This window comes from Ranitomeya variabilis, chromosome 5 (genome assembly GCF_051348905.1).
Source record: "Ranitomeya variabilis isolate aRanVar5 chromosome 5, aRanVar5.hap1, whole genome shotgun sequence".
Classification (NCBI taxonomy): Eukaryota; Metazoa; Chordata; class Amphibia; order Anura; family Dendrobatidae; genus Ranitomeya; species Ranitomeya variabilis.
The window spans coordinates 7,859,592-8,003,770 of record NC_135236.1 but is presented as its reverse complement, the minus strand read 5'-3'; the positions used below and the strand labels follow the sequence as shown (position 1 = coordinate 8,003,770).

Genomic DNA, 144,179 nt, shown 5'->3' with positions numbered 1-144,179 from the left:
ACCCCAATGGCAGAGGGTCTCAGGAATCAATACCAAGTCTGCAAACACAAAAAACCAGCTCATAGGGCAGTGGTAACTGGGCTGACCATATATCTAATCCTAGCACCACAAATAGAAGTAGCCGGGGAACGTGCCTACGTTGGTTCTAGACGTCTCCAGCCGGAGAACTAACTAACCCTAGAAGGGAAAAGAAAGACCTTTCTTGCCTCCAGAGAAAAGACCCCAAAAGTTGGATACAAGCCCCCAACAAATAATAACGGTGAGGTAAGAGGAAAAGACAAACATAAGAATGAGCTAGGTATTTAGCAAAGAGAGGCCCACTAGCTAATAGCAGAATAAGTAAGATGACTTATATGGTCAGCAAAAACCCTATTAAAATATCCACGCTGGATATTCAAGAACCCCCGAACCGTCTAACGGCCGGGGGGAGAACACCAGCCCTCTAGAGCTTCCAGCAAGGTCAGAAATCACATTTAGTACAAGCTGGACAAAAATAGTAGCAAAGCAAGTAACTCAAAAAACAAAGAAGCAAGACTTAGCTTAATTTTGCAAGAGCCAGGACCAGCAGACAGGAGCAACAGAAGGATCTGATTACAACGATGCCAGGCACTGGACTAAGGATCCAGGAAGTTAATATAGCGACACCCCTGGACTAACGACCCAGGTGAGTGTCAAACAGAAAAAAGACAATCCCAGAGTCATACCACTAGAGACCACAAGAGGGAGCCAAAAAGTCTAATTCACAACAGTACCCCCCCTTAAGGAGGGGTCACGGAACCCTCACCAAGACCACCAGGGCGATCAGGATGAGCAGCGTGAAAGGCACGAACTAAATCGGCCGCATGCACATCAGAGGCAACCACCCAGGAATTATCCTCCTGACCATAGCCCTTCCACTTGACCAGATACTGAAGCCTCCGCCTGGAGAGACGAGAATCCAAGATCTTCTCCACCACGTACTCCAACTCGCCCTCAACCAACACCGGAGCAGGAGGCTCAACAGAAGGAACCACAGGTACAACGTACCGCCGCAACAAAGACCTATGGAACACGTGAATGGCAAACGACACAGGAAGATCCAAGCGAAAGGACACAGGATTAAGGATTTCCAATATCTTGTGAGGACCGATGAAGCGAGGCTTAAATTTAGGAGAGGAGACCTTCATAGGAACAAATCGAGAAGACAGCCATACCAAATCCCCAACATGAAGTCGGGGACCCACACCGCGGCGGCGGTTGGCAAAACGCTGAGCCTTCTCTTGTGACAACTTTAAGTTGTCCACCACATGATTCCAGATCTGCTGCAACCTATCCACCACAGAATCTACCCCAGGACAGTCAGAAGGCTCCACATGTCCCGAGGAAAAACGAGGATGGAAACCAGAGTTGCAGAAAAATGGCGAAACCAATGTAGCGGAACTAGCCCGATTATTAAGGGCAAACTCAGCCAACGGCAAGAAGGTCACCCAATCATCCTGATCCGCAGAAACAAAACACCTCAAATAAGCCTCCAGAGTCTGATTAGTTCGCTCCGTTTGTCCATTAGTCTGAGGATGAAAGGTGTTATGACCCCAATGGCGAGGGTCTCAGAGGAACGTGGAAGTCTGCAGAATACAAAAATCCAGCTCATAGGGCAGAGGTAGCTGGGTTGACCATATATCTACTCCTAACGCCAACACTAGAAGTAGCCGGGGATCATTCCTACGTTGATTCTAGATGACACGCTCCAGCCGGAGAATCTAGCTACCCCTAGTAGAGGAAAACAAAAGACCTTTCTTGCCTCCAGAGAAGGGGACCCCAAAGCTGGATAGAAGCCCCCCACAAATAATAACGGTGAGGTAAGAGGAAATGACAAACACAGAAATGAACCAGGTTTAGCACAGAGAGGCCCGCTTACTGATAGCAGAATAAAGAAAGGTAACTTATATGGTCAACAAAAACCCTATCAAAATCCACACTGGAAATTCAAGAACCCCCGAACCGTCTAACGGTCCGGGGGGAGAACACCAGCCCCCTAGAGCTTCCAGCAAAGGTCAGGATATATATTTGGAACAAGCTGGACAAAAATACAAAACCAAAACAAAATAGCAAAAAGCAAAAAGCGGACTTAGCTGATATAACTGGAACCAGGATCAGTAGACAAGAGCACAGCAGACTAGCTCTGATAACTACGTTGCCAGGCATTCAACTGAAGGTCCAGGGAGCTTAAATAGTAACACCCTTAACTAACGACCCAGGTGCGGATAAAAGGAATGACAGAAAAACCAGAGTCAAAAAACTAGTAACCACTAGAGGGAGCAAAAAGTAAATTCACAACAGTACCCCCCCCTTAGTGAGGGGTCACCGAACCCTCACCACGACCACCAGGGCGATCAGGATGAGCGGCATGAAAGGCACGAACTAAATCGGCCGCATGAACATCAGAGGCGACCACCCAGGAATTATCCTCCTGACCATAGCCCTTCCACTTGACCAGGTACTGAAGCCTCCGCCTGGAGAGGCGAGAATCCAAGATCTTCTCCACCACGTACTCCAACTCGCCCTCAACCAACACCGGAGCAGGAGGCTCAGCAGAAGGAACTATAGGCACAATGTACCGCCGCAACAAGGACCTATGAAATACATTGTGAATAGCAAACGACACAGGAAGATCCAGACGAAAAGATACAGGATTAAGGATTTCCAATATCTTGTAAGGCCCAATAAAACGAGGTTTAAATTTGGGAGAGGAGACCTTCATAGGAACAAAGCGGGAAGAAAGCCATACCAAATCCCCAACGCGTAGTCGGGGACCCACACCGCGGCGGCGGTTGGCAAAGCGCTGAGCCCTCTCCTGTGACAACTTCAAGTTGTCCACCACATGATTCCAGATCCGCTGCAACCTATCCACCACAGAATCCACCCCAGGACAGTCAGAAGGCTCCACATGACCCGAAGAAAAGCGAGGATGGAAACCAGAGTTGCAGAAAAAAGGCGAAACCAAGGTGGCGGAACTAGCCCGATTATTAAGGGCAAACTCAGCCAACGGCAAGAATGTCACCCAATCGTCCTGATCAGCAGAGACAAAACACCTCAAATAAGCCTCCAAAGTCTGATTGGTTCGCTCCGTCTGTCCATTAGTCTGAGGATGGAAAGCAGACGAAAACGACAAATCAATGCCCATCCTACTACAAAAGGATCGCCAGAATCTGGAAACGAACTGGGATCCTCTGTCTGACACAATATTCTCAGGGATGCCGTGCAAACGAACCACGTTCTGGAAAAACACAGGAACCAGATCGGAAGAGGAAGGCAGCTTAGGCAAAGGAACCAAATGGACCATCTTTGAGAAGCGATCACATATCACCCAGATAACGGACATGCCCTGGGATAGCGGAAGATCAGAAATGAAATCCATGGAGATATGTGTCCAAGGTCTCTTCGGGACAGGCAAGGGCAAGAGCAAACCGCTGGCACGAGAACAGCAAGGCTTAGCTCGAGCACAAGTCCCACAGGACTGCACAAATGACCGCACATCCCTTGACAAGGAAGGCCACCAAAAGGACCTGGCCACCAGATCTCTGGTGCCAAAAATTCCCGGGTGACCTGCCAACACCGAGGAATGAACCTCGGAAATGACTCTGCTGGTCCACTTATCCGGGACAAACAGTCTGTCAGGTGGACAAGACTCAGGCCTATCAGCCTGAAATCTCTGCAACACACGTCGCAGATCCGGAGAAATAGCTGACAAGATAACTCCATCTTTAAGAATACCAACAGGATCAGCGACTCCAGGAGCATCAGGCACAAAGCTCCTAGAAAGAGCATCGGCCTTCACATTCTTTGAACCTGGTAAATACGAGACAACAAAATCAAAGCGGGAGAAAAACAATGACCAGCGGGCCTGTCTCGGATTAAGGCGTTTAGCAGACTCGAGATACATCAGATTTTTGTGATCAGTCAAGACCACCACACGATGCTTAGCACCCTCGAGCCAATGACGCCACTCCTCAAATGCCCATTTCATGGCCAACAACTCCCGATTGCCCACATCATAATTTCGCTCGGCAGGCGAAAACTTCCTAGAGAAAAAGGCACAAGGTTTCATAACAGAGCAACCAGGGCCTCTCTGCGACAAAACGGCCCCTGCTCCAATCTCTGAAGCATCCACCTCAACCTGAAAGGGAAGTGAGACATCGGGCTGGCACAAAACAGGCGCCGAAGTAAACCGGCGTTTCAACTCCTGGAAAGCCTCCACGGCAGCAGGAGCCCAGTTAGCTACATCGGAGCCCTTCTTGGTCATATCCGTCAAAGGTTTCACAATGCTAGAAAAATTAGCGATAAAACGACGGTAGAAGTTAGCGAAACCCAAGAACTTCTGTAGACTCTTAACTGACGAGGGCTGAGTCCAATCAAGAATAGCTCGGACCTTGACTGGGTCCATCTCCACAGCAGAAGGGGAAAAAATGAACCCCAAAAAGGGAACCTTCTGTACACCAAAGAGACACTTTGAGCCCTTGACAAACAAAGAATTTTCACGCAAAATTTTAAAGACCAACCTGACCTGCTCCACATGCGAATCCCAATTATCAGAAAAAACCAAAATATCATCCAGATAAACAATCAAAAATTTATCCAGATACTTCCGGAAAATGTCATGCATAAAGGACTGAAAAACTGAAGGCGCATTGGAGAGCCCAAAAGGCATCACCATGTACTCAAAATGACCTTCGGGCGTATTGAATGCGGTTTTCCATTCATCACCTTGCTTAATGCGCACAAGGTTGTACGCACCACGAAGATCTATCTTGGTGAACCACTTGGCACCTTTAATCTGGGCAAACAAGTCAGACAACAGCGGTAAAGGATACTGAAATTTGACAGTGATCTTATTTAAAAGCCGATAATCAATACAAGGTCTCAAAGATCCGTCCTTTTTTGCCACAAAAAAGAATCCCGCACCAAGAGGGGAAGAAGACGGACGAATATGTCCTTTCTCTAGAGACTCCTTGATATATGAACGCATAGCGGTATGTTCAGGTACCGACAGATTAAACAGTCTTCCCTTAGGAAATTTACTGCCTGGGATCAAATCTATAGCACAGTCACAGTCCCTATGAGGAGGCAGTGCACTGGACTCAGACTCACTGAAGACATCCTGATAATCAGACAAATACTCCGGAACTTCCGAAGGCGTAGACGAAGCAATAGACACAGGCAGGGAATCCCCATGAATACCACGACAGCCCCAACTTGAGACTGACATAGCCTTCCAGTCCAGGGCTGGATTATGGGTCTGTAACCATGGCAGCCCTAAAACAACCAAATCATGCATTTTATGTAAAACCAGGAAACGTATCACCTCGCGGTGTTCAGGAGTCATGCACATGGTAACTTGTGTCCAATACTGCGGTTTATTTGCTGCCAATGGCGTAGCATCAATACCCCTAAGAGGAATAGGATTTTCTAATGGTTCAAGAGTAAAACCACAGCGCTTAGCAAATGACAGATCCATGAGACTCAGGGCAGCACCTGAATCTACAAACGCCATGACAGGATAAGATGACAGTGAGCAAATCAAAGTTACAGACAGAATAAATTTAGGTTGCAAATTACCAACGGTGACAGGACTAACAACCTTAGCTATACGTTTAGAGCATGCTGAGATAACATGTGTAGAATCACCACAGTAGTAGCACAAGCCATTCCGGCGTCTATGAATTTTCCGCTCATTTCTAGTCAGGATTCTATCACATTGCATTAAATCAGGTGTCTGTTCAGACAACACCATGAGGGAATTTGCGATTTTTCTATCACATTGCACCGAATTAGGTGTCTGTTCAGACAACACCATGAGGGAATTTGCGGTTTTGCGCTCCCGCAACCGCCGGTCAATTTGAATAGCCAGTGCCATAGTATCATTCAGACCTGTGGGAATGGGAAAACCCACCATAACATTCTTAATGGCTTCAGAAAGGCCATTTCTAAAATTAGCGGCCAGTGCACACTCGTTCCAATGTGTCAGCACGGACCATTTCCGAAATTTTTGGCAGTACACTTCAGCCTCGTCCTGCCCCTGAGACATAGCCAGCAAGGCCTTTTCTGCCTGAATCTCAAGATTGGGTTCCTCATAAAGTAAACCGAGCGCCAGAAAAAACGCATCAAGATCAGCCAATGCCGGATCTCCTGGCGCCAGCGAAAAAGCCCAATCCTGAGGGTCGCCCCGTAAGAACGAAATAACAATTTTTACTTGCTGAGCAGAATCTCCTGATGAACAGGGTCTCAGGGACAAAAACAATTTACAATTATTCACGAAATTCCTAAACTTAAACCTGTCTCCGGAAAACAGTTCAGGAATCGGTATTTTAGGTTCTGACCTAGGATTTCTGATAACATAGTCTTGTATGCCCTGCACACGAGTAGCCAGCTGGTCCACACTTGTAATCAAGGTCTGGACATTCATGTCTGCAGCAAGCATAGCCACTCTGAGGTAAAGGGGAAGAAGAAAAAAAAAAAAAACTCAGAATCTTCTTTCTTATAATCCCTCTTCTGCAATGCATTAAACATTTAATACTGGCCTGGCAAACTGTTATGACCCCAATGGCGAGGGTCTCAGAGGAACGTGGAAGTCTGCAGAATACAAAAATCCAGCTCATAGGGCAGTGGTAACTGGGTTGACCATATATCTACTCCTAACGCCAACACTAGAAGTAGCCGGGGATCATTCCTACGTTGATTCTAGATGACACGCGCCAGCCGGAGAATCTAGCTACCCCTAGTAGAGGAAAACAAAAGACCTTTCTTGCCTCCAGAGAAGGGGACCCCAAAGCTGGATAGAAGCCCCCCACAAATAATAACGGTGAGGTAAGAGGAAATGACAAACACAGAAATGAACCAGGTTTAGCACAGAGAGGCCCGCTTACTGATAGCAGAATAAAGAAAGGTAACTTATATGGTCAACAAAAACCCTATCAAAATCCACACTGGAAATTCAAGAACCCCCGAACCGTCTAACGGTCCGGGGGGAGAACACCAGCCCCCTAGAGCTTCCAGCAAAGGTCAGGATATATATTTGGAACAAGCTGGACAAAAATACAAAACCAAAACAAAATAGCAAAAAGCAAAAAGCGGACTTAGCTGATATAACTGGAACCAGGATCAGTAGACAAGAGCACAGCAGACTAGCTCTGATAACTACGTTGCCAGGCATTGAACTGAAGGTCCAGGGAGCTTAAATAGCAACACCCTTAACTAACGACCCAGGTGCGGATAAAAGGAATGACAGAAAAACCAGAGTCAAAAAACTAGTAACCACTAGAGGGAGCAAAAAGTAAATTCACAACAGAAAGGCAGACGAAAACGACAACTCAATGCCCATCCTAGCACAAAAGGATCGCCAGAACCTGGAAACAAACTGGGATCCTCTGTCAAACACAATATTCTCAGGAATGCCGTGTAAACGAACCACATTCTGAAAGAACACAGGAACCAGATCGGAAGAGGAAGGCAGCTTAGGCAAAGGTACCAAATGGACCATCTTAGAAAAGCGATCACATACCACCCAGATGACAGACATGCCCTGAGACACCGGGAGATCTGAAATGAAATCCATGGAAATGTGTGTCCAAGGCCTCTTCGGGACAGGCAAGGGCAAGAGCAACCCGCTGGCACGCGAACAGCAAGGCTTAGCTCGAGCACAAGTCCCACAGGACTGCACAAACGACCGCACATCCCGTGACAAGGAAGGCCACCAAAAGGACCTAGCCACCAGATCTCTGGTGCCAAAAATTCCCGGATGCCCTGCCAACACCGAGGAATGAACCTCGGAAATGACTCTGCTGGTCCACTTATCAGGAACAAACAGTCTGTTAGGTGGACAAGAGTCAGGTCTACCAGCCTGAAATCTCTGCAACACACGTCGCAAATCCGGAGAAATGGCTGACAAGATAACTCCCTCTTTAAGAATACCAACTGGTTCTGCGACTCCCGGAGAGTCAGGCACAAAGCTCCTTGAAAGAGCATCCGCCTTCACATTCTTTGAACCTGGTAAATACGAGACCACAAAGTCAAAACGGGAGAAAAAACAATGACCAGCGGGCCTGTCTAGGATTCAGGCGTTTAGCAGACTCGAGATACATCAAATTTTTGTGATCAGTCAAGACCACCACACGATGCTTAGCACCCTCGAGCCAATGATGCCACTCCTCAAATGCCCACTTCATGGCCAACAACTCCCGATTGCCAACATCATAATTCCGCTCAGCAGGCGAAAACTTCCTCGAGAAAAAGGCACAAGGTCTCATCACAGAGCAACCAGGGCCTCTCTGCGACAAAACGGCCCCTGCCCCAATCTCAGAAGCATCCACTTCAACCTGAAAGGGAAGTGAGACATCAGGGTGGCACAAAACAGGCGCCGAAGTAAACCGGCGCTTCAACTCCTGGAAAGCCTCCACGGCTGCAGGAGCCCAGTTAGCAACATCAGAACCTTTGTTGGTCATACCCGTCAAAGGTTTAGCAATGCTAGAAAAATTAGCAATAAAACGACGGTAGAAGTTAGCAAAACCCAAGAACTTCTGAAGACTCTTAACTGACATGGGTTGAGTCCAATCATGAATAGCACGGACCTTGACTGGGTCCATCTCCACCGCAGAAGGGGAAAAAATAAACCCCAAAAAGGGAACCTTCTGTACTCCAAAGAGACACTTTGAGCCCTTAACAAATAAAGCATTCTCACGCAAAACCTGAAACACCATCCTGACCTGCTCTACATGCGAGTCCCAGTCATCAGAAAAAAACAGAATATCATCCAGATAAACGATCATAAATTTATCCAGATACTTCCGGAAAATATCATGCATAAAGGACTGAAACACTGAAGGAGCATTTGAGAGCCCAAAAGGCATCACCAAGTACTCAAAATGACCTTCGGGCGTATTAAACGCGGTTTTCCATTCATCTCCTCGCTTAATGCGCACAAGGTTGTACGCACCATGAAGATCTATCTTGGTGAACCACTTGGCACCTTTAATTCGGGCAAACAAGTCTGACAACAAAGGCAAAGGATACTGAAATTTAACAGTGATTTTATTCAAAAGCCGATAGTCAATACAAGGTCTCAAAGATCCGTCCTTCTTGGCCACAAAAAAGAATCCCGCACCAAGAGGGGAAGAGGAAGGACGGATATGCCCCTTCTCCAGAGATTCCTTGATATACGAACGCATTGCGGTATGCTCAGGTACAGACAGATTAAATAGTCTTCCCTTAGGAAATTTGCTACCTGGAATCAAATCTATGGCACAGTCACAGTCCCTATGAGGAGGCAGAACACTGGACCTGGACTCGCTGAACACATCCTGATAATCAGACAAATACTCAGGAACTTCCGAAGGAGTAGAGGAAGCAATAGACACCGGCGGGGAATCACCATGAATACCCTGACAGCCCCAACTTGACACAGACATTGCCTTCCAATCCAAGACTGGATTATGAGTCTGTAACCATGGCAAACCCAAAACGACCAAATCATGCATTTTATGCAGAACAAGAAAACGAATCACCTCCCGATGTTCAGGAGTCATGCACATGGTTACCTGTGTCCAAAACTGCGGTTTATTTTCCGCCAATGGCGTAGCATCAATACCCCTCAGAGGGATAGGATTAACCAACGGCTCAAGAACAAAACCACAGCACTTGGCAAATGACAGATCCATAAGACTCAGGGCAGCACCTGAATCCACAAACGCCATAACAGGGTAAGAAGACAATGAGCAAATTAAAGTCACAGACAAAATAAATTTAGGTTGCAAATTACCAATGGCGACAGGACTAACAACCCTTGTTAGGCGTTTAGAGCATGCTGATATAACATGTGTAGAATCACCACAGTAAAAACACAACCCATTCTGACGTCTATGATTTTTCCGCTCATTTCTGGTCTGAATTCTATCACATTGCATCAAATCAGGTGTTTGTTTAGACAACACCACCAGAGGATTAGCGGTTTTGCGCTCCCGCAAACGCCGGTCAATTTGAATAGCCAGCGCCATGGAATCATTCAGACTTGTAGGAATGGAGAAACCCACCATCACATTCTTAATGGCTTCAGAAAGGCCATTTCTGAAGTTTGCGGCCAGAGCACACTCATTCCACTGAGTAAGCACGGACCATTTCCGAAATTTTTGGCAATACACTTCAGCTTCATCCTGGCCCTGAGAAATAGCCAGCAAGGCTTTTTCTGCCTGAACCTCAAGATTGGGTTCCTCGTAAAGCAATCCGAGCGCCAGAAAAAACGCATCAATATTTGCCAATGCCGGATCTCCTGGCGCTAGCGAGAAAGCCCAATCCTGAGGGTCGCCCCATAAAAAAGAGATAACAATTTTAACTTGCTGAACTGAGTCTCCAGATGAACGGGGTCTCAGAGATAGAAACAATTTACAATTATCCCTGAAATTCCTAAACTTAAATCGGTCTCCAGAAAACAGTTCAGGAATAGGTATTTTAGGTTCAGACATAGGACTACTGGTAACAAAATCTTGTATGCTTTGCACACGAGCAGCAAGCTGGTCCACACTTGTAATCAAGGTCTGGACATTCATGTCTGCAGCAAGCTCAAGCCACTCAGAGGTAAAGGGGAGGAAGAGAGGAAAAAAAAAAAAAAATTCAGAATTTCCTTTCTTATATCCCACTTCTGCAATGCATTAAACATTCAATGTTGGCCTGGCATACTGTTATGACCCCAATGGCAGAGGGTCTCAGGAATCAATACCAAGTCTGCTAACACAAAAAACCAGCTCATAGGGCAGTGGTAACTGGGCTGACCATATATCTAATCCTAGCACCACAAATAGAAGTAGCCGGGGAACGTGCCTACGTTGGTTCTAGACGTCTCGCGCCAGCCGGAGAACTAACTAACCCTAGAAGGGAAAAGAAAGACCTTTCTTGCCTCCAGAGAAAAGACCCCAAAAGTTGGATACAACAAGCCCCCAACAAATAATAACGGTGAGGTAAGAGGAAAAGACAAACATAAGAATGAGCTAGGTATTTAGCAAAGAGAGGCCCTCTAGCTAATAGCAGAATAAGTAAGATGACTTATATGGTCAGCAAAAACCCTATTAAAATATCCATGCTGGATATTCAAGAACCCCCGAACCGTCTAACGGCCGGGGGGAGAACACCAGCCCCCTAGAGCTTCCAGCAAGGTCAGAAATCACATTTAGTACAAGCTGGACAAAAATAGTAGCAAAGCAAGTAACTCAAAAAACAAAGAAGCAAGACTTAGCTTAATTTTGCAAGAGCCAGGACCAGCAGACAGGAGCAACAGAAGGATCTGATTACAACGATGCCAGGCACTGGACTAAGGATCCAGGAAGTTAATATAGCGACACCCCTGGACTAACGACCCAGGTGAGTGTCAAACAGAAAAAAGACAATCCCAGAGTCATACCACTAGAGACTACAAGAGGGAGCCAAAAAGTCTAATTCACAACAGAATGTCCATATGTACGGGGGAATAAAGAAAGATAGCCATCAGCTGAAAGAGTATCCATGTGTATGGGGGAATAAAGAAAGATAGCCATCAGCTGAACGAGTGTCCATGTGTATGGGGGGAATAAAGAAAGATAGCCATCAGCTGAACGAGTGTCCATGTGTATGGGGGGAATAAAGAAAGATAGCCATCAGCTGAACGAGTGTCCATGTGTATGGGGGAATAAAGAAAGATAGCCATCAGCTGAACGAGTGTCCATGTGTATGGGGGGAATAAAGAATGATAGCCATCAGCTGAACGAGTATCCATGTGTATGGGGGGAATAAAGAAAGATAGCCATCAGCTGAACGAGAGTCCATGTGTATGGGGGAATAAAGAAAGGTAGCCATCAGCTGAACGAGTGTCCATGTGTATGGGGGAATAAAGAAAGACAGCCATCAGCTGAAGGAGTGTCCATGTGTATAGGGGAGTAAAGAAAGATAGCCATCAGCTGAACGAGTGTTCATGTGTAAGGAGGAGTAAAAAAAGATAGCCATCAGCTGAACGAGTGTCCATGTGTATGGGGGGAATAAAGAAAGATAGCCATCAGCTGAACGAGTGTCCATGTGTATGGGGGGAATGAAGAAAGATAGCCATCAGCTGAACGAGTGTCAGTGTGTATGGGGGGAATAAAGAAAGATAGCCATCAGCTGAAGGAGTGTCCATCTGTATAGGGGAGTAAAGAAAGATAGCCATCAGCTGAATGAGTGTCCATGTGTATGGGGGGAATAAAGAAAGATAGCCATCAGCTGAAGGAGTGTCCATGTGTATAGGGGAGTAAAGAAAGATAGCCATCAGCTGAACGAGTGTCCATGTGTATGGGGGGAATAAAAAAAGATAGCCATCAGCTGAACGAGTGTCCATGTGTATGGGGGGAATAAAGAAAGATAGCCATCAGCTGAACGAGTGTCCACGTGTATGGGGGAGTAAAGAAAGATAGCCATCAGCTGAACGAGTGTCCATGTGTATGGGGGGAATAAAGAAAGATAGCCATTAGCTGAACGAGTGTCCATGTGTATGGGGGAAATAAAGAAAGATAGCCATCAGCTGAACGAGTGTCCATGTGTATGGGGGAATAAAGAAAGATAGCCATCAGCTGAACGAGTGTCCATGTGTATGGGGGGAATAAAGAAAGATAGCCATCAGCTGAATGAGTGTCCATGTGTATGGGGGGAATAAAGAAAGACAGCCATCAGCTGAAGGAGTGTCCATGTCTATAGGGGAGTAAAGAAAGATAGCCATCAGCTGAACGAGTGTCCATGTGTATGGGGGGAATAAAGAAAGATAGCCATCAGCTGAACGAGTGTCCATGTGTATGGGGGAAATAAAGAAAGATAGCCATCAGCTGAACGAGTGTCCATGTGTATGGGGGAATAAAGAAAGATAGCCATCAGCTGAACGAGTGTCTATGTGTATGGGGGGAATAAACAAAGATAGCCATCAGCTGAATGAGTGTCCATGTGTATGGGAGGAATAAAGAAAGACAGCCATCAGCTGAAGGAGTGTCCATGTGTATAGGGGAGTAAAGAAAGATAGCCATCAGCTGAACAAGTGTCCATGTGTAAGGAGGAGTAAAAAAAGATAGCCATGAGCTGAACGAGTGTCCATGTGTATGGGGGGGAAAAAAGAAAGATAGCCATCAGCTGAACGAGTGTCCATGTATATGGGGGGAATAAAGAAAGATAGCCATCAGCTGAACGAGTGTCCATGTGTATGGGGGAGTAAAGAAAGATAGCCATCAGCTGAACGAGTGTCCATCTGTATGAGGGAGTTAGGAAAGATAGCCGTCAGCTGGAACGAGTGACCATGTGTATGGAGGGAATAAAGAAAGATAGCCATCAGCTGAACGAGTGTCCATGTGTATGGGGGGAATAAAGAAAGTTAGCCATCAGCTGAACGAGTGTTCATGTGCATAGGGGCAATAAAGAAAGATAGCCATCAGCTGAACGAGTGTCCATGTGTATGGGGGAATAAAGAAAGATAGCCATCAGCTGAACGAATGTCCATATGTACGGGGGGAATAAAGAAAGATAGCCATCAGCTGAACGAGTATCCATGTGTATGGGGGGAATAAAGAAAGATAGCCATCAGCTGAACGAGTGTCCATGTGTATGGGGGGAATAAAGAAAGATAGCCATCAGCTGAACGAGTGTCCATGTGTATGGGGGGAATAAAGAAAGATAGCCATCAGCTGAACGAGTGTCCATGTGTATGGGGGAATGAATAAAGAAAGATAGCCATCAGCTGAACGAGTGTCCATGTGTATGGGGGGAATAAAGAATGATAGCCATCAGCTGAACGAGTGTCCATGTGTATGGGGGGAATGAAGAAAGATAGCCATCAGCTGAACGAGTGTCCATGTGTATGGGGGGAATAAAGAAAGATAGCCATCAGCTGAAGGAGTGTCCATGTGTATTGGGGAATAAAGAAAGATAGCCAACAGCTGAGCGAGTGTTCATGTGTAAGGAGGAGTAAAAAAAGATAGCCATCAGCTGAACGAGTGTCCATGTGTATGGGGGGAATAAAGAAAGATAGCCATCAGCTGAACGAGTGTCCATGTGTATGGAGGGAATGAAGAAAGATAGCCATCAGCTGAACGAGTGTCCGTGTGTATGGGGGGAATAAAGAAAGATAGCCATCAGCTGAAGGAGTGTCCATGTGTATAGGGGAGTAAAGAAAGATAGCCAACAGCTGAGCGAGTGTTCATGTGTAAGGAGGAGTAAAAAAAGATAGCCATCAGCTGAACGAGTGTCCATGTGTATGGGGGGAATAAAGAAAGATAGCCATCAGCTGAACGAGTGTCCATGTGTATGGAGGGAATGAAGAAAGATAGCCATCAGCTGAACGAGTGTCCGTGTGTATGGGGGGAATAAAGAAAGATAGCCATCAGCTGAAGGAGTGTCCATGTGTATAGGGGAGTAAAGAAAGATAGCCATCAGCTGAATGAGTGTCCATGTGTATGGGGGGAATAAAGAAAGATAGCCATCAGCTGAAGGAGTGTCCATGTGTATAGGGGAGTAAAGAAAGATAGCCATCAGCTGAACGAGTGTCCGTGTGTATGGGGGGAATACAGAAAGATAGCCATCAGCTGAACGAGTGTCCATGTGTATGGGGGGAATAAAGAAAGATAGCCATCAGCTGAACGAGTGTCCATGTGTATGGGGGAGTAAAGAAAGATAGCCATCAGCTGAACGAGTGTCCATGTGTATGGGGGGAATGAAGAAAGATAGCCATCAGCTGAACGAGTGTCCATGTGTATGGGGGGAATAAAGAAAGATAGCCATCAGCTGAATGAGTGTCCATGTGTATGGGGGAATAAAGAAAGACAGCCATCAGCTGAAGGAGTGTCCATGTGTATAGGGGAGTAAAGAAAGATAGCCATCAGCTGAGCGAGTGTTCATGTGTAAGGAGGAGTAAAAAAAGATAGCCATCAGCTGAACGAGTGTCCATGTGTATGGGGGGAATAAAGAAAGATAGCCATCAGCTGAACGAGTGTCCATGTGTATGGAGGGAATGAAGAAAGATAGCCATCAGCTGAACGAGTGTCCGTGTGTATGGGGGGAATAAAGAAAGATAGCCATCAGCTGAAGGAGTGTCCATGTGTATAGGGGAGTAAAGAAAGATAGCCATCAGCTGAACGAGTGTCCGTGTGTATGGGGAGAATACAGAAAGATAGCCATCAGCTGAACGAGTGTCCATGTGTATGGGGGGAATAAAGAAAGATAGCCATCAGCTGAACGAGTGTCCATGTGTATGGAGTAGTAAAGAAAGTTAGCCATCAGCTGAACGAGTGTCCATGTGTATGGGGGGAATAAAGAAAGATAGCCATCAGCTGAACGAGTGTCCATGTGTATGGGGGAAATAAAGAAAGATAGCCATCAGCTGAACGAGTGTCCATGTGTATGGGGGAATAAAGAAAGATAGCCATCAGCTGAACGAGTGTCCATGTGTATGGGGGAATAAAGAAAGATAGCCATCAGCTGAACGAGTGTCCATGTGTATGGGGGGAATAAAGAAAGATAGCCATCAGCTGAATGAGTGTCCATGTGTATGGGGGGAATAAAGAAAGACAGCCATCAGCTGAAGGAGTGTCCATGTGTATAGGGGAGTAAAGAAAGATAGCCATCAGCTGAACAAGTGTTCATGTGTAAGGAGGAGTAAAAAAAGATAGCCATCAGCTGAACGAGTGTCCATGTGTATGGGGGGAATAAAGAAAGATAGCCATCAGCTGAACGAGTGTCCATGTGTATGGGGGGAATAAAGAAAGATAGCCATCAGCTGAACGAGTGTCCATGTGTATGGGGGGAATAAAGAAAGATAGCCATCCGCTGAACGAGTTTCCGTGTGTATGGGGGGAATAAAGAAAGATAGCCATCAGCTGAACGAGTGTCCATGTGCATAGGGGAAAAAAGAAAGATAGCCATCAACTGAACGAGTGTTCATGTGTAAGGAGGAGTAAAAAAAGATAGCCATCAGCTGAACGAGTGTCCATGTGTATGGAGGGAATAAAGAAAGATAGCCATCAGCTGAACGAGTGTCCATGTGTATGGGGGGAATAAAGAAAGATAGCCATCAGCTGAACGAGTGTCCATGTGTATGGGGGAGTAAAGAAAGATAGCCATCAGCTGAATAAGTGTCCATGTGTATGGGGGAGTAAAGAAAGATAGCCATCAGCTGAACGAGTGTCCATGTGTATAGGGGGAATAAAGAAAGATAGCCATCAGCTGAATGAGTGTCCATGTGTATGGGGGAGTAAAGAAAGATAGCCATCAGCTGAACGAGTGTCCATGTGTATAGGGGGAATAAAGAAAGATAGCCATCAGCTGAACGAATGTCTATGTGTATAGGGGAATAAAGAAAGATCACCATCAGCCGAATGAGTGTTCATGTGTATAGTGGAATACAGAAAGATAGCCATCAGCCGAACGAGTGTTCATGTGTATAGTAGAATACAGAAAGATAGCCATCAGCTGAACGAGTGTCCATGTGTATAGGAGGATTAAGAAAGATAGCCATCGCCTGAAGGAGTGTCCAGGTGTACTGGGGAATTAGGAAAAATAGCCGTTGCCTGAACGAGTGTCCATGTGTATGGGGGAATTAGGAAAAATTATAATTACTTACCGGCAATTTGATTTTCCAGAGCCATGACAGCACCGCACATTGAGATATGGTATCCGCCCCCAGGAACAGGAAACCTGTAGCAGAGATAAAAGAAGGGGGCGGCACCTCTCTCCTCAGTTTTTGTTTCAGAGTATGCAAGGTAATCGCCAAATTAGTACCTCAGTATTTTATTAACAACGTCATTTTTGTACACCTTCTTTTATATTTAAATGGGGTTTTTTTTATATTATTATTATGGATTTTTTTGTGCATCACACAACCATCACCAAGATAGGGTGGGAACTAATACGGTGCTGTCATGGCTCTGGAAAATCAAATTACCGGTAAGTAATTATCATTTTTTCCCTTCCCCATGACAGCACCGCACATTGAGAGGAAGAAATAGAATAGAATCCTAGGGTGGGACAACAGCAGATAACACTTTCCTACCAAAGCCTAGATTTGAGGGTCCTAGGTCTAGCCTGTAGTGGCGGAAGAAAGTGGATGGTGAGGACCATACTGCTACCCTGCAAATCTGTTCCACAGATGCATTAGCCCTTTCAGCCCAAGATGTGGCTATGGCCCTTGTAGAGTGAGCCTTTATACCCAGTGGGGGAGTCTGACCTGAGGAAGAGTAAGATAGTGAAATAGCCATACGAAGCCTCCGTGCAATAGATGATTTTGAGGCTTTCTTACCCCTGTTTGCCCCCTGGAAGGAGACGAAAAGGGATGACGACTGTCGCCATGGTTTTGACATTTCTATGTATTGGAGTAGGCAATGTCTAACGTCAAGGCAATGGAAGGCTTGTTCTCCCTGGGATTTTGGATTTGCACAAAATTAAGGCAGAATTATTTCCTGGTCCCTGTGAAATTTTGAATTGACCTTTGGGAAGAAGGCCGGGTCAGTTTTTATGATTACTCTGTCCTCCATAAAGGTAGTATATGGAGGATTTACCTAAATGGCTTGCAGCTCGCAGATACGCCGAGCCGACGTCAGGGCAACCAGGAGCACTGTTTTTAAAGTTAAGGCCTTCTCTGAAATAGAAGCAAGAGGCTCGAAAGGAGAAGATGTTAAGACATTTAGGACTAAATTTAGATCCCAGGGAGCCACCTTTGGTAACAATTTTGAGGGTCTCGCTGCAAATGAGGCTTGGATAAACCAGTAGACCCAGGGATGATCTGCAAGTTTTTGGTCAAATAGAGCACCCAAGGCAGAGACCTGTACCTTTAGGGTGTTAGTAGATAACCCCTTTTCCAGCCCTTTTTGAAGGAATTCTAGTATCTCTTTCAGCGGGACTTTTTGGCTTGTATTGACAACTGTCGTCCCGAGAATTCCAGGAACTTTTCCCATATCTTTTGGTACTTGTCTGATGTTACTTTCTTCCTGCTGGTGAGCAGAGTGTCTACTAAAGAGTTTGAGAAACCCTTTGCTAGTGATAGTCCCCTCTCAAGTTCCAGGCTGTGAGATGGAGTCTGTGCACTTGAGGATGTAGGACCGGGCCCTAGTGTAGAAGGTTTGGGATGTCCGGGAGGATCCATGGGTCCGAGATAGACATGCGTCTGAGCCATGTGAACCATGCCCTTTTCGGCCAAAATGGAGCCACAAGGATTATCCGTGCCCTGTCCTCTCGAATCTTCTTTAGAACTATTGGAATCAGTGGAATTGGAGGGAATGCATACCCTAGGTGAAAGTTCCACCGGTGCAGCAGTGCATCTACTCCCGCCGGGTGTTTTTTTGGATTGAGGGAGTAGAACCTGTTTACCTGTCGTTTTTTTCTTATGGCAAATAAATCTATTTCCGGCATGCCCCAGATGGCACAGATTTTCCCAAACACGTCTTGGTTCAAGGAGACCACTCCCCCTGGCGTAATACATGATGGCTTAAAAAGTCCGCCACCAGATTCTCTGTTCCCTTTAAGTGTGTTCCTGATAAGGACAAAAGGTTGCTTTCTGCCCACTCGAACAGTTGTTTGGCTTCTGACATCAGGGATGTTGATCTTGTTACCCCTTGATGCTTTATATAAGCTATCGTGGTACTGTTGTCGGATAGTATTGTGATGTGTTTCTGCAGCGCCCCAGAGTCCTGGTCGTTGCAGTAATGTCGCTCTGCCACTAAGGGGAGTGATGTTACGTCTGATTGCACTAAAGGAGTTCACCTGACCAGGTAACACTCACACTACACTTCACACTCCGGCCACCAGGGGGAGTGGTTCTATCTAGTAGACCACTCCTCACACTCTGGTAAAACTGGGGGTTGGACAGGAAGACAGGGAGAAGTAACTGACAGATTCCTAAGAAAGGACAAAAAGTGAGAAAACGGGAATACAGCAAAGAGGCGATAGGACCAGAAGGAGTCGTGCTGTAAGATCGAGGCAACATCCTTCTGAGGCGCAAACAGTCGGTGGCCGGAACGCCGAGAAAGTAAGAGACTTTAAGCATTACTTCAAACCACGGCAGGACAGCCAATTATAGGTTGGCTGTCTCACTAAAACACCTAAGCAGACAACGGAGGCAGCTGTGGGAGAGGGGCGACTCTAGGGTCCCGTAAGAACTCCAGGCCTACCCCGTCATACGGGTGCATCCTAACCAGATCATCTGGGGGACGGAGAGAACGAACATCAGAGACAGACAGAATCAGTTGTGAGGACTATCCTGGGGTGCTCAGCAGGGAAGGACTACAACACACAGGCGCTAGAAGGTAGACACTGATTCCCACCTGCAAAGGGAACTCCGGATGTGCCATCGGACCGGCCGGTCTCAGCCAGCCCTGTTAACAGTGCTCTGGATTGGGTACCTCCAAGCCTTCAGTAAAAAGGTAAAGAGACTGCAACCTGGTGTCCTTGTTATTTACTGCGACCGGCACCACACCACAATAGCATCACTCTCCACCTTCATTGGACGCCCCTCAGCAGGGTCACAGGCCGGGTCTAGCCACCGTGACAACCCCAGGACTGAGACACAGAGGCCCGGTACCGGGTACCCCTCGGCCCCGCGGCAGTGGGGGCGCTCCATTTCCCTTTGACTCTTTTGCCTGCATGAAGTGCTCGCCTTACCGCTGTCAATTCCTTTAGGTTGGAGGATGCTGTTCTCATTGAGCGTTCCCAAGGACCCTGCACAAATAGGTCTGGCAGATGAGCTCCCCAACCTAATGGCCCTGCATCTGTAGTTAGTACTACCGGGTTTTGGATTGACCATGGTACCACATTTTTTAAATTTTCCAGGCACAGTCACCACTCAATTCTTGCACCTGCGGTGATAGAAAAAACTTCCATTTCAGGTTGCATGGAACCACTGACTGTTCTGACAATATCTGGTGTTGTAGTTCTCTTGTATGGGCTTGTGCCCACTTTACTGCCGGAATTGTTGCTGTTAGAACTCCTAGCAGTGACATCGCAGACCTTAGAGAAATGAGTTGAGTCGTCTGTACCTGGTGTATTTTTTGAAGGACGGAGTGGACTTTTTTGTCTGGGAGAACGCATTTTTGTTCAATTGAATTCAACTGGATTCCCAGGAATTCCTGTATCTGGGTTGGATCTAATCTTGACTTTTTGAAGTTTATTATCCAGCCCAGATTTGTTAGTATTTCTAGCACCCTTGTGACAGCCTTCCCACGTTTTTGTTTGTCGTCTGCTACAACAAGAAAGTCATCTAAATAGGGGACCAGGAGTATATCTTCCTTCCTTATGTAGGATGCTATTTCCGATATTATTTTAGTAAATATACGTGGAGCTATTGAGACCCCGAAGGGAAGGCACTGGTATTGTAGGTGAGTGGGAACTTGAGCAATTTCCACTACCAATCTTAGGTATTGGTGCTCTTTGCAGATTGGCACATGGTAATAGGCGTCGGTTAGGTCTATTACCACCATGTAAAACCCTGGACTGAGTAATTTCACTGCTGACCTTAATGCCTCCATCTTCAATTTTTCCACTCTGATATAACGGTTTAACGATTTTAGATTGAATATCGTTCTCATTGAACCATCTGGTTTTGTTGTAAGGAAAAGGGTACTAAAGAATCCTTCTCCCACCTGTTGATGAGGTACCTTTTTTAACACTTTTTTCTGTAGGAGTATCCAAACTTCCTTCTCTAATGTGGCCTGATTTTTCTTGGCCACCTGAGTGAATATTACTCTTCGTGGTGGTGTTTTGGTAAAACTCAGTCGCAGACCCTTGGAAAATAGATTTGTTATCCATTGAGAGGCAGGTAATGCTTCCACTGATGAAGGAAATATCGGAGCCTTCCTCCTACTGGATTCCTGGCATCATTGCTGTTTTGGGTGTGATCTAGGGGGAGGCTTATTGAAGAGGAATCCCTTATCTTTCCTCCAGGGTCTTCCTCGCATGGACCTATCATCAGAGCGTCCCCAGCCCCCTCTATTTCCTGATCCTCGAAAGGACGAACGAGTATCCCCCAACGGCGTTTATAAGAAGGGAGGGAGTGGAAACCGTTTCTTTTTATCTGACGCTTTCTCCAATAGCTCATCTAATGTTTTCCCAAAGAGGTATTGACCCTCGCAAGGGACAGCACAAAGTTTTACTTTTGACTGGAAATCTGCATTCCAGCTTTTTAGCCATAAAGCCCTCCTTCCTGGATTTGATAGGGCACACGCACGGGCAGCACACCGAATGGAGTCCTGACGCATCCGCTAGAAAACCTGCTGCTTTCTGTATTGAGGGTATTGCCTCTAACAGTCTTTCTCTTGAACATTTATTTGTAATTTGCTCAGTCAATTCCTCCAGCCACTTGACCATAGCACGAGCTGTGCAAGTGGTGGCAACCCCTGGTTTAAATGACCATGATGACGCCTCCCAAGCGGATTTTAAGAAGGCATCGGCCTTTTTGTCAAGAAGGTCTTTTAGGGCACCCATATCCTCAAATGGTAAGGCTATCCCTTTAGATGTGCTGGCGATGGCTGCATCTAATCTTGGGGCTTTCTCCCATTTATCACAAACTTCCTCGTCAAACGGATATTTGCGTTTTAGTGTCTGTGGTACTGACATCTTTTTGGTGGGTTTTTTCCACTCTCTTTTAATCAGATTTAAGATGCTGTCATGAAAGGGAAAGACTTTACTTTTTTCCCCTCTAAATTGCTAAACATAGCATCTTGTACCGTGCGTTGTTCCCTGGGCGTTTCAACACCCATAGAGGACCTAACCAATTTTAGCAATTCCCCAAAATTTTCAGATAAGAAATAAGGGTGGCCACACTCCTCATCCGATGAGTCTAGATCTGATATCTCGGAGGGGGTTAATTCTCCCAGCTCTTCCTCTGAGTCTCTATCAGAGCTTTGGGGTTTTTTAGTGGTATGGGGAGCGGTGGGTTTTTCAGAGCTGATTGTTTGTTCCTTTAACTGCTCTTTTACTGACATCTTCACCTCATCCCTAATGATGTTTTTAATGCTTTGGAGTAGGGATGGCGACTCTTCGGCTACTGTTTTTTCAATACATGGCCAACACATTCATTTTTTGTATGTTTTAGGGAGGGTTTCCCTGCATAACGCACACACCCTATTCTTCTGCTTTGTGGTAGCCTTTCTACCCTATAATATAAACATGAGATAGGGCCGTCAGTAATAGTGTGCTTCGCCTTACAAAGGCACTCACCCACCGAACCCATGAATACCACGACAGGCTTGGGGTCCTCCTTTGGCGCGCGTCCATCTGCAGCGGGGTCTGCCATGCTTGAGGCTGCTTACCGCTGGATACTATGAGCTGCCTTGTTTTTTTTATGCGAGTGGAGCGGTGTGCGCTGTCCTGGAACAACTTCCGCGTCCAGCACACCCTCTCACTCCAGCGTGTGACGTCACTTCCAGCGCGACCGGAAGTTATCACCCATTCATTCGGCGGCAGCGTCGTGATGGGCACGCCTGCACCCCGGCCCAGCCTCCCGCCGGAGCGGCCGCCGGGGAGTCCAGGAAGGGGACAAGCGCGGCCAGACAGCTCCCCATGGCCGGGATCACAGATGCGCACCACCGCGCCCAGCTGCAGCCCCCCCAGACCTCAGTTTCCAGACCATAAACATCAAAGGGGGATCACTCCTGAGGTATCTGTACAGGCATCCGCCTGCAGGAACAGGAAACCAAAATGAGGAGAGAGGTGCCGCCCCCTTCTTTTATCTCTGCTACAGGTTTCCTGTTCCTGGGGGCGGATACCATTTCTCAATGTGCGGTGCTATCATGGGGAAGGGAAAAAATAGCCTTTGCCTGATCAAGTGTCCATGTGTATGGGGGAATTAGGAAAGACAGTGTTCATGTGTATGGGGGAGTTATGGAGCCAGGCGACCGGCGGGTCCCAATCCTGACTTTCTCCAAACGTATTCATGGTTTAGCAATGGTCACTGGAGCCTGATCTGTATTCTTCCAACCGGGGACGAGGTCCCATAGATTGTTTCCTGTAGAATGATAGATCCGTATCCCTCGTGATGGAGCCATCATGAATTGGATGCTGTCCTGTCTCTGGTCCGTTGGATGTTTTGATGTCTTGGCTGAACCTCTGGCTATCTTTCTCTGTCTCTCTGTCTTTATACAGAGTCATTTAACCTATTTTGTACTTACACACCTGGTCAAAATTGGTGGTACCCCTTGTTTAATGACAGAAAAACTCACAATGGTCACAGAAACAATTTGAATCTGACAAAAGTAATAATAAAAGATCTATGAAAATGAACAAATGCTTTTCAGCCATGCTTCCACAGAATTTGTAAAAAATAAAACCCATGAAATATCCCTATCCCTAGACAGAAATGATGGGACCCCTGAAAATAATGTGATAAGAGGGACATGTTAAATCACGGTGTGTCCACTAACCAGCATCACAGGTGTCTACAATCTTGGAGTCAGTGAGTGGCCAGTATATAGGGCTACAGATCCTCACTGTGCTGTGTGGTGACATGGTGTGTATCACATCAACATGGACCAGAGGAAGCGAAGGAAAGAGTTGTCGAAAGAGTTGTCTCAGGAGTAGTGTTGAGCATTCCGATACCGCAAGTATCGGGTATCGGCCGATACTTGCGGTATCGGAATTCCGATACCGGGATTCCGATACTTGCCGCGTATCGGATACCGGAATCGGAAGTTCCAAGATTCAAAATGCAGAAATTCAGCCAATGAGAATGATTCCAAGTGTGGGCACATCCTGTTTAGCATGGAGGGCATGAAACTACTGGCAAGGCTGTGATTGGCTGCTGAAATGATGTCATGCTGCAGTTTAAAAGTCGCTGGCGCCATTTTGCGATCACTCTGCTGTGAATTCAGTTAGTGACAGGACGCTGTTTGCTGACTGAGGGACAGTTTAGAGATAGCGATTTGCTTCTTTGTGCTTTCCAAAGGCTAATTTAGCAACCGCTGTGTTCACCTACTATTCACCTTGCTTTTGCCTTGTAGCGCTGTTTTCACAGCGATCTGCAAGGTCTGTGTGTGTGTGTGTGTGAGTGCAGCCCACTCTCTAGTCTGAGTGCAGCCACATAGGCCATCCATAGCTGGTTGTATTCAGTTCAGGGAGGGTGGTTCATTGCCTCATACTGTTCTTTTTTTTTTTTTTTTTTTTTTTTCAAGTAGTGTAGTCTGCTGCTAATTTATTCAAAAAAATCCTATTAGTGTCTTTCCACCCGTCTCCAGCTAATTTGTGGAAAAACACTACATAGGATAACGTAGAGGAGGGTTTTTGGGCCTTTCAGCGCCGTTTACGGCTGTCTGCACGGTCTCCGTGTGATTGCAGCTCGCCCTGTAATCTGTGAGCAGCTATAGCCTGGTTGTCTCCAGCTCAGGGTTGTTCACTGCGTCATACCGCCAAATCAATTTTAATTTTTTTTCAAGTAGTGTAGTCTGCTGCTAATTTATTTAAAAAAATCCTATTAGTGTCTTTCCACCCGTCTCCAGCTAACTTGTGGAAAAACACTACATAGGATAACGTAGAGGAGGGTTTTTGGGCCTTGCAGCGCCGTTTACGTCTGTCTGCACGGTCTCCGTGTGACTGCAGCTCTATCTGTTGTCAGTTCAGCCCCCAAAAAATAAATAAATAATAAAGTTCACCAAACACACCAGTTACACCACTTTACATTTGTGTAGGCCACATTAGCTGATATTAAAGTCTAGTCCACACTTTAGAAAATTAGTGTTTCTTATACCTGTTAGGAGGAGTTGCTCAGGAATAAGCACACAAATCCGTTAGTACTTTTCTGCTTATCTTTATCAGTCAACCAAGATGAAGAAGGCAGTGAGTAAGGCACGTGGGCGTGGGCGCGGAGCAGGGAGGGGACGTGGGGATTCTGTGCCTGCTGCGGGCACCGGTGACTCATCAGCACCCACTTTCACCAGGCAACAGTCGTTCATGCGCAGCTTTGTGTCAGAGCGCCGTACACCGCTGCTGCGTCAAGAACAAATTGAAGCTGTTGTCGGATGGATGGCAGCTAATGCATCAACTTCCATTAGTGCCACATCCTCTGAGACACAGAGCACTGGAGAGCAGCCATCTGTCTCTTCACCACCTGCCAAATTGCCCAGGCAGACAGAGAGCCCAGGACAGGAGCCGTCTCTACTTCTGTTCTCTGAATCTCTTGGCTTGGAAACAGGGGGCCAGCCAAGCAGCATTGGAGAAATGGAAGAAGAGGCAGGGTGCAGTGATGCCCAACAGCTTTTTCTGTCTTCCTCTGAAGAGGCGGGTGGGCCAGTGGCTCCGGTCACCACATCGCAGGCCGCATCAGCTGATGATGACACTCAGGTGCCACTTACTGGTGCGTGCTCTGCTGCTGAGACTACCCAGGAGGAGCAGTTGGGGGCAGAGGGTAGTGTAGATGATGAGGTCCTTGACCCATCTTGGCGTGAGGGACAGGAAGGTGGTGGGAGCAGCTCTGAGGAAGAGATTCCCCGTACGGCCCAAAGAGGGAGAGGGAGGGGGAAGACTGCGGATCCTGCAGCCTCCGCTTTGGCACCCGTTAGGAGCATGTCTCTTCCAAAAGCCAAAAAGGGCGCTCCCAAGACTTGCAGTGCCTGGTCCTTTTTTGACACAGTTGCAGATGACATTTGCTATGTCAGATGCAAGGTGTGTCATCAAAAAGTCAAAAGAGGGAAAAATGTCAGCAACCTCAATACCTCCAACATGTGGAAACATGTGCGCAACAGGCACCCGGCGGAGTTAGAAAAACACACTGAAGAGGTAGGCCAACCAACAGCGGCAGCTACCACCTCTTCAGCTCGTGTTGCCTCTTCCTCTAGCTCACACGCAGCTGGTTCGGCTTCCTCCCAGGATCGCCGTGGAAGAACCTCTGGCCCTGTTGTCCAGAGACCCGCTGTAATTCCACCCGCAGCACCACTTTCCCAGTCATCCACACACTCCCAGCCCAGTCTACAGCCATCGGTAGTACAGGCATGGGAGAAAAGGCGGCCTTTCTCGTCAAACCACCCACGAGCACAGGCTCTGACTGCAGGCATTGCCAAACTTCTGTCACTGGAAATGCTGTCATTCAGGCTGGTGGAGACTGACAGCTTCCGTGACTTGATGTCATTGGCAGTCCCACAGTACAATGTGCCCAGCCGCTTTTACTTCAGCAGGCAAGCCGTCCCTGCCCTGCACAAGCATGTGGAGGGACACATAAAACACGCGCTACTGAACGCCGTCAGTAGCAAGGTCCACCTCACCACCGATGCGTGGACCAGTCAACATGGACAGGGGCGATACCTTTCCCTCACTGCCCATTGGGTTAATGTCGTTGAGCCGGGTACAGACCGTGCGAGTGGCGCAGGACGTGTCCTGCCCACTCCAAGGATTGCAGGAATCCATTCTGTACGCATTGACTCCTCCTCTTACACCAGTTCCTCAGAATCATCGCTGCAGGAGCCGTCACAGTCCACCTCCACATGGACCCGTGATGAACGTGTACCTGTTACGACCGACATGAGCACAGCCGTGGCCAAACGTCAACAGGCCGTCTTGAAATTAATTTTTTTGGGGAATCGTAGCCACACAGCGCAGGAGCTCTGGAATGCCATCAAGCAGGAGAGCGATGTGTGGTTTGTGCCAGCGAATCTCCAGCCAGGCATGGTAGTGTGTGATAATGGCCGAAATCTGGTGGCAGCTCTGGGCCTCGGCAACCTCACTCACATCCCATGTCTGGCACATGTGCTCAATTTGGTCGTGCAGAGCTTTTTGAGGGACTATCCGGATCTTGATGCACTGCTGCACAAGGTCCGCCTAGAGTGTGCTCACTTGCGGCGTTCCAGCACGGCAAAAGCGCGCATTGCGGCTCTGCAGCGCCGACACCGCCTGCCGGAACATCGCATCATATGTGACCTACCTACCAGGTGGAATTCCACGTTACATATGTTGGAGCGGTTGTGTGAGCAGCAGCAAGCTGTAATGGAGTACCAGCTGCTTCAGGCACAAAGAAGTCGCAGTCAGCGCCGTACAGACTTCACAACCACAGAGTGGGCCACTATGAATGACGTCTGCCAGGTTTTGCGTCCCTTTGATTATTCCACGCGGATGGCGAGTGCAGATGATGCACTAGTCAGCATGACTGTCCCCCTTATCTGCCTGCTTGAAAAATCACTGCAAGCGCTAAGGGATGATGTTGTGGAAGAGGTGGAGGATGAGGATTCACCATTTCCATCATCTTCTGGACAGTCAGCGCCACGTGGTTCCTCACAAACGCGTAGGCAGGGGACAGTTTGTGAGGAGGATGAGGAGGAGTCAATGGAGGAGGAAGACGTCCGTCCAGAGGAGGGAGTTACCGAATTGTCCAGTACTAAGTGTGTACAGCGAGGGTGGGGTGATGACGAGCAGGCAGAGATCACGCCTCCAGCAGGGGACAGCGTTTCTTGGGCAGTTGGCAGTCTGCAGCACATGGTGGATTACATGCTGCAGTGCCTGAGAAACGACCGCCGCATCGCCCACATTCTCAACATGTCTGATTATTGGGTGTTCACCCTCCTCGATCCTCGCTACCGGGACAACGTAGAAAGCCTCATCACACCGTTGAACCGGGAGCGAAAAATGCGGGAGTACCAAGACACACTGGTCAATTCCATCATCTTCTCCATTCCAACTGAGAGAAGTGCTGCTAGTGCATTCCAAAGCAGCTCAGTGCGTCCAGGCAGTGGTGGAGGCTCTGCACAAAGAGGGAGCAGAAGCAGTGCCTCTGCCCAAGGCAAGACCAGTATGGCCCAACTGTGGCACAGTTTTCTGTGCCCCCCACAAAAGTCTACACCATCACAGACGGCTCCAGTCAGCAGGAGGCAACGGTTCCGTCAGATGGTGACAGACTACATGTCTTGCCCTCTTGCTGTACTCCCAGACGGCTCTTCCCCTTTCAAGTTTTGGGTCTCAAAGCTGGATACATGGCCAGAGCTAAGCCAGTATGCATTGGAGGTGCTGTCTTGCCCTGCGGCCAGTGTATTATCGGAACGTGTCTTTAGTGCTGCAGGTGGTGTACTAACGGACCGTCGCATGCGACTATCCTCCGATAACGTTGACCGGCTTACTTTCCTGAAAATGAACAAGGCCTGGATCTCGCAGGAATTTGCCACTCCTCCTCCTGATTAAATAATTAGGTCACTGTATACGTTATCCAGGTCTCCTGTTGTGTTCATCTTTCTACCACCTGAACTTAAATTCCTGGGCTCCAACACCGCCAGTTGAGGCTCAGATGTGCCGTCTGCACAGTCAAAACATACGACCCAGTGTTATTGGGTTTCAGTAACGTCAGCTGATCCCCAGCTGTGTAGCCGGCAATGTGTCCTGCGACCGCCATGCTGGCACAACAACTGAAATGTAAGGGAACCTGTCCCCCCCCCAAGGCGTTTGTTACTGAAAGAGCCACCTTGTGCAGCAGTAATGCTGCACAAGGAAAAGGTAGCTATTTTTGTTTAGCACCTTGCACACGCAGAACTTAACACTTATAAAATGTGTCCACTGATACCGTAACACCGTCCCGGAGGTGGGACTTTCCTTCGTAATGTGACGCAGCCCAGCCGTCATTCCTACCCCCCCGGCGCCGCGCACCGGCTCCTCAGCGTTGTTTTATTCCGTCCAGGAGCCTGCGCTGTTATGTTATCCCGTGGCCAGGCACACTTAGCGCTGCCCGTCTTCTGGCATCATTTGGTGTCAGGATGGCTGCGCCTGTGCGGCCGTGCTGGCAGAGAGCCCGCCTCGCAGTGTCTTCTGATTTAATCCCACTGGGGGCCTGGGATCCATGGACATGCGCAGTGCATATCTGAACCTCCACCTCTCACTCATCTCCCTATGGCTTCTTCAGACTGTTCGGTGTCAGCTGGTCCCTAATAGCATGCCACGGCCGTGACACCGCACAGTCTTAAGAAGCCGTAGGGAGGGGAGTGAGAGGCGAGGATATGCACTGCGCATGGCCACGGATCCCAGGCCCGCGGTGGGATTACATTAGACGACACTGCGAGGCGGGCTCTCGGCCAGCGCGGCCGCACAGGCGCAGCCATCCTGACACCAAATGATGCCAGAAGACGGGCAGCGCTAAGTGTGCCTGGCCAAGGGATAACATAACAGCGCAGGCTCCGGGACGGAATCAAACTACGCTGAGGAGCCGGGGCGCGGCGCCCGGGGGGGAGGAATGACGGCTGTGCTGCGTCACATTACGAAGGAAAGTCCCACCTCCAGGACGGTTTTACGGTTGCAGGGGACACATTTTATAAGTGTTTAGTTCTGTGTTTGCAAGGAGCATGATGAAAAGAGCCACCTTTTCCTTTTGCATCTTTTGTGCTGCACAAGCTGGCTCTTTCAGCTACAAACGCCTTGGGGGGGGGGTTAAAGGTTCCCTTTCGACTTTCTCAGGCTTCGGCCTACATTGTGTTCCTCTGCTTTTCCACCTGTCCCTGGGCTCCAACACCGCCAGTTGCCGTCCAGAAGTGCTGTACGCACAGTCAACAGTCGCTCCTCTGTTATTGGGGTTCAGTAACGTCAGCTGTTCCCCTGCTGTGTGTGTGGCAATCCCTCCTACCTCCTCCAACCTCCTCCTCCTCCACCTGTCCCTGGGCTCCAACACCGCCAGTTGCCGTCCAGAAGTGCTGTACGCACAGTCAACAGTCGCTCCTCCGTTATTGGGGTTCAGTAACGTCAGCTGTTCCCCTGCTGTGTGTGTGGCAATCCCTCCTACCTCCTCCAACCTCCTCCTCCTCCACCTGTCCCTGGGCTCCAACACCGCCAGTTGCCGTCCAGAAGTGCTGTACGCACAGTCAACAGTCGCTCCTCTGTTATTGGGGTTCAGTAACGTCAGCTGTTCCCCTGCTGTGTGTGTGGCAATCCCTCCTACCTCCTCCAACCTCCTCCTCCTCCTCCACCACCTGTCCCTGGGCTCCAACACCGCCAGTTGCCGTCCAGAAGTGCTGTACGCACAGTCAACAGTCCCTCCTCTGTTATTGGGGTTCAGTAACGTCAGCTGTTCCCCTGCTGTGTGTGTGGCAATCCCTCCTACCTCCTCCAACCTCCTCCTCCTCCTCCACCTGTCCCTGGGCTCCAACACCGCCAGTTGCCGTCCAGAAGTGCTGTATGCACAGTCAACAGTCGCTCCTCTGTTATTGGGGTTCAGTAAGTCAGCTGTTCCCCTGCTGTGTGTGTGGCAATCCCTCCTACCTCCTCCAATCTCCTCCTCCTCCACCTGTCCCTGGGCTCCAACACCGTCAGTTGCCATCCAGAAGTGCTGTACGCACAGTCAACAGTCGCTCCTCTGTTATTGGGGTTCAGTAACGTCAGCTGTTCCCCTGCTGTGTGTGTGGCAATCCCTCCTACCTCCTCCAACCTCCTCCTCCTCCTCCACCTGTCCCTGGGCTCCAACACCGCCAGTTGCCGTCCAGAAGTGCTGTACGCACAGTCAACAGTCCCTCCTCTGTTATTGGGGTTCAGTAACGTCAGCTGTTCCCCTGCTGTGTGTGTGGCAATCCCTCCTACCTCCTCCAACTTCCTCCTCCTCCTCCACCTGTCCCTGGGCTCCAACACCGCCAGTTGCCGTCCAGAAGTGCTGTACGCACAGTCAACAGTCGCTCCTCTGTTATTGGGGTTCAGTAACGTCAGCTGTTCCCCTGCTGTGTGTGTGGCAATCCCTCCTACCTCCTCCAACCTCCTCCTCCTCCACCTGTCCCTGGGCTCCAACACCGCCAGTTGCCATCCAGAAGTGCTGTACGCACAGTCAACAGTCGCTCCTCTGTTATTGGGGTTCAGTAACGTCAGCTGTTCCCCTGCTGTGTGTGTGGCAATCCCTCCTACCTCCTCCAACCTCCTCCTCCTCCACCTGTCCCTGGGCTCCAACACCGCCAGTTGCCGTCCAGAAGTGCTGTACGCACAGTCAACAGTCGCTCCTCTGTTATTGGGGTTCAGTAACGTCAGCTGTTCCCCTGCTGTGTGTGTGGCAATCCCTCCTACCTCCTCCAACCTCCCCCTCCTCCTCCACCACCTGTCCCTGGGCTCCAACACCGCCAGTTGCCGTCCAGAAGTGCTGTACGCACAGTCAACAGTCCCTCCTCTGTTATTGGGGTTCAGTAACGTCAGCTGTTCCCCTGCTGTGTGTGTGGCAATCCCTCCTACCTCCTCCAACCTCCTCCTCCTCCTCCACCTGTCCCTGGGCTCCAACACCGCCAGTTGCCGTCCAGAAGTGCTGTACGCACAGTCAACAGTCGCTCCTCTGTTATTGGGGTTCAGTAACGTCAGCTGTTCCCCTGCTGTGTGTGTGGCAATCCCTCCTACCTCCTCCAATCTCCTCCTCCTCCACCTGTCCCTGGGCTCCAACACCGTCAGTTGCCATCCAGAAGTGCTGTACGCACAGTCAACAGTCGCTCCTCTGTTATTGGGGTTCAGTAACGTCAGCTGTTCCCCTGCTGTGTGTGTGGCAATCCCTCCTACCTCCTCCAACCTCCTCCTCCTCCTCCACCTGTCCCTGGGCTCCAACACCGCCAGTTGCCGTCCAGAAGTGCTGTACGCACAGTCAACAGTCCCTCCTCTGTTATTGGGGTTCAGTAACGTCAGCTGTTCCCCTGCTGTGTGTGTGGCAATCCCTCCTACCTCCTCCAACCTCCTCCTCCTCCACCTGTCCCTGGGCTCCAACACCGCCAGTTGCCGTCCAGAAGTGCTGTACGCACAGTCAACAGTCGCTCCTCTGTTATTGGGGTTCAGTAACGTCAGCTGTTCCCCTGCTGTGTGTGTGGCAATCCCTCCTACCTCCTCCAACCTCCTCCTCCTCCTCCACCTGTCCCTGGGCTCCAACACCGCCAGTTGCCGTCCAGAAGTGCTGTACGCACAGTCAACAGTCGCTCCTCTGTTATTGGGGTTCAGTAACGTCAGCTGTTCCCCTGCTGTGTGTGTGGCAATCCCTCCTACCTCCTCCAACCTCCTCCTCCTCCACCTGTCCCTGGGCTCCAACACCGCCAGTTGCCGTCCAGAAGTGCTGTACGCACAGTCAACAGTCGCTCCTCTGTTATTGGGGTTCAGTAACGTCAGCTGTTCCCCTGCTGTGTGTGTGGCAATCCCTCCTACCTCCTCCAACCTCCTCCTCCTCCTCCACCTGTCCCTGGGCTCCAACACCGCCAGTTGCCGTCCAGAAGTGCTGTACGCACAGTCAACAGTCCCTCCTCTGTTATTGGGGTTCAGTAACGTCAGCTGTTCCCCTGCTGTGTGTGTGGCAATCCCTCCTACCTCCTCCAACCTCCTCCTCCTCCACCTGTCCCTGGGCTCCAACACCGCCAGTTGCCGTCCAGAAGTGCTGTACGCACAGTCAACAGTCCCTCCTCTGTTATTGGGGTTCAGTAACGTCAGCTGTTCCCCTGCTGTGTGTGTGGCAATCCCTCCTACCTCCTCCAACCTCCTCCTCCTCCTCCACCTGTCCCTGGGCTCCAACACCGCCAGTTGCCGTCCAGAAGTGCTGTACGCACAGTCAACAGTCCCTCCTCTGTTATTGGGGTTCAGTAACGTCAGCTGTTCCCCTGCTGTGTGTGTGGCAATCCCTCCTACCTCCTCCAACCTCCTCCTCCTCCTCCACCTGTCCCTGGGCTCCAACACCGCCAGTTGCCGTCCAGAAGTGCTGTACGCACAGTCAACAGTCGCTCCTCTGTTATTGGGGTTCAGTAACGTCAGCTGTTCCCCTGCTGTGTGTGTGGCAATCCCTCCTACCTCCTCCTACCTCCTCCTCCTCCACCTGTCCCTGGGCTCCAACACCGCCAGTTGCCGTCCAGAAGTGCTGTACGCACAGTCAACAGTCGCTCCTCTGTTATTGGGGTTCAGTAACGTCAGCTGTTCCCCTGCTGTGTGTGTGGCAATCCCTCCTACCTCCTCCAACCTCCTCCTCCTCCTCCACCTGTCCCTGGGCTCCAACACCGCCAGTTGCCGTCCAGAAGTGCTGTACGCACAGTCAACAGTCGCTCCTCTGTTATTGGGGCTCAGTAACGTCAGCTGTTCCCCTGCTGTGTGTGTGGCACTAAAGACTGTTCGGTGTCAGCTGATCCCTAATAGCATGCCACGGCCGTGACACCGCACAGTCTGAAGAAGCCGTAGGGAGGGGAGTGAGAGGTGAGGATATGCACTGCGCATGGCCACGGATCCCAGGCCCGCGGTGGGATTACATTACACGACACCGCGAGGCTGAATCTCGGACAGCGCACCCACACAGGCGCAGCCAGCCTGACAGCAAATGATGTCAGAAGACGGGCAGCGCGAAATGTGTGCATGGCCAAGGGGTAACCTAACAGCGCAGGCTCCGGGACAGATTCAAACAACGCTGAGGAGGCGGCGCACGGCGCCAAGGGGGTAAAAATGACGGCTGTGCTGCGTCACATGACAAAGGAAAGTTCCACCTACCGGACGGTTGAACGCTGTGAGGGGACACATTTCATAAGTGTTAGGTTCAGCATCTGCAAGGACCATAATTAAAAGAGCTAAGTTTACCTTTTCCAGCATTAGTGGTGTACACGATGGCTCTTCCAGCTACAAACGCCTGGGGGGGGGGGGTTAAAGGTTTCCTTTCAACTTGCTCCAGTGCAGGCTTCGGCCTACACTCCGCTCCCCCTGCTCCTCCTGCTGACCCTGGGCTCTAACACCGCCAGTTGGGGCCCAGATGTGCTAGCTGCACAGAGAAAAACACCAGCCAATGTGTCAGTGGGGTTCAGCACCGCCAGCTGTTCCCCTGCTGTGCAGCCGGCAACGTGTCCTGCAACTGCCACGCAGGCACAACAGACCCAAAAGCTGCCGCCAGTGCAGGCTTCGGCCTACACTCTGCTCCATCTCCTCCTCCTGCTGACCCCGGGCTCCAACACCGCCAGTTGGGGCCCGGTACTGCTAGCTGCACAGAGAAAAACACCAGCCAATGTGTCAGTGGGGTTCAGCACCGCCAGCTGTTCCCCTGCTGTGCAGCCGGCATCGTGTCCTGCAAAAGCCACGCAGACACAAGAACTGAAATTGAAGGGAACCTGTCCCCCCTCCCCCAGGCGTTTGTACGTTTTAAAGGCCACCTTGTACAGCGGTAATGCTGCATGTGTGCAAGGTGGCTCATAAACGTATTCTCCTCGCACATGTGGAACTGAAAACACGTCTAAAATGTGTCCTCTGTGTGACCATTTAACCGTCCCGGTGGTGTGACTTTCCTTTGTAATGACACGCTGCAACCCCCTTGGTAGCGCTGCCCGTCTTCTGGCATCATTGTTTGGCTGCCTGCGCCTCTGCGGCCGCCCTGACCCACACAACGCCCCTCGGTGTCTTATTTATTGGGACTGCGAGGGTGTGATTGACGGGCATGATCAGTGCATCAGTTCGCCTGTCCCTCATCTCCTTCCGCCTTCTGCGGACTGTGCGGCTTCATGGCCGTGGCATGCGATAAGGGATCAGATGACGCCGCACAGTCTGAAGCGGGTGTAAGGACCCGAGTGTGAGAGGCGAACATATGTGCTGCGCCAGGCCCTGAATCCCAGCCCCGCAGTGTTTTAACAATGTTAAGACACTGCGGGGCTGGGATTCATGGTCATCGCGAACCGCACCGGCCGACATTAAATGATGCCAGAACATGGGCAGCGCTAACAGCGCTAGGCCAGGGGATCACACGACAGCGCAGACTCCTGTACAGCAAATAACAACGCTCAGGAGGCTGCACCCAGCACCAAGGTGGGATTCTTGACATCTGTGCTGCGTCTCATTACAAAGGGAACTCGCGCCTCCAACACAGTTTGACTGTATAAAGGGCTAAATGTTATACGTGTTTCATTCAGCGTGTGCAAGGAGCGAAATTAAAAGAGCAACCTTTGACTTGTGCAGCACTACTGCTGCATAAGCTGTGGCTCTTCTACTTTGTAACCCCTGAGGGGGGGTTAAAGGTTACCTTTGAAATTGGTTCAATTAGGCTTCGGCCTACACTCTGCTCCACCTGCAGAGCCCGGGCTCCAACACCGCCAGTTGGGGCCCGGTACTGCTAGCTGCACAGAGAAAAACACCAGCCAATGTGTCAGTGGGGTTCAGCACCGCCAGCTGTTCCCCTGCTGTGCAGCCGGCAACGTGTCCTGCAACAGCCACGCAGGCACAACAGACCCAAAGCTGCCGCCAGTGCAGGCTTCGGCCTACACTCTGCTCCATCTCCTCCTCCTGCTGACCCCGGGCTCTAACACCGCCAGTTGGGGCCCGGTACTGCTAGCTGCACAGAGAAAAACACCAGCCAATGTGTCAGTGGGGTTCAGCACCGCCAGCTGTTCCCCTGCTGTGCAGCCGGCAACGTGTCCTGCAACTGCCACGCAGGCACAACAGACCCAAAAGCTGCCGCCAGTGCAGGCTTCGGCCTACACTCTGCTCCATCTCCTCCTCCTGCTGACCCCGGGCTCCAACACCGCCAGTTGGGGCCCGGTACTGCTAGCTGCACAGAGAAAAACACCAGCCAATGTGTCAGTGGGGTTCAGCACCGCCAGCTGTTCCCCTGCTGTGCAGCCGGCATCGTGTCCTGCAAAAGCCACGCAGACACGAGAACTGAAATTGAAGGGAACCTGTCCCCCCTCCCCCAGGCGTTTGTACGTTTTAAAGGCCACCTTGTACAGCGGTAATGCTGCATGTGTGCAAGGTGGCTCATAAACGTATTCTCCTCGCACATGTGGAACTGAAAACACGTCTGAAATGTGTCCTCTGTGTGACCATTTAACCGTCCCGGTGGTGTGACTTTCCTTTGTAATGACACGCTGCAACCCCCTTGGTAGCGCTGCCCGTCTTCTGGCATCATGGTTTGGCTGCCTGCGCCTCTGCGGCCGCCCTGACCCACACAACGCCCCTCGGTGTCTGATTTCTTGGGACTGCGAGGGTGTGATTGATGGGCAGGAGCGGTGCATATCTTCGCCTGTCCCTCATCTCCTTCCGCCTTCTGCGGACTGTGCGGCTTCATGGCCGTGGCATGCGATAAGGGATCAGATGACGCCGCACAGTCTGAAGCGGGTGTAAGGACCCGAGTGTGAGAGGCGAACATATGTGCTGCGCCAGGCCCTGAATCCCAGCCCCGCAGTGTTTTAACAATGTTAAGACACTGCGGGGCTGGGATTCATGGTCATCGCGAACCGCACCGGCCGACATTACATGATGCCAGAACATGGGCAGCGCTAACAGCGCTAGGCCAGGGGATCACACGACAGCGCAGACTCCTGTACAGCAAATAACAACGCTCAGGAGGCTGCACCCAGCACCAAGGTGGGATTCTTGACATCTGTGCTGCGTCTCATTACAAAGGGAACTCGCGCCTCCAACACAGTTTGACTGTTTAAAGGGCTAAATGTTATACGTGTTTCATTCAGCGTGTCCAAGGAGCGAAATTAAAAGAGCAACCTTTGACTTGTGCAGCACTACTGCTGCATAAGCTGTGGCTCTTCTACTTTGTAACCCCTGAGGGGGGGTTAAAGGTTACCTTTGAAATTGGTTCAATTAGGCTTCGGCCTACACTCTGCTCCCCCTGCAGAGCCCTGGGCTCCAACACCGCCAGTTGGGGCCCGGTACTGCTAGCTGCACAGAGAAAAACACCAGCCAATGTGTCAGTGGGGTTCAGCACCGCCAGCTGTTCCCCTGCTGTGCAGCCGGCAACGTGTCCTGCAACTGCCACGCAGGCACAACAGACCCAAAAGCTGCCGCCAGTGCAGGCTTTGGCCTACACTCTGCTCCATCTCCTCCTCCTGCTGACCCCGGGCTCCAACACCGCCAGTTGGGGCCCGGTACTGCTAGCTGCACAGAGAAAAACACCAGCCAATGTGTCAGTGGGGTTCAGCACCGCCAGCTGTTCCCCTGCTGTGCAGCCGGCATCGTGTCCTGCAAAAGCCACGCAGACACTTGCTCTTGTACCTTCTGCTCCCCATCCTGGTTCCAGTACCGTCAGCTGGTTCCGGGCAGAGCCTTTGGCTTAGGTGCCTCCCTCTGGGTATCCGAGTTCCACCAACGTCAGGTGGTCCTTGGTAGTGCTTTCAGGCACGGGTACCTCCTGCTTAGTAACCGGGTTCCAGTAACGTCAGCTGGTCCTCGGTAGTTCCATTGGCTCTTGGACCTTCGGCTACCCATCCGGGTTCCAGCACCGTCAGCTGGTTCTCGGCAGTGTCTTTTGCTCTTGTACCTTCTGCTCCCCATCCTGGTTCCAGTACCGTCAGCTGGTTCCGGGCAGAGCCTTTGGCTTAGGTGCCTCCCTCTGGGTATCCGAGTTCCACCAACGTCAGGTGGTCCTTGGTAGTGCTTTCAGGCACGGGTACCTCCTGCTTAGTAACCGGGTTCCAGTAACGTCAGCTGGTCCTCGGTAGTTCCATTGGCTCTTGGACCTTCGGGTAGCCATCCGAGTTCCAGTTCCATCAGCTGGTTCTCGGCATTTTCTCAGCCTTCTTGTACCTTCTGCTACATTTCCAAGTTCAAGAGACTAAACACGATGACCCGGAAGACCACCCCTAAGATGACGACGACACCAGAGATGACAACCACCGTGATGACGATGACCCTGGAGACGATGACCCCGAAGACCACCCCGATGACGACGACCCCGGAGACGACGACCCTGAAGACCACCCCGATGACGACGACCCCGGAGACGACGACCCTGGAGACGACGACGACCTGGAAGACCGAGAAGCAGAAGAACAAGAGGCTGCAGAACAAAGAGCAGAAGAACATTAAGCATAACACTAAATATCAGAGCAAAAAATATTATCTAAATTATAAGCAGAAGAAGACTAAGCAGTGTATGGGGGTGAGTCCGTTCCTCCTCGTGGTGCCCCTGGATAAAGCCTGATGCTGCAGGCCAAACTGAACGCGGACAAATGTAACTGTTTTGTGACAGGCAGAACGGAAGGTGTAATCTTCAAACTTTTATAGATAACAACTACGGGAATGCCTGTCACAAATAAGAATATGATGAAGAAGTTGAATACGAAGAAGATAATAGTTAAATAAAAAGAATATGAACAATGTAAGAAAAAAAATAATAGGTAGAAGATGAAGAAGAAGATGAATAAGGTGAAGAAGTTGATGTCAAAGAAGCTGATGATGAGGATAATGAAGAAGAAAGCGTGGGAGAAGTAAAAAAGAAGGTGAAGGGCGTGGAAGTAGTGAAACATCAATATCTGACAAAATTAAAAAAAAAATTAACATAGTCAAAATCTTTCTAACGCCGAACGTCATAAAAAAACCCCAAAATCCTGCTATTCTATTAGATTGGGCTAAACCTCTGTGCGTTTAATGTCTCCGCCACGTCCCCCAATACATCCTACATTATTCTTAGTTGTTTTCCTTCATGTAGAATTAACCTACAAGTTTATAAAGGGTTTATTTTAATTCCGATATTTTCGTCCCATTGACTTGCATTGGGATCGGGTATCGGTATCGGATTGGATCCGATATTTTGACGGTATCGGCCGATACTTTCCGATACCGATACTTTCCGATATCGGAAAGTATCGCTCAACACTACTCAGGAGATTAGAAACAAAATTATAGACAAACATGTTAAAGGTAAAAGCTATGAGACATCTCCAAGCAGCTTGATGTTGATGTTGACTACAGCTGCACATATTATTCAGAAATGTAAGATCCATGGACTGTAGCCAACCTCCCTGGATGTGGCCGTAGGAGGAAAATTGATGACAAATCAAAGAGACGGATAATATGAATGGTAACAAAAGAGCCAGAAAAACATCTAAACAGATTAAAGGTGAACTTCAAGCTCAAGGAACATCAGTGTCAGATCGCACCAGCCGTCGTCTGAGCCAAAGTGGACGTCATGGGAGACGACCAAGGAGGACACCATCATTGAAAAAAATCATATAAAAGCCAGACTGGAATTTTCCAAACTACATGTTAACAAGCCAGAAAGCTTCTGGGAGAATGTCCTATAGACAGATGAGACAAAAATTGAACTTTTTGGCAAGGCACATCAGCTCTATGTTCACAGAAGGAAAAATGAAGAATATCAAGAACAGAACACTGTCCCTACTGTGAAACATGGAGGAGGCTCTGTTATGTTCTGGGGTGCTTTGCTGCATCTGGCACAGGGGGTCTAGAATCTGTGCAGGGTACAAGGAAATCTTAAGACTGTCAAGGGACTCTAGAGAGAAATATGCTGCCCAGTGTCAGAAAGCTTGGTCACAGTCGCAGGTCATGGGTCTGGCGACAGGATAATGACCCAAAACACACAGGTAAAAACACCCAAGAATGGCTAAGAGGAAAACATTGGACTATTCTGAAGTGGCCTTCTATGAGCCCTGACCTAAATCCTATTGAGCATCTTTGGAAAGAGCTGAAACATGCCGTCTGGAAAAGGCAACCTTCAGACACGAGACAACTGGAGCAGATTGCTCTGGAGGAATGGGCCAAAATACCTGTCGAGAGGTGCAGAAGTCTCATTGACAGTTACAGGAATCGTGTGATTGTAGTGATTGCCTCAAAAGGTTGTGCAACAAAATATTAAGTTAAGGGTTCCATCATTTCTGTTCAGGCCGATTTCATGAGTTTTATTTATTTTTTTAATTTTGTGGAAGCATGGCTGGAAAGCAATGTCTGACTTTTATTTGTTCATTATCATAGATTTTTTTATTTATTATTACTTTTGTAAGATTCAATTTATTTCTGTGACTATTGTGGGTTTTTCTGTCATTAACTGCTTCATGACCGCCAATGGTAGATATACGTCGGCACTAGCAGAGCTTTGTGCAGTGCCAACGTTTTTCTATGGTTGGTGGTTTTGTGCTGATCGGGACCCCCATGTACCTTATAACGAGGGGATTCTGGCGCACAACGCTGTCTGTGACCCCCGACCTCATCGAGACCTGATTGGTTCAGGTCCTGATAACATCAGGGTTACATTAGCCAAAGAGAAAGATCACTGGGAAAGTTTGTTGTAGCAACAAACTTTCCCGGGTGACCTGCCTCATAAAAACGCTGTTTCTCATCTGATCTCCTGTCAGTGAGAGATTAGAGGAGAAACAGTGTTACAAGTGCTGCTGCCAGTCAGCAATCTTGCTATAAAGTTAAAAAAACCCAGATAAGACAGGTTAGTGTTAGGCTAAAGTTAGGGTTAATGTTAGGCTAAAGTTAGTGTTAGGCTAAAGTTAGGGTTAGGGTTAGGCTAAAGTTAGGGTTAGGTTAAAGTTAGGGTTAGGGTTAGGCTAAAGTTAGGGTTAGGATTAGGCTATGGTTAGGGTTAGGCTAAAGTTAGGGTTAGGCTAAAGTTAGGGTTAGGATTAGGCTATGGTTAGGGTTAGGCTAAAGTTAGGGTTAGGCTAAAGTTAGGGTTAGTGTTTATTCTAAAGTTAGGGTTAGGCTAAAGAATTAGCCTTTTTCAATTGTTTCACCAATAATTTGATCACGTCAGTCAGTCACATCGATCAGTCATGTCAGGTCAGTCAGTCATGTCACAGTTTTTTATTTCCGGAAAAAATAAAAATAAAAAACGAATAAAATGGCCCATCAGTATTATAGTGCAGAGGAGGCTTTTGCACTTTTATGTTCTGACAGCGAAGAAAGTGCAGTGTCAGATGGCGATGTGGATTTCGAGGGCTTTCGTAGTGGAGACAATGATAGCTCAGAAATGAGCAGTGATTCTGGTCCATCCTCGCACACAAGGACCAGTACAAAAAGAAGGGCAAATAGCGCTTCTAGAGAAATGTCTCCAACTCAGGGAACAATCCCCAGTACTAGCACTGTCCCTAGTGCTCGCACACCAAAGTCCAAGGGGCTTTGCCTCTTGATGCAGCATTTCCCAGATGGGAGGCTTCAGATTTGGCTACTCCCTTCTTCCCTAATTTTAATGCCATTTCTGGTATAAATGTGGGGGTGTAAAATTTAGGACCAATTAATTTTTTAAATTTGTTTCTGACAGATAGCTTGCTAGAGCATATTGTCCTACAAGCAAATTTATACGCGTCCCAATTCATCAGTCAGAACCCACGATCCTATTATGTTAGGTCAAATTTATGGACACCAACTAATGTCCTGGAAATGATAAATTTTTTAGGACTTACATTCGCTACGGGGCTTCTTAAAAAAAAATGAACATTCGGTCCTATTGGTCCAACAGCCCTGTTCAAGCCACCCCAATGTTTTCTGCCGCTCTTCCTAGGACCCATTATGAATGTGCGAGGGTTCAACCGGATACACATCAACTTTTCGCATTTATGAGGGGAAAATTAGCCAACTAAACCCAGGATGCCCTACTTATCTGGGGACATCTGGAAAAATCGTTTGGGAGCTGATAACTCCATTTTTACAAAAAGGCTACAATCTGTAAATTGACAACTACTACACCAGCATATCCCTATTTAAAAGTCTGGCTGAAAATAACATGGGGCTTGTGGGACCATTCGCAAAAACAATCAGGGGTTTCCACAGTTATTGGTCAATGAAAAGTTCCGAAAGGGGCAGTCAGGTGCTTTAATGGAGAGATGCTTGCCCTTAAGTATAAGGATAAAAAATATATTTTTATCCTGAGCTCGATCCACACAGATGCGACAAGGGCCACTGAAGAACAGGGATTCTCTACTCCAAAGCAAAAACCTGTTTCAGTCATTGACTAAAACAAATGTATGGGGGTGTTGACCTTGCAGATCAGGTTCTACAGCCATACCAGGTATCAAGAAAATCATAGACCTGGTATAAGAAGTAAATCATTTATTTGTTTCAGGTGGGGGTTCAAAGTGCTCACCACAAATCTAGATAAGTTCCCTGGGGGGTCTAGTTTCTAAAATGGGGTCACTTGTTGGGAGTTTCCACTGTTTAGGCACATCAGGGGCTCTCCAAACGAGACATGACATCCGCTATCGATTCAAGCCAATTTTGTATTCCAAAAGTCAAATGCTGCTCCTTCCCTTCCAAGCCCTGCCGTGCACCCAAACAGTAGCTTTCCCTCACATATGTGGTATCGGCATACTCAGGAGACATCTCACAACAAATTTTATGGTGTATTTTCTTCTGTTACCCTTGTAAAAATGGAAAATATGACGATATAGAAACATTTTTGTGGGGAAAAAGTCAAATGTTAATTTATTCCTTCCGCATTCCATTAATTCTTGTGAAGCACCTGAAGAGTTAATAAACTTCTTGAATGTGGTTTTGCGCACCTTGAGGGGTGCAGTTTTAACAATGGTGTCACTTTTGTGCATTTTCTTTCATATAGACCCCTCAAAGTGACTTCAAATGTGAGGTGGTCCCTATCAAAATGGTTTTGTAAAATTTATTGAAAAAATGAAAAATCGCTGGTCAACTTTTAACCCTTATAACTTCCTAACAAAAAAAAATTTGGTTCCAAAATTATGCTGATGTAAAGTAGACATGTGGGAAATGTTATTTATTAACTATTTTTTGAGATATGACTCTCTGATTAAGGGCATAAAAATTAAAAGTAAAAAAATTGCAAAATTTTCAAGATTTTTGCCAAATTTCTGTTTTTTTCAGAAAAAAATGCAAGTGATATCGAAGAAATTTTACCACTATAATAAAGTACCATATGTCACAAGAAAACGGACTCAGAATCAGAAGGATCCGTCGAAGCGTTCCAGTTATTACCTCATAAAGTGACAGTGATCAGTAAAAATTGGCCCGGGAACGAAGGCAAAACAGGCTCGAGTGCGAAAGGGATAAATGAGGGCTAGCAACAATTTTGACCACTTGTGTAACAAGTGTCCTTCATTCAGTATTGAAGGGTAAGAATGGAGATGAGATCTATTTGCATAGTTTTTCCTCTGTTTTCGAAGTCAACAAACTATTTGGCCTACACAATGCATAATTAGCATATCAGTAACATCACTAGTCATCAAGGATAGGAGCACACTATGTTATATCAAATATCAGCTTACAAGTCAATATTACAGGCTTACACAAGCAAAAGTATAGATAACAGGTATATCTCGATTTTTCCAAAGCGTTTGATACCGTGCCGCACAAGAGGTTGGTACACAAAATGAGAATGCTTGGTCTGGGGGAAAATGTGTGTAAATGGGTTAGTAACTGGCTTAGTGATAGAAAGCAGAGGGTGGTTGTAAATGGTATAGTCTCTAACTGGGTCGCTGTGACCAGTGGGGTACCGCAGGGGTCGGTATTGGGACCTGTTCTCTTCAACATATTCATTAATGATCTGGTAGAAGGTTTACACAGTAAAATATTGATATTTGCAGATGATACAAAACTATGTAAAGCAGTTAATACAAGAGAAGATAGTATTCTGCTACAGATGGATCTGGATAAGTTGGAAACTTGGGCTGAAAGGTGGCAGATGAGGTTTAACAATGATAAATGTAAGGTTATACACATGGGAAGAAGGAATCAATATCACCATTACACACTGAACGGGAAACCACTGGGTAAATCTGACAGGGAGAAGGACTTGGGGATCTGTTATGGTTCTCAATGGCAAGAGAACATAGCCCAGCAAACATACGAACTAGCTCTTGGAAGGATGGAAACTAAACTGACCATGAACTAAACCTGCCGCACAACTAACAGTAGCCGGGTAGCGTAGCCTGCGTTTTATCCCTAGACGCCCAGCGCCGGCCGGAGGACTAACTAATCCTGGCAGAGGAAAATATAGTCCTGGCTCACCTCTAGAGAAATTTCCCCGAAAGGCAGACAGAGGCCCCCACAAATATTGGCGGTGATTTTAGATGAAATGACAAACGTAGTATGAAAATAGGTTTAGCAAAATTGAGGTCCGCTTACTAGATAGCAGGAAGACAGAAAGGGCACTTTCATGGTCAGCTGAAAACCCTATCAAAATACCATCCTGAAATTACTTTAAGACTCTAGTATTAACTCATAACATCAGAGTGGCAATTTCAGATCACAAGAGCTTTCCAGACACAGAAACGAAACTACAGCTGTGAACTGGAACAAAATGCAAAAACAAACAAGGACTAAGTCCAACTTAGCTGGGAGTTGTCTAGCAGCAGGAACATGCACAGAAAGGCTTCTGATTACAATGTTGACCGGCATGGAAGTGACAGAGGAGCAAGGCTAAATAGCGACTCCCACATCCTGATGGAAACAGGTGAACAGAGAGGATGATGCACACCAGTTCAATTCCACCAGTGGCCACCGGGGGAGCCCAAAATCCAATTTCACAACAGGGATCCTAGTTAATGATAAACTTACCTGGAGCAGCCAGTGCCAGGCAGCAGCTGCCAAGGCAAACAGGATCATGGGGTGCATTAAAAGAGGTCTGGATACACATGATGAGAGCATTATACTGCCTCTGTACAAATCCCTAGTTAGACCACACATGGAGTACTGTGTCCAGTTTTGGGCACCGGTGCTCAGGAAGGATATAATGGAACTAGAGAGAGTACAAAGGAGGGCAACAAAATTAATAAAGGGGATGGGAGAACTACAATACCCAGATAGATTAGCGAAATTAGGATTATTTAGTCTAGAAAAAAGACAACTGAGGGGCGATCTAATAACCATGTATAAGTATATAAGGGGACAATACAAATATCTCGCTGAGGATCTGTTTATACCAAGGAAGGTGACGGTCACAAGGGGGCATTCTCTGCGTCTGGAGGAGAGAAGGTTTTTCCACCAACATAGAAGAGGATTCTTTACTGTTAGGGCAGTGAGAGTCTGGAATTGCTTGCCTGAGGAGGTGGTGATGGCGAACTCAGTCGAGGGGTTCAAGAGAGGCCTGGATGTCTTCCTGGAGCAGAACAATATTGTATCATACAATTATTAGGTTCTGTAGAAGGACGTAGATCTGGGGATTTATTCTGATGGAATATAGGCTGAACTGGATGGACAAATGTCTTTTTTCGGCCTTACTAACTATGTTACTATGTAACAGTTTATCCTTTCTGGCTTGCTAAATATAGTCATCTGGTTAATTAAGATACAATGCTGTATCTTCACAATAGCTGTCAGCCAAATGAGTGTTCATGTGTATAAAGGATATAGGAAAGATAGCCGTCAGCTGAACTTATTGTTCATGTGTATGGGGGAGTTAGGAAAGATAACTCTGATGACACATTATTTAATCTTAATTAGCCACACGTCTATTTTCAGTAGGCCAAGAGGCATAGACTGTTATCTTTATGTGGACTTGAGTTCAGCTAACGGCTATCTTTCCCAACTCCCAAATACGCATGAACACTCCATCACCTAACGGCTATCTTTCCCAACTCCCAAATACGCATGAACACTCCATCACCTAACGGCTATCTTTCCCAACTCCCAAATACGCATGAACACTCCATCACCTAACGGCTATCTTTCCCAACTCCCAAATACGCATGAACACTCCATCACCTAACGGCTATCTTTCCCAACTCACCCACACACATGAACACTCGTTTGGCTGAAAGCTATCTTTCCCAACTCCCCCATACACATGAACACTCGTTCACCTAACGGCTATCTTTCCCAACTCCCCCATACACATGAACACTGTTCAGCTGATGGCTATCTTTCCCAACTCCCCAATACATATGAACACTCAATTGGCTAATGTCTATCTTTCCAAGCTCCGCCATACACATGAGCACTAGTTCATGTGATGCCTATCTTTCCTACTCCCCCATAAACATGAACACTTGTTCAGCTGATGGCTAACTTTATAAACTCCCCCATACACATGAACAATCTTTGGGCAGATGGCTATCTTTTCTAACTCACCCATAAACATTAACTATCGTTCAGGTAATGGCTATCTTTTCTAACTCCCCATACACATGAACAAGATCCAGAGTAGCAGCTGCTGTAATCCCGGCAAGTCAGCGGAAAAGTGAGACTCTGTAATTTTACACCATCTTGGGTATTTTGCTAGGACTTTTCTATATGTTATTGTTATCTGTTTGGTGGTTCAATAGAGTATTTCCACACTGTTTTACCCTCACCCTGTGTTATCTGAGTAGGATTAAGCCCACAGTTAAAAGGAGAGTGGGATCTGCTTTGGTCCATGCCATCTCGGGCCAGAGGAAAGAGCACCCACTGGCCCACCATGTTGCCAAAATATCCATCAGCCAAATGATTGTTCATATGCATGAGGAAGCCAGGATAGCCATCAGCTAAATGAGTGTTCATGTGTGTGACAACATCATTTAATTTGAACTATCCAGACAACTATTTTTAGTAGGTCAGAAACCATAGACTGTTGTCATATGAGTATTAAAAGTTGATTCTTGATATTTTTGAATGGCTGCTGTTTGCCTCATATCAGTTCCTACAGCTTATTGTCTGCTATATTTGCAAGGCAGGGACAGTGGGTCATTAGCCAATCGTTGTTTGATAATATGTTGATTGACCATTGTCTTCAGCCCTGTGGTCTGTTGAATTGCAAAACAGAGGAGGAAAAACTATGAAAATTAATTTAAATACTCAAACAATTAGAGTTAAACTCATCTCACCCCCCTAGACCTGTGTATGATGACCTAAACTATAGATGTGGGTATAAATAAGCATTTCTCCATTGGCCATCACTGAACTCATGCATACATTTGGTGTAGTCAGGATTTGGACCCACCAGTCACCTGAGCCATATGGATATGTTTGGGGAAGCCAGGATTGGGACTCACCGGTCATCTGGCTCCATGGAGACGTTCAGAGAAGCCAGGTTGTGATCCTTCAGTCTCCTGGCCAAGGACCTCAATGGACTGTCAGCTTCCTAAGCTTGTCGTTACCTCCTCTTTGTGGATGACCGCCAAAAGCATGGAGCTACAGGTGGAGGTAGCTGGCCCTGGAAGCTCCAAAGACACAACGGCTATAATCCCGACGAATCACAGAAAAGATGAGACTCTGTAATTTTTCACCATCTTGGGTATTTTGCTGGGACTATTCTATGTGCTATTGTCTTTTTGGTGGTTCAATAAAGCATTGCCAAACTGCTTTGCCCTCACCCTGAGTTGTCTGAGTAGTATTATGCACATGAAAAAAGGAGGTAGGAGAAATTAACCCACAGACTCTTAATGGACAGTGATGCAAAACTTTTATTCAACAATTGGCACACAGTGAAATACTTGGTGCAAGCTGCCCCAAAATGTAACACAATGTTTGGACCCTATGTGGGTCTTTATCATAGTGTCATTGTTTAGTAGAAAATAAAGGAATACACGTACCATTAATACCCAGCAACTTAAGGACAATCTCCACACATCTTTAGCCCCCATCTCCTCCCTCTCCTGTCCAGACTTAGCATTGTCATACTTCAATAATACACTGAAGAATGCCCTAGATGAAGCAGCACCTTCTACACACAGAAAGACCCGACACAGACAATGGCAGCCCTGGCACACTATGCAAACACGCTTTCTTCAGCTTTGCTCAAGGTGTGCAGAGCGGCAGTGGAGAAAATCTCTCTTAGCAGAAGACTTCATCCACTACAAGTTCATGCTCAAAACCTATAACTCTGCCCTTTATCTGGCCAAACAATCCTACTTCACCATCCTCATGACCTCACTATCCAACAACCCAAAACGACTTTTTGAAACCTTAAACTCCCTCCTGAAACCTAAAGTACAGGCCCCCATCACCAACCTCAGCGGTGAGGATCTGGCCACTTATTTCCTAGAAAAAATCAACCACATCCATCAGGATGTCTCAGCCCAATCTCCTCAGTGCCTGGATCCCCTTCCCTGCCGCACCTCAAGCTCACTAGACATCTTTGAGCCTGTTTCAGAAGAAGAAGTTTCCAAGTTCCTCACTTCTGCTCGGCCTACAACCTGCAGTCCCTCCTCATTTAAACATGCAATCATAACCCCTTTACTTTAAAAGCCATCCCTGGACCAGAACTGCACTTTTAACCACATACCTGTTTCTAACCTTTCCTTCATCTCTAAACTCCTGGAACGCTTGGTCCACTCCCCTTCTAATCCGCTATCTCTCGATAACTCTCTTCTTGACCACTTACAATCTGGTTTCCGCTCTTTACACTCCACTGAAACTGCCCTCACTAAAGTCTCCAATGATCTAACAACAGCTAAATCCAAAGGTCATTGCTCTCTGCTGATTCTCCTGGATCTCTCTGCCGCATTTGACACTGTGGATCACCAGCTCCTTCTCACAATGCTCCGCTCCATAGGCCTCAAGGACACAGCCCTCTCCTGGTTCTCCTCCCATCTCTCTGACCGCTCCTTCACTGTATCCTTTGCCGGCTCCTCTTCCTCTCCTCGTCCCCTTACTATTGGGCTTCCGCAGGGCTCAGTCCTGGGCCCCCTCCTCTTCTCTCTATACACGGCCCCTATTGGACAAACAATCAGCAGATTTGGGTTCCAGTATCATCTCTATGTTGATTACACCAATTATACACTTCTTCCCCTGACATCACCCCTACCCCAATACAAAATACCAAGGATTGTCTGTCTGCTGTCTCTAACATCATGTCCTCCCTCTATCTGAAACTAAATCTCTCCAAAATGGAACTTCTTGTGTTTCTCCCTTCCACTAACCTCACTCTACCCAACATCGAAATTACCCTGGAGGGTTCAACCATAACTCCCCTGCAGCATGCCCGCTGTCTTGGGGTCATATTCGACACCGAACTTTCCTTTACTCCCTATATCCGATCACTCACTCGCTCCTGTCACCTGCATCTTAAAAACATCTCCAGAATCCAACCTTTTCTCACCGTTGAAACTGCTAAGACTCTTACTGTCGCTCTTATTCATTCTCGTCTGGACTACTGCAACTCTCTTCTGATCGGTCTCCCTCTTACCAAACTTTCTCCTCTCCAATCCATCTTGAATAAGGCAGCCAGGGTAATATTTCTGTCCAGCCGCTTCACCGATGCCTCCATCTTGTGCCAGTCATTATACTGGCTACCCATTCGCTACAGGGTCCAGTATAAACTCATCTCTCTCACCCACAAAGCTCTCCACAGTTCTGCACCGCCTTATATCTCCTCTCTCATCTCTGTCTATCGCCCTACACGTGCCCTCCGTTCTACAAATGACCTAAGACTAACATCCCCCGTAATCCGAACCTCGCACCTCCGTCTCCAAGACTTCTCTTGTGCTGCGCCAGCTCTCTGGAATGCACTTCCCCAGACGATCAGACTGACACCTAGCCCCGACCTATTCATCATCTCTACAAACAAGCCTACCACATCAACTACTCAGTAAACTAACTTTGCCCTGTTCCCTCCTTCCAAATATTACTCAGAATCTGCCCCCTACTATCCATCTGTCTCCACACCCTCCATGCTCATGATAACTGCTCTTGATACTTGACTATTGCACGTAAACACACGGGCTGATGACCGGATCATGCAGCTTTATATGAAAATCCCTATGTATTATAATTGCCAGACCTGAAATAACAAGCAGCACTTTTCACCTATTGTGTCCCCCCATTTCCTTGTAGATTGTAAGCTCGCGAGCAGGGACCTCACTCCTAATGTCACTGTTTAAATTGTCTTAACTTGTATTATTATTTTATTATTATTATTAGTATTATTTATTTATTTATACAGCACCATTAATTCCATGGTGCTGTACATTAGACGGGGTTACATCAAAATACAAATATCACTGACAGTAAACTAACAATGACAGACTGGTACAGAGGGGCGAGGACCCTGCCCTTGCGGGCTTACATTCTACAGGATTATGGGGAAGTAGGTCGAGGGTTGCGGTAGCTCCAATGGTGTTGAGGTGGCCGTGTGGTCTTTCCAGGCTGTAAGCTTGTACTGAATTTATTGTCTGTACATGTCCCCGCTTAATTGTAAAGTGCTGTGGAATATGTTGGTGCTATATGAATACAATTATTATATTATTAACCCTTTTTATGAGACGTCGCAGGGTACGTAAGAATGAACTAATTTCGCTGGTCATTTTGAGGCTCTCCTGCACCAACGGGTCATGCGCATTGAGGGTAGTTGGGAGACATGTTTTTAGCCATCGTGACTATGCTATAAGAGGTTTTGTCGGAAGGTTCCTCCAGCAGTCATATCTCGATATTCTAAATCTTCAGGAGCCAGAGCTGCTGTTACTCATCAGAACACACATTAGTCTCCAAAGGACGAGCCTGGAATTGTTTTGTGCCAGTGTCATCCCAGCAGAAGGGATGCAGCAGGTCTCACCCTGTGTCACCGTCACGCCCTGTGAACTGTAATCATCTTGCACTTTAATTACATTGCCTCTTGTCCCCATGTTATACATTTCATTTAAAAAAGTCATATAATCCAGGTTTAGGTGTTTTTAAATATGGCATGGAAGACTGTCATCATCACCAGTAATGATATGTTGTCGCCTCATACCAGGAGCAGAGATGGAGATGACTGTCCTGATGGACTGCAAAGTGCCGATGCTGATGAGGGGAGGACGAGGGTGTGTAAGTGATCCCTGGGATATCTCAGCTATAGAAACATGAAGGACTGAGTACAAGAATTAGGCTCCTAGCAGTAGACGAAGAAGTCAGACCCGGGCCCCGGTGCCTGTGGGGCTCAAAGATTTAATTCACAAGGATAACGCTGTTGGATAGGACAGATGATGGCGAGAGGACCCAGGTACAGACTTGACATTCAGACCTTGGATCTTCCAGCTATAGTTCTGATTGGACTGTGCTATCAGGTAAGTTTTACTTTACAATGTAGTATTACGTAGCATGCATAATGTATGTAGCAGTTCTGTCTGTATATCCTCAGAGTTTCTGTCCTGTGGTATATTTCTTGGAGCTCAGTCCTGTCTGTATATCCTCAGAGTTTTTGTCCTGTGGTTTATTTCTTTGCGCTTCGTCTTGTCTGTATATCCTCAGAGTTTCTGCCCTGTGGTTTATTTCTTTGCGCTTCGTCTTGTCTGTATATCCTCAGAGTTTCTGTCCTGTGGTATATTTCTTGGAGCTCAGTTCTGTCTGTATATCCTCAGAGTTTCTGTCCTGTGGTTTATTTCTTGGAGCTCAGTCCTGTCTGTATATCCTCAGAGTTTTTGTCCTGTGGTTTATTTCTTTGCGCTTCGTCTTGTCTGTATATCCTCAGAGTTTCTGTCCTGTGGTTTATTTCTTGGAGCTCAGTCTTGTCTGTATATCCTCAGAGTTTCTGTCCTGTGGTATATTTCTTGGAGGTCCGTCTTGTCTGTATATCCTCAGAGTTTCTGTCCTGTGGTTTATTTCTTGGAGCTCAGTCTTGTCTGTATATCCTCAGAGTTTCTGTCCTGTGGTATATTTCTTAGAGGTCCGTCTTGTCTGTATATCCTCAGAGTTTCTGTCCTGTGGTATATTTCTTGGAGCTCAGTCTTGTCTGTATATCCTCAGAGTTTCTGTCCTGTGGTATATTTCTTGGAGGTCCGTCTTGTCTGTATATCCTCAGAGTTTCTGTCCTGTGGTATATTTCTTGGAGCTCAGTCTTGTCTGTATATCCTCAGAGTTTCTGTCCTGTGGTATATTTCTTGGAGGTCCGTCTTGTCTGTATATCCTCAGAGTTTTTGTCCTGTGGTATATTTCTTGGAGCTCAGTCTTGTCTGTATATCCTCAGAGTTTCTGTCCTGTGGTATATTTCTTGGAGGTCCGTCTTGTCTGTATATCCTCAGAGTTTCTGTCCTGTGGTATATTTCTTGGAGCTCAGTCTTGTCTGTATATCCTCAGAGTTTCTGTCCTGTGGTATATTTCTTGGAGGTCCGTCTTGTCTGTATATCCTCAGAGTTTCTGCCCTGTGGTTTATTTCTTGGAGCTCAGTCCTGTCTGTATATCCTCAGAGTTTCTGTCCTGTGGTATGTTTCTTGGAGCACAGTCCTGTCTGTATATCCTCAGAGTTTCTGTCCTCTGATATATTTCTTGGAGCTCAGTCCTGTCTGTATATCCTCAGAGTTTCTGTCCTGTGGTATATTTCTTGGAGCTCAGTCTTGTCTGTATATCCTCAGAGTTTCTGTCCTGTGGTATATTTCTTGGAGCACAGTCCTGTCTGTATATCCTCAGAGTTTCTGTCCTCTGATATATTTCTTGGAGCTCAGTCTTGTCTGTATATCCTCAGAGTTTCTGTCCTGTGGTATATTTACAGCAGAGACACAGGGCTGGCAGGTACGGCAGAGGCATCGGGCTGGTTAGTGTGGTGTAAGAAGGGGCAGGTTGGGACCTGTACACAAAAGAGGTGCAGATACGGATATGAAGTATGAAGGAACAGCTTGGGACCTGTTCACACAGGAACAGAACTGCAAGGCTGCAGATAGAGCAGCAACAGGAGCTAAGCAGAGTGGAACCGCAAGGAATGCGGAGAGGAGCTGGAGCAAGAGATTTCTGCAGCAGCAGAAGCTAAGCAGGATGGAACCGCAAGGAATGCAGAGAGGAGCTGCAGCAAGAGATTCTTGCAGCAACAGGAGCTGAGCAGAGTAGAATGGAGCAGAACCGCAGGAGTGCGGAGCAGAGGTAAAGCTGCAAGAGAGCGGAGCACAGGCAAAGTAACAAGAGCCGCAAGAGTGCAGAGCGTAAGCAAACAGAGAGGACACAAGGAAAGACACACAAGGGAAAGAAGCCACAGACAAGGAGACAGAGATAGGACAAAGTTCAGACAAGGTAATGGAATGAGACAAGGCACAAGCACAAAGACACAGCGACCAGGATATTCTGCCTCCTGCAGGGCAGACAGACAGGTACATGGCAAAGCAAGGAGAACCGTCCTTCCTGTACGTTCCTTCCATCCCTATCCTGCCTATAACCATCCTGCCTGTACTTTCCTTCCATCCCTATCATGCCTATGACTGTCATGCCTGTACATTCCTTCCATTCCTAACCTGCCTATAACTGTCCTGCCTGTACATTCCTTCTATCCCTATAACTGTCCTGCCTGTACATTCCTTCCATCCCTATCCTGCCTATAACCATCCTGCCTGTACAATCCTTCCATCCCTAACCTGCCTATAACTGTCATGCCTGTACAATCCTTCCATCCCTATAACCGTCCTGCCTGTACGTTCCTTCCATCCCTATCATGCCTATAACTGTCATGCCTGTACATTCCTTCCATTCGTAACCTGCCTATAACTGTCCTGCCTGTACATTCCTTCCATCCCTATAACCGTCCTGCCTGTACATTCCTTCCATCCCTATCCTGCCTATAACCATCCTGCCTGTACAATCCTTCCATTCCTAACCTGCCTATATCCGGCCTGCCTGTACGTTCCTTCCATCCCTACCCTGCCTATAACCGTCCTGTCTGTACTTTCCTTCCATCCCTACCCTGCCTATAACTGTCGTGCCTGTACAATCCTTCCATCCCTATCCTGCCTAGTCTGTTGTATCCCTATCCTGCCTGTACATTCCTTCCATCCCTATGCTGCCTATAACCGTCCTGCCTGTACATTCCTTCCATCGCTATCCTGCCTATATCCGGCCTGCCTGTACATCTCTTGCATCCCTATCCTGCCTATAACCGTCCTGCCTGTACAATCCTTCCATCCCCATCCTGCCTATATCCGGGCTGCTTGTACATTCCTTCCATCCTTACCCTGCCTATAACCGTCCTGCCTGTACTTTCCTTCTATCTCTACCCTGCCTATAACTGTCGTGCCTGTACAATCCTTCCATCACTATCCTGGTTAGTCTGTTGTATCCCTATCCTGCCTGTACATTCCTTCCATCCCTATCCTGCCTGTACGTTCCTTCCATCCCTATCCTGCCTTTATCCGGCCTGCCTGTGCATTCATTCCATCCCTATCCTGCCTATAACCATCCTGCCTGTACATTCCTTCCATCCCTATCCTGCCTGTACGTTCCTTCCATCCCTATCCTGCCTTTATCCGGCCTGCCTGTGCATTCATTCCATCCCTATCCTGCCTATAACCATCCTGCCTGTACGTTCCTTCCATTCCTATCCTGCCTATAGCTGTCCTGCCTGTGCATTCATTCCATCCCTATCCTGCCTATAACCATCCTGCCTGTACATTCCTTCCATCCCTATCCTGCCTATATCTTGTCCTGCCTGTACGTTCCTTCCAACCATATTCTGCCTATAACCATCTTGCCTGTACATCTCTTGTATCCCTATTGTCATGCTTACACCCTGACTGGTGGGCGTGAGCTCGGGGGGGTTTGTGGCCCCACTGTGCCATGAACCAGACTACCCTGGAAGGGGCGTGACTATGACAGCTGCCTTGGTATTCACTGAAGCCTCTGATGGTGAGTACAGGCTTGTGCAGCAGGCAGCTGCCAGGTGCTACTCCAGGGTGGTGTCTGGCTGTGGCTGCTGATCCCACTTGGAGAACTGGAACAATAGGACAGGTGCAGGCATCAGGCAGGACTAGCAGATGAGCATGGATGAAACTCAGATGAGTAGGCTGGCACAGCTGAGACACAGGACCGGCAGAAACACAGGGCTGGCAGGAACAGCAGAGACACAAGGCTGGCAGGTACAGCAGAGACACAGGGCTAGCAGGAACAGCAGAGACACATGGCTGGCAGGTATGGCAGAGACACATGGCTGGCAGGTACGGCAGAGATACAGGGCTGGCAGGAACAGCAGAGACACAGGGCTGGCAGGAAAGGCAGAGACACAGGGCTGGCAGGTAAGGCAGAGACACAGGGCTGGCAGGTACAGCAGAGACACAGGGCTGGCAGGTATGGCAGAGACACCGGGCTGGCAGGTACGGCAGAGATACAGGGCTGGCAGGAACAGCAGAGACACAGGGCTGGCAGGAGTGGCAGAGACAGGGCTGGCAGGTACGACAGAGACACAGGGCTGGCAGGTACAGCAGAGACACAGGGCTGGCAGGTACAGCAGAGACACAGGGCTGGCAGGAACGGCAGAGACACAGGGCTAGCAGGTACGGCAGAGACACCGGGCTGGTTAGTGTGGTGTAAGAAGGGGCAGGTAGGGACCTGTACACAAAAGAGGTGCAGATACGGATATGAAGTATGAAGGAACAGGTTGGGACCTGTTCACACAGGAACAGAACTGCAAGGCTGCAGATAGAGCAGCAACAGGAGCTAAGCAGAGCGGAACTGCAAGGAATGCGGAGAGGAGCTGGAGCAAGAGATTTCTGCAGCAGCAGAAGCTAAGCAGAATGGAACCGCAAGGAATGCAGAGAGAAGCTGCAGCAAGAGATTCCTGCAGCAACAGGAGCTGAGCAGAGTAGAACGGAACAGAACCGCAGGAGTGCAGAGCAGAGGTAAAGCTGCAAGAGAGCGGAGCACAGGCAAAGTAACAAGAGCCGCAAGAGTGCGGAGCATAAGCAAGCAGAGAGGACTCAAGGAAAGACACAGAAGGGAAAGAAGCCACAGACAAGGAGACAGAGATAGGACAAAGTTCAGACAAGGTAATGGAACGAGACAAGGCACAAGCACAAAGACACAGGGACCAAGATATTCTGCCTCCTGCAGGGCAGACAGACAGGTACAAGGCAAAGCAAGGAGAACCGTCCTTCCTGTACGTTCCTTCCATCCCTATCATGCCTATAACTGTCCTGCCTGTATATTCCTTCCATCCCTATAACCGTCCTGCCTGTACATTCCTTGCATCCTCATCCTGCTTGTAGCCGGCCTGCCTGTATGTTCCTTCCATCCCTACCCTGCCTATAACCGTCCTGCCTGTACGTTCCTTCCATCCCTATCCTGCCTATATCCGGCCTGCCTGTACATCTCTTGCATCCCTATCCATCCCTATCCTGCCTATAACCGTCCTGCCTGTACAATTCTTCCATTCTTATCCTGCCTAGTCTGTTGTATCCCTATCCTGCCTGTACATTCCTTCCATCCCTATCCTGCCTATAACCGTCCTGCCTGTACGTTCCTTCCATTCCTATCCTGCCTATAACCGTCCTGCCTGTACGTTCCTTCCATTCCTATCCTGCCTATAACCGTCCTGCCTGTACGTTCCATCCATTCCTATCCTGCCTATAACCATCCTGCCTGTACAATCCTTCCATCCCTACCCTGCCTATAACCGTCCTGCCTGTATGTTCCATCCATCCCTATCCTGCCTATAACCGTCCTGCCTGTACGTTCCTTCCATCCCTATCCTGCCTATAACCGTCCTGCCTGTACGTTCCATAAATCCCTATCCTGCATATAACCGTCCTGCCTGTACAATCCTCCCATCCCTACCCTGCCTATAACCGTCCTGCCTGTACGTTCCATCCATCCCTATCCTGCCTATAACCGTCCTGCCTGTACGTTCCTTCCATCCCTATCCTGCCTATAACTGTCCTGCCTGTACGTTCCTTCCATCCCTATCCTGCCTATAACCGTCCTGCCTGTACGTTCCTTCCATCCCTATCCTGCCTATAACCGTCCTGCCTGTATGTTCCATCTATCCCTATCCTGCCTATAACCGTCCTGCCTGTACAATCCTTCCATCCCTACCCTGCCTATAACCGTCCTGCCTGTATGTCCCATCCATCCCTATCCTGCCTATAACCGTCCTGCCTGTACGTTCCATCCATCCCTATCCTGCCTATAACCGTCCTGCCTGCACGTTCCTTCCATCCCTATCCTGCCTATAACCGTCCTGCCTGTACGTTCCATCCATTCCTATCCTGCCTATAACCGTCCTGCCTGTACATTCCTTCCATCCCTATCCTGCCTATAACCGTCCTGCCTGTACGTTCCATAAATCCCTATCCTGCATATAACCGTCCTGCCTGTACAATCCTCCCATCCCTACCCTGCCTATAACCGTCCTGCCTGTACGTTCCATCCATCCCTATCCTGCCTATAACCGTCCTGCCTGTACGTTCCTTCCATCCCTATCCTGCCTATAACTGTCCTGCCTGTACGTTCCTTCCATCCCTATCCTGCCTATAACCGTCCTGCCTGTACGTTCCTTCCATCCCTATCCTGCCTATAACCGTCCTGCCTGTATGTTCCATCTATCCCTATCCTGCCTATAACCGTCCTGCCTGTACAATCCTTCCATCCCTACCCTGCCTATAACCGTCCTGCCTGTATGTCCCATCCATCCCTATCCTGCCTATAACCGTCCTGCCTGTACGTTCCATCCATCCCTATCCTGCCTATAACCGTCCTGCCTGCACGTTCCTTCCATCCCTATCCTGCCTATAACCGTCCTGCCTGTATGTTCCTTCCATCCCTATCCTGTCTATAACCGTCCTGCCTGTACGTTCCTTCCATCCCTATCCTGCCTATAACCGTCCTGCCTGTACGTTCCTTCCATCCCTATCCTGCCTATAACTGTCCTGCCTGTACGTTCCTTACATCTCTATCCTGCCTATAACCGTCCTGCCTGTACGTTCCATCCATCCCTATCCTGCCTATAACCGTCCTGCCTGTACGTTCCTTCCATCCCTATCCTGCCTATAACCGTCCTGCCTGTACGTTCCTTCCATCCCTATCCTGTCTATAACTGTCCTGCCTGTACGTTCCTTCCATCCCTATCCTGCCTATAACCGTCCTGCCTGTACGTTCCATCCATCCCTATCCTGCCTATAACTGTCCTGCCTGTACAATCCTTCCATCCCTACCCTGCCTATAACCGTCCTGCCTGTATGTTCCATCCATCCCTATCCTGCCTATAACCGTCCTGCCTGTACGTTCCATCCATCCCTATCCTGCCTATAACCGTCCTGCCTGTACGTTCCTTACATCTCTATCCTGCCTATCACCATCCTGCCTGTACAATCCTTCCATCCCTATCCTGCCTATAACCATCCTGCCTGTACAATCCTTCCATCCCTACCCTGCCTATAACCGTCCTGCCTGTATGTTCCATCCATCCCTATCCTGCCTATAACCGTCCTGCCTGTACATTCCTTCCATCCCTATCCTGCCTATAACCGTCCTGCCTGTACATTCCATCCATCCCTATCCTGCCTATAACCGTCCTGCCTGTACAATCCTTCCATCCCTATCCTGCCTATAACCATCCTGCCTGTACAATCCTTCCATCCCTATCCTGCCTATAATCGTCCTGCCTGTACGTTCCATCCATCCCTATCCTGCCTATAACCGTCCTGCCTGTACATTCCTTCCATCCCTATCCTGCCTATAACCGTCCTGCCTGTACGTTCCATCCATCCCTATCCTGCCTATAACCGTCCTGCCTGTACAATCCTTCCATCCCTATCCTGCCTATAACCATCCTGCCTGTACAATCCTTCCATCCCTATCCTGCCTATAACCGTCCTGCCTGTATGTTCCATCCATCCCTATCCTGCCTATAACCGTCCTGCCTGTACATTCCATCCATCCCTATCCTGCCTATAACTGTCGTGCCTGTACGTTCCTTCCATCCCTATCCTGCCTATAACCGTCCTGCCTGTACATTCCTTCCATCCCTATCCTGCCTATAACCGTCCTGCCTGTACGTTCCTTCCATCCCTATCCTGCCTATAACCGTCCTGCCTGTACATTCCTTCCATCCCTATCCTGCCTATAACCGTCCTGCCTGTACGTTCCTTCCATCCCTATCCTGCCTATAACCGTACTGCCTGTACATTCCATCCATCCCTATCCTGCCTATAACCGTCCTGCCTGTACGTTCCTTCCATCCCTATCCTGCCTATAACCGTCCTGCCTGTACATTCCTTCCATCCCTATCCTGCCTATAACCGTCCTGCCTGTACGTTCCTTCCATCCCTATCCTGCCTATAACCGTACTGCCTGTACATTCCATCCATCCCTATCCTGCCTATAACCGTCCTGCCTGTACGTTCCTTCCATCCCTACCCTGCCTATAACCGTCCTGCCTGTATGTTCCATCCATCCCTATCCTGCCTATAACCGTCCTGCCTGTACGTTCCTTCCATCCCTATCCTGCCTATAACCGTCCTGCCTGTACGTTCCATCCATCCCTATCCTGCCTATAACCCTCCTGCCTGTACATTCCATCCATCCCTATCCTGCCTATAACTGTCCTGCCTGTACGTTCCTTCCATCCCTATCCTGCCTATAACCGTCCTGCCTGTACGTTCCTTCCATCCCTATCCTGCCTATAACTGTCCTGCCTGTACATTCCTTCCATCCCTATCCTGCCTATAACTGTCCTGCCTGTACGTTCCTTCCATCCCTATTCTGCCTAGTCTGTTGTTTCCCTATCCTGCCTGTACATCCCCTGTCCTGCCTTTAGATCTAAATTGTCAGCTCCTCACATATGCCAAACACAGCAATGTCATATATTATAGCTTCTGTATTTCCCACTGCTTATATTCCTAAACTCTGTCCATTTTCTATTATAGATCAGCGATGATGAGATCAGTGACCGGAGATACCCTTTTATTACACTGTATATGTTAGTATTTGATGACCTGTGATGTCACGACTGAAGAAAGCACAATAGCTTGAGTGTGTGATGTCATCATTGTCACAGGCATTGTGCACCCTAGTTTGTGATTGATTCTTGTAAATTACGTGGCACCACCTTTCCTCTATGTGTGAATACTGTATATAGACGGCCGGATGTAGGATAGATCATCACTAAGAGCCTTTGTCTTTGCAGGTCATGGTACGACGACGACGTTCCGTCATTGCAGGCCTCTCGCTTGCCCTTTGTTGCACCCTCTGTCTTCTTGCCTGGATTATAGTGGAAGAGCAGCCAATAGAGGATATTCCAGACTTACAGGATCCATTCCCAGCAAACCTCAGCTCTCCTCCATCTCTCCGTCGTTCTGCTACTCTCTATGACACAAACTTTAGCTTCTTCTTAGACCTCTCCGAATACAATAAGACTTACCCAGGTCTCCAGAACTATCGATGTCGAGCCGTCATAGGGCTATTGGGATATTGCCACACAGAGCACCCCCTAATTCTGATGGCAGTGAAGTCCCATCCAGTGGCCAGAGATCGCCGAGATTCCCTCCGGAAGACGTGGGCAAAAGAGAGAAGGATTGATGGCTACACTTTTAAGCCACTGTTTCTGATGGCAACCTCTGGAAGGAAGAGGCAAATGATGAGGTTGATTGAAGAAGCTTTATTTTACAAAGACATACTTTTGTGGGATTTCATCGAGAGCCACCATAACTTATCTCTGAAGGAAAGATGTTTTCTGGAATGGTTGTATAATCGCTGTTCACAGGCAAAATACATATTCAAAGGTGAGTTTCTGCCCTATATCCAGAATTGGAGGTGAACGTTGTGTGACCAGGACGGCTGGCATACAAGACGCTTCCTTACTTCTTAAAAGGGTGCAAGAACGGAAGAAAAACATTATATAAGTCTTATAAGAAGTACAATTGGAGCTTCCTGAATATATACTTCCCTATTACATGGGCTGACAAAACTAATGGGAACAGTACAGGACCTCATTAATCCATGCCAGGACCCTGGTCTTGGAGTTGGAGCATCCGCTAGGACCATGGGGTACTCGGAACCGGGTCGGTTCTTAAAGGGCAGTGACCCGGTCCGTGGCCCTGGGCGTCCAGTAAAAGGGGATGGATGGAAATGGAAATAAAGTCTAATGTAGCAATGTTCTTGACGCCACCTGTGGTACTCGGCCAGGGATGGCCGATGCTGCTTAAAGGGGTCCACTGGGGATGATGGTATTGCAGCAGAGGTGGTATAGCTCCCCACAGGTAGACAGGTTACAGGTGATCTTTGGAATCCGGGCAGCCTGGAAGCGATTCAGAATCCCCCTAGCCAGGTGGGGTTGGAAGCCTTCCTTACTGCGCTGTATTCTCAGTCCCTTGCTGCCTGAATCTTCACACAAGGTCCTCTCTCAATCTGTCCCTTTGGGTGGACACTACCCGCATGGCATGCAGCTTGAGCTTTTTTATAGGTGTCTCTCTCTCGTGTTGACTTCGGGTTCTGCTGCTGTGCCTTCAGGTGTAATTGTGGCCAGGAGACTTGAGATCTCCTGCCCGCCGGTTTCTGCTGTCGGGCATACAATTCCCGCACAACCTCAAACTTCTGGTGACCGGTTTCTTGTGCTCAAACCTGGAGTGAGCCCAATCGCAGCTCCACTCCAGTTTCTCTCTCCTTCTGTGCTCCTTTTCCCCCTCACTGTCTCCTACAATCTCCTCTAACTCCTCTTCCAGCCAGAATATATATAGGGAAGCTACCCTCAAACCGGGTCTAGAGCTCCCCCATCTGGCCTGGAGTCATAAAAGGTGTTGCATGCAAGTGTTACGTGTTGAAGGGATCCTTCTCGCTTCCAGGCATGACAGTGCATATAATCTCCTAACAAAACCGTATAATATTCAGCCCCCCAGTGCCGTCACCCCTCACCCACCTCAGCCCTCACAATACCCTTATCTGCTCACATTCACTCCCCCACCTAAGCCCCCACAATACCCCCATCCTCTCACATTCACCCCCCAGTGACCATGACATGCCTGTCAATTTAATGCATCTTATCCCCACTTATCAATGAAGTTTGCATCAGGGCCAGGAAGTATCTGAGTGAGTGAAATGCAGGTGGGCACGAGGACCCAGTGTGCCTGCCCTGAGCCAATCCCAGCATGCACTCAGAGGGAAGAAACCTGGAGTCTTGAGGTCAGTCAGCACAATACAGTGCAGAAGGGAGATTTGGAACTGGCCACTGTGCTACCACACAGGCAGGAGAGAAGGCATTGCGCTGCTCTCCTCCTGTGCTGTATTGTGCCTCATCACGGAAGTGGGAGTGTCGGCTCCCAGTGAGCCCCTTCATGTGACAGGGCCCGGGGCGAAGGCCCCCTCTGCCCCCCCAGTAGCTACGCTACTGACTATAATACTGCCCCCTATGTACAAGAATATAACTACTATAATACTGCCCCTATGTACAAGAATATAACCACTATAATACTGCTCCCTATGTACAAGAATATAACTACTATAATACTGCCACTATGTACAAGAATATAACTACTAAAATACTGCCCCTATGTACAAGAATATAACTACTGTAATACTGCGCCTATGTACAAGAATATAACTACTATAATACTGCCACTATGTACAAGAATATAACTACTATAATACTGCCACTATGTACAAGAATATAACTACTAAAATACTGCCCCTATATACAAGAATATAACTACTATAATACTGCCCCTATGTACAAGAATATAACTACTATAATACTGCTCCGATGTACAAGAATATAACTACTATAATACTGCCACTATGTACAAGAATATAACTACTAAAATACTGCCCCTATGTACAAGTATATAACTACTAAAATACTGCCCCTATATACAAGAATATAACTACTATAATACTGCCCCTATGTACAAGAATATAACTACTATAATACTGCCCCTATGTACAAGAATATAACTACTATAATACTGCCCCTATGTACAAGAATATAACTACTATAATACTGCCACTATGTACAAGAATATAACTACTATAATACTGCCACTATGTACAAGAATATAACTACTAAAATACTGCCCCTATGTACAAGAATATAACAACTATAATACTGCTCCTATGTACAAGAATATAACTACTATAATACTGCTCCTATGTACAAGAATATAACTACTATAATACTGCTCCTATGTACAAGAATATAACTACTATAATACTGCCCCTATGTACAAGAATATAACTACAATAATACTGCCCCAATGTACAAGAATATAACTACTATAATACTGCTCCTATGTACAAGAATATAACTACTATAATACTGCTCCTATGTACAAGAATATAACTACTATAATACTGCCCCTATGTACAAGAATATAACTACAATAATACTGCCCCTATGTACAAGAATATAACTACTATAATACTGCCCCTATGTACAAGAATATAACAACTATAATACTGCTCCTATGTACAAGAATATAACTACTATAATACTGCTCCTATGTACAAGAATATAACTGCTATAATACTACCCCTATGTACAAGAATATAACTACTAAAATACTGCCCACAATGTACAAGAATATAACTACTATAATACTGCGCCTATGTACAAGAATATAACTACAATAATACTGCCCCTATGTACAAGAATATAACTACTATAATACTGCTCCTATGTACAAGAATATAACTACTATAATACTGCCCCTATGTACAAGAATATAACTACTATAATACTGCCCCTATGTACAAGAATATAACTACTATAATACTGCCCCTATGTGCAAGAATATAACTACTATAATACTGCTCCTATGTACAAGAGTATAACTACTATAATACTGCTCCTATGTACAAGAATATAACTACTATAATACTGCCTCCTATGTACAAGAATATAACTACTATAATACTGCCCCTATGTACAGGAATATAACTACTATAATACTGCCCCTATGTACAAGGATATAACTACTATAATACTGCCCCTATGTATAAGAATATAACTACTATAATAGTGCCCCCTATGTACAAGAATATACCTACTATAATACTGTCCCTATGTACAAGAGTATAACTACTATAATACTGCTCCTATATCCAAGAATATAACTACTATAATACTGTCCCTATGTACAAGAATATAACTACTATAATACTGCCCCTATGTACAAGAATATAACTGCTATAATACTACCCCTATGTACAAGAATATAACTACTATAATACTGCTCCTATGTACAAGAATATAACTACTATAATACTGCCCCTATGTACAAGAATATAACTACAATAATACTGCCCCTATGTACAAGAATATAACTACTATAATACTGCTCCTATGTACAAGAATATAACTACTATAATACTGCCCCTATCTACAAGAATATAAATACTATAATACTGCCCCTATGTACAAGAATATAACTACTATAATACTGCCCCTATGTACAAGAATATAACTACTATAATACTGCCCCTATCTACAAGAATATAAATACTATAATACTGCCCCTATGTACAAGAATATAACTACTATAATACTGCCCCTACGTACAAGAATATAACTACTATTATACTGCTCCTATGTACAAGAATATAACTACTATAATACTGCTCCTATGTACAAGAATATAACTACTATAATACTGCTCCTATGTACAAGAATATAACTACTATAATACTGCTCCTATGTACAAGAATATAACTACTATAATACTGCCCCTACGTACAAGAATATAACTACTATAATACTGCCCCCTATGTGCAAGAATATAACTACTATAATACTGCTCCTATGTACAAGAATATAACTACTATAATACTGCTCCTATGTACAAGAATATAACTACTATAATACTGCTCCTATGTACAAGAATATAACTACTATAATACTGCCCCTATGTACAGGAATATAACTACTATAATACTGCCCCTATGTACATGGATATAACTACTATAATACTGCCCCTAAGTATAAGAATATAACTACTATAATAGTGCCCCCTATGTACAAGAATATACCTACTATAATACTGTCCCTATGTACAAGAATATAACTACTATAATACTGCTCCTATATACAAGAATATAACTACTATAATACTGTCCCTATGTACAAGAATATAACTGCTATAATACTGCCCCTATGTACAAGAATATAACTGCTATAATACTACCCCTATGTACAAGAATATAACTACTAAAATGCTGCCCCCTATGTACAAGAATATAACTACGATAATACTGCTCCTATGTACAAGAATATAACTACAATAATACTGCCCATATGTACAAGAATATAACTACTATAATACTGCTCCTTTGTACAAGAATATAACTACTATAATAATGCCCCTATGTACAGGAATATGACTACTATAATACCGCCCCTATGTACAAGAATATAACTACAATAATACTGCTCCTATATACAAGAATATAACTACTATAATACTGCTCCTATGTACAAGAATATAACTACTATAATACTGCTCCTATGTACAAGAATATAACTACTATAATACTGCTCCTATGTACAAGAATATAACTGCTATAATACTGCCCCCTATGTACAAGAATATAACTACTATAATACTGCCCCTATGCACAAGAATATAACTACTATAATACTGCTCCTATGTACAAGAATATAACTAGTATAATACTGCCCCTATGTACAAGAATATAACTACTATAATACTGCTCCTATGTACAATAATATAACCGCTATAATACGGCTCCTATATACAGGAACATAACTACTATAATACTGCTCCTATGTACAAGAATATAACTGCTATAATACTGCCCTTATGTACAAGAATATAACTACTATAATACTGCTCCTATGTACAAGAATATAACTACTATAATACTGCCCCTGTGTACAAGAATATAACTACTATAATACTGCTCCTATATACAAGAATATAACTACTATAATACTGCTCCTATGTACAAGAATATAACTGCTATAATACTGCTCCTATGTACAAGAATATAACTACTATAATACTGCCCCTATGTACAAGAATATAACTACTATAATACTGCTCCTATGTACAAGAATATAACTACTATAATACTGCCCCTATGTACAAGAATATAACTACTATAATACTGCTCCTATGTACAAGAATATAACTACTATAATACTGCCCCTCATGTACAAGAATATAACTACTATAATACTGCCCACTCTAGTTCTGCCTCCACACATATAACATTATGCCGCCTGTTCAGTTTGACACTTGGCGCTGTTGTTTGTTTCCTTCCTCTTGTTAAGTTCACAATCTGTAGCCCAGAGCAGAGACGTTGCGGTTTTTTCCTCTGCACAGTGTTGCATCGCCTGCCTTCCTCCATGTCTCATTTCTCGCAGAACATTCTAGATTCATTTGCATTTGAAGAAGATAATAAATGTGAAAAACGTGTCCAGAATCATGTGTATAAATAGCTGGAGCAGATCCCGCTGTGTGACCGACTTCCTCAGACATCACAGTCCTGGGAAATAGATATGTGCAGGAATCTGCTCAGCAGGAAGTGTGTGAAAAGTGAAGTCAACCATTACAGGCTTGTAAAGTGGAGGGTTTCCCCTCAGGGAGTGATAAAATCAAGACCCCCATAGTCCCACAACATCTGTATTTATGTAGCGTAAAACTAAGCCGACTCAGGATCTGAGATGTTGCACGGACGTGTTCTCGGGCTATCATGCTTCAATCGCACTTGTTTTGCAATTAGATTTTCCCGTGTTTTGTATTTATCATTGGTGACCACTGTACAGGAGCCCGATCTTTAGTAATTATCATCGGTGACCACTTTATAGGAGCCCGATCTTTAGTAATTATCATCGGTGATCACTTTAGAGGAGCCTGATCTTTAGTAATTATCATCGGTGACCACTTTACAGGAGCACGATCTTTAGTAATTATCATCGGTGATCACTTTACAGGAGCCTGATCTTTAGTAATTATCATCGGTGACCACTGTACAGGAGCCCGATCTTTAGTAATTATCATCGGTGACCACTTTATAGGAGCCCGATCTTTAGTAATTATCATCGGTGATCACTTTAGAGGAGCCTGATCTTTAGTAATTATCATCGGTGACCACTTTACAGGAGCACGATCTTTAGTAATTATCATCGGTGACCACTTTAGATGAGCCTGATATTTAGTAATTACCATCGGTGACCACTTTACAGGAGCCTGATCTTTAGTAATTATCATCGGTGACCACTTTAGATGAGCCTGATATTTAGTAATTACCATCGGTGACCACTTTACAGGAGCCTGATCTTTAGTAATTATCATCGGTGATCACTTTATAGAGCACGATCTTTAGTAATTATCATCGGTGACCACTTTAGATGACCCCGATCTTTAGTAATTATCATCGGTGACCACTGTACAGGAGCCTGATCTTTATTAATTACCATCGTTGATCACTTTATAGGAGCCCGATCTTTAGTAATTATCATCGGTGACCACTTTAGAGGAGCCTGATCTTTAGTAATTATCATCGGTGACCACTTTACAGGAGCACGATCTTTAGTAATTATCATCGGTGACCACTTTAGATGAGCACAATCTTTAGTAATTATCATCACCAGTGATCACTGTACAGGAGCCCGATCTTTAGTAATTATCATCGGTGACCACTTCAGATGAGCCCGATCTTTAGTAATTATCATCGGTGACCACTTCAGAGGATCCCAATCTTTAGTAATTATCATCGGTGACCACTTTACAGGAGCACGATCTTTAGTAATTATCATCAGTGACCACTTTAGATGAGCCCGATCTTTAGTAATTATCATCGGTGACCACTGTACAGGAGCCTGATCTTCAGTAATTATCATCAGTGACCACTTTAGATGAGCCTGATTTTTAGTAATTACCATCGATGATCACTTTACAGGAGCCCAATCTTTAGTAATTATCATCGGTGATCACTTTACAGGAGCCCAATATTTAGTAATTATCATCGGTGACCACCTTAGATGAGTCCGATCTTTAGTAATTATCATCGGTGGCCACTTTAGAGGAGCCCCGATATTTAGAAATTATCATCGGTGACCATTTTAGAGGAGCCCCGATATTTAGTAATTATCATCGGTGATCACTTTAGATGAGCCCGATCTTTAGTAATTATCATCACACAGTGACTACTTTAGATTAGCCTGATCTTCAGTAATTATCATCGGTGATCACTTTAGATGAGCCCGATCTTTAGTAATTATCATCGGTGACCATTTTACATGAGCCTGATCTTTAGTAATAACCATCGATGATCATTTTACAGGAGCCCGATCTTTAGTAATTATCATCGGTGACCATTTTAGATGAGCCTGATCTTTAGTAATTACCATCGATGATCACTTTACAGGAGCCCGATATTTAGTAATTATCATCGGTGACCACCTTAGATGAGCCCGATCTTTAGTAATTATCATCGGTGACCATTTTAGATGAGCCTGATCTTTAGTAATTACCATCGATGATCATTTTACAGGAGCCCGATCTTTAGTAATTATCATCGGTGACCATTTTAGATGAGCCTGATCTTTAGTAATTACCATCGATGATCACTTTACAGGAGCCCGATATTTAGTAATTATCATCGGTGACCACCTTAGATGAGCCCGATCTTTAGTAATTATCATCGGTGACACCTTAAGAGGAGCCTGATCTTTAGTAATTATCATCGGTGACCATTTTAGATGAGCCTGATCTTTAGTAATTATCATCGGTGATCACTTTAGATGACCAGGATCTTTAGTAATTATCATCGGTGACCACTTTGGATGATCCCGATCTTTAGAAATTATCCTCGGTGACCACTTTAGAGGAGCCTGATCTTTAGAAATTATCATCGGTGACCACTTTAGAGGAACCCGATCTTTAGTAATTATCATCGGTGACCACTTTAAATGAGCCCAATCTTTAGTAATTATCATCGGGGACTGTTGTGAATTCCGTTCTAGGGCTCCCTCCTGTGGTCATGAGTGGTACTTTGTGAGTTCTGTTCATGGGCTCCCTCTGGTGGGTTTGAGTGTTACGGCTGGTCTGTAGCTGGACTCCAGCTGCCTCGTTTCCTGCTAGGCTTGCTGCCTATTTAACTCCATCTGGACCTTTACTTGTTGCCTGCTGTCATTGTATTCAGTACTGGTTCAGATCTCTCTGGGACTTCCCTTGTGACCTGTCTCCTCGTGGAGAAGCTAAGTTCATGCTAGTCTATTTTTGCTCATTGCTATTTGAAAATGTTTCTCAGTATATGATGAGTTCAGTCCAGCTTGCTTATATGCTATTTGATTGCTAGCTGGAAGCTCTGGGGTGCGGAGTTGCGCCCCTCACATCGTGAGTCAGTGTGGGAGTCTTTTTGTATTCTCTGCGTGGATAATTTTTGTAGTATTTTATACTGACCGCACAGATTCCTTGCTATCTTCTGACTATTTAGTTATTAGCGGGCCTCATTTGCTAAAACCTGTTTTCATTTCTATGTTTGTGTTTTCCCCTTAACTCACCGTTATTATTTGTGGGGGCTGCCTACACTTTGTGGAAAATTTCTCTGAGGCAAGTGAGGCTTTGTTTCTCTCTAGGGATAGCTAGTTTCTCAGGCTGTGAAGAGGCATCTAGGCCTAGTCAGGTACGCTCCACGGCTGCCTATAGTGTGTGTTGTTAGGATCAGGATTGCGGTCAGTAAAGTTCCCACATCCCCAGAGCTTGTCCTTATTTCTGGTTTACCTATCAGGTCAGTTCATGTGTCCTTACCACCAGAACCATAACAGTACAGCAGGCCTTAAAAAGTGTTAATGCATCACAAAAGAGGGATAAGAGAAGCTCTGAGGTTTTTTTTTTCTTCTGCAGTGTGTTTGGCCTCTCTCCTCCCCTTAATCTCTGGGTGGTTCAGGATTCAGCTGCAGATATGGACATTCAAGGTCTGTCCTCTTGTGTGGATCAGCTCGCTACAAGGATACAAAGCATTCAGGATTATGTAGTTCACAGTCCTATGTCAGAACATAAAATACCAATTCCTGAGCTGTTCTCTGGAGATAGATCTAGGTTTTTGAATTTCAAAAATAATTGCAAATTGATTCTTTCTCTGAGACCTCGTTCCTCTGGTGACCCTGCTCAGCAAGTTAAAATTATTATTTCTTTGCTACGTGGTGACCCTCAAGATTGGGCATTCTCCCTGGCGCCAGGAAATCCTGCATTGCTAAATGTGGATGCGTTTTTTCTGGCGCTTGGATTGCTTTATGAGGAACCTAATCTAGTAGACCAGGCAGAAAAGATTTTGCTGGCTCTCTCTCAGGGTCAGGATGAAGCAGAGGTTTACTGTCAGAATGTGGAATTACAGTGGAATGAGTGTGCCCTGGCGGCGATTTTCAGAAAGTGTCTTTCTGAAGCCCTTAAGGATGTTATGGTGGGGTTCCCCACGCCTGCGGGTCTGAATGAGTCAATGTCTTTGGCCATTCAGATTGATCGGCATTTGCGGGAGCGCAAACCTGTTCACCATCTGGCGGTGTATTCTGAACAGAAGCCTGAGTCTATGCAATGTGACAGGATTCTGACCAGAATTGAACGGCAAAATCACAGACGTCAGAATGGGTTGTGCTTTTACTGTGGTGACTCCACTCATGTTATCTCTGATTGTTCTAAGCGCACAAAAAGGTTCGCTAAGTCTGTCACCATTGGTACTGTACAGCCTAAATTCATTTTGTCTGTTACTTTGATTTGCTCTCTGTCATCCTACTCTGTTATGGCTTTTGTAGATTCAGGCGCTGCCCTGAATTTGATGGATTTGTCATTTGCCAGGCGCTGTGGTTTTATCTTGGAACCATTGCAATTCCCTATTCCACTAAAGGGAATTGATGCTACGCCATTGGCCAAGAATAAGCCTCAGTACTGGACTCAAGTGACTATGTGTATGACTCCTGCACATCAGGAGGTTATTCGCTTTCTGGTGTTACATAATTTGCATGATGTTGTCGTGTTGGGTCTGCCATGGCTGCAGGTTCATAATCCAGTCCTGGATTGGAAAGCAATGTCTGTGTCAAGTTGGGGTTGTCAAGGGGTACATGGCGATGTTCCTTTGGTGTCAATTGCTTCTTCTACTCCTTCTGAAGTCCCTGAATTTTTGTCGGATTACCAGGATGTATTTGATGAGCCCAAATCCAGTGCCCTACCTCCTCATAGGGATTGTGATTGTGCTATAAATTTGATTCCTGGTAGTAAGTTCCCTAAGGGTCGACTTTTTAATTTATCAGTACCAGAACATACCGCTATGCGGACTTATATAAAGGAGTCTTTGGAGAAAGGGCATATTCGTCCGTCCTTGTCACCTTTGGGTGCAGGGTTCTTTTTTGTGGCCAAGAAGGATGGTTCTCTGAGACCCTGTATAGATTATCGCCTTCTAAATAAAATCACGGTCAAATTTCAGTACCCTTTGCCTCTGCTGTCCGATCTGTTTGCTCGGATTAGGGGGACTAGTTGGTTCACCAAGATAGATCTTCGAGGAGCTTATAATCTTGTGCGTATAAAGCAGGGCGATGAATGGAAAACAGCATTTAATACGCCTGAAGGTCATTTTGAGTACTTGGTGATGCCTTTTGGGCTTTCTAATGCCCCTTCCGTGTTTCAGTCCTTCATGCACGACATCTTCCGAGAGTATCTGGATAGATTTATGATTGTGTACCTGGATGATATTTTGGTCTTTTCTGATGATTGGGAGTCTCATGTGAAGCAGGTCAGGATGGTGTTTCAGGTCTTGCGTGCCAATGCCTTGTTTGTGAAGGGCTCTAAATGTCTCTTTGGAGTCCAGAAGGTTTCCTTTTTGGGCTTTATTTTTTCCCCTTCTACTATCGAGATGGATCCAGTTAAAGTCCAGGCCATCTATGACTGGACTCAACCTACATCGGTGAAGAGTCTTCAGAAGTTCTTGGGCTTTGCTAATTTTTACCGCCGCTTCATCACTAATTTTTCTAGTGTGGTTAAGCCTTTGACGGATTTGACTAGAAAGGGTGCTGATGTGACGAATTGGTCTTCTGCGGCCGTTGAGGCCTTTCAGGAGCTGAAACGTCGGTTTTCTTCGGCTCCTGTCTTGCATCAGCCTGATGTCTCTCTTCCCTTTCAGGTCGAGGTTGATGCTTCTGAGATTGGAACAGGGCCTGTCTTGTCACAGAAAAGCTCTGATGGCTCGGTGATGAGACCATGTGCTTTCTTTTCTAGAAAGTTTTCGCCTGCCGAGCGGAATTATGATGTTGGTAATCGGGAGTTGTTGGCAATGAAGTGGGCATTCAAGGAGTGGCGACATTGGCTTGAGGGAGCCAAACATCGCGTGGTGGTCTTGACGGATGACAAGAATTTGATTTATTTCGAGTCTGCCAAGCGGTTAAATACTAGACAAGCTCGATGGTCGCTGTTTTTCTCCCGTTTTGATTTCATGGTTTCGTACCTTCCGGGCTCAAAGAATGTTAAGGCTGATGCCCTTTCTAGGAGTTTTGTGCCTGACTCTCCGGGAGTTTCTGAACCGGCTGGTATCCTCAGAGAGGGGGTGATCTTGTCTGCCATCTCCCCTGATTTGCGGCGGGTGCTGCAGGAATTTCAGGCCGATAGACCTGACCGGTGTCCACCGGAGAGACTGTTTGTCCCGGATAGATGGACCAGTAGAGTTATTTCCGAGGTTCATTCTTCGGTGTTAGTGGGTCATCCTGGGATTTTTGGTACCAGGGATTTGGTGGCCAGGTCCTTTTGGTGGCCTTCTTTGTCGCGGGATGTGCGTTCTTTTGTGCTGTCCTGTGGGATTTGTGCTCGGGCCAAGCCTTGCTGTTCTCGTGCCAGTGGATTGCTTTTGCCTTTGCCTGTCCCGAAGAGGCCTTGGACGCATATTTCCATGGATTTTATTTCGGATCTTCCAATCTCTCAGAGGATGTTTCTCATCTGGGTGGTTTGTGATCGTTTTTCTAAAATGGTCCATTTGGTGCCCTTGCCTAAGTTGCCCTCCTCCTCTGATTTGGTTCCGCTGTTTTTTCAGAATGTGGTTCGTTTGCATGGTATTCCGGAGAACATTGTGTCTGACAGAGGGTCCCAGTTTGTGTCCAGATTTTGGCGGTCCTTTTGTGCTAAGATGGGCATTGATTTGTCTTTTTCTTCGGCCTTCCATCCTCAGACGAATGGCCAAACCGAACGAACTAATCAGACCTTGGAAACTTATCTAAGATGTTTTGTTTCTGCTGATCAGGATGATTGGGTGACTTTTTTGCCATTGGCTGAGTTCGCCCTCAATAATCGGGCTAGTTCTGCTACTTTGGTTTCGCCTTTTTTTGTTAATTCTGGTTTTCATCCTCGTTTTTCCTCAGGTCAGGTTGAGCCTTCTGACTGTCCTGGGGTGGAATCTGTGGTGGATAGGTTGCAGCTAGTGTTGAGCAATACCGTCCGATACTTGAAAGTATCGGTATCGGAAAGTATCGGCCGATACCGGCAAAGTATCGGATCTAATCCGATACCGATACCCGATACCAATACAAGTCAATGGGACTCAAGTATCGGACGGTATCCCTGATGGTTCCCAGGGTCTGAAGGAGAGGAAACTCTCCTTCAAGCCCTGGGATCCATATTAATGTGTAAAATAAAGAATTAAAATAAAAAATATTGATATACTCACCTCTCCGACGCAGCCTGCACCTTATCGAGGGAACCGGCAGCCTTCTTTGCTTAAAATGCACGCGTTTACTGCCTTCCGTGACGTCACGGCTTCTGATTGGTCGCTTGCCGCCCATGTGACCGCGACGCGACCAATCACAACAAGCCGTGATGTAATTTTCAGGTCCTGAATGCCTAATTCTAGAATTAGGCATTCAGGACCTTAAAATTACGTCACGGCTTGTTGTGATTGGTCGCGTCGCGGTCACATGGGCGGCACGCGACCAATCAGAAGCCGTGACGTAATTTTCAGGTCTCTCAAAATTACGTCACGGCTTGGTAATTACTAAAGATCGGGATCAACTAAAGTGGTCACTGGTGACAATTACTAAAGATCGGGCTCATCTAAAGTGGTCACTGATGATAATCACTAAAGATCAAGCTCATCTAAAGTGGTCACCGATGATAATTACTAAAGATCAGGCTCCTCTAAAGTGGTCCCCTGTTATGGTTCTGGTGGTAATAACACATGAACTGACCTGATAGGTAAACCAGAAATAAGGACAAGCACTGGGGATGTGGGAACTTTACTGACCACAATCCTGATCCTAACAACACACACTATAGGCAGCCGTGGAGCGTACCTGACTAGGCCTAGACGCCTCTTCACAGCCTGAGAAACTAGCTACCCCTAGAGAGAAACAAAGCCTCACTTGCCTCAGAGAAATTTTCCCCAAAGTGTAGGCAGCCCCCACAAATAATAACGGTGAGTTAAGGGGAAAACACAAACACAGAAATGAAAACAGGTTTTAGCAAATGAGGCCCGCTAATAACTAAATAGTCAGAAGATAGCAAGGAATCTGTGTGGTCAGTATAAAATACTACAAAAATTATCCACGCAGAGAATACAAAAAGACCCCCACACCGACTCACGATGTGAGGGGCGCAACTCCGCACCCCAGAGCTTCCAGCTAGCAATCAAATAGCATATAAGCAAGCTGGACTGAACTCATCATATACTGAGAAACATTTTCAAATAGCAATGAGCAAAAATAGACTAGCATGAACTTAGCTTCTCCACGAGGAGACAGGTCACAAGGGAAGTCCCAGAGAGATCTGAACCAGTACTGAATACAACGACAGCAGGCAACAAGTAAAGGTCCAGATGGAGTTAAATAGGCAGCAAGCCTAGCAGGAAACGAGGCAGCTGGAGTCCAGCTACAGACCAGCCGTAACACTCAAACCCACCAGAGGGAGCCCATGAACAGAACTCACAAAGTACCACTCATGACCACAGGAGGGAGCCCGAGAACGGAATTCACAACAGTACCCCCCCTTGAGGAGGGGTCACCGAACCCTCACCAGAGCCCCCAGGCCGATCAGGACGAGCCAAATGAAAGGCACGAACCAAATCAGCAGCATGGACATCAGAGGCAACAACCCAGGAATTATCCTCCTGACCATAGCCCTTCCATTTAACCAAGTACTGAAGCTTCCGTCTCGAAATACGAGAATCCAAGATCTTCTCAACCACATACTCCAATTCTCCCTCGACCAATACCGGAGCAGGAGGATCAACAGAAGGAACCACAGGCACCACATACCTCCGCAACAATGACCTATGGGACACATTATGAATGGTAAAAGATGCTGGGAGGTCCAAACGAAATGACACAGGATTGAGGATTTCTGAAATCTTATAAGGACCGATGAAACGAGGTTTGAACTTAGGAGAGGAAACCTTCATAGGAACATAACGAGATGACAACCATACCAAATCCCCCACACGAAGTCGGGGACCCACACAGCGACGGCGATTAGCAAAGCACTGAGCCTTCTCCTGTGACAACGTCAAATTGTCCACTACGTGGTTCCAAATCTGCTGCAACCTATCCACCACAGAATCCACCCCAGGACAGTCAGAAGGCTCAACCTGACCTGAGGAAAAACGAGGATGAAAACCAGAATTACAAAAAAAAAGGCGAAACCAAAGTAGCAGAACTAGCCCGATTATTGAGGGCGAACTCAGCCAATGGCAAAAAAGTCACCCAATCATCCTGATCAGCAGAAACAAAACATCTCAGATAGGTTTCCAAAGTCTGATTAGTTCATTCGGTTTGGCCATTCGTCTGAGGATGGAAGGCCGAAGAAAAAGACAAATCAATGCCCATCTTAGCACAAAAGGACCGCCAAAATCTGGACACAAACTGGGATCCTCTGTCAGACACAATGTTCTCCGGAATACCATGCAAACGAACCACATTCTGAAAAAACAGCGGAACCAAATCAGAGGAGGAGGGCAACTTAAGGCCCCGTCTCACATAGCGATTTACCAACGATCACGACCAGCGATACCACCTGGCCGTGATCGTTGGTAAGTCGTTGTGTGGTCGCTGGGGAGCTGTCACACAGCGACCAACGATCAGGGGAACGACTTCGGCATCGTTGAAACTGTCTTCAACGATTCCGAAGTCCCCCTGCAGCACCCGGGTAACCAGGGTAAACATCGGGTTACTAAGCGCAGGGCCGCGCTTAGTAACCCGATGTTTACCCTGGTTACCAAAAAAAACAAACAGTAAAAAAACAAACAGTACATACTCGCCTTTCGGTGTCCGTCAGGTCCCTTGCCGTCTGCTTCCTGCTCTGACTGAGCCGCCGTACAGTGAGAGCAGAGCGCAGCGGTGACGTCACTGCTGTGCTGCGCTCTCACTGTACGGCGGCACTCAGAGCAGGAAGCAGACGCCGGGGGACGTTACGGACACCGGAATGTAAGTATGTAGTGTTTGTTTTTTTTTTACATTTACGCTGGTAACCAGGGTAAACATCGGGTTACTAAGCGCAGCCCTGCGCTTAGTAACCCGATGTTTACCCTGGTTACCAGTGAAGACATCGCTGGATCGGTGTCACACACACCGATTCAGCGATGTCAACGGGACCTGTTATGGTTCTCAATGGCAAGAGAACATAGCCCAGCAAACATAAGTACTAGCTCTTGGAAGGATGGAAACTAAACTGACCATGAACTAAACCTGCCGCAACAACTAACAGTAGCCGGGTAGCGTTGCCTACGTTTTTTATCCCTAGACGCCCAGCGCCGGCCGGAGGACTAACTAATCCTGGCAGAGGAAAATATAGTCCTGGCTCACCTCTAGAGAAATTTCCCCGATAGGCAGACAGAGGCCCCCACAAATATTGGCGGTGATTTTAGATGAAATGACAAACGTAGTATGAAAATAGGTTTAGCAAAATTGAGGTCCGCTTACTAGATAGCAGGAAGGCAGAAAGGGCACTTTCATGGTCAGCTGAAAACCCTATCAAAATACCATCCTGAAATTACTTTAAGACTCTAGTATTAACTCATAACATCAGAGTGGCAATTTCAGATCACAAGAGCTTTCCAGACACAGAAACGAAACTACAGCTGTGAACTGGAACAAAATGCAAAAACAAACGAGGACTAAAGTCCAACTTAGCTGGGAGTTGTCTAGCAGCAGGAACATGCACAGAAAGGCTTCTGATTACAATGTTGACCGGCATGGAAGTGACAGAGGAGCAAGGTTAAATAGCGACTCCCACATCCTGATGGAAACAGGTGAACAGAGGGGATGATGCACACCAGTTCAATTCCACCAGTGGCCACCGGGGGAGCCCAAAATCCAATTTCACAACAGTACCCCCCCCTCAAGGAGGGGGCACCGAACCCTCACCAGAACCACCAGGGCGATCAGGATGAGCCCTATGAAAGGCACGGACCAGATCGGAGGCATGAACATCAGAGGCAGTCACCCAAGAATTATCCTCCTGACCGTATCCCTTCCACTTGACCAGATACTGGAGTTTCCGTCTGGAAACACGGGAGTCCAAGATTTTTTCCACAACGTACTCCAACTCGCCCTCAACCAACACCGGAGCAGGAGGCTCAACGGAAGGCACAACCGGTACCTCATACCTGCGCAACAATGACCGATGAAAAACATTATGAATAGAAAAAGATGCAGGGAGGTCCAAACGGAAGGACACAGGGTTAAGAATCTCCAATATCTTGTACGGGCCGATGAACCGAGGCTTAAACTTAGGAGAAGAAACCCTCATAGGGACAAAACGAGAAGACAACCACACCAAGTCCCCAACACAAAGCCGAGGACCAACCCGACGCCGGCGGTTGGCAAAAAGCTGAGTCTTCTCCTGGGACAACTTCAAATTGTCCACTACCTGCCCCCAAATCTGATGCAACCTCTCCACCACAGCATCCACTCCAGGACAATCCGAAGATTCCACCTGACCAGAAGAAAATCGAGGATGAAACCCCGAATTACAGAAAAAAGGAGACACCAAGGTGGCAGAGCTGGCCCGATTATTGAGGGCAAACTCCGCTAAAGGCAAAAAAGCAACCCAATCATCCTGATCTGCAGACACAAAACACCTCAAATATGTCTCCAAGGTCTGATTCGTCCGCTCGGTCTGGCCATTAGTCTGAGGATGGAAAGCAGACGAGAAAGACAAATCTATGCCCATCCTAGCACAGAATGCTCGCCAAAATCTAGACATGAATTGGGTTCCTCTGTCAGAAACGATATTCTCCGGAATACCATGCAAACGGACCACATTTTGAAAAAACAGAGGAACCAACTCGGAAGAAGAAGGCAACTTAGGCAGGGGAACCAAATGGACCATCTTAGAGAAACGGTCACACACCACCCAGATGACAGACATCTTCTGAGAAACAGGAAGATCCGAAATAAAATCCATCGAGATGTGCGTCCAGGGCCTCTTCGGGATAGGCAAGGGCAACAACAATCCACTAGCCCGAGAACAACAAGGCTTGGCCCGAGCACAAACGTCACAAGACTGCACAAAGCCTCGCACATCTCGAGACAGGGAAGGCCACCAGAAGGACCTTGCCACCAAATCCCTGGTACCAAAGATTCCAGGATGACCTGTCAACGCAGAAGAATGAACCTCAGAAATGACTTTACTGGTCCAATCATCAGGAACAAACAGTCTACCAGGTGGGCAACGATCAGGTCTATCCGCCTGAAACTCCTGCAAGGCCCGCCGCAGGTCTGGAGAAACGGCAGACAATATCACTCCATCCTTAAGGATACCTGTAGGTTCAGAGTTACCAGGGGAGTCAGGCTCAAAACTCCTAGAAAGGTCATCCGCCTTAACATTCTTAGAACCCGGCAGGTAGGACACCACAAAATTAAACCGAGAGAAAAACAACGACCAGCGCGCCTGTCTAGGATTCAGGCGTCTGGCGGACTCAAGATAAATTAGATTTTTGTGGTCAGTCAATACCACCACCTGATGTCTAGCCCCCTCAAGCCAATGACGCCACTCCTCAAAAGCCCACTTCATGGCCAAAAGCTCCCGATTCCCAACATCATAATTCCGCTCGGCGGGCGAAAATTTACGCGAGAAAAAGGCACAAGGTCTCATCACGGAACAATCGGAACTTCTCTGCGACAAAACTGCCCCAGCTCCGATTTCAGAAGCGTCGACCTCAACCTGAAAAGGAAGAGCAACATCAGGCTGACGCAACACAGGGGCGGAAGAAAAGCGGCGCTTAAGCTCCCGAAAGGCCTCCACAGCAGCAGGGGACCAATCAGCAACATCAGCACCCTTCTTAGTCAAATCAGTCAATGGTTTAACAACATCAGAAAAACCAGCAATAAATCGACGATAAAAGTTAGCAAAGCCCAAAAATTTCTGAAGACTTTTAAGAGAAGAGGGTTGCGTCCAATCACAAATAGCCTGAACCTTGACAGGATCCATCTCGATGGAAGAGGGGGAAAAAATATATCCCAAAAAGGAAATCTTTTGAACCCCAAAAACGCACTTAGAACCCTTCACACACAGGGAATTAGACCGCAAAACCTGAAAAACCCTCCTGACCTGCTGGACATGAGAGTCCCAGTCATCCGAAAAAATCAAAATATCATCCAGATACACAATCATAAATTTATCCAAATAATCACGGAAAATGTCATGCATAAAGGACTGAAAGACTGAAGGGGCATTTGAAAGACCAAAAGGCATCACCAAATACTCAAAGTGGCCCTCGGGCGTATTAAATGCGGTCTTCCACTCATCCCCCTGCTTAATTCGCACCAAATTATACGCCCCACGGAGATCTATCTTAGAGAACCACTTGGCCCCCTTTATGCGAGCAAACAAATCAGTCAGCAGTGGCAACGGATATTGATATTTAACCGTGATTTTATTCAAAAGCCGATAATCAATACACGGTCTCAAAGAGCCATCTTTCTTAGCCACAAAGAAAAAACCGGCTCCTAAGGGAGATGACGAAGGACGAATATGTCCCTTTTCCAAGGACTCCTTTATATATTCTCGCATAGCAGCATGTTCAGGCACAGACAGATTAAATAAACGACCCTTAGGGTATTTACTACCCGGAATCAAATCTATGGCACAATCGCACTCCCGGTGCGGAGGTAATGAACCAAGCTTAGGTTCTTCAAAAACGTCACGATATTCAGTCAAGAATTCAGGAATCTCAGAGGGAATAGATGATGAAATGGAAACCACAGGTACGTCCCCATGCGTCCCCTTACATCCCCAGCTTAACACAGACATAGCTTTCCAGTCAAGGACTGGGTTATGAGATTGCAGCCATGGCAATCCAAGCACCAACACATCATGTAGGTTATACAGCACAAGAAAGCGAATAATCTCCTGATGATCCGGATTAATCCGCATAGTTACTTGTGTCCAGTATTGTGGTTTATTACTAGCCAATGGGGTGGAGTCAATCCCCTTCAGGGGTATAGGAGTTTCAAGAGGCTCCAAATCATACCCACAGCGTTTGGCAAAGGACCAATCCATAAGACTCAAAGCGGCGCCAGAGTCGACATAGGCATCCGCGGTAATAGATGATAAAGAACAAATCAGGGTCACAGATAGACTGTAAAGTGCCAATTGAAACAGACTTATCAAGCTTCTTAGTACGCTTAGAGCATGCTGATATAACATGAGTTGAATCACCGCAATAGAAGCACAACCCATTTTTTCGTCTTAAATTCTGCCGTTCACTTCTGGACAGAATTCTATCACATTGCATATTCTCTGGCGTCTTCTCAGTAGACACCGCCAAATGGTGCACAGGTTTGCGCTCCCGCAGACGCCTATCGATCTGGATAGCCATTGTCATGGACTCATTCAGACCCGCAGGCACAGGGAACCCCACCATAACATCCTTAATGGCATCAGAGAGACCCTCTCTGAAATTCGCCGCCAGGGCGCACTCATTCCACTGAGTAAGCACAGCCCATTTACGGAATTTCTGGCAGTATATTTCAGCTTCGTCTTGCCCCTGAGATAGGGACATCAAGGCCTTTTCCGCCTGAAGCTCTAACTGAGGTTCCTCATAAAGCAACCCCAAGGCCAGAAAAAACGCATCCACATTGAGCAACGCAGGATCCCCTGGAGCCAATGCAAAAGCCCAATCCTGAGGGTCGCCCCGGAGCAAGGAAATCACAATCCTGACCTGCTGAGCAGGATCTCCAGCAGAGCGAGATTTCAGGGACAAAAACAACTTGCAATTATTTTTGAAATTTTGAAAGCAAGATCTATTCCCCGAGAAAAATTCAGGCAAAGGAATTCTAGGTTCAGATATAGGAACATGAACAACAAAATCTTGTAAATTTTGAACTTTCGTGGTGAGATTATTCAAACCTGCAGCTAAACTCTGAATATCCATTTTAAACAGGTGAACACAGAGCCATTCCAGGATTAGAAGGAGAGAGAGAGAGAGAAAGGCTGCAATATAGGCAGACTTGCAAGAGATTCAATTACAAGCACACTCAGAACTGAAGGAAAGGGAAAAAAAAAAAAAAAAAAAATCTTCAGCAGACTTCTCTTTTCTCTCCTTTCTCTGTCAATTAATTTAACCCTTTTTGGCCGGTCAAACTGTTATGGTTCTCAATGGCAAGAGAACATAGCCCAGCAAACATAAGTACTAGCTCTTGGAAGGATGGAAACTAAACTGACCATGAACTAAACCTGCCGCAACAACTAACAGTAGCCGGGTAGCGTTGCCTACGTTTTTATCCCTAGACGCCCAGCGCCGGCCGGAGGACTAACTAATCCTGGCAGAGGAAAATATAGTCCTGGCTCACCTCTAGAGAAATTTCCCCGATAGGCAGACAGAGGCCCCCACAAATATTGGCGGTGATTTTAGATGAAATGACAAACGTAGTATGAAAATAGGTTTAGCAAAATTGAGGTCCGCTTACTAGATAGCAGGAAGGCAGAAAGGGCACTTTCATGGTCAGCTGAAAACCCTATCAAAATACCATCCTGAAATTACTTTAAGACTCTAGTATTAACTCATAACATCAGAGTGGCAATTTCAGATCACAAGAGCTTTCCAGACACAGAAACGAAACTACAGCTGTGAACTGGAACAAAATGCAAAAACAAACGAGGACTAAAGTCCAACTTAGCTGGGAGTTGTCTAGCAGCAGGAACATGCACAGAAAGGCTTCTGATTACAATGTTGACCGGCATGGAAGTGACAGAGGAGCAAGGTTAAATAGCGACTCCCACATCCTGATGGAAACAGGTGAACAGAGGGGATGATGCACACCAGTTCAATTCCACCAGTGGCCACCGGGGGAGCCCAAAATCCAATTTCACAACAGGGACCTCAACGACCAAAAAAAGGTCCAGGCCATTCCGACACGACCAGCGATCTCGCAGCAGGGGCCTGTGTTATGACCCCAATGGCGAGGGTCTCAGAGGAACGTGGAAGTCTGCAGAGTACAAAAATCCAGCTCATAGGGCAGTGGTAACTGGGTTGACCATATATCTACTCCTAACGCCAACACTAGAAGTAGCCGGGGATCATTCCTACGTTGATTCTAGATGACACGCGCCAGCCGGAGAATCTAGCTACCCCTAGTAGAGGAAAACAAAGACCTTTCTTGCCTCCAGAGAAGGGGACCCCAAAGCTGGATAGAAGCCCCCCACAAATAATGACGGTTAGGTAAGAGGAAATTACAAACACAGAAATGAACCAGGTTTAGCACAGAGAGGCCCGCTTACTGATAGCAGAATAAAGAAAGGTAACTTATATGGTCAACAAAAACCCTATCAAAATCCACACTGGAAATTCAAGAACCCCCGAACCGTCTAACGGTCCGGGGGGAGAACACCAGCCCCCCTAGAGCTTCCAGCAAAGGTCAGGATATAGATTTGGAACAAGCTGGACAAAAATACAAAACCAAAACAAATAGCAAAAAGCAAAAGGCAAACTTAGCTGATATAACTGGAACCAGGATCAGTAGACAAGAGCACAGCAGACTAGCTCTGATAACTACGTTGCCAGGCATTGAACTGAAGGTCCAGGGAGCTTATATAGCAACACCCCTAACTAACGACCCAGGTGCGGATAAAAGGAATGACAGAAAAACCAGAGTCAAAAAACTAGTAACCACTAGAGGGAGCAAAAAGCAAATTCACAACAGTACCCCCCCCTTAGTGAGGGGTCACCGAACCCTCACCACGACCACCAGGGCGATCAGGACGAGCGGCATGAAAGGCACGAACTAAATCGGCCGCATGAACATCAGAGGCGACCACCCAGGAATTATCCTCCTGACCATAGCCCTTCCACTTGACCAGGTACTGAAGCCTCCGCCTGGAGAGGCGAGAATCCAAGATCTTCTCCACCACATACTCCAACTCGCCCTCAACCAACACCGGAGCAGGAGGCTCAGCAGAAGGAACTACAGGCACAATGTACCGCCGCAACAAGGACCTATGAAATACATTGTGAATAGCAAACGACACAGGAAGATCCAGACGAAAAGATACAGGATTAAGGATTTCCAATATCTTGTAAGGCCCAATAAAACGAGGTTTAAATTTGGGAGAGGAGACCTTCATAGGAACAAAGCGGGAAGAAAGCCATACCAAATCCCCAACGCGTAGTCGGGGACCCACACCGCGGCGGCGGTTGGCAAAGCGCTGAGCCTTCTCCTGTGACAACTTCAAGTTGTCCACCACATGATTCCAGATCTGCTGCAACCTATCCACCACAGAATCCACCCCAGGACAGTCAGAAGGCTCCACATGACCCGAAGAAAAGCGAGGATGGAAACCAGAGTTGCAGAAAAAAGGCGAAACCAAAGTGGCGGAACTAGCCCGATTATTAAGAGCAAACTCAGCCAACGGCAAGAATGTCACCCAATCGTCCTGATCAGCAGAGACAAAACACCTCAAATAAGCCTCCAAAGTCTGATTGGTTCGCTCCGTCTGTCCATTAGTCTGAGGATGGAAAGCAGACGAAAACGACAAATCAATGCCCATCCTACTACAAAAGGATCGCCAGAACCTGGAAACGAACTGGGATCCTCTGTCTGACACAATATTCTCAGGGATGCCGTGCAAACGAACCACGTTCTGGAAAAACACAGGAACCAGATCGGAAGAGGAAGGCAGCTTAGGCAAAGGAACCAAATGGACCATCTTGGAGAAGCGATCACATATCACCCAGATAACGGACATGCCCCGAGATAGCGGAAGATCAGAAATGAAATCCATGGAGATATGTGTCCAAGGTCTCTTCGGGACAGGCAAGGGCAAGAGCAAACCGCTGGCACGAGAACAGCAAGGCTTAGCTCGAGCACAAGTCCCACAGGACTGCACAAATGACCGCACATCCCTTGACAAGGAAGGCCACCAAAAGGACCTGGCCACCAGATCTCTGGTGCCAAAAATTCCCGGGTGACCTGCCAACACCGAGGAATGAACCTCGGAAATGACTCTGCTGGTCCACTTATCCGGGACAAACAGTCTGTCAGGTGGACAAGACTCAGGCCTATCAGCCTGAAATCTCTGCAACACACGTCGCAGATCCGGAGAAATAGCTGACAAGATAACTCCATCTTTAAGAATACCAACAGGATCAGCGACTCCAGGAGCATCAGGCACAAAGCTCCTAGAAAGAGCATCGGCCTTCACATTCTTAGAACCTGGTAAATACGAGACAACAAAATCAAAGCGGGAGAAAAACAATGACCAGCGGGCCTGTCTCGGATTAAGGCGTTTAGCAGACTCGAGATACATCAGATTTTTGTGATCAGTCAAGACCACCACACGATGCTTAGCACCCTCGAGCCAATGACGCCACTCCTCAAATGCCCATTTCATGGCCAACAACTCCCGATTGCCCACATCATAATTTCGCTCGGCAGGCGAAAACTTCCTAGAGAAAAAGGCACAAGGTTTCATAACAGAGCAACCAGGGCCTCTCTGCGACAAAACGGCCCCTGCCCCAATCTCCGAAGCATCCACCTCAACCTGAAAGGGAAGTGAGACGTCAGGCTGGCACAAAACAGGCGCCGAAGTAAACCGGCGTTTCAACTCCTGGAAAGCCTCCACGGCAGCAGGAGCCCAGTTAGCTACATCGGAGCCCTTCTTGGTCATATCCGTCAAAGGTTTCACAATGCTAGAAAAATTAGCGATAAAACGACGGTAGAAGTTAGCGAAGCCCAAGAACTTCTGAAGACTCTTAACTGACGAGGGCTGAGTCCAATCAAGAATAGCTCGGACCTTGACTGGGTCCATCTCCACAGCAGAAGGGGAAAAAATGAACCCCAAAAAGGGAACCTTCTGTACACCAAAGAGACACTTAGAGCCCTTGACAAACAAAGAATTTTCACGCAAAATTTTAAAGACCAACCTGACCTGCTCCACATGCGAATCCCAATTATCAGAAAAAAACAAAATATCATCCAGATAAACAATCAAAAATTTATCCAGATACTTCCGGAAAATGTCATGCATAAAGGACTGAAAAACTGAAGGCGCATTGGAGAGCCCAAAAGGCATCACCAAGTACTCAAAATGACCTTCGGGCGTATTGAATGCGGTTTTCCATTCATCACCTTGCTTAATGCGCACAAGGTTGTACGCACCACGAAGGTCTATCTTGGTGAACCACTTGGCACCCTTAATCCGGGCAAACAAGTCAGACAACAGCGGCAAAGGATACTGAAATTTGACAGTGATCTTATTTAAAAGCCGATAATCAATACAAGGTCTCAAAGATCCGTCCTTTTTTGCCACAAAAAAGAATCCCGCACCAAGAGGAGAAGAAGACGGACGAATATGTCCTTTCTCCAGAGACTCCTTGATATATGAACGCATAGCGGTATGTTCAGGTACCGACAGATTAAACAGTCTTCCCTTAGGAAATTTACTGCCTGGGATCAAATCTATAGCACAGTCACAGTCCCTATGAGGAGGCAGTGCACTGGACTCAGACTCACTGAAGACATCCTGATAATCAGACAAATACTCCGGAACTTCCGAAGGCGTAGAAGAAGCAATAGACACAGGCAGGGAATCCCCATGAATACCACGACAGCCCCAACTTGAGACTGACATAGCCTTCCAGTCCAGGACTGGATTATGAGTCTGTAACCATGGCAGCCCTAAAACAACCAAATCATGCATTTTATGTAAAACCAGGAAACGTATCACCTCGCGGTGTTCAGGAGTCATGCACATGGTAACCTGTGTCCAATACTGCGGTTTATTTGCTGCCAATGGTGTAGCATCAATACCCCTAAGAGGAATAGGATTTTCTAATGGTTCAAGAGTAAAACCACAGCGCTTAGCAAATGAGAGATCCATGAGACTCAGGGCAGCACCTGAATCTACAAACGCCATGACAGGATAAGATGACAGTGAGCAAATCAAAGTTACAGACAGAATAAATTTAGGTTGCAAATTACCAACGGTGACAGGACTAACAACCTTAGCTATACGTTTAGAGCATGCTGAGATAACATGTGTAGAATCACCACAGTAGTAGCACAAGCCATTCCGGCGTCTATGAATTTTCCGCTCATTTCTAGTCAGGATTCTATCACATTGCATTAAATCAGGTGCCTGTTCAGACAACACCATGAGGGAATTTGCGGTTTTGCGCTCCCGCAACCGCCGGTCAATTTGAATAGCCAGTGCCATAGTATCATTCAGACCTGTGGGAATGGGAAAACCCACCATAACATTCTTAATGGCTTCAGAAAGGCCATTTCTAAAATTAGCGGCCAGTGCACACTCGTTCCAATGTGTCAGCACGGACCATTTCCGAAATTTTTGGCAATACACTTCAGCCTCGTCCTGCCCCTGAGACATAGCCAGCAAGGCCTTTTCTGCCTGAATCTCAAGATTGGGTTCCTCATAAAGTAAACCGAGCGCCAGAAAAAACGCATCAAGATCAGCCAATGCCGGATCTCCTGGCGCCAGCGAAAAAGCCCAATCCTGAGGGTCGCCCCGTAAGAACGAAATAACAATTTTTACTTGCTGAGCAGAATCTCCAGATGAACAGGGTCTCAGGGACAAAAACAATTTACAATTATTCACGAAATTCCTAAACTTAAACCTGTCTCCGGAAAACAGTTCAGGAATCGGTATTTTAGGTTCTGACCTAGGATTTCTGATAACATAGTCTTGTATGCCCTGCACACGAGTAGCCAGCTGGTCCACACTTGTAATCAAGGTCTGGACATTCATGTCTGCAGCAAGCATAGCCACTCTGAGGTAAAGGGGAAGAAGAAAAAAAAAAAAAAAAAACTCAGAATCTTCTTTCTTATAATCCCTCTTCTGCAATGCATTAAACATTTAATACTGGCCTGGCAAACTGTTATGACCCCAATGGCGAGGGTCTCAGAGGAACGTGGAAGTCTGCAGAGTACAAAAATCCAGCTCATAGGGCAGTGGTAACTGGGTTGACCATATATCTACTCCTAACGCCAACACTAGAAGTAGCCGGGGATCATTCCTACGTTGATTCTAGATGACACGCGCCAGCCGGAGAATCTAGCTACCCCTAGTAGAGGAAAACAAAGACCTTTCTTGCCTCCAGAGAAGGGGACCCCAAAGCTGGATAGAAGCCCCCCACAAATAATGACGGTTAGGTAAGAGGAAATTACAAACACAGAAATGAACCAGGTTTAGCACAGAGAGGCCCGCTTACTGATAGCAGAATAAAGAAAGGTAACTTATATGGTCAACAAAAACCCTATCAAAATCCACACTGGAAATTCAAGAACCCCCGAACCGTCTAACGGTCCGGGGGGAGAACACCAGCCCCCCTAGAGCTTCCAGCAAAGGTCAGGATATAGATTTGGAACAAGCTGGACAAAAATACAAAACCAAAACAAATAGCAAAAAGCAAAAGGCAGACTTAGCTGATATAACTGGAACCAGGATCAGTAGACAAGAGCACAGCAGACTAGCTCTGATAACTACGTTGCCAGGCATTGAACTGAAGGTCCAGGGAGCTTATATAGCAACACCCCTAACTAACGACCCAGGTGCGGATAAAAGGAATGACAGAAAAACCAGAGTCAAAAAACTAGTAACCACTAGAGGGAGCAAAAAGCAAATTCACAACAGGCCTGATCGCTGGTACATGTCACACATAGCGAGATCGCTACTGAGGTCGCTGTTGCGTCACAAAACTAGTGACTCAGCAGCGATCTCGCTAGCGATCTCGCTATGTGAGACGGGGCCTTTAGGCAAGGGCACCAAACGGACCATTTTAGAAAAACGATCACAAACCACCCAGATGACAGACATCCTCTGAGAGACTGGAAGATCCGAAATAAAATCCATGGAAATATGCGTCCACGGCCTCTTCGGGACAGGCAAAGGCAAAAGCAATCCACTGGCACGAGAACAGCAAGGCTTGGCCCGAGCACAAATCCCACAGGACTGCACAAAAGAACGCTCATCCCGCAACAAAGAAGGCCACCAAAAGGACCTAGCCACCAAATCCCTGGTACCAAAAATCCCAGGATGACCCGCCAACACCGAAGAATGAACCTCGGAAATAACTCTACTGGTCCATCTATCCGGGACAAACAGTCTCTCTGGTGGACAACGGTCAGGTCTATCGGCCTGAAATTCCTGCAGCACCCGCCGCAAATCAGGGGAGATGGCAGACAAGATCACCCCCTCTCTGAGGATACCAGCCGGTTCAGAAACTCCCGGAGAGTCAGGCACAAAACTCCTAGAAAGGGCATCAGCCTTAACATTTTTTGAGCCCGGAAGGTACGAAACCACGAAATCAAAACGGGAGAAAAACAGTGACCATCGAGCTTGTCTAGGATTTAATCGCTTGGCAGACTCAAGATAAATCAAATTCTTGTGATCCGTCAAGACCACCACGCGATGTTTGGCTCCCTCAAGCCAATGTCGCCACTCCTCGAATGCCCACTTCATTGCCAACAACTCCCGATTACCAACATCATAATTCCGCTCGGCAGGCGAAAACTTTCTAGAAAAGAAAGCACATGGTCTCATCACCGAGCCATCAGAGTTTTCTGTGACAAGACAGCCCCTGCTCCAATCTCAGAAGCATCAACCTCGACCTGAAAGGGAAGAGAGACATCAGGCTGACGCAAGACAAGAGCCGAAGAAAACCGACGTTTCAGCTGCTGAAAGGCCTCAACGGCCGCAGAAGACCAATTCGTCACATCAGCACCTTTTCTAGTCAAATCCGTCAAAGGCTTAACCACACTAGAAAAATTAGTGATGAAGCGGCGGTAAAAATTAGCAAAGCCCAAGAACATCTGAAGACTCTTCACCGATGTAGGTTGAGTCAAGTCATAGATGGCCTGGACTTTAACTGGATCCATCTCGATAGTAGAAGGGGAAAAAATAAAGCCCAAAAAGGAAACCTTCTGGACTCCAAAGAGACATTTAGAGCCCTTCACAAACAAGGCATTGGCACGCAGGACCTGAAACACCATCCTGACCTGCTTCACATGAGACTCCCAATCATCAGAAAAGACCAAAATATCATCCAGGTACACAATCATAAATCTATCCAGATACTCTCGGAAGATGTTGTGCATGAAGGACTGAAACACGGAAGGGGCATTAGAAAGCCCAAAAGGCATCACCAAGTACTCAAAATGACCTTCGGGCGTATTAAATGCTGTTTTCCATTCATCGCCCTGCTTTATACGCACAAGATTATAAGCTGCTCGAAGATCTATCTTGGTGAACCAACTAGCCCCCCTAATCCAAGCAAACAGATCGGACAGCAGAGGCAAAGGGTACTGAAATTTGACCGTGATTTTATTTAGAAGGCGATAATCTATACAGGGTCTCAGAGAACCATCCTTCTTGGCCACAAAAAAGAACCCTGCACCCAAAGGTGACGAGGACGGACGAATATGCCCTTTCTCCAAAGACTCCTTTATATAAGTCCGCATAGCGGTATGCTCTGGTACTGATAAATTAAAAAGTCGACCCTTAGGGAACTTACTACCAGGAATCAAATTTATAGCACAATCACAATCCCTATGAGGAGGTAGGGCACTGGATTTGGGCTCATCAAATACATCCTGGTAATCCGACAAAAATTCAGGGACTTCAGAAGGAGTAGAAGAAGCAATTGACATCAAAGGAACATCGCCATGTACCCCTTGACAACCCCAACTTGACACAGACATTGCTTTCCAATCCAGGACTGGATTATGAACCTGCAGCCATGGCAGACCCAACATGACAACATCATGCAAATTATGTAACACCAGAAAGCGAATAACCTCCTGATGTGCAGGAGTCATACACATAGTCACTTGAGTCCAGTACTGAGGCTTATTCTTGGCCAATGGCGTAGCATCAATTCCCTTTAGTGGAATAGGGAATTGCAATGGCTGCAAAATAAAACCAAAGCGCCTGGCAAATGACAAATCCATCAAATTCAGGGCAGCGCCTGAATCTACAAAAGCCATAACAGAGTAGGATGACAGAGAGCAAATCAAAGTAACAGACAAAATGAATTTAGGCTGTACAGTACCAATGGTGACAGACTTAGCGAACCTTTTTGTGCGCTTAGAACAATCAGAGATAACATGAGTGGAGTCACCACAGTAAAAGCACAACCCATTCTGATGTCTGTGATTTTGCCGTTCAATTCTGGTCAGAATCCTGTCACATTGCATAGACTCAGGCTTCTGTTCAGAAAACACCGCCAGATGGTGCACAGGTTTGCGCTCCCGCAAACGCCGATCAATCTGAATGGCCAAAGACATTGACTCATTCAGGCATGGGGAACCCCACCATAACATCCTTAAGGGCTTCAGAAAGACCCTTTCTGAAAATCGCCGCCAGGGCACACTCATTCCACTGAGTGAGCACAGACCACTTCCTAAACTTCTGACAGTAAACCTCTGCTTCATCCTGACCCTGAGAGAGAGCCAGCAAAATGTTTTCTGCCTGGTCTACTAGATTAGGTTCCTCATAAAGCAATCCAAGTGCCAGAAAAAACGCATCCACATTTAGCAATGCAGGATCTCCTGGCGCCAGGGAGAATGCCTAATCTTGAGGGTCACCACGTAGCAAAGAAATAATAATTTTAACTTGCTGAGCAGGGTCACCAGAGGAACGAGGTCTCAGAGAAAGAAACAATTTGCAATTATTTTTGAAATTCAAAAACCTAGATCTATCTCCAGAGAACAGCTCAGGAATTGGTATTTTATGTTCTGACATAGGACTGTGAACTACATAATCCTGAATGCTTTGTATCCTTGTAGCGAGCTGATCCACACAAGAGGACAAACCTTGAATGTCCATATCTGCAGCTGAATCCTGAACCACCCAGAGATTAAGGGGAGGAGAGAGGCCAAACACACTGCAGAGGGAAAAAAAAAACCTCAGAGCTTCTCTTATCCCTCTTTTGTGATGCATTAACACTTTTTAAGGCCTGCTGTACTGTTATGGTTCTGGTGGTAAGAACACATGAACTGACCTGATAGGTAAACCAGAAATAAGGACAAGCTCTGGGGATGTGGGAACTTTACTGACCGCAATCCTGATCCTAACAACACACACTATAGGCAGCCGTGGAGCGTACCTGACTAGGCCTAGACGCCTCTTCACAGCCTGAGAAACTAGCTACCCCTAGAGAGAAACAAAGCCTCACTTGCATCAGAGAAATTTTCCCCAAAGTGTAGGCAGCCCCCACAAATAATAACGGTGAGTTAAGGGGAAAACACAAACATAGAAATGAAAACAGGTTTTAGCAAATGAGGCCCGCTAATAACTAAATAGTCAGAAGATAGCAAGGAATCTGTGCGATCAGTATAAAATACTACAAAAATTATCCACGCAGAGAATACAAAAAGACCCCCACACCGACTCATGATGTGAGGGGCGCAACTCTGCACCCCAGAGCTTCCAGCTAGCAATCAAATAGCATATAAGCAAGCTGGACTGAACTCATCATATACTGAGAAACATTTTCAAATAGCAATGAGCAAAAATAGACTACCATGAACTTAGCTTCTCCACGAGGAGACAGGTCACAAGGGAAGTCCCAGAGAGATCTGAACCAGTACTGAATACAACGACAGCATGCAACAAGTAAAGGTCCAGATGGAGTTAAATAGGCAGCAAGCCTAACAGGAAACGAGGCAGCTGGAGTCCAGCTACAGACCAGCCGTAACACTCAAAGCCACCAGAGGGAGCCCATGAACAGAACTCACAAAGTACCACTCATGACCACAGGAGGGAGCCCGAGAACGGAATTCACAACAGCGGACCTCCGTAGTCTGGCCCAGCCGAGCAGTCACACGAGCGTCGGCCTCCCGGTGGCGTGCTATCTGCCGGGCCTCAGTTGCAGCCACACACTCCTCAGACGGCGGCCAGTTGGGTCTGCCCGGCGGTAACTCCGTGAGGGCCAGTCCCTGCAACGATGGCGAATCTGGGGCTGTGACGGGTAGTGCAGCCTCATGCTGGGTCGGGTCGTCCCCATGCGTTGCTTCCGACATCGCCATCTTTGCCTCCTCCTCGGTATCTTCTTCCGCGCTCTCTTTTGTGGGCGGCCCCATCTCCATGGTCTCCACTCTCCAAAGAGAATAAGGAGGCGGACCTCAGCTGCTGACGGACATGTCCTCAGGATACAGAAATACTTAGACTGGGCGGCCATTGTCTTTCGCGCTCTCCAGCTTGTCTACGCCCACTCCACGCCCTTCTTCTTCTCCTGCGCTCTCCTTAGCGCTGTAATGGCGGCGGTTTTGGCGGGAGCTTCTGGCGGCAAGTGGCAATACACAGTCTTTGCAATAAGTCACAGTCCAGGCAGAATAAATCACAGTTCCAAGGCACACATGACCTGATTCTTCAGGCTTAAGTAGATCCTGTTCGTGACGCCAAGTTGGAGCGCCCCCACCGTCGCAGGGCCGAGGGGTACCCAGTACCGGGCCTCTCTGTCTCGGTTCTGGGATTGTCACGGTGGCTAGACCCGGTCCGTGACCCTGCTAAGGGGCGTCCAGTAAAAGTTGAGAGTGATAATGTGTGGTGCAGGGTGCGATGAATAACGAGGACACAGGGTTGCAGTCTCTTTACCTCTTTACTGAAGGCTTCAGGATCCTCAATCCAGAGTACGGTTAATAGGGCTGTCTGAGACCGGCCGGTCCGATGGCACCTCCAGAGTTCCCCTTGCAGGTGGAAATCTGTGCCTTCCTTCTAGCGCTTGTGTGCTGTAGTCCTTCCCTGCTGAGCACCACGGGATAGTCCTCACAACTGTTGTGTCTGTTTCTGATGTTCCCTCACAACTGATTCTGATGTTCTTCTCCGTCCCCCAGATGATACAGCTAGGACGCACCTGTATGACAGGTAGGCCTGGAGTTCTTCCGGGACCCTAGAGTTGCCCCTCTCCCACTGTTGCCCCCTATGTCTGCTTAGGTGATTTAGGTGAGACAGCCCGCCTATAACTGACTGTCCTGCCATTGGTTTGAAGTAAGGCTTGGAGCCAGTACTTCCTCGGCGTTTCCGGCCACCGGCTGCACGCCTCAGTAGGATGTTGCCTCGATCTTACAGCACGACTCCTACTGGTGTTTTCTCCTTGTTGCGTTGATCTCGTTTCTCACTCTTCACAATAAACCTCGCTTCTTGTCCTTTCTTGGGGTACCGCCGCGATGAAGTGCAGGCGCGGTCCCGTAACGTTCTTTCTGTTTGCTAGGCCTCTATCAGGATCCCACCCCTGACAGGGACCCCCCTGAATCTTCCCCTGCAACACCCTCTGCCACAGGATGTTGCCTGGTTCCAACCCAGTCAGCTTTCTGTCTAACTTTCTATCTAACCCCCAGTTTTACCAGACTGTGAGGAGTGGCCTAATAAATAGCACCCTTAGCTCCCCCTGGAGGCCAGACTGTGAAGTGTATTGGTGTCTGTGATACCTGGTCAGGTGAACTCCTTCAGTGCCATCAGACGTACAATCACTCCCCTTAGCGGCGGAGCGATGTTACTGCAACGACCAGGTCTCTGGGGCGCTGCAATCACTTTAGAGGAACTAATCAAATCCCCCATATGTATAATAGAAAAAAAAGAGGAAAAAACAAAGTAACATATTTTTAAAATTCAATAATTTATTTCACATATAAATATTGTAGCATTTCACCCGCTACGGGTCTAGGGGACACTCGCTTAGGTGCGGCGGATGACAATCAGGAGACATGTTTCCTTAAAAGTTCACAGGGTTTATTGCTCCATAAACCACATTGAAACAGGAACAACAGGTAAACAGTCTTATGTCAGACAGGTGATTCCCCAATGTCCATAGTAGAGCTCCGCTCTCTCAGGTCTGTGGGAACACAAACTGTGCTATGTCCAGCAAGTAGGCTCTCCAGCCTAAATGGTCTCTGTGTGTTGTTCAGGACGTCTGTCCCCACGTGGAACCGTCCAACACACAGGCCACTCTGCAGTGTCCAGCCAGGACACATGTAAGTGTGTCCACCCTGACACACACCCACACACTCACCATGTGCTACACACACCTCCTTACATAGGTGTAACCACACCCAGGTACCTGTCACATGGCCAGTCAGGTGAGCGTGACATCACCACAGGTCCTTACACACAAAACCATGTTACGTGTTCAGACACGCCTCTTTGGGTGGGTTTGTAGGTGACTGAACCCAGCCATCTCTCCAATCACCTGGAAGCCTTCCTAATGTAAACAAATCCCTCAGCAGTAGATCTGCTTGAGCAAAACATACCCAGGCTTCCATCACAGGGCCCCCCACCTCTGCAATACCTACCGTCCATCAATCACATGACCAGTCGCTATGCCACAATATTAAAAATGAAACAAGGGAATATCACCAAATTATTGAGGGTCATACAAAGACCAGTGATTATGAACAATGGGACATATGTAGTTAATGCCATAAAACACCTAATCAGTTTAAGTACTCAACCAACAACACTTTATAAAAAATGCTCAGTGCAATGAATCTTTGTTGTGGTGACCAGATGGTAATATAGTAAGAGATGCAAAGTGCCTAGTGTAGATGCATTCGTAAAGGCTCCTGCCCATGAACAGACTAAATCATATTACTTACTTAAGTGTTAGTCCCGGTGTCTACACCCTCAAATACCCCGACAACGCTGTTTCGCCATAATGGCTTCCTCAACAGGGGCATGTGTGCTGCCCTTAAAACATCTTTTCTTCAGGGGAATGACAAAAACTCTCAAAAAAATTCTTAATACAAAATTTCCCATAGAAATAAATAGGCAGAGAAAGATTTTAGAGAAGATCCACTGAAAAAAAACCTGTATGTGAACATGCCCTCAACCTAAGGAGCCACAGTTATAAGAAAGATATCTGCTTAAAGTGACAGAAGTCATGAGCAGAGCTTATCCGGGTCACATGGAAGTCACCTGGTAATCACCAGCTTTACTGATGCCTCTATTCAGCACATATCACTCAATGATCACTATATAGAGGGGAAAAAGGGAAATGTGATGAGGAACCGCATCTGTCTTCTCAGGATTGGGGGTGGTCTAAGTGGCCGCACCTTCATGGATCAGAAAATTATGCAATTTGCCCTTATATTATGGGATGAGAATAACCCTTATATATGCTCAGATTCGTCTTTACAATCATAGACAATCCTAAATACACAGATTTATTATCGAGCGTCAAGATGGAAGCTCGAACATGGGGTTGATACTCAATACAAGGAAGACAAAGATATTGACTACTGCCATGTACGACCGGGACACATCTGAGATGGACGGTGATGAACCGTAACTTGTAAAGGATTTCAACCTACTCAGATCAATGCTCATTGAAGATGCAGCAACGACACCAGAACATAGTAACATAGTAACATAGTAACATAGTTAGTAAGGCCGAAAAAAGACATTTGTCCATCCAGTTCAGCCTATATTCCTATATTCCATCATAATAAATCCCTAGATCTACATCCTTCTACAGAACCTAATAATTGTATGATACAATATTGTTCTGCTCCAGGAAGACATCCAGGCCTCTCTTGAACCCCTCGACTGAGTTCGCCATCACCACCTCCTCAGGCAAGCAATTCCAGATTCTCACTGCCCTAACAGTAAAGAATCCTCTTCTATGTTGGTGGAAAAACCTTCTCTCCTCCAGACGCAAAGAATGCCCCCTTGTGCCCGTCACCTTCCTTGGTATAAACAGATCCTCAGCGAGATATTTGTATTGTCCCCTTATATACTTATACATGGTTATTAGATCGCCCCTCAGTCGTCTTTTTTCTAGACTAAATAATCCTAATTTCGCTAATCTATCTGGGTATTGTAGTTCTCCCATCCCCTTTATTAACTTTGTTGCCCTCCTTTGTACTCTCTCTAGTTCCATTATATCCTTCCTGAGCACCGGTGCCCAAAACTGGACACAGTACTCCATGTGCGGTCTAACTAGGGATTTGTACAGAGGCAGTATAATGCTCTCATCATGTGTATCCAGACCTCTTTTAATGCACCCCATGATCCTGTTTGCCTTGGCAGCTGCTGCCTGGCACTGGCTGCTCCAGGTAAGTTTATCATTAACTAGGATCCCCAAGTCCTTCTCCCTGTCAGATTTACCCAGTGGTTTCCCGTTCAGTGTGTAATGGTGATATTGATTCCTTCTTCCCATGTGTATAACCTTACATTTATCATTGTTAAACCTCATCTGCCACCTTTCAGCCCAAGTTTCCAACTTATCCAGATCCATCTGTAGCAGAATACTATCTTCTCTTGTGTTAACTGCTTTACATAGTTTTGTATCATCTGCAAATATCAATATTTTACTGTGTAAACCTTCAACCAGATCATTAATGAATATGTTGAAGAGAACAGGTCCCAATACCGACCCCTGCGGTACCCCACTGGTCACAGCGACCCAGTTAGAGAGTATACCATTTATAACCACCCTCTGCTTTCTATCACTAAGCCAGTTACTAACCCATTTACACACATTTTCCCCCAGACCAAGCATTCTCATTTTGTGTACCAACCTCTTGTGCGGCACGGTATCAAACGCTTTGGAAAAATCGAGATATACCACGTCCAATGACTCACCGTGGTCTAGCCTATAGCTTACCTCTTCATAAAAACTGATTAGATTGGTTTGACAGGAGCGATTTCTCATAAACCCATGCTGATATGGAGTTAAACAGTTATTCTCATTGAGATAATCCAGAATAACATCCTCAGAAACCCTTCAAATATTTTACCAACAGTAGAGGTTAGACTTACTGGCCTATAATTTCCAGGGTCACTTTTCGAGCCCTTTTTGAATATTGGCACCACATTTGCTATGCGCCAGTCCTGCGGAACAGACCCCGTCGCTATAGAGTCCCTAAAAATAAGAAATAATGGTTTATCTATTACATTACTTAGTGCTCTTAGTACTCGTGGGTGTATGCCATCCGGACCCGGAGATTTATCTATTTTAATCTTATTTAGCCGGTTTCGCACCTCTTCTTGGGTTAGATTGGTGACCCTTAATATAGGGTTTTCATTGTTTCTTGGGATTTCACCTAGCATTTCATTTTCCACCGTGAATACCGTGGAGAAGAAGGTGTTTAATATGTTAGCCTTTTCCTCGTCATCTACAACCATTCTTTCCTCACTATTTTTTAAGGGGCCTACATTTTCAGTTTTTATTCTTTTACTATTGATATAGTTGAAGAACAGTTTGGGATTAGTTTTGCTCTCCTTAGCAATGTGCTTCTCTGTTTCCTTTTTGGCAGCTTTAATTAGTTTTTAGATAAAGTATTTTTCTCCCTATAGTTTTTTAGAGCTTCAATGGTGCCATCCTGCTTTAGTAGTGCAAATGCTTTCTTTTTACTGTTAATTGCCTGTCTTACTTCTTTGTTTAGCCACATTGGGTTTTTCCTATTTCTAGTCCTTTTATTCCCACAAGGTATAAACCGCTTACAGTGCCTATTTAGGATGTTCTGAAACATTTCCCATTTATTATATGTATTCTTATAATAAATCAATAGATTTATAGTCAATAGAAGAATCGCTATGGGCACCTCCACAATGAAGGCACTAAACAAGGTCTTCAAATCAAGCAACATTTAACCAGTGATGAAGACACGGCTCGTACATAGTGTGGTCTTCACTGTGCTAAGATACGGATGTGAAACCTGGACGATAAAGAAATAAGACAGAAGAAGAATCGACGCCTTCGAAATGTGGTGGAGAAGGATGTTATCAATACCATGGATGGCAAGAAGAACAAATCAAGCCAGACATGTGACTGCAAGCAAGGATTACCGAGCTACGATTTGTCTACTTTGGATGTATCATACGATGAGGGCAATCACTGGAGGACATTATGATCGGAAGAATAGAAGGAACAAGGCGAACAGGAAAACCAGCAACCTGAAGGCTTAACACTATCAAGATAACAGTGGAGAAGACCCTAGTGGACCTATCTAGACTTTCACAAGATCGATCATTCTACAAATCATTCATCCATCCAGTCACTATGGCTCGAGATCAAGCTGAAGGCAGCTAAAATAATAAATAAATTGTGTTTAGAGCCATGAGACATTATAATGGACAAAATACCTAACAGCCAATATACAAACAAGAAATGCTCCAGTAACAGATGCCGCCAGTCCGAACAAAACCTGGGCTCATACTGAATCTAAGTGGCATCAACAGAAAGGAGCTTGGTCATGTCCTAAATGCTGGTCATTTAGAACCAAATGGATTATCAACATTTTATTGGAGTCGTGGGCAAAAGTTTTGTTCCTGGAGATGAGTAGATTTGACAAGATTCAAACTTCACTAAATGTACAGATTTTTGGGAAATTCGAGTTGCAGAAAATTTATTCTCACATAATTAAATGTTCCGTATTATGTTCTGGGTTATGAGAGGCCCCAGGATGTAATATAAGATCTAGAGAACAATACAAGCAGCTAATATCTCTGCTGCTCACTGCCCTGCGTACAGTTCTCAGCACATCTTACCGCTACCACATGCTGCTTCTCCAAGCTTGGCTGGGACTTCTTGTCACGACCGGGCCCAACCTAGAGTGCAAGTCGTAAAGCCGCGGCATATGTCATTACATCATGATATTGCCAAGAGCTTACAAGACGCATGCACAGAGACATATCAGGCCTAGGTGTACAGTTAAGTACATCTCTGTGCATGAGCAGCCGGCCTCCATTTTGCTGAATTTACGCAGATTGTGAGAATACAGATTTTTTTTTAGAAAGGAGTCGATTCCACTAGGATGAATTTGCCGTTTTCTGTTAGAGACTGACAGGTATTTTGATTTTCACACAATTTCATTTTTTCACTGGCATTTTACCTCTAGGCGCTTATGATGAGCGATCAGATGAACTGCCCGTTCATTCTTTGCTATAAAAATTAATTTAATCCCAAAAACGTTGCCGTACATATTGGACGACTCAGATCCATTATGGTCAGATATTTTGTGCCAGCTAAACGCTCAAGCATTTCCTCGATGCGCGGCATTGGGTGCACGTCAGAGGCTTTGATGGCCGTAGTGGGGCATGATTCCCAGTGTCCTCCTCATGGACCGCTAACTCAGTCCTTCCAGGTTGGTTGGAGAACATGGCATGGAAGGGTTCCAGCATGGTCCGCAACTGCGACTGCTGGGGTTCGGTTAACAAGGCACTTACCTCCACATCCTCGATTGACCCAACAGCCTTGGCTAGAGCCAGCATGTCCAAGAGGGGGTCTTCCTCTCCATCTTTGGGCAGGCTGCAGCCTGGTAGGATGCAGGATTCACGTTCATGATGAGCCTTCATCATATTGACGTGAAAGGCCTTTCACCTACCCTGAGCATGGTCAAGCGTGACCACACAGGTGACTGGGATGAGCTGTTGATGAACGATGTGTGGACCTTCCCAGGCTGCCTGAAGCTTATCCAGCACTAGTGTTGAGCATTCCGATACCGCAAGTATCGGGTATCGGCCGATATTTGCTGTATCGGAATTCCGATACCGAGATCCGATACTTTTGTGGTATCGGGTATCGGTATCGAAACAACATTAATGTGTAAAATAAAGAATTAAAATAAAAAATATTGCTATACTCACCTCTCCGACGCAGCCTGCACCTTACCGAGGGAACCGGCAGCGTTGTTTGCTTAAAATTCGCGCTTTAACATCCTTACGCGAAGTCCCGGCTTGTGATTGGTCGCGCGCCGCCCATGTGGCCGGGACGCAACCAATCACAGCAAGCCGTGACGTAATTTCAGGTCCTTCAGGATTTTAAAATTACGTTCCGGCGTTGTGATTGGTTGCGTCGCGGTCACATGGGCGACGCAGCCAATCACAAGCCGTGACGTCACGGGAGGCAGGAGACGCGCGCATTCCCTCGGTAAGGTGCAGGCTGCGTCGGAGAGGTGAGTATAGCAATATTTTTTATTTTAATTCTTTATTTTACACATTAATATGGTTCCCAGGGCCTGAAGGAGAGTTTCCTCTCCTTCAGACCCTGGGAACCATCAGGGATACCGTCCGATACATGAGTCCCATTGACTTGTATTGGTATCGGGTATCGGTATCGGATTGGATCCGATACTTTGCCGGTATCGGCCGATACTTTCCGATACCGATACTTTCAAGTATCGGACGGTATCGCTCAACACTATCCAGCACCCACACCTTTTGACCCACCTCGTAGGTCTGCTCCCAGGTGTTCTGGTCGTACCAGTACTTTGATCAACCTGAGCCAGCTTCATGTTATCATGCGCAAACTGCATCAAGGTCTGCATTTTGTCACGGAAGTGCATGACATACTTTACTGTGGACACTTCATAAGGGTTCGGCTCCTCTTCCCAGGATTCCCTTACCAACCCAAGGAGTCCTCAGACCCGCCTGCCGTACAGGAGCTAGAAGGGAGAGAACCCTGTCGAGGTCTGCAGAACCTCTAGGTAAGCGAATAGCAGGTGTGGGAGGTACCGCTCCCAGTCTCGTCCTTGGGTCTCAACCATCATGCGTAGCATCTGTTTGAGGGTACCGTTGAAGCACTCACACAAGCCATTGATCTGTGGGTGATACGCACTCGATATCAGACGCTTCACCTGCATCTTCTTACTGAGAGCCTCCATTAGGCGAGACATGAATTGGGTCCCTTGATCAGTAAGCATCTCCCTGGGAAATCTAACCCATGAAAAGATGGCCAACAGTGCATCCTTCACCTTATCTGCCCTGGTCAAGGACAGAGCCACTGCCTCTGGGTACCGGGTAGCATAGTCTACCACAGTAAGGACATATTGCTTTCCAGAGCTGCTAGGGACAGCCAGCAGGCTCACAATGTCCACCATGATCCTCTGGAAAGGCTCCTCTATCACTGGCAAAGGGATCAGGGGAACCTTAAGAGCAGGCCCCATCTTCCCCACTCTTTGGCAGGTGATACAGGAGCGGCAGTTGTTTGTCACATCTGTCTCCATCTTGGGACAATAGAAGTGTTGAGACAGGCGGGCCTTAGTTTTGCTGATCCCCAAGTGTCCAGCGAGTGGGATCTCATGCGCAATCCGCAACAAACCCTGAATTGGTACAGGACGATTAGCTGTCTTTACTTCAACAATCATTTTGGGATTTTCCAGGTCTGTCTCGTGGTACAACCTCCCTCGTTCCCAGAACACCCTCTCCTTATCAGTCACAGAGGTGGGCGTCTCGGCGAGGTATCTCCAATTCTCCAGGCTCGCATCTGAGTGCAGAGCGGCCTGGAACTCCTAGCTAGGGGAAGCCAGAAGCGACATCAGGTTTCCTTCCCCATGGGAACCCTCTGGGATATTCTCTGGGTCCACCTCTGGTTCAGTCACGCCTGTGACTGAGGAGAGTCCAGAAGGCAGGATGGTATCTGCGTTCCGGGCACTCTGACTGCGGGTGACAGCAGCTACGTAGGCTGTCTCCCCAGGGATTTCCACAGACCCATCAGTCGGCGCTGCTATGGGTGCTACCTCCCCATCCACCCCCAACATCCCAGGAGAAGTGCTCCTTATGGGGCAGTTACCTTCCTCTGTGGCACTAGTCAGTTGCACGGCATCGCCTTCCTCACAGTTCCCATGCATCTCCCCATTTCCCTGAGCACCATCGCTTGCTTGCTCCTGTTAGGGGTTCTTCAGCCATCCCACCCCGCAGAGTGACGTTGCTGAGCACTCCTGCACCTGTGAACACATCATTCTTAGGAAATAAATGGCTATCAAGTAAAACTTGCATATTTTCATCATCAGCATCATCAGTATTACCCTCTGCATTTTCAGAAAAATAATTATCTGGTACATTATTAACCGGGAAAAGCATTGTCAGGTAACACATGCAATTTACCATCACTTTTATCAGTATTTGATCGGGGATGTGTGTCAGGGACATAATATGCAACCATCCACCCCAAATCAGTCTCCAATAAAACATCAGTGGGCAAGTTATCGGACAGCCCCACTTCCTTCACCTCGCTCCCGTCACCCCAATCTATATACACCCGGGCCATTGGCAGGGGACAGCAGATGCCCCCAATCCCGATGACAGGGTTTTCCCCAGAATAATCTCTTCAAGGGCCGCCAGGTTTGGAAGGATGAGGGTTCGTTCAGCCCCAGTGTACTTGAGGCCTGTAGCGACATGGCCCCCCACGGTGACGTGCTGCACGTTGTCACACACCCTTCCAACCACCCCACCCACCAAAAGAACTGCTGCATTAGGCCCTGGGGCCTTGGCTGGGTTTTTTTTTCTGCTTCTCTGGACAGTGGGCGCTGATATGACCAATCTGATTGCAGAAAAAACACTCTCGAAGGTCGGTGGTAGGTCTGGTGCTGTTGGCAACGGGGACAGGGCCTCTGGTGATTTGACTGGCAGGAGTACTGGCGTTGGTTGCAGGCTTACCCCCTCTCCAGATGGCAGTGACTGGCTTCCGCACTTCCCATTTACGGTTGGCCTCATAGGCATCGGCAATCTGCATTGCTTTAGTCACGTCTTTGGGCTCTTTGTCCATCACGAATTGTCGCACCTCTGCTGGGCACAGATGTAGAAATTGGTCTTTGATCATCAGGTCTCCCAGCTGCTCAAAGGTGGTCACTGACAGTCCTAGGATCCACTGGTTAAAGTGGGTCCTGAGTCCATGCGTCACATCGCCGTAGCTGTCGTGTGGGCCATGTTGCAGGTTCCGGAACTATCTACGGTAAACCTAAGGAGTGAGTTGGTACTTTGCTATCAATGCCTGCTTGATGGCCTCATAATCTTCATCTTGGTCTGGATTGAGAGAAGCAAATGCCTCCGGTACTTTGCCTTTTAGCCCTGGGGTCAGGTATTGGACCCATTCGTTCCCAGGCAGCTGGTACTGTCTGCAGTCTTTCTCAAAGGCCCTCTAAAAAGTGTCCAAGTCCCCGTCCTTTTCCATCACAGGAAAGTGCTATGGCTGAGGTTTAGGGGATGGAGCATTGCTGGACTCACTGCCCCGTGTTGTGGATGGTACAGCCCCAAGTTGGGCCATCTGCAGTTCATGGGCCCTCCGAGGTTGGGCCTCGCGCTCTGCTCTCTCTGCCTCCCGCTCGGCTTGGCTTGGGCTTCCTGCTGGTATTGCTGGATCAGCCTCAGATGTCCATCACGGTCATCGGCGAGGAGTTATTCCAAGGCCGCCAGCAGGTGTCTAATCCGCCCTGGTTGCAAGTAGGGCCAGCATTCAGTGGTTGGACCTCTGATGTAGCACCATTTTTGCTTGTGCTGGCTTCTATGGCCACTGGGCTCTGAGGCCGGGCTTGGTCTGCTTCAAATTGTTCACACAATATCAAGTAAAACCAAAAATACTTTATTGACAATACATATAAAATCAGTGATGAATAAAATCCACAATACAGGAACAGGAAGGTGGGCTATCCAGGAGAAACACTCACAAATATAATAACAGCTAATTGCTAATACATGAACATATGTGCCAAGTGACCATATACATATATGCAAAGAAAATCTTAAGATAAATATAACATGAAGTTAATACAAAGTATATATAATATTACCTAGAGCGCTCCTGGAGACCCACCACACACATGGGTGTGGTGGGTCTCCAGGAGCGCTCTAGGTAATATTATATATACTTTGTATTAACTTCATGTTATATTTATCTTAAGATTTTCTTTGCATATATGTATATGGTCACTTGGCACATATGTTCATGTATTAGCAATTAGCTGTTATTATATTTGTGAGTGTTTCTCCTGGATAGCCCACCTTCCTGTTCCTGTATTGTGGATTTTATTCATCACTGATTTTATATGTATTGTCAATAAAGTATTTTTGGTTTTACTTGATATTGTGTGAAGGATGACTTTTTGGTGTTGTATAGCTATTTATTCCCTTCATGGTGCCTGCATAGGATACATATAGGTGTCTTTCTGCTTCAAATTGTACCAGATCCGTGACAAATTGAACCTTGGTTTTGCCATGGGGGTCCAGGCCGTGGTACGTGCATACTCCAACAAGAGTGTCCTTCTTCTGCTGGGTGTACCAGCCTTCACCTTTTGTGGCCATCATTGCCAAATAATAGATAGGTAGAAAAACAAGAGACAAGAGAAAGGGAGGAGGTAATTGCAAGTACACACAATTGTCTCAGGACTAGTAAATACTGAGCTTGTTCTCCAAAACTTTTTTGCGCCAAGTCCTCGCAAGAACTGCAAGTTTTTAGTCAGAGGAATGATTGCTAAAACCTGATCACTAATGCTATATTATCCCACCGCTGCCACCAATATGTCACGGTTCGCGGGGAGGATACCGTTATCATCCCCACCACTCACACCAATTTGTCATGAACCGGGGTTGTTAGGTTGCCCCTGGTTCTTTGTGAAGGGTATTTATCTATATCCCACTTCCCAGTTCCGGTTTGGAACTGTCATCTCTATGGCGCCCCCTTTACCCTCAGGTCAGTAAGGGTACTACACGTAGGATAATTAGTCACTAGAAAGGCTGCCTTACTTTGTACTGGCTAATGGGCACACTGCAGTGAGGGCGATATAACTACTCCCACTCAGGCGGGAACAATAATTATCAATGCTGCCGTCACTGCAAAGCCTCCCAAATGCACAGAACAAATCCGCTGCCACCAGCTCCAATTTCTTGCATAGTAACGGATCTGGAGCCAACCCAAATTTGTAGCGTAATTTACTTCAGAGGACGTGACAGTTCGTTATAGATCAAGGAGAGACAAAGCTAGTAATTTTATATATATTTTATTCCAAAAAAGGTATGCACAATACAATTACAAATAAAATGGGTTTAAAGTTGAAAAACACTTACATTCTGTTATGTCATCTTATCTCATGGCTGACCGTGTGCTGTGGAGGAGGGGACACAACAAGACGCATCACACCCCTGTCTCTCAGCTAGACCCCAGACAAAAGACATGTGAAGACTGCTGCTTCACTCACTTATTTCCTAGCCTAAAACCAAGCCACTCCCCCGTGGTGACCTCACTTAGAGGCTGAATCCTCCCCTTTTCTTAGAGTTATGGCAACCATTTTTATGCCTAGCTCGCTATATGAACCTCGTATACAAAAGACACAAAGACACAATGATCAGGATGTGCACCCCATCAGGGGAATTCTTTTAAGTGTAAACACGGCATAGTTACACGACCCGCTTACGGAGAATCTGTTAGAATCTGTTTAATTTGTGACTATCCACCATTTTCTTGTGGAGTTCTGGCTGCTGGTCTTTTTCCTCTGGTGCTGGGTTTGTCTTGGGTCAGGAGTTTGTTTCACTCTTTATTAACCAGCACCTGCCTCCCAGTCCTTGCTGGACAACAGTGTTTATCTGCATGAGCTCTGGCTTGGTGCTTTGCTTTTTCTTCTGTGCGTTCTATTTGTGCAGTGCTGGTACCTCTGGTTCTGCTAGCCTTAGTTTCTGTTTTCTATTGGTTTCTGCAGCCTTCTCTTTGTTTTCCATTAGGAGGTGACCCGTTTTTGTACCCAGTCCTTTTAGGGAACCCCTTCCCCTTATCTATAGGTCTTCGCTTGAGATTAACCTAGGATCTTCGGTGGGTCTATTCGCAAGGAATGGGTCACCCACTCCATCGTAGGGTTTCAGCCTAGTCATAGTGCAGGGTCAGTTTTCCCCCTTTCTTCTACTAGAGTCCTGTATTGCAGATCCGTAACAGAAACCCGCTCCTTGCACTCGTTGGGTTTAGCTTCTAGCGGTTTCAGTGAGTTATAGATCTCTTGATGGACATACGGAATATATAATCCTTATATCTCTAGCCCTGATTGGTGCCCATAAATATGACTTTGAAAGAACAATAGAATCCCATGCATTCTGTACCAATTTTGGCTGGTATTAGGTGGGAGGGGGGGAATGAGGCGTTTTAAAGAGATCTGCTTTGCAGCTCAAATCCACAAAAATTCTTGAGGGAGGGGGGAAATGAGGGAAATGAGGGGTTTAGGATTCCAGCCTTCTGCTGGCAGGCACAGGAAACTGCAACTGAGAGCCCTGTATGTGTAACTGAAGTAGTCAGAACTTCTTCCTATTTCCTGACAGTTATTTACCTCTTATCTCAGCTCCTACAGTCTATTGTATTGTTATCTTTGCAAAACAAGGATGCAGGGCCACTGAACAAGGATCTTTGGTGATATGTTAATTACATATTATAGGAGGCCATGCAGTTTGAGGACTATCAAACATTGAAAGATTAACTGTGAATAATCAAACAATGCAAGTTAATATCATCACCTCTTCCCCTTGAATGATGGCTTGTAGAACAGTTGTGAACTATATAAAGGGATATGTCTCTGTAAGGCTACTTTCACACATCAGGTTTCCGGCATCAGGCTGAATTCGGTTACTTTTGAAACAAACGGATCCGTTGCAAATTGTGAAAAACTGATGCAACAAATCAGTTTTTTTTGCCGGATCTGACTACCTGATATCCGGGCACTAGCTGGTCCGGGGTGGGGGGCAGGGGGGAGAGAGAGAGAGAACAAACTCCAGAATGGAAAGTGCTGCTACAGGGCATGCTTAATTGAAAAAAAATGGAATCGGTTGCCGGATTCATCATTTCACGGATTCGGCACCATAGGCTTTCATTATAGCAAACTCCGGATGCCACCGGAGTCATGGCTGCCGGAAAACACATTTTTGATGAATCCTGCGAAAAATGGATGAAACGTGTGGCAATCTGTCACTAATACAAGTCTATGAGAAAAAATGGATCCGGCGGCAACTTTTGCAGGATCCGTTTTTTCAAAATTCGCCGGATTAAGCCTGACGGCAAAAACCTGATGTGTGAAAGTAGCCTAACAAGAGATTCAATATATCAAAGACATCCAGAGAACCAGAGACTCTTTACAAAACTACAGCAAGGAACACTATAGAGGATAGCTGCCAGAAAATGTCTCCATCTCCACAGACATGGATTTGACATTCTACAGAATATCAGCTTAGGGGACCACTGCCCTGGCTGAAAGAATACATATCTGCTCCATTGACCATCACCGAACCCATAGATAGGTTTGCAGAGGTGAGGATGTGGACTCATCGGTCACCTGAGCCCCATGTATACATTTTGGAAAGTCATGATTGGGATCCACCGGTCACCTGGCTCCATGAAGATGTTCGGAGAGGCTAGGTTGTGACCCTCTGGTCAACTGGCCTTGTACCTGAATGGATTGTCAGCTTCTTAAGCTTGTCATTACCTTCTCTGTGCATGACACAGGTGGGGGTAGTTGGCTCTGGAAGCTCTGAAGCCTCAGCTGCCATTACCCAGCGAGTCAACTGAAGGGTGAGACTCTGTAATGTGCACCATCTTGGGTATTTTACTTGGACTGTTCTACATGTTATTTGCCTGTTTTGTGGTTCAACAACAGTATTGCCACACTGTTATAACCTCACCCTGTGTTGTCTGAGCAGTATTATGTCCACAGGGAAAGGAGAGTGGGGGGATGAGCCCCGGTTCATGCGGTTTTGGCAAGCGGACTAGAGCTCCCGATAACACCCCATGTCTCTACAGTAATTAGTTAAAATGACTTGTGAAGATGATTCTTCAGGTCAGTACTGTCACAGAGATGCCAAACATATAGTTTCTTTTATTTTGCTTTTTTAAAGATGGTGGAAAAAATTTGGAAATTCATGAGAAAAATATTTGCTTGTGTTGGCATTTTCTGAGAGCCGTAAGATTATAAGTTCTTTGTTGATGTAGCAATCTGAGAGCGAGTTGACATATATTGATACCATTTAGGGGTAGACATGATGTTTTGATCACTTATTACTGCATTTTGCACTGTGTTATGACAACCCAAAAAAGAAAAACAAAACATGATTCTCGTTTTTTATTTTTCTCATTACGGCGTTTATCATTTTAACCATTACTTGTATCCTACATATTTCACCAGTTTTCCCCTCTGCAGGATATCTTTTATTAATTTGTAAATGATTCTGAGGTGGTGGAAGGAGACTAGCGGCTATGATTAGTGATGAGCAAATATTGAAATATTCGGATTTGGGAAAAGTGGCACAAATACTCTCTAATATCCGTGTATTTGTACCGAATGATGAATCAATGCAAGTCAATGGGAAAGTTTAATATTTTTCTGCTGGACCCAACAAACAGGTCTGGGGTCCTGAGAAAAAAGCTGAAATGGATTGAATAGATAGAATAAAAGCTGGCAATTCATCTGCCGCGTACAGTAAAATCACTGCAGTAACCAACAGGATAGAAGAGATGGATTACATACAGTATATACAGTATATACATATAGAATAGATAGATATACAGATGTCAGTGACAAATACAATCAATACAGTGTGCGTGCAGCTTACTGTACATGTATTTAATTATTAAAAGATTATTTTTCAGAATAAAATGGTGTGGGCTCCTGCTTAATTTTCTTATCCAGCAGATGGAAAGTTGATGGCTGAAGGCCGATGTTTATAGCCTGGGAAGAGGGAAATACCCATTGAGCTTCCCAGGCTATTAATATCAGCTCACAGCTGTACACTTAGCTTTTACTGGCTATTAAAATGGAGGACCCCCCAAAAAATGATGTAGGGTCCCCTTATAATTAATAACCAGCAAAGGCTATGCAGACAGCTGTGACCTGATATTAATACCCTAGGAAGGGGCCATGGATACATCAGCTCCAAGCCACCCCAGAATAGGCACATGTCTAAGATGCACCAATTCTGGCACTTAGCCTCACTCTTCCCACTTGCCTTGCAACGGTGGCAAGTGGGGTGATAGTTGGGATGGGGGATTGATGTCACCTTTGTATTGTCAAGTGGCATAGTCATATTTTAGAAAAACACACACACCCAGAAAAAGTCCTTTAATTGAAATAATGACACAGACTCCTTTAATAAATCTTAATTAAACCATACTTATGACCTCGCCCATTTCCCCAACGCCATTGTCATCTGTAAAAGTAAAAAAAAAAACAGTATTTCTCACCTTTCCGCTGAGATTATGATAATCCATTTGTCCCACGAGGGGTTTAGCTCTGCTACATGTAAATGGCAGGCTGCATGGTTGCATGATGTGACCATACAGCCTGCCATCCAGCAGAGATACTGACCAGAGTTTGCTACCACTGCTCGGTGTCTCGCGGTGAATTAGTAAGACCTGTCTGACGTCACCGCGAGTGTGAGAAAGTTCCTACACTCCCGGTGCAGTCAGAAAGGTCCTGGAAGTTCACAGCCAATGAACTCACTTCACCTTTCTGATGTTATCGCAAGCACAGTTAGTAATTTTCCCACGGCACGCCATAATCCATGTCTAGGGATAAATAGTTTTCAACTTGGACGGTGCCAAGATGCGACCGTCCAGGCTGAGAACCACTGGTGACTGAGCTGCTGCGAGCACAGCGTTAGTGGCTGGCGGTGAGGTCATCGAGTTTACCTCCGGTCACTTATAATGCGTTCCCAGCTGGGCTGAACTGCGGTGAACTCAGCACTGTAGGAAAACGTCAGTGATGAGGTCACCGCAGTTCAAGCTCAGTGACTTCACCGCAGATCACAGTGAGAAATTCTCACATCCCATGCCATTTTTTTTTATTATTTATTTAAATAATTAAAAAATAAGGAGTTGGGATCCCTCTATTCTTGATAATCAGCATTTTTGAAGCTCACAGCTGAGGGTTGCAGCCCCCAGCTGTGAGTTTTGCCTGGCTGGTTATCAAAAATACAGGGGAACCCACTCTGGGTTCTTTTTACAAATTATTTCTTTAAAGTGCAGGAGCCGGCTAATGAATACTCCCATCAGCCGCTCCTGCTCTCATTGTTATTAGCAGCAGCAGGAGTCGGCTGTTGAGAGCTGTAGTCCCATCAGGTGAAACCAGTGACGGGAGGTAAACGTTAGACCTTCGATCACAGCTGAGCGCTCATGCTGTCTTTTGACAGCATGGGAACCGCAGTCTGTGGCCAGTGGGGATAATTTCACCATTGATCAAAAGCGGTGTTTGCCGTGCTGTCATGCACATGACAGCGCAACAAACACCCGCTGTTCGGGCAGCCAATCACAGTAATGCCACACCAATGATGGTGCCAGCAGTAATGTGATTGGGAAGCAAATAAAGCACCATACATGCTGGGCGGGTCACCCAAATATACGAAGGCATATACCAAATTACTCGCTGAGTAATGAATAGCTCGAATAGCGTACTATTCATGCGAGTAAGGAACAGTGCTGAATGAATTTGTTCATCACGAGCTATGATGTCTCCCATACAGAGCACTGCACACTATGAGGTATTCCTGCTCCATAGTCCATTGTTAGCACACAGAAAGCAGCAGCAGCATGGTGGACAATATACAGCAGTACTGAGCAGCAGTGGCGTATTCAGGGGGGCAGCCAGGGCATGTGCCCCGGGCGCAGCTGACAGGGGGGCGCCAGTGGGCCGCCTGAGGCGGCGGTCCAAGGAGGAGGCTCCCTGTCGGCGGCATTCTGTCGCCCCCACACTGAGATTCTCCCGTTCTCTGAGCCGGCTGTCAAATTGACAGCCGTCTCCGAGAAAGTGCTGCATGTCGGTTCCCAAGGATGTACTAGCGTCTTCAGGTGCTAGTACCCTTGATCTAAGCCCTGACCACCGCCAGCACTTCTGCATCAGTGAAGGTCACATGATCACGCTGCTGACGTCACCTGCAGGCTCTTCAGAGGTGAAGATCCAGGTCACAGGCAGCGTTGCGGTTGGTGGTAAGTGCTCCAGCTCCAGACGGCGGGGTAATGGAGCTGAAGACACCAAAGATTAATGGTGGAAATTTAAGGGGGCTAGGAAGGGATGCTTGGGGTCAGGGACGCTATAAGGCTGCAGACACAAGGATAGGGAGGGAGCAGGGGGAGAAAATTGAAAGTGTGTGAGGACTGAAGCAAGGCCCTGGGGCTGGATGGGTGCAGTTGCATGTGGTGGAGAAATCTGAGGAACATATGGGGGGGATGGGGCAGAAATGTGAGGACATTATGGCGGCAGAAATCAGGACGTTAGGGGGCAGAAATCAGGACATTATGTGTGTGGGGAGATTTGTAGTGGAGATGGGGGGATATAATGAGTGGGGGAGATGGGCATGTATGAGGAAAGAGTACAGGGAAATGGGGGCATGTATGAGGAAACAGTATGGGGGAATGGGGGGCATGTATGAGGAAACAGTACGGGGGAATGGGGGCATGTATGAGGAAACAGTACTGGGGAATGGGGGCATGTATGAGGAAACAGTACAGGGGAATGGGGGGCATGTATGAGGAAACAGTACGGGGGAATGGGGGGCATGTATGAGGAAACAGTACAGGGGAATGGGGGCATGTATGAGGAAACAGTACAGGGGAATGGGGGGCATGTATGAGGAAACAGTACAGGGGAATGGGGGGCATGTATGAGGAAACAGTACAGGGGAATGGGGGGCATGTATGAGGAAACAGTACAGGGGAATGGGGGGTATGTATGAGGAAACAGTACGGAGAGATGGGGGGCATGTATGAGGAAACAGTACAGGGGAATGGGGGGCATGTATGAGGAAACAGTACGGGGGAATGGGGGCATGTATGAGGAAACAGTAAGGGGGAATGGGGGGCATGTATGAGGAAACAGTACAGGGGAATGGGGGGCATGTATGAGGAAACAGTACAGGGGAATGAGGGGCATGTATGAGGAAACAGTACGGGGGAATGGGGGGCATGTATGAGGAAACAGTACAGGGGAATGAGGGGCATGTATGAGGAAACAGTACAGGGGAATGAGGGGCATGTATGAGGAAACAGTACAGGGGAATGGGGGGTATGTATGAGGAAACAGTACAGGGGAATGAGGGGCATGTATGAGGAAACAGTACAGGGGAATGGGGGGTATGTATGAGGAAACAGTACGGGGAGATGGGGGGCATGTATGAGGAAACAGTACAGGGGAATGGGGGGCATGTATGAGGAAACAGTACGGGGGAATGGGGGCATGTATGAGGAAACAGTACGGGGGAATGGGGGCATGTATGAGGAAACAGTACAGGGGAATGGGGGGCATGTATGAGGAAACAGTACAGGGGAATGAGGGGCATGTATGAGGAAACAGTACAGGGGAATGGGGGGTATGTATGAGGAAACAGTACGGGGAGATGGGGGGCATGTATGAGGAAACAGTACAGGGGAATGGGGGGCATGTATGAGGAAACAGTACGGGGGAATGGGGGCATGTATGAGGAAACAGTACGGGGGAATGGGGGGCATGTATGAGGAAACAGTACAGGGGAATGGGGGGCATGTATGAGGAAACAGTACGGGGGAATGGGGGGCATGTATGAGGAAACAGTACGGGGGAATGGGGGGCATGTATGAGAATACAGTACAGGGGAATGGGGGGCATGTATGAGGAAACAGTACAGGGGAATGGGGGGCATGTATGAGGAAACAATACGGGGGAATGGGGGGCATGTATGAGGAAACAGTACAGGGGAATGGGGGGTATGTATGAGGAAACAGAACGGGGGAATGGGGGCATGTATGAGGAAACAGTACAGGGGAATGGGGGGCATGTATGAGGAAACAGTACGGGGAATGGGGGGCATGTATGAGGAAACAGTACAGGGGAATGGGGGGTATGTATGAGGAAACAGTACAGGGGAATGGGGGGCATGTATGAGGAAACAGTACGGGGGAATGGGGGGCATGTATGAGGAAACAGTATGGGGAATGGGGGCATGTATGAGGAAACAGTACAGGGGAATGGGGGGCATGTATGAGGAAACAGTATGGGGAATGGGGGGCATGTATGAGGAAACAGTACGGGGGAATGGGGGGCATGTATGAGGAAACAGTACGGGGGAATGGGGGGCATGTATGAGGAAACAGTATGGGGAATGGGGGGCATGTATGAGGAAACAGTACGGGGGAATGGGGGGCATGTATGAGGAAACAGTACAGGGGAATGGGGGGCATGTATGAGGAAACAGTACAGGGGAATGGGGGGCATGTATGAGGAAACAGTACAGGGGAATGGGGGGCATGTATGAGGAAACAGTACAGGGGAATGGGGGGCATGTATGAGGAAACAGTACAGGGGAATGGGGGGCATGTATGAGGAAACAGTACAGGGGAATGGGGGGCATGTATGAGGAAACAGTACAGGGGAATGGGGGGCATGTATGAGGAAACAGTACAGGGGAATGGGGGGCATGTATGAGGAAACAGTACGGGGGAATGGGGGGTATGTATGAGGAAACAGTACGGGGAGATGGGGGGCATGTATGAGGAAACAGTACAGGGGAATGGGGGCATGTATGAGGAAACAGTACGGGGGAATGGGGGGCATGTATGAGGAAACAGTACGGGGAGATGGGGGGCATGTATGAGGAAACAGTACAGGGGAATGGGGGCATGTATGAGGAAACAGTACGGGGAGATGGGGGCATGTATGAGGAAACAGTTCAGGGGAATGGGGGATGTATGAGGAAACAGTACAGGGGAATGGGGGGCATGTATGAGGAAACAGTACGGGGAGATGGGGGCATGTATGAGGAAACAGTACAGGGGAATGGGGGGCATGTATGATGAAACAGTACAGGGGAATGGGGGGTATGTATGAGGAAACAGTACAGGGGAATGAGGAGCATGTATGAGGAAACAGTACAGGGGAATGGGGGCATGTATGATGAAATAGTACGGGGGAATGGGGGGCATGTATGAGGAAACAGTATGGGGGAATGGGGGGCATGTATGAGGAAACAGTACAGGGGAATGGGGGGCATGTATGAGGAAACAGTACGGGGAATGGGGGGCATGTATGAGGAAACAGTACAGGGGAATGGGGGGCATGTATGAGGAAACAGTACGGGGGAATGGGGGAAAGTGTATGAGGAAATAGTATAGGGAAATGGGAGGTATGTATGAGGAAACAGTACAGGGGAATGGGGGGCATGTATGAGGAAACAGTACAGGGGAATGGGGGGCATGTATGAGGAAACAGTACAGGGGAATGGGGGGCATGTATGAGGAAACAGTACGGGGGAATGGGGGGTATGTATGAGGAAACAGTACGGGGAGATGGGGGCATGTATGAGGAAACAGTACAGGGGAATGGGGGCATGTATGAGGAAACAGTACAGGGGAATGGGGGGTATGTATGAGGAAACAGTACAGGGGAATGGGGGGCATGTATGAGGAAACAGTACAGGGGAATGGGGGGAATGTATGAGGAAACAGTACGGGGGAATGGGGGGCATGTATGAGGAAACAGTACGGGGAGATGGGGGCATGTATGAGGAAACAGTTCAGGGGAATGGGGGATGTATGAGGAAACAGTACAGGGGAATGGGGGGTATGTATGAGGAAACAGTACGGGGAGATGGGGGCATGTATGAGGAAACAGTACAGGGGAATGGGGGGCATGTATGATGAAACAGTACAGGGGAATGGGGGGTATGTATGAGGAAACAGTACAGGGGAATGGGGGGCATGTATGAGGAAACAGTACGGGGAGATGGGGGGCATGTATGAGGAAACAGTACAGGGGAATGGGGGGAATGTATGAGGAAACAGTACGGGGGAATGGGGGATATGTATGAGGAAACAGTACGGGGGAATGGGGGGGGTGTATGAGGAAACAGTACGGGGAGATGGGGGCATGTATGAGGAAACAGTACGGGGGAATGGGGGGCATGTATGAGGAAACAGTTCAGGGGAATGGGGGGAATGTATGAGGAAACAGTACGGGGGAATGGGGGGTATGTATGAGGAAACAGTACGGGGGAATGGGGGGGGTGTATGAGGAAACAGTACGGGGAGATGGGGGCATGTATGAGGAAACAGTACGGGGGAATGGGGGGCATGTATGAGGAAACAGTTCAGGGGAATGGGGGCATGTATGAGGAAACAGTACAGGGGAATGGGGGTATGTATGAGGAAACAGTACAGGGGAATGAGGAGCATGTATGAGGAAACAGTACAGGGGAATGGGGACATGTATGATGAAATAGTACGGGGGAATGGGGGGCATGTATGAGGAAACAGTACAGGGGAATGGGGGGAATGTATGAGGAAACAGTACGGGGGAATGGGGGGTATGTATGAGGAAACAGTACGGGGGAATGGGGGGGGTGTATGAGGAAACAGTACGGGGAGATGGGGGCATGTATGAGGAAACAGTACGGGGGAATGGGGGGCATGTATGAGGAAACAGTTCAGGGGAATGGGGGCATGTATGAGGAAACAGTACAGGGGAATGGGGGTATGTATGAGGAAACAGTACAGGGGAATGAGGAGCATGTATGAGGAAACAGTACAGGGGAATGGGGACATGTATGATGAAATAGTACGGGGGAATGGGGGGCATGTATGAGGAAACAGTACAGGGGAATGGGGGGCATGTATGAGGAAACAGAACGGGGGAATGGGGGCATGTATGAGGAAACAGTACAGGGGAATGGGGGCATGTATGAGGAAACAGTACTGGGGAATGGGGGGAATGTATGAGGAAACAGTACGGGGAGATGGGGGCATGTATGAGGAAACAGTTCAGGGGAATGGGGGATGTATGAGGAAACAGTACAGGGGAATGGGGGGTATGTATGAGGAAACAGTACGGGGAGATGGGGGCATGTATGAGGAAACAGTACAGGGGAATGGGGGGCATGTATGATGAAACAGTACAGGGGAATGGGGGGTATGTATGAGGAAACAGTACAGGGGAATGGGGGGCATGTATGATGAAACAGTACAGGGGAATGGGGGCATGTATGAGGAAACAGTACGGGGGAATGGGGGGGGTGTATGAGGAAACAGTACGGGGAGATGGGGGCATGTATGAGGAAACAGTACGGGGGAATGGGGGGCATGTATGAGGAAACAGTACGGGGGAATGGGGGGCATGTATGAGGAAACAGTACGGGGAATGGGGGCATGTATGAGGAAACAGTACGGGGGAATGGGGGGGGTGTATGAGGAAACAGTACGGGGAGATGGGGGCATGTATGAGGAAACAGTACGGGGGAATGGGGGGCATGTATGAGGAAACAGTTCAGGGGAATGGGGGCATGTATGAGGAAACAGTACAGGGGAATGGGGGTATGTATGAGGAAACAGTACAGGGGAATGAGGAGCATGTATGAGGAAACAGTACAGGGGAATGGGGACATGTATGATGAAATAGTACGGGGGAATGGGGGGCATGTATGAGGAAACAGTACAGGGGAATGGGGGGCATGTATGAGGAAACAGTACGGGGGAATGGGGGCATGTATGAGGAAACAGTACAGGGGAATGGGGGCATGTATGAGGAAACAGTACTGGGGAATGGGGGGAATGTATGAGGAAACAGTACAGGGGAATGGGGGGCATGTATGAGGAAACAGTACAGGGGAATGGGGGGCATGTATGAGGAAACAGTACGGGGGAATGGGGGGGGTGTATGAGGAAACAGTACGGGGAGATGGGGGCATGTATGAGGAAACAGTACGGGGGAATGGGGGGCATGTATGAGGAAACAGTTCAGGGGAATGGGGGCATGTATGAGGAAACAGTACAGGGGAATGGGGGTATGTATGAGGAAACAGTATGGGGGAATGAGGGGAATGTATGAGGAAACAGTACTGGGGAATTGGGGGCATGTATGAGGAAACAGTATGGGGGAATGAGGAGCATGTATGAGGAAACAGTACAGGGGAATGGGGACATGTATGATGAAATAGTACGGGGGAATGGGGGGCATGTATGAGGAAACAGTACAGGGGAATGGGGGGCATGTATGAGGAAACAGTACGGGGGAATGGGGGCATGTATGAGGAAACAGTACAGGGGAATGGGGGCATGTATGAGGAAACAGTACTGGGGAATGGGGGCATGTATGAGGAAACAGTACAGGGGAATGGGGGGAATGTATGAGGAAACAGTACAGGGGAATGGGGGGCATGTATGAGGAAACAGTACAGGGGAATGGGGGGCATGTATGAGGAAACAGTACGGGGGAATGGGGGGCATGTATGAGGAAACAGTACAGGGGAATGGGGGGAATGTATGAGGAAACAGTACAGGGGAATGGGGGGAATGTATGAGGAAATAGTACAGGGGAATGGGGGGAATGTATGAGGAAACAGTACAGGGGAATGGGGGGAATGTATGAGGAAACAGTACAGGGGAATGGGGGGCATGTATGAGGAAATAGTACAGGGGAATGGGGGCATGTATGAGGAAACAGTACAGGGGAATGGGGGCATGTATGAGGAAACAGTACGGGGGAATGGGGGTATGTATGAGGAAACAGTACGGGGGAATGGGGGCATGTATGAGGAAACAGTACGGGGGAATGGGGGGCATGTATGATGAAATAGTACGGGGGAATGGGGGGCATGTATGAGGAAACAGTACGGGGGAATGGGGGCATGTATGAGGAAACAGAACGGGGGAATGGGGGCATGTATGAGGAAACAGTACAGGGGAATGGGGGGCATGTACGAGAAAACAGTACTGGGGAATGGGGGCATGTATGAGGAAACAGAACGGGGGAATGGGGGGAATGTATGAGGAAACAGTACGGGGGAATGGGAGGCATGTATGAGGAAACAGTACAGGGGAATGGGGGGCATGTATGAGGAAATAGTACGGGGGAATGGGGGGCATGTATGAGGAAACAGTACAGGGGAATGGGGGGAATGTATGAGGAAACAGTACGGGGGAATGGGAGGCATGTATGAGGAAACAGTACAGGGGAATGGGGGGCATGTATGAGGAAATAGTACAGGGGAATGGGGGCATGTATGAGGAAACAGTACGGGGGAATGGGGGTATGTATGAGGAAACAGTACGGGGGAATGGGGGCATGTATGAGGAAACAGTACGGGGGAATGGGGGGCATGTATGATGAAATAGTACGGGGGAATGGGGGGCATGTATGAGGAAACAGTACGGGGGAATGGGGGCATGTATGAGGAAACAGAACGGGGGAATGGGGGCATGTATGAGGAAACAGTACAGGGGAATGGGGGGCATGTATGAGGAAACAGTACAGGGGAATGGGGGGCATGTATGAGGAAACAGTACAGAGGAATGGGGGGCATGTATGAGGAAACAGTACAGGGGAATGGGGGGCATGTATGAGGAAACAGTACGGGGGAATGGGGGGCATGTATGAGGAAACAGTACGGGGGAATGGGGGCATGTATGAGGAAACAGTACGGTGGAATGGGGGGCATGTATGATGAAATAGTACGGGGGAATGGGGGGCATGTATGAGGAAACAGTACAGGGGAATGGGGGGCATGTATGAGGAAACAGTACAGGGGAATGGGGGCATGTATGAGGAAATAGTACAGGGGAATGGGGGCATGTATGAGGAAACAGTTCGGGGGAATGGGGGGCATGTATGAGGAAACAGTACAGGGGAATGGGGGCATGTATGAGGAAACAGTACAGGGGAATGGGGGCATGTATGAGGAAACAGTACAGGGGAATGGGGGGCATGTATGAGGAAATAGTACGGGGGAATGGGGGGCATGTATGAGGAAACAGTACGGGGGAATGGGGGGCATGTATGAGGAAACAGTACGGGGGAATGGGTGGCATGTATGAGGAAACAGTACGGGGGAATGGGGGGCATGTATGAGGAAACAGTACAGGGGAATGGGGGGCATGTATGAGGAAACAGTTCAGGGGAATGGGGGCATGTATGAGGAAACAGTACAGGGGAATGGGGGGTATGTATGAGGAAACAGTACGGGGAGATGGGTGCATGTATGAGGAAACAGTACAGGGGAATGGGGGTATGTATGAGGAAACAGTACAGGGGAATGGGGGGTATGTATGAGGAAACAGTACGGGGGAATGGGGGGTATGTATGAGGAAACAGTACGGGGAGATGGGGGGCATGTATGAGGAAACAGTACAGGGGAATGGGGGGAATGTATGAGGAAACAGTACGGGGGAATGGGAGGCATGTATGAGGAAACAGTACAGGGGAATGGGGGGCATGTATGAGGAAATAGTACAGGGGAATGGGGGCATGTATGAGGAAACAGTACGGGGGAATGGGGGTATGTATGAGGAAACAGTACGGGGGAATGGGGGGCATGTATGAGGAAACAGTACGGGGGAATGGGGGGCATGTATGAGGAAACAGTACGGGGGAATGGGGGGCATGTATGATGAAATAGTACGGGGGAATGGGGGCATGTATGAGGAAACAGTACGGGGGAATGGGGGGCATGTATGAGGAAACAGTACGGGGGAATGGGGGCATGTATGAGGAAACAGAACGGGGGAATGGGGGCATGTATGAGGAAACAGTACAGGGGAATGGGGGGCATGTATTAGGAAACAGTACAGGGGAATGGGGGGCATGTATGAGGAAACAGTACAGAGGAATGGGGGGCATGTATGAGGAAACAGTACAGGGGAATGGGGGGCATGTATGAGGAAACAGTACAGGGGAATGGGGGCATGTATAAGGAAACAGTACAGGGGAATGGGGGTCATGTATGAGGAAACAGTACAGGGGAATGGGGGCATGTATGAGGAAACAGTACGGGGGAATGGGGGGCATGTATGAGGAAACAGTACAGGGGAATGGGGGCATGTATGAGGAAATAGTACAGGGGAATGGGGGCATGTATGAGGAAACAGTTCGGGGGAATGGGGGGCATGTATGAGGAAACAGTACAGGGGAATGGGGGCATGTATGAGGAAACAGTACAGGGGAATGGGGGGCATGTATGAGGAAAGAGTACGGGGGAATGGGTGGCATCTATGAGGAAACAGTACGGGGGAATGGGGGGCATGTATGAGGAAACAGTACGGGGGAATGGGGGGCATGTATGAGGAAACAGTACAGGGGAATGGGGGGCATGTATGAGGAAACAGTTCAGGGGAATGGGGGCATGTATGAGGAAACAGTACAGGGGAATGGGGGGTATGTATGAGGAAACAGTACGGGGAGATGGGTGCATGTATGAGGAAACAGTACAGGGGAATGGGGGTATGTATGAGGAAACAGTACAGGGGAATGGGGGGTATGTATGAGGAAACAGTACGGGGGAATGGGGGGTATGTATGAGGAAACAGTACGGGGAGATGGGGGGCATGTATGAGGAAACAGTACGGGGAATGGGGGGTATGTATGAGGAAACAGTACGGGGAATGGGGGGTATGTATGAGGAAACAGTACGGGGAATGGGGGGTATGTATGAGGAAACAGTACGGGGAATGGGGGGTATGTATGAGGAAACAGTATGGGGGAATGGGGGGTATGTATGAGGAAACAGTACTGGGGAATGGGGGGAATGTATGGGGAAACAGTACAGGGGAATGGGGGCATGTATGAGGAACCAGTACGGGGAGATGGGGATATGTATGAGGAAACAGTACTGGGGAATGGGGGCATGTATGAGGAAACAGTACAGGGGAATGGGGGCATGTATGAGGAAACAGTACAGGGGAATGGGGGCATGTATGATGAAATAGTACGGGGGAATGGGGGGCATGTATGAGGAAACAGTAGGGGGGAATGGGGGGCATGTATGAGGAAACAGTAGGGGGGGAATGGGGGGCATGTATGAGGAAACAGTATGGGGAATGGGGGGCATGTATGAGGAAACAGTACAGGGGAATGGGGGGGGCATGTATGAGGAAACAGTACGGGGGAATGGGGGGTATGTATGAGGAAACAGTACGGGGAATGGGGGTCATGTATGAGGAAACAGTACGGGGAATGGGGGGTATGTATGAGGAAACAGTACGGGGAATGGGGGGTATGTATGAGGAAACAGTACGGGGAATGGGGGGTATGTATGAGGAAACAGTACGGGGAATGGGGGGTATGTATGAGGAAACAGTATGGGGGAATGGGGGGTATGTATGAGGAAACAGTACTGGGGAATGGGGGGAATGTATGGGGAAACAGTACAGGGGAATGGGGGCATGTATGAGGAACCAGTACGGGGAGATGGGGATATGTATGAGGAAACAGTACAGGGGAATGGGTGGCATGTATGAGGAAACAGTACAGGGGAATGGGGGCATGTATGAGGAAACAGTACAGGGGAATGGGGGCATGTATGATGAAATAGTACGGGGGAATGGGGGGCATGTATGAGGAAACAGTAGGGGGGAATGGGGGGCATGTATGAGGAAACAGTAGGGGGGGAATGGGGGGCATGTATGAGGAAACAGTATGGGGAATGGGGGGCATGTATGAGGAAACAGTACAGGGGAATGGGGGGGGCATGTATGAGGAAACAGTACGGGGAATGGGGGGCATGTATGAGGAAACAGTACTGGGGAATGGGGGGAATGTATGAGGAAACAGTATGGGGGAATGAGGGGCATGTATGAGGAAATAGTACTGGGGAATGGGGGGCATGTATGAGGAAACAGTACAGGGGAATGGGGGGTATGTATCAGGAAACAGTACAGGGGAATGGGGGGAATGTATGAGGAAACAGTACTGGGGAATGGGGGGCATGTATGAGGAAACAGTACAGGGGAATGGGGGCATGTATGAGGAAACAGTACGGGGGAATGGGGGCATGTATGAGGAAACAGTACGGGGGAATGGGGGGCATGTATGAGGAAACAGTACAGGGGAATGGGGGGCATGTATGAGGAAACAGTACAGGGGAATGGGGGGCATGTATGAGGAAACAGTACGGGGGAATGGGGGCATGTATGAGGAAACAGTACAGGGGAATGGAGGGCATGTATGAGGAAACAGTACGGGGAATGGGGGGCATGTATGAGGAAACAGTACAGGGGAATGAGGGGCATGTATGAGGAAACAGTACGGGGGAATGGGGGGCATGTATGAGGAAACAGTACAGGGGAATGGGGGCATGTATGAGGAAACAGTACGGGGGAATGAGGGGAATGTATGAGGAAACAGTACAGGGGAATGGGGGCATGTATGAGGAAACAGTATGGGGGAATGAGGGGAATGTATGAGGAAACAGTACAGGGGAATGGGGGGAATGTATGAGGAAACAGTATGGGGGAATGAGGGGCATGTATGAGGAAATAGTACTGGGGAATGGGGGGCATGTATGAGGAAACAGTACAGGGGAATGGGGGGTATGTATCAGGAAACAGTACAGGGGAATGGGGGGAATGTATGAGGAAACAGTACTGGGGAATGGGGGGCATGTATGAGGAAACAGTACAGGGGAATGGGGGCATGTATGAGGAAACAGTACGGGGGAATGGGGGCATGTATGAGGAAACAGTACGGGGGAATGGGGGGCATGTATGAGGAAACAGTACAGGGGAATGGGGGGCATGTATGAGGAAACAGTACAGGGGAATGGGGGGCATGTATGAGGAAACAGTACGGGGGAATGGGGGCATGTATGAGGAAACAGTACAGGGGAATGGGGGGAATGTATGAGGAAACAGTATGGGGGAATGAGGGGCATGTATGAGGAAATAGTACTGGGGAATGGGGGGCATGTATGAGGAAACAGTATGGGGAATGGGGGCATGTATGAGGAAACAGTATGGGGGAATGAGGGGCATGTATGAGGAACCAGTATGGGGGGATGGGTGCAGACAGTATGGGGAGCGAACGGGGGAATGTATGTGCACATAGTATGAGTAGAGATGTGATAAATGTATGTGGACAGAGTACGGGGAGTAAGGGTGATGGGATGTGTGCAGGCACAGTATGGGAAGTCAGGTGAGCAAGCAGTATAGAAAGTGAAGGGGTAAATATATGAGGAGACAGTATGGTGAACAGGGGGATGTGAGAGGAGACAGTTTGAGGAGGGAGGGGAATAGTGTGAGGAGACAGTATGGGGGGAGAAAAGTGAGTGGGCACAGAATAGAAACTGAGTGGTGGGGGCGTAGAATGGAGGGACAGTGTAAGGGCACAGCCAGGAGGGGACAGTATACCAAGGAGGGGGAGTGTGATGAAAGAGAACAGTATAAATACTGGGCCCTATAGGAAGGATACAGTGTGAGAGGACAGTGTGAAGAGGAGTCCGGTATGGAAAGGAGAGGTCAGTGTGAAGAGCATGTACCATAAGAGGGACAGTGTGGGGGTCATATTTTGTGCAGACAATATAGTGAGGGGCAATTTTTTATTCAGGAGCATTATAATGAAGTCTGCAGAGATGGAAGTCTGCAGAGACGGCTGTGGATGAGAAAACTCATCATGGGGTCTGGACAAGATGAAGAAAAGAAGGAGAACAGCTGCAGAGACGACGTCATCTATAAGGTACCTGGATGTAAATGTTATTTGTGATACTGACTAATTCTCATGTTTTTATTTATGTTATGAGCATTAAAGGGGATGTCCAGGTTTGTGATAAGTCTGCAGTCATTCTTTGTGACTGCAGACTTCTGAGTTCTCACAGTGCGCACTGCACACTGTCAGGATTCTGTTGTGCTGGCGATTTACATACATGCGGTCACGTGCTGACTAGACATGTGTGGCCTCACTCTATGAAAAAGAACTGAGTGAGGCCGGGCACGTCTAGTCGGAATGTGGCCAGAAGCATACAAATCACATGCTTGTGCTGACATGACTGTCCACCGGCAAGGGAGAATCCTAAAAGTGTGCAGTGCATTTGGATTGCCCCCATGTAAGGGCAATGGGGTACTCGGTACCGGATCCTTCAGTTCAGGGGATGTCACGGTGCCCTGACCTGGCCCGTGGCCCTTTGAGGGACGTCCAATAAAAGGGAAAGTTTGTTTATAGGAATAATGTTTGTGACGCCACCTGTGGTATTCGGTCAGGGTGACCGACGCTGCTTAGGGGTCCGCTGGGGTGATGTGATGGCAGATAGATGGTATAACTTCCCACAGGTGAAGTATATCCCCAGGGCTTCCCAGTGTGTAGATGGTGGATGGTGAGAGGCGCAGTGAAGAACGAGGACACAAGGTTGCAGTCTCTTTACCTTTACTGAAGGCTTCAGCATCCACAGCCCAGAGCACCGGATCACAGGGCAGGCAGAGTCCGGCCAGTCTGGAGGTAAATCCAGAGTCCCCTTATCCAGGTGGAAATCAGTAGCCTTCCTCTAGCGACAAGGTGTTGTAGTACCTGCCGGCTGAGCAACTCGGTAAGGTCCTCACAACTATTGGAGATGTTAAGTCTCTTTCTCTCTGTCCCCCTGATGGATACGCTTCTCTTCAATGTCTCTTTCTTAGGATGCTGCCGCACGTGGGGCAGGCGCAGCTCCGTGGACCCTCATCCCCCGCAGACCGCAGTCTGGGTCTGACTGGAACCCACTCCAGCCAGCTTCTCCAAACTCTGTCGGGTTCTGTCTGTCTAACTTCCTATCCAAACCACCAGTTTTACCTAACTGTGAGGAGTGCCCTAATAGATAGAAGCTTAGCTCCCCCTGGCGGCCTGGAGTGTGAAGTGTGCTGTGTGGTTGTGATACCTGGCAAGAAGATCTCCTTTATTGCCTTCAGACGTAATATCACTCCCCCTGGTGGAAGAATGGTATTACTGCAACGACCAGGACTCTGGGGCGCTGCACATTCGTTGTGAGAATTCAGAAGCTGCGATGTCAGGGTTCTGCTCTGCAGGTTCCAGTAGTCGTCACATGGACACTTCACTCATATGTGATTTTCATACTTGTGGTCCTATGACAACGAGCTTCTCTTCTGCTTCTCTCTGTTTTTCACTGAACATTGAGAGCATTAGGGAGAGGAGCTCGTGGGTACATGACCAAGTGTGAAAATCGCATATGTCCTGGGGGGGGGGGGGGGGGGGGGGGGAGGGCACCAAAATGAATTCTTGCCCCGGGTGCCAGAAACCCTAGATACACCTCTGCTGAGCAGCTCAGATGTGAATCCAGCTATAGGGTGAGGGAAAAGACTGGTTAGAGTGCTCGGTGAAACGTGGACAAGGGACGGCCACAGGACAAGTGGTACAGCAACAATCAGCTGACAAGCACTAAGATTAGATAATATGAATATTTAATAACCAGTCTGTAAAAACAAAGGAAAGGAAGGAAAGTAAACAGTGTATAAATAACAAATACAATTACAGTAGTTACTCTGAATAACACCATCTAAGAGTGTACGCAGGTACTCTTACACAGGATTAACAATTATATGCGGGCAAAACACATGACAATTAACCCTTTCTATGCATAAATCAATGAAATGACAGTGTTGTGCCAGTACTTGAGTAATTGCCTACTCGAGCAGTTTTCAAAGTGTCTCTTACAGAAGAGGCCTTTTCTGGACCTCTTTAAGGCTATTTACATATGCACATAAATATTCAGATGTAAAATGATACTGTTATGTCCTGAGACTGAAGTTGAAGGATCCTTGCTGGGCTGAGTCTCAAATAATCCGAAACACCATCTTGAAGCTCTTAGGGAAGCCATCCTCTCCAACATAGGCCTTTCCTGAGTCCTTAGAGATAAGGCCTCATGTGACCTAGCTCAAGAAGCTCTGTACTTGGTTGTCCTCAACAAGTCAGCTTATCACAAGCCAAACAACGCATCGCAGAGTCACCAACAGCAGATCTAGAGTTGCACCACCCTATCTAGACTTTCTCCAAAGATCCGCAGCTTCACTTCTACCTCAGACTCACCTTCAATTCCTCCCAATCGCCCAACAACCGCCAAAACTCCTCGCACTCCAACTCTGGCCTATCGCTGATCATATATTACATCACAAATCTCCAACAATACAGTGAACTGTGATTAACTTTTACACTCAGTGCAGTCTTTCTCTGTACTCCTTTACTTTCTTCTCTCACTGTGCTCCTTCCTTCTACATAGAATATAAGAGGAGGTGGTAAGCTGACACCTCACTGTGTTGGATGTCCTCCTGCCTTGAGCAAGATGGAATTGAGCTTGTTTTGTTTTGCCAGAAAGAATCAGGGGATATGGCACATAGGTTGAAAGAGCAGATTTGTTATTTATATCTAAAAAAAATATATGTATTGTACTCACTCAGCTGTGGTTGAGGTCGGTACAGGAAGCGGTATTGCTATAAGCAAACAAAAGAACAGCCTTATCCTGCACAAAGTGAAACCCCAAAGTAAAAAGTCCATACAATATAGCGGGTCTGCCCACTCTGGACAGACTAACACACAGGAGATCCACACATCTCCAGACCCAGGCATTGAATGAGACACTGGGCCTCCATTTTATCAGCCAAACCACGTCCCTGGGGTATGTGAGCGGTCATTCCCACCCATCTCTTATGATTGCTTGAAAAACCAGGCCCTGGAATGGCCTAATAACTCACTCATCACTGGACTGCTGGAGTATGCTTCTGAGCTCACATCCCTGAAGCTACCAACCATGATGATACATATCTCCCCTGAAGGATCCGTCTGGTGGCCATCTTACAATATATACACAGTGCCCAATAGAATTGTGTACATTTTTAAAAAAAAGTTTGATAATTGGTGAAACTGGTGGGGAACCTAATTTCTGCCAATTATCTATTTGAAAATTACTCTACTATATTTGGTCAAACATTTAATTAGCTCACCTCTATTGTGATGCCAGAAGCTACTCCTCTCCTACGAAGTGTGATGTTAGGTGGGATGGATGATGTTGCTACCCTTTAATGCTTTTCCAGACTTGTGTTGGTCTGAAGCGAAGGCAACTCTTTGGGATAAGTTTTGTAAAGAACTCACAGCAGTAAGTTGTTCCAAACACACATGTATATTACACTGCAGATCTCTTCACAGGGGGAAATTCATCACTGCTCACGTAACATTTACAGAACTCAAGCAGTGGGATGTCTGCAGTATACATAACATAGGAGACACTGAGACTTCCATATGCATCACCTAGGAGACAGAGACTACTGTATATACATCACATAGGAGACAGTGAGACTTCCATATGCATCACCTAGGAGACACCGAGACTACTGTATATACTACTACTTCTGCATATACATCACATAGTAGACATTGAGACTTCCATATGCATCACCTAGGAGACACCAAGACTACTGTATATACATCACATGGGAGACAGTGAGACTTCCATATGCATCACCTAGGAGACACAAGACTACTGTATATACTACTACTGTATATACATCACATAGGAGACACTGAGACTTCCATATGCATCACCTAGGAGACATCGAGACTACTGTATATACATCACATAGGAGACAGTGAGACTTCCATATGCATCACCTAGGAGACACAAGACTACTGTATATACTACTACTGTATATACATCACATAGGAGACACTGAGACTTCCATATGCATCACCTAGGAGACAGAGACTACTGTACATACATCACATAGGAGACAGTGAGACTTCCATATGCATCACCTATGAGACACCGAGACTACTGTGTATACTACTCCTACTGTATATACATCACATAGTAGACATTGAGACTTCCATATGCATCACCTGGGAGACACCAAGACTACTGTATATACATCACATGGGAGACAGTCAAACTTCCATATGCATCACCTAGGAGACACAAGACTACTGTATATACTACTACTGTATATACATCACATAGGAGACACTTAGACTTCCATATGCATCACCTAGGAGACAGAGACTTCTGTACATACATCACATAGGAGACAGTGAGACTTCCATATGCATCACGTAGGAGCCACCGATACTACTGTGTATACTACTACTACTGTATATACATCACATAGTAGACATTGAGACTTCCATATGCATCACCTAGGAGACACCGAGACTACTGTATATACATCACATGGGAGACAGTGAGACTTCCATATGCATCACCTAGGAGACACCGAGACTACTGTATATACATCACATAGGAGACAGTGAGACTTCCATATGCATCACCTAGAAGACACCGAGACTACTGTATATACTACTACTACTGTGTATACATTGCATAGGAGACACTGAGACTTCCATATGCATCACCTAGGAGACACCGAGACTAATGTATATACATCACATAGGAGACAGTGAGACTTCCATATGCATCACCTAGGAGACACCGAGACTACTGTATATACTACTACTACTGTATATACATCACATAGTAGACATTGAGACTTCCATATGCATCACCTAGGAGACACCGAGACTACTGTATATACATCACATGGGAGACAGTGAGACTTCCATATGCATCACCTACGAGATAACGGACTACTGTATATACATAACATAGGAGACAATGAGACTTCCATATGCATCACCTAGGAGACAATGAGACTACTGTATATACATCACATAGGAGACACTGAGATTTCCATATGCATCATATAGTAGACAACGAGTATTCCATATACATCACATAGGAAACACTGAGAGTGCTGTGTACATCACTTGGGGGACACAGACTACTATACGTAAAATGCATAGAAGACTCAGAAACTGTTGTACATACTGTACATCACATAGGAGATACCAAGACTTCTGTGCTAACGTCACATAGAAGACACTGAGACTGCTGTGTATTCATCACATAGGAGACACCGAGACTGCTGTACATACAACACATAGGAGACACCAAGACTACTGTGTATTAGTGATGAGCGAGTATACTCGTTGCTCGGGTTTTCCCGAGCACGCTCGGGTGATCTCCGAGTATTTGTTAGTGCTCGGAGATTTAGTTTTCGGTGCTGCAGCTGCATGATTTATGGCTGCTAGACAGGCTGAGTACATGTGGGGGTTGCCTGTATGTTAGGGAATGCCCACATGTATTCAGGCTGTCCAGCAGCCGTAAATCATTCAGCTGAGGAGAGAAAACTAAACCTCTGAGCACTAACAAATACTCAGAGATCACCCGAGCGTGCTCGGAAAACCTGAGTAAGGCATAAACTCGCTCAACACTACTGTGTATACATTACAGGAGGAAACACGGGCTGAAAATGGCCAGGGCATAATCTTTCATTGCACACATTGCAGCGTTCATTAGTAAACGCAGCGTGTGCATGCTCACCCTTGCAGGGTAACAAGAAATTAAAGAGCAGGCAGTCATAAAAACACAGCTGCTGGCCCAAGCACTGTGGTCCCCAGGAATCTGTCATCTGCCGTCATCGTGGGCTATCAAAGAGAAAAATTAAAATCCACACAGACATCTCGTGAGAAGGGTACATATCCTCCTTCACATTCTACATATGAGATTAATTACAAAAGGAGAAGAGAGAAACTAATTAAGTGAGGAAGCTAGAAACATAGGAAGAGCTGGCACTTCAACCTCCTTTGCAGCAGATCCTCCTGTAGTGAACAAGTAATTACACCAGAGAAATGCTTTGAGGAAAAGACAGTAAGATAGAGATTTGGCTACGCAGAGGCAGGGAAATACTCTTCCCCAGGAAGGAGTTTACTCACAGAAAGCTAAACAATTGCAGTTAGACAATGCCTCCGACGTCCAGATATGATTATTGGGATTTTGCATACATCTGATATTTATGGGCCATACATTTTTAGCATTGTCGCAAAGGGCGGACATAAAGCATTCACTCACATCACCGTAGGGCCATCGGAACCCCTCCAACTTAATAACACTCCAATAATGATGCTATCCTTGCCATATTTACTCTATCAAAAGGCAAAATCGCGATCGGAAACATGATGACGATATCTACTGCCTGGGACCTCCAGGGATAAAGATATCCTGTAAGTTAGGGATATCATACAATTCTGAAGGGCCAAGCATATCTCAAAAACAGCCCTCACATGAGCTCATCAAAGTGAGGTATGTGGGCGTAACTTTAATCTAATAAAAAGCGGAAATTGGGTTTGGTCCTTTCTCAGTCCCTGGAAGGTGCAGCTTGCTGTGGTTTCTATCCGTTTTCCTAAGGGGTACCTCCCTCTGCTACACTCTGAGCTATTTCCGTGAAACAGGTTTAGTAATGCTCTTTCTTTATTCCTTTTTATGTAATTGTATATACTGTATGGTTTTGTCCATTTTGTATCATCTTTATATAGTTTTTATAAACACTGCCTAACTTTCTGGATTAAATATGTAAAATTGGATAGCTCTGTTCCTCTCGTTCTGTAAACCGCACCTCTGAATTCATACACTGCCTGTAATGGGGGTCCAGCCAGCCTGTATAATGATTGGTGGTGGCAGCTATTAGCAGTTCAGTTTGCTTTGTTATTGTGGTGCTGGCAGTGACTTTTCCATGGTATTTATACATATATATTCCACACGCTGGAATTGGAGGTGTATATACCATATGCTCACTGTGAGTTCCTCAATATCCGGGCCTAGTAGTGGAAGCAGCGGCCTCGTCTCACTGAATTGTGTATTTGTCCTGGTGATTGGAGGCAGCGGAGTTGCATTTCCATGACATAATGGTGACAGTGGTGGGATATGGCTGATCTTTCCTGTGTCATCTGTGTGTTGGATCTGCGTACCCCCACCCCTGGCTGGTATCCTTGACATGGGCTATAAACGGCCCCCAGGCCTAAGGTTCCCCACCCCTGCTTTAGTCTATAGTTTTGTTGATGAGGGCTTTCTGATCTGCACTTGTGATGGATATTCTTCTTCTTAATCCTTTTTTAAATGGTTTTATTCACTTTTAGCCTTAAGCAGAGTAGTGCAAGGCCCCCTCAAATACAGTCAGACCAGCCATGGAAGACCGCAGGGACCCTTCCTTCTTTACTCAGGATACATATTTTACATTTTCTTTAGGACCCATAAAAAATACTTATAAAACTTCCACAGTACGTCTTCCTGAAGGGTCTGGAGATCTGAGCTATTGAGACGGTTTATGACCATATAATGTTCTCATTCTCTGTATGATGCCATTTATTTGGATTACTTATTGATGTTTCTTTCCATGCAGGTGATGATGATGAGTTCGTTAACCCCCATGCACTGGCGGCCTACATTACCTCCTCAGACCCAGCTCATCGACTTAAGATACATGGACAACTACAGGTTCACCCATCTCCCGAGCGCTATGGAAAGTATGCGGTGCCACTATCCGTCTACCCTCATGGGTACTACCCACGATTTGTGTCTGGCGGGGGCTTCCTCATACCTGCAGAGTTAGTTCCATCTCTCTATTGGGCTGCATCCATTATTCCCGTTTTCCCTTTGGATGACGTCTTCTTGGGATTCCTGGCTTTGGCTACCAAAGTTGAGTTTCACCATGATCCACGATTCTTCTCTTTTGGTCTGAAGAATGATGACTATTGTCACTACATGGATGTCCTGGTGGTCCATGGTCTATCACCACAACGAATAGTGGAAGTCTGGGAAACCCTTCCATATGTAAAACCGTGCCCACCATTGAAGGAAAAGGAGGAGGAATAGAAGAGACAGTGACTATCAACCTTCCCCACTCCTCTGACCTTGTCTTCTGCAAACAATCCATGCTGAACTGAAAAGGAACAGCATCACCCTGCAGGGGGTGGGGTCACAGCTCCCTTCTATCTAGATGGCCCTGCCAGGGGTGGGGTCACAGCTCCCTTCTATCTAAATGGCCCCGCCAGGGGTGGGGTCACAGCTCCCTTCTATCTGTATCACTCAGCAGGAGGCAGGGTCACAGCTCCCTTCTATCTGTATGGCCCTGCAGGGGGCAGGGTCACAGCTCCCTTCTATCTATATAGCCCTGCAGGGGTCGGGTCACAGCACCCTTCTATCTGTATCACCCTGCAGGGGGCGGGGTCACAGCTCCCTTCTATCTATATCACTCTGCAGGGGGCGGGGTCACAGCTCCTGTCTATCTATATTGCCCTGCAGGGGTGGGGTCACAGCACCCTTCTATCTGTATCACCCTGCAGGGGGCGGGGTCACAGCTCCCTTCTATCTATATCACTCTGCAGGGGCGGGGTCACAGCTCCTGTCTATCTATATTGCCCTGCAAGGAAAAGGGCAGGATCTCTTTTATTATCACCTTGCTGAAGGCCACATTCTATGTGTTTTGTCACCTAGATGCTATGGTGAGTGGGGAGGTTTCTTTATTACCCTGCAAGGTGAGGAGTGGCCACCTTCCATCATCAGAGTTACCAGATGTGGGAAATGTGTACTTTCATTACATACTGTAAATACTATGAGTGCAGTGTTGGACTGGGGTGCCAAGGACTCACCGGTAACCAACTCCAGGGCCCACCAGTAACCAACTTCATAGCTCACCAGTAACCAACTCCAGGACCCACCAGTAACCAACTCCAGGACCCACCAGTAAACTTCAGGGTCCAACAGTAACCAACTCCAGGGTCCACCAGTAACCAACTCCAGGGTTCACCAGTAACCAACTCCAGGGTCCACCAGTAACCAACTCCAGGGTCCACCAGTAACCAACTCCAGGAGCTACCTGTAACCAACTCCAGGGTCCACCAGTAACCAACTCCAGGAGCTACCTGTAACCAGTTCCAGGGCCCACCTGAAACCAACTTCATGGCTCACCTTTAACCTACTCCAGGACCCACTAGTAACCTATTCCAGGGCCCTCCATTTACCAACTCCGGGGCCCACCAGTAACCCACTTCAGTGCCCACCAGTAATCCACTCCAGGACCCACCAGTAATCTACTCCAGGGCCCACCAGTAATCCACTCCAGGGCCCACCAGTAATCCACTCCAGGGCCCACCAGTAATCCACTCCAGGGCCCACCAGTAATCCACTCCAGGACCCACGAGTAATCTACTCCACGGCCCACTGGTAACCCACTCCAGGCCCCCACCGGTAACCAACTCCAGGACCCACCTTTCAGCTACATGTAACTGTGACATGATCCTGAATAACAGATTTATATAACAATGGTCTGATTGTTAATGAATAAGATGCCACCTCTGTACACAGTGATCCATGTATATAGTGTCTGGTACTGCTCATATAAGAGGGTAGTGGCCAGTCCTGTACAGCAGCCCACCGGAGGATTCTCCTGCTCTCCTGTTGGCCAGTCCAAGCCTGAGTGGGGTCAGTTTAATTTATTGATTTTTGCAATGAATATATATTTTCATGTAGAGATAATTATTTTTCTGTAAGGAACATTATATTATTGATGAGCACAATACTGTTATTTATTAATATTGTAATAAATCATGTTTCTCAGAATGGACAATATTAATATGTGAATGATGATATGTATCCTACAGTAGGACAGATCATCTCTGTTAACAACTTCCTGACAAATGATGTTCAGATACATCATATGTCGGCTCCCTGTGTGTGATGCCGACTTGCTAGCCAGCAGATGATTGCTGTAATAATCAGCCATCATCTGCCTGTGATGGCTACAGGTGGAGCAGAGCTCCAACGCGATGTTAACCTGGCAAATTCTGCTGTCAATTGACAGTGGGATGCACACCCATGACATGATAGCGGGGGCCTGAGGCCATGATGACCATGTGTCTAGTAAAGACGCCTGTGAATGCCATGACTGTATTCCTGTAAAAGGCCATGGCTGGCATTCATGGGAAACCATGACTTTTGCTATGCACAGCCAAGCTCTGGTATTGCTGTATTTAGCTCAAGCGATCTGATGATTGCAACTTCAAGTCCCCTACGGGGACTAACAAATACAGTAAAAAGTACAAAAAAAAGTTTTAAAAAATATGAAAAAATAAATGAAAAATAAATGTCCCACCTTTTCACCCATTAAAAATGAAGAAATAAACAAAACCGTATATTTCGGGTTATAACACGCACTTTTATGATCCCCAAAATTAAGGGAAAAATGGAGGTGCGTCTTATAACCCGAACACTGTTCTTACCGAGGGGTCAATGCTGTGGGCCTGGAGCTGAGGGTGTTGCGGTGGTGGTGCGGCGGTCCTGCGGTGGTGGCACGGCAGCGAGCGGTAACACAAAACCCATAAATAAAATAGTAAAAACACAAGACACCAAAGTGTGGAAGAATAGTGGCCGTGGTGTTTATTTAGGGTAACTGAAAAGTCCATCAAAACATTTAATAAACTAATAACCAATAGATCAGTAATACTAAACCAATCCATCCCGAAAACTGGGCGATTTTCCCAAACGCCATGACTCAAAGAGGCATGGCCCCCCAAACACCACAGCCATGTCTCAGTTATGGATTGAAGATCCAAATTAAAAAAAATGTCAATGTCAGAAAGATGAACAAGATCATTGCTGGAAATGTCAGAGGTGAAACCCTCCAAGTCTATATGCCTGGAAAAAAAAGCATTCAATAAAAACATAAACTTCTCCTTTATTAATCGTCCTTCGTATTTTCTCCAAAAGGAATAAATTTGGCCGAGACCAAAGCAGTCTGGGAACGATTTTGGAGAAAACAAAACACAAGAGCTCTTAAATTCTAACTTTAGAAAGCAAAGATCCCTTCTCCTCAAGACACGAAGATCTGGAGTGTTGTTTTTATCCCGATCGTTCCTTAGTAAATGAGCTGTAATTAGGCCAGGATTCGGCCATTTAATCGCTAATTTCCTCAATTCTGGCATCAGATCCATCCATTCCCCTGACGAGGTGCCAGGAGACCTGCATTGAAGAAGAACTAGTTGAAGGTTTCCAGTACAGGACCTCTGGCTTGCTCTCCTCTCAACCCAGTGGATAAATGAATGTAAAACAATCCAAAGGGGACCTAGAAAGCCAAAATTAACAATTACTAGTCAAGACAGAGTCCATCAGAGTGATCAAAATGAACCAATAAGAAAAAAATTCTATTATTCCCGGGTGCCGACCGGCAGATCCTGGTGGACGCACTACGCATGCACCCGCCATTTTCTCCTGGAAGAAGATGCCAGCAGTCAGGGGGAATTCACGGGGGGATGCAAGGACTCCGGAAGTACCGGGGAGGGAAATTAAATAGAAAATCTCATTTTTTTGTGGTCGCCATTTCACCGTTAATAATGGCGATCGCAACACGGATGTCGGTAAAAACCGCCCCACATCATGTTCTCAGGGGTCTCAGGTACCCCCAGTAGCCAAGTCCCCGGAAAAATTCCTACTCTGGGGGCGCTATACATTTATTTCTCAGTGCCAAGAAAAAGCGGCGCTGAGGCTTAACCCCTTAGTGACCGGGCCAATTTTTACAATTCTGACCACTGTCACTTTATGAGGTTATAACTCTGGAACGCTTTAACAGATCCTGCTGATTCTGAGAATGTTTTTTCGTGACATATTGTACTTCATGTTAGTGGTAACATTTATTCGATATTACTTGCGATTATTTATGAAAAAAATGGAAATATGGCGAAAATTTTTAAAATTTTGCAATTTTCAAACTTTGTATTTTTATGCCCTTAAATCAGAGAGATATGTCACGAAAAATAGTTAATAAATAACATTTCCCTCATGTCTACTTTACATCAGCACAATTTTGGAAACAATATTTTTTTTTGTTAGGGAGTTATAAGGTTAAAAGTTGACCAGCAATTTCTCATTTTTACATCACCATTTTTTTTTAGGGACCACATCTCATTTGAAGTCATTTTGAGGGGTCTATATGATAGAAAATACCCAAGTGTGACACCATTCTAAAAACTACACCCCTCAAGCTGCTCAAAACCACATTCAAGAAGTTTATTAACCCTTTACGTGCTTCACAGGAACTGAAACAATGTGGAAGGCAAAAATGAACATTTAACTTTTTTTTGCAAACATTTTACTTCAGAACCATTTTTTTTTATTTTCACAAGCGTAAAAACAGAAATTTAACCATAAATTTTGTTGTGCAATTTCTCCTGAATACGCCGATACCCCATATGTGGGGGTAAACCACTGTTTGGGTGCATGGCAGAGCTTGGAAGTGAAGGAGCGCCGTGTGACTTTTTCAATGCAGAATTGGCTGGAATTGAGATTGGATGCCATGTCACGTTTGGAGAGCCCCTGATGTGCCTAAACAGTGGAAATGCTAAACACGTGACACCATTTTGGAAACTAGACCCCTTAAGGAACTTAACTAGATGTGTGGTGAGCACTTTGAACCCCCAAGTGCTTCACAGAAGTTTATAACGTAGAGCCGTGAAAATAAAAAATCGCATTTGTTTACACAAAAATGATCTTTTCGCCCACAAATTCTTATTTTCACAAGGGTAACAGGAGAAATTAGACCACAAAAGATGTTGTGCAATTTTTCCTGAGTACGCTGATACCCCATATGTGGGGGACCACTGTTTGGGCGCACGGCAGAGCTCAGAAGGGAAGGAGCGCCGTTTTGGAATGCAGACTTTGATAGAATGGTCTGCGGGCATTATGTTGCGTTTGCAGAGCCCCTGATGTACCTAAACAGTAGAAACCCCCCACAAGTGACCCCATTTTGGAAACTAGACCCCCCAAGGAACTTATCTAGGTATGTGGTGAGAACTTTGAATGCCCAAGTGCTTCACAGAAGTTTATAATGCAGAGTCGTGAAAATAAAAAATATATATTTTTTCCACAAAAAAGATTTTTTAGCCCCCAAGTTTTTATTTTCACAAGGGTAACAGGAGAAATTGGACCCCAAAAGTTGTTGTCCAATTTATCCCGAGTACACTGATACCCCATATGTGGGGGTAAACCACTGTTTGGGCGCACGGCAGAGCTCAGAAGGGAGGGAGCACCATTTGAGTTTTTGAGCTCAAAATTGGCTGTCGAGACCCCTGCGGACAGGAGGGGACGCAGGAGGACCCAAGGACTCCGGTAAGTATGATAGGGTCCCCGAATCCCCCTATTTCTCTGTCCTCTGATGTGCGATCACATCAGAGGACAGAGAATGACAGATCACTTTTTTTTTTGCGACCGCCGGTAAACAGTTAATTAACGGCGATCGCAAAACAGGGGTCGGCCGATCATGTTCTTTGGGGTCTCGGCTACCCCCGGCAGCTGAGACCACAGAGAAAATCCGACTCTGGGGGGCGCTATTCACTTTTTCCACAGCGCCGTTAATTAACGGCGCTGTGGTTTAAGTACCCTTAACTGCCACCGTTAAAAGGCGTATCGGCAGTCGTTAAGGGGTTAAAAAAGCGAAATATATCTGACGTCTATCGCCCACTTTGTTTATACCTCTTTTGAACCCTTTCAATAATTGCTTCACTGGGAATAATCCTGTTAAGGGGGTTTTTCTTGCCAGATTTAAAAAGAAAGAGACCCCAGCCAATGGCTTACATGAAGCTGAATAAGACTGTCCTTTAATAATTGAAGACTCAGAAAACCTCAAAGCTGGCTCGGGAGGAGAATCTGCATAGTCAAAACTGTTCTTGATGCAAAAATTCACCCACTGAGTAGTCAGCCCATGTTCTATTAGTTAGGGATTTTTCAACAAAATATGAAATCAACCCCAGACTACTTCCCAAAGATGATGCTCCCTCCTTGTCAGCTTCCGATGCCTGCTGGTGGAAAATGGACCACTGGTGGTGACAAAGGGAGTTAGGAACTAGCATATTATCGCTCAAAGACAGCTTGACTTTAAGCCAAATGTTGTATTTTAAACAATAAAAAACAACAACTGTCTAATAATCCTAGCTGCCCAACTATGTTTTGATTACAGCGTGTTAATGGAGAAAACAAAGCCCTGGTCAATGGATAAGACTAAAATTCTCCTATTTTCAAGGAAATGGCTCCATAGGTAAATAGATAGCAAAATTGGAAAAAGGTCAAGAATTGCTGCATTTCTTGTATCCTTACTACGAATCCATTTCTCAGGCCATTCTTGAGCTGATCAATGAGAAAAGCAAAAAATCCCATAGGCCTTATCCATATCTGTTGAAAATAGCAAAGGTAGTGAGTCTGTAGAAACAAAGGATCTCTGCCACTGAAATTTGACAAGAATTCCAGCCAAATTTTAATATCCTCTTTTAATTCATGACCTAGTCAAATGTGGTGTCATAAAGGCATCTAGAAAAGACTCTACCAATGGGAATAATTCTTAGGTTTAACATGCCCAAAAGGGAGTAAAGATCTTGTAAAGTGACTTTATCTTTAGAATGAAAGTCCTTGAAGATGCTGCAAAGTTTTAAGGTCTTATCAGCGGGTAACCTACTGTACATTCCATATTGGCTGAGTCTAATGTTATACCAAGGAATTCCAATGACCTAACAGGATTTACAGTTTTCTCATAGGCGATGGGGACCCAAAATCATTAAACAGAGAACTTAATTTGTTGAGGAGATCAAGACATGCCTGGGAGTCCGAAGGGCCAATAAATAAAAAATCATTAAGATAGTGTAAAATCCCACTGTAACGGGGTCTACCGTGCTGGAGTACCTCTTTCAGTACCACCCCGTGTTTTGGGAGGTCCACTCTGCTTTGGCTGGAGTCTGAATGAAGGACGCTGGCTGGTTACATGGGTGCATATAAAAGATCACTGCTTCTCCACGTATTTCCAGTCTGACGACACTTTAGCCGGCGTCACACTGGCGAGTTTTACGGACGTAAGAGCGCAGAAACTACGTCCGTAAAACTCGCATTACATACGGCACAATTATTCTCAATGGGGCTGCTCCTATCAGCCGTATATTACGGTTCAGTATTATACGGCTTTCTACGGCCGTACAAAATCGCAGCATGCTGCGTTTGTCAGCGTATTGCGCAAATAATACGCCAATGAAAGTCTATGGGGGCGAGAAAAATACGGATTCCACACGGACCAGCAGTGTGACTTGCGAGAAATACGCAGCGGTGTTAGTGAAAAGTCGGTAATTCAATTGCCGGCTTTTCATTTCTCCTGCACAAACCCGACAGGATATGAGACATGATTACATACAGTAAACCATCTCATATCCCCATTTTTTTTGCATATTCCACACTACTAATGTTAGTAGTGTGTATGTGCAAAATTTGTGCGCTGTAGCTGCTAAAATAAAGGGTTAAATGGCGGAAAAAATTGGCGTGGGCTCCCGCGCAATTTTCTCCGCCAGAGTGGTAAAGCCAGTGACTGAGGGCAGATATTAATAGCCAGGAGAGGGTCCATGGTTATTGCCCCCCCCCCCCCGTGGCTAAAAACATCTGCCCCCAGCCACCCCAGAAAAGGCACATCTGTAAGATACACCTATTCTGGCACTTGGCCACTCTCTTCCCACTCCCTGTAGCGGTGGGATATGGGGTAATGAAGGGTTAATGCCACCTTGCTATTGGAAGGTGACATTAAGCCAGATTAATAATGGAGAGGCGTCAATTATGTCACCTATCCATTATTAATCCAATTGTAGGAAAGGGTTAAAAAACACACACACACATGATTAAAAAGGATTTTAATGAAATAAACACAGCGGTTGTTGTAATAATTTATTGTTCTCGCAATCCATCAGGAACACCCTCGCTTGGCAAAACAATAAACACACAAGATACATACCTTCTGATGTCAGATCACGTCCCACGAGGTAATCCATCTGAAGGGGTTAACTAATATTACAGGCAGGAGCTGCGATAAACCACTCGCTCGTGCCTGTAATCCCCGGGTGCTGAAAGGAAAGCAGGATCTGTACTTACATTGAGTCGCGGTGAGGCGCCCTCTGGTGGATGTTCTCATGAACTGCAGCCTGGGAACTTTTTCCCACGCTCCAGGTCATATGGGGACATCCACCAGGGGGCGCATCACCGCGACTGAAGGAAATGTAGGTCATTGACCTACATTTCATTCATTCGCCGGGGATTACAGGCAGGAGCACAGCTGCATTTAGCAGGGCTCCTGCCTGTAATATTAGTTAACCCCTTCAGATGGATTACCTCGTGGGACGAGACGGTTCACCAGAAGGTATGTATCTTGTGCGTTTATTATTTTTCCAAGCGAGGGTGTTCCTGATGGATTGAGAGAACAATAAATTATTACAACAACCGCTGTGTTTATTTCATTAAACTACTTTTAAATCATGTGTGTGTTTTTTAACCCTTTCCAACAATTGGATTAATAATGGATAGGTGTCATAATTGACGCCTCTCCATTATTAATCTGGCTTAATGTCACCTTCCAATAGCAAGGTGGCATTAACCCTTCATTACCCCATATCCCACCGCTACAGGGAGTGGGAAGAGAGTGGCCAAGTGCCAGAATAGGCGCATCTTCCAGATGTGCCTTTTCTGGGGTGGCTGGGGCAGATGTTTTTAGCCACGGGGGGGCCAATAACCATGGACCCTCTCCTGGCTATTAATATCTGCCCTCAGTCACTGGCTTTACCACTCTGGCGGAGAAAATTGCGCGGGAGCTCACGCCAATTTTTTCCGCAATTTAACCCTTTATTTCAGCAGCTACAGCGCTGAAATTTTGCACATACACACTACTAACATTAGTAGTGTGGAATATGCAAAAAAAATGGGATATGAGATGGTTTACTGTATGTAATCATGTCTCATATCCTGTCGGGTTTGTGCAGGAGAAATGAGAAGCCGGCAATTGAATTACCGGCTTTTAACACATATCGCGCTGAATGAAATCTAAATACAGAATATATATATATGTGTCTCAATGACATATATATATATATATATATATATATACTGTATATATGTTTTCCCGAACATTTGAGCACATAAATCCATTAGATGTCGGTTTTGCAAGCCTGCGCGAAAATCTCGCAGTACGGATGCCATACGGATTACATACGGAGGATGCCATGCGCAAAATACGCTGACACACCCTGACTACGGATCAATATTTTGGGAACATTTCTCCGTATTACGGCCGTAGTACGGACGTATAATACGTGGCGTATTGTCTTACGCCCAGTGTGAGGCCGGCCTTACTCACAGGACACAGAATATATATCACACAGATACAGAGGGCAGGCCAATTGAAAAGCGTCAGGCCAGACATACATTACAATAGCCGCAGGTGGCCGGAGCCTGCCGATATTTACTGTGGGAATTACAAAGGTGGGGGAGGTCAGAAGGGGGATATCTTGTCCCCTCTGTCCAGGGGCGCAGCCTGTGGGCTGATGCATTAAGGACATGCATCTCACATGGAACCTATTATACATACATATAACTGCACAACATATTCTGGGTGCTGGGGGGTTCCGTAACACGGCTTCCCTTTTCAGTGACGCGATCAACATACACAGACTCATCCTTAACAGATCGGTTTGGGGATGACCGAAGTTTATGGGGTTGGTACAATTCCGTTTGTCGACTTAGTCCATCGGCGTTACCGTTTTGTTTGCTGGGTCTGTAGTGGATGGTAAAGTCCAGAGGTTGTGGGGTTAAACTCCACCACAGTAATCTGGCGTTGTCTCCGGAGACCCGATTAAGCCAGACTAGGGGATTATGGTCCATTAGGAGGGAAAACTGTCATCCATACAAATATGGTTGCAACTTTTTGAGTGCCCATACTACCGCCAGGCACTCCTTCTCGATGGCCGCATAGCTTACTTCACGAGGCAGTAGTTTCTGACTCAGGTAAGCTACCGGGTGTTCTTGGCCGTCCGGCCCGACTTGGCTCAGTACTGCCCCCAATCCAAACATAGAAGCATCTGTGTGAACAAGGAAACATTTAGTTGGATTGGGTGCGGCCAATACAGGGGTATTGGTGAGGGCGTCCTTTAGCTGGCGGAAGGCTTCCTCACACTCTGAGGTCCAGGTTACCTGGCGGGGTTGGTTCTTAAGGGTCAGATCAGTGAGGGGCTTGGCTACGCTGCTGTAATTGGGAACGAATTTCCTGTAATACCCCGCTGTCCCTAGAAAGGCCATGACCTGGGTTTTAGTGCGTGGGGTGGGCCATTTGGCTATGGCCTCAATCTTGGCTGGTTCTGGTCATTGTTTCCCACTTTCTACCCAATGCCCTAAATACTGAACCTCTGCTTTGCACACGTGACACTTGTTTGGGTTTGTCGCGATTCACACCGTGACCGTCACCCCTACGTCACGGATTAGGGTGACCTTAGGCCAACAGACGGCTATCACATGTGCAGGGGGCTTATCTTAGTTATCCCTCCACTCCACAATGTGATGAAAAGCACACACAAGGCTATTGACCTCTTAGTTTACGGCAGGGGCTTATTTTAGGTATCCCACTGCTCTTCAATATACCACGAACTGCAGGGATTTGTGTATATCCCGCTTACAGTTCGACTTGAAACCTGCAGCTCTCTGGCGCCCCCTTTACCCTCAGGTCAGATTAGGTACTGCACCTAGGATAATTAGTCGCCAGAAAGGCTGCCTGCTAGGCACTGGCTGTTGGGCACGCTGCAGCGACGTGATAAACTACTCCCACTCAGGCAGGAACAATAATTATCAACGCCGCACTCGCTACAACAACACCCAAAGGTCTGGACACTGTAAGCTGCCACCAGCTTCGATAAAACGGGTCCAAAGATAACCCAACACAGTAGCGTAATTCCCTTCAGGAGACAGGGTACGTTTTAGAGCATGAAGAACGAACTAGTACTTTAAATATTTTACTCCGAAACGAGGCAGTGTTTTTATATAAAAAAATATTACACGGATGTTACAGAAGAGACAATTGAAATATGTACAAGGTAATTATAAAAAAAACAGGGATTACAATAAGAAATAACACTTACATGTGGTCAGATCATTTGAGGCAACCAGGCTAGTGGAGTTTCCATCTGTCCCAGTGCATTAGGACTCTGGGTAGGAACAGCTCTTCAAGTCAGACTCCAGCAGACAGACCCTTGCTGGAGTCTGGCCAAAAAACTTATAGCTTCAGCCTGTCACATCACCAAAAGGGTTGAGTTAAGATCGCCCTCCTCTTTCTTCAGTCTTAGTAAATGTCACACAAGTTTGTCTAATACCTATATCTCTGCTCCAGAACATGTCATAGTCATAACAAACCCAGCATTCATCTCGTCTTAATATTGGCATTCTAATGAGATCAAATATGTCCTATTTGTGAGGCATAATTACAAAGAAATCCCTACTTCTTTACCAGATGGAGTTAGAAGCCCGTGCTTACCGTGGCGGATAGATCCACCGAGGGAGATGAAGAATATGTATTTTCCTGTTCCTATCTTAAATGGTTGGCCCAATATCTTACAATAATGGAACAAAAGACCCTCATAGATTCTAGAGATTTCTAATCCAGTTCTAGGTGGCAAAGCTTTCCAATGCAGCTATGCCGGTCGTAAATTCCTTTCTTCAATAAAACTCCCCCCACATACATTGGCAAGGCAGCTCTTGGCTGAGTGAAAGGGAAGGGGGCGGGGGGTTTGTAGCCCACAGCATGGGCTGAAGGACAAAACTACAACATCATATTATACTTCATACAATATCGTGACAGGGTTCAGGGTGATTCCGGCCTTGTGGATCCTGTCTAATACTGTCTCTAGGTGATTTAGATGCCCTTCCCATGTCGCGCTGTAGATGGCGATGTCATCCAGGTAGGCACAAGCATGGTCCTGGAGACCATCCAGAAGCCGGTCAGCCAGCCTCTGGAAGGTCGCCGGGGCATTCTTCATCCCGAATGGCATAACTCGAAACTGGAATAAGCCGAACAGGGTGACAAATGCCGACTTGGGAATAGCACCAGGACTAAGGGGAATCTGCCAGTAGCCTTTGCATAGATCGATGGTGGTCAAATACTTTGCCCCCGCCAGCCGGTCTAACAACTCATCCACATGCGGCATGGGATACGCATCCGTCACTGTTTTCTCATTGAACTTACGATAGTCTACACAAAACCGTGTAGTCCCATCCTTCTTGGGCACTAACACTACGGGGGATGCCCAGGGACTATCTGACTCTTCAATGACCCCTAAACGCAACATATCTTGTATCTCTTGTCGCATCCCTTCTCGTAGAGACTCAGGGACGCGGAAGGGGGGTTGTCGCAGGGGGGTCTGATCCTGGGTCTCAACCTTGTGTTGTGCCAGGTGAGTGTACCCTGGTCTCCCCGAAAACATCCTCTGTCGCTGCCTCAACAACGCCTCCACCTGCTGTCTCTCCCGGGGACCTAGGTCTTCACCCAAGTGTACCTGGTCCCATGTTTTAGACTGAGTCCTTTCTCCTAAGACATTAGGCAAGGGAAGTCCAGCTAAATCCTCTGCTCCAGGTGCACAGATGGCCACTACCTCTTCAGGGCGCTCCCGGTAGGGCTTCAGAATATTCACATGGAACATGCGGATATCCCTGGGGTCGTTACAATCGGCGACATTATAGGTGTCGGCTATTCTCCCCACTACCTGGTAGGGCCCCTGCCATGCAGCTTGGAACTTGTTCTGCATAGTGGGCTCTAACACCAGAACCTTCTGTCCTATTTCCAAGGTGTGTTATCTGGCCCTCGGATCGTACCATACGCGCTGGCGCCGCTGGGCCACCTGCATGTTCCCACGCACAGCCTGGGTCAGCTCCTGTAGGCGGTCCCGGAATTCCAGCACATAGGGTACAATAGGTACCACTTCTATGATGTCCTCCCCTTCCCAGTGTTTTAGCACTAAGTCTAGGGGTCCCCTTACCCGCCTCCCGTATACCAGTTCAAACGGGGAGAACTGTTATGATCCGGTAACCTTGGAGCCGCATGAGAGACTTTCTCAAGAGTAGGTGGTACCTGTACTGACCGCAAACCGTAAACTAACACCGCAACTAGAAGTAGCCGTGGGATGTACCTAACACGTCCTAGACACCTCGACACAGCCGGAGGACTAAATACCCCTATAGATGGAAATGGGAATTCTATCTTGCCTCAGAGCAGAACCCCAAAGGATAGGCAGCCCCCCACAAATATTGACTGTAAGTATAAGAGGAAAGACACACGCAGGCAGAAAAACAGGATTTAGCAAAAGAGGCACTTCTAGCTAAATAGAAAAGGATAGGACAGAATTCTAAGCGGTCAGTATTAAAATCCTAAAAATATCCACAGCAGATAATACAAAT

The 144,179-nt window shown here is 47.0% G+C and overlaps 1 protein-coding gene across 1 annotated transcript; it reads left to right on the top strand.

The window, feature by feature from the left end:
• Positions 1-50,495: 50,495 nt before the first annotated feature.
• Positions 50,496-130,880, top strand: LOC143773235 (beta-1,3-galactosyltransferase 5-like). The gene is made up of 3 exons (XM_077260727.1): positions 50,496-50,579; positions 59,387-59,981; positions 130,300-130,880. The coding sequence occupies exons 1-3, from the start codon at positions 50,496-50,498 to the stop codon at positions 130,770-130,772; spliced, it is 1,152 nt and encodes a 383-aa protein (XP_077116842.1). The 3' UTR covers positions 130,773-130,880.
• The last annotated feature ends 13,299 nt before the right edge of the window (positions 130,881-144,179 follow it).

Coding starts and splice junctions, on each gene's coding strand:
- LOC143773235 (XM_077260727.1), top strand. CDS start 50,496: ATGATGGCGAGAGGACCCAGGTACAGACTTGACATTCAGACCTTGGAT. Junction 50,580..59,386: donor TGATTGGACTGTGCTATCAG/GTAAGTTTTACT, acceptor TTGTCTTTGCAG/GTCATGGTACGACGACGACG. Junction 59,982..130,299: donor GGCAAAATACATATTCAAAG/GTGAGTTTCTGC, acceptor CTTTCCATGCAG/GTGATGATGATGAGTTCGTT.